The sequence below is a fragment of the Carassius auratus genome, chromosome 15 (genome assembly GCF_003368295.1).
Source record: "Carassius auratus strain Wakin chromosome 15, ASM336829v1, whole genome shotgun sequence".
Lineage (NCBI taxonomy): Eukaryota > Metazoa > Chordata > Actinopteri > Cypriniformes > Cyprinidae > Carassius > Carassius auratus.
The window spans coordinates 7828627-7972805 of NC_039257.1; the positions used below are offsets into that span (position 1 = coordinate 7828627).

Sequence of the window (144179 nt, forward strand, 5' to 3'; positions counted from 1 at the left end):
AAAGTATATTTTAGGGGTTTATTCTGACAGCTGTCTCTCAGAAGGACAGCGATCGATGGGAGTAAGGACTGATGAAGAACAATCAATAAAATAAAGTAAATCATAGGACTCTGTTGTGCTTATTTGACAAAAACAAAAGATCAAGCACTGATTTCAAAATGTGAGAAATAAAGTCCAGAAATAGTCTCAAACTTTAAAAGTTCTGAGTACAAATATAGGAAATTTTAGTATTTCTGAATCGCCCTTGAGTGAAATTAAATGGAGTAAAATAAAATAAAATGAAATGAAATGAAATACGGTAGAGCCTAATATTGAATAACAATGACAGCACATTAGCCTACCAGTAAACTCCACCGTTTTCATGAAATACACGTTGAGTACCAAAAAACACAATCTTTTAATAAATTCTAATAATTTTATCAAAGTATGATATGTTTTAAGTACACTCATAATTGTTGCTAACATGAATTCCAACATTCCCATGTAAACAGATTCAACGACAACCAGGAAAATACACTGGCTGGCTTTATATAAGGAAAATAAAACTTCAGTAACATTCACTGTACATACCCAGTCTTTGAACGTGTCCCAAAACGTGATCAAACCCGATCCACCTCACACATGCAAATCCATAAACTTCCTAAAATGTTTAACAGCCTCCCTAAAGAACACACTCCCTAAGGTTGTCAACACTTGTGAAAAGACTTCAGGACTGAGTGAGACTGTATTACATGCAGACTTCGGTTCATTGAAAGGGTTTGAATGCACACCCGCATTGGCTCTTTTTGTTCTCCTAGGGGTCAGTACAGGCTTCTTCAGCGGGGTTTCCTCTACTCTGAGAGTGGCACTGGTGTCAGGCATAAATTGCTCAGGTTCAGTATACCGCGAGTCAGTATCCTCTAGAATAATTTTTGACTGATCTACAAGCACTTCACTTTCGGCCGAACAGCTTCCAATCGCTTTTCTCTCTTGCAGACTAGGGTAAGTGACTTCTTCTAGCACAACAAAATCAGGATCAGACTGAACTTCAACTTTCTCAAACTCTCCTGTTCTTTCTTGCTGTGTTTAGGATGATAGTTCTCAGTGAATTCTAGCTCAGGTACAGAAGTGACACAGGGTCTCAAGTCAGCTCGATCAAGTCTCTTGATAGGACCACCCTCAAGGGGCTCAACAGTATATGTAGTACCCTGCACATCTAGAACCTTGTATACCGTAGGACCCCATGAATCCTGTATCTTGTTCCTACCCAAAGGTCGGTGACGCAGATTCACCTGTTGATCAACAATGATAATGGGACAATAGACCTTTTCATTCAAAGGGGCCATCCTCTCAGCAGCCTTGTGTTCAGCATATTTTCTTGCCTGTTCGTGAGCCTCTCTCAATCTCTCTTGATGAATCACTAACCAGTCTTGTTTTTTGTCTACAGGTTGCTCATGACCCAGCAGGGCATCAATTGGAAGGTGTGGATGGACTCCAAACAGTAAGTAGTATGGTGAGTATCCAGTGGTTGCATGTGGAGTGACATTGTAGGCATAAACCAACTCCGCTAGGTGTTCCGGCCACTGCCTTTTCTTTTCAGGGGGTAGTGTGCGCAGCAGATCATGGAGCGTTCAATTAAAGCGTTCACATTGAGTGTTACCCTGAGGCCGGTATGGTGCAGTGCGGGTTTTCTTCACTCCATACATTTTGCACAGCTCAGCAACAACTTCGCTCTCAAAATACAATACTCAAAATATGTATACTGTTGTTGTTGTTCTCTTGTGGACCTGACTGCTTCTATTGTTCTCATTTGTAAGTCGCTTTGGATAAAAGCGTCTGCTAAATGATTAAATGTAAATGTAAAATTCCTTCCCTGATCAGAATGCAATCTTTCAGGTACACCATATTTTATGAACCATTCCTTTAACAAGATTTTTGCTGTAGTGTCAGCTCTCTGATCCCTGGTTGGAAAAGCCTGTGTGAATTTGGTAAAAACATCGGTCACGATTAATAAATTTTCTCGACCATCAGATGATGGCTCAAGCACAGTAAAATCAACTGCCACTACTTCAAGGGGTCTTGATGCAAGAAAGGACTTCATAGGGGCAAGTATCCTTGGTTGTGGCATCTTTGTTAAGATGCACCTCTGACACTTTTTGATCCATTGGTCTACATCATTATACATGCCAACCCAGAAACAACGTTTCCCCATCAAGCTGATTGTGCGCTCTATCCCTTGATGTCCCATATTTTCATGAACACTTTCAAGGACAGATTTTTTTAGACATGTCTATACGAGTAAGAGCAGCTGTTGACATTCACCATGATGCTGAACGTTTACAACACGATAAATCAAACCATCTCGTTCACAGATACTTTTCCACTTTTAAAGATGTTTTAAGATGGCACAGAGGGTTGTTATCTGTGATAACCATGAACTTAGAATGTAGCAGATAACCACGAAACTTTCCGGAGATTGCCCATTTGAGAGCCAGCATATCAAGTTTCATGCTGCTATAGTAACGCTCCTTCCTTTCTGCTTTCCGAAGCCTTCTGCTTGCAAATGCAATGACCCTCTTACAACCACCCTGCTGCTGATACAGTATTGCCCCTAGGCCTTCATGGCTTGCATCAGTTTCCAAGATGAATGGGAGAATAAAATCTGCATACCCTAATACAGGAGCAGTGGTAAGTTTCTCTTTCAGTAGCTCAAATGCTAAATGGCACTCAGATGACCACAAAGCACAGAAATTATTCTTCCCTTGGCCGTACTGGGTAAGACACAGACTCACTAAATCATGAAGGGGACCAGCAATTCTCGAAAAACCCTCTATGAACTTTCTGTAGTAACTACAGAATCCTAAGAATGAGTGCAGTTCCTTTACTGTGTTGGGGACCTTCCATTCCTTTACTGCCTCAATTTTCCCTGGATCTGTATCAATTCCTTGAGCTGAGACTTGATGACTTAAAAAGATTACTTCCTGCTGCAGGAAGTGGCATTTCTCAGGCTTGACTTTGAGACCAGTTTCCTTTAACCTCTTAAAGACTATTTCCAACCTCTGTAAGTGCTCTGCGAAAGTGGGTGCATACACTAGTATGTCATCCAGATTCACTAACATGATTTGGAAAATAAGATCACCCATTGTAGTCTGCATAAGACGTTGAAATGTTGATGGGCCATTACAAACCCCAAAAGGCATACGGCAGTACTCAAAAATTCCAAATGGAGTTGTAAAGGCTGTCTTATGTCGGTCACGCTCATGAACGGCAACCTGATGATATCCCCTCGCCAGGTCAACCGAAGAGAAAAATGTTGCTCCCTGAAGTGCATCAAAACTCTCATTGACCCTAGGTAAAGGGAATGCATCTCGTTGTGTCTTGGAGTTGAGCTGTCTATAGTCAACGCATAGCCTGAGGCTACCATCCTTTTTTTCTTACCAATACAATAGGTGAAGCAAAAGCACTGTTATTTTCTCGGATCACTCCTTTCTTGAGAAGCTTACTGATATGTTCTCTAACTTTTTTGTACTGTGTGGGTGGTATACGCCTGTAAGGCTGTGTCACTGGAATATCATCGGTTACATGGATCTCATGTTGCACCTTATCAACATCTTATCCTCGAGTGTGAACACATCAGAATACTGCATTAACAAATTACTCAACTCTGTTTGCTGCTCAAGGGTACCACCGATATGGAGCTTACTGAGGAACTGTTTTGAGCTGTTCTCCAATACCTGATCACTTTTGGTGTTAACAGTGATTTCCTCAGTATCAGGCGAGATACGCTGGAACTTAACCTCACATGTCTCATTCAATTTCAAACTCTCAATGTGAGTTACAGTCCCAAGCTTGGTTCGGGCCCGCAACCAGATGTCTTCTGGGGAAAGATTCACCACTTGCACAGGAACAACTGTTTCCCTGCGGCCACCATACAGGGAACAACAATTAATCCACCTGGTAATGGTATATTCAGTGGCTCTAGTAGGTAGTCAAATGAGTCATCATGTGACATATTTTTTGTGCGTTTAGCCAGCACAGTCGCAACTGAAGAAGCAGGTATGTGTAACATGTCTTTTCCAGCTAAACAAACGGATGTCCTCCTCTCTTGGCTACTTGCATGGTGCAGTTGTTGAAATGCCTCTCTCCAATTAGACTGCAATTTCCCACCAAGGGTGGTGTCAAACTCTGCATGTAATAGTTGTCTGCATCTGCTGATAATATTGATGCCAATTAGTGCTGGTACAAGAGGGGAGTTCAGTGTGTCTCTGACTACAAGGAAGCCGCATTCAGAGAGGACAATACCCATGGTTTCAACTTTCAACTCAAGGTAACCGAGATAAGGTATGTCCAAACCATTGGCTGCAGTTATTTTCAGCCATCCTGATGTTAAGAGCATATCTTTATCCTCACCACACAGGTGTTCCCTGAAAAAACTCTCAGAAATAGTGCTGTATCCAGCAGACAAGTGGCACCCACCCCATTTATTTTGAGATTAGCAATGGGACATTTTCGAACAGCACGTTCAAGTAGTCTATCACGACTAGTATCTACACTAGTTGAGCCAACTGACTGCCCTCGCAGTGCCTGGCTCACAGCAACCGATGGCGGGTGTTTCCCTGGGGCCCAGAGCTAGTAGCTTGGTCTGTAACAGCCTGTTTGTTTCTTCTCATGCACCTCTTAGCGATGTGTCCTACACCATTACACTGGAAACAAATTGGCTGCCCATCATCTGTAAACCTTGGCTGCACATTGGGGTTGCTTTGGGTCACAGGCTCTGACTTGAAGCACTTTGTGGTGAGTTTCTCCACAGCTTGGGTTAGCTCTCCTATAGCTCTTCCTTGTTCTGCTACAATTTTCAAAACTTCTTCAAGACTAACTGTTTTTGTTTCAGGTGCAACAGCAGCACATTGGGCTTCAACCGTCTCAGATACAACACTATGATTGCTGATTACTTTTGGGACACGAGGGTTGTGATCTTCTAAAGACCACGTGAGAGCTTCATCTCGCACTTCAATAAGTGTTGACTCTGGCTTGTCTCTAACCAGCTTTCGAAGGTCTCTCCTAAGGCTAGCGTCTCTAATGCCCTCGATAAATTGATCTTGAATTGCCATGCTCGCATTTGCAACAGCATTTGCTGATTGTTTCTGAATAAAGTTCAGAATCTGGAACAGTGCATGGGAGAAGGCACGAATATCCTCCCCTTCTAATTGTTTACGGCTATAGAATGTTTGCAATAGCTGAGATACACTGCGCTTTTCTCTGAAAGCTTCTCTCAGATATTCAAAAATGTCACATGGATGTTTTGCATCATTCCCCATTCGCAATCTGACCTCCTCTAAAGCTGCCCCTTTAAGAAGTAAGAGGACAAAGTCTAACTGGTCTTCCATAGTCTGACTTCTAGCAAGCATCACCCTCTCTACCTCTTCAATAAACTCGTCAACATATCTCCCATCTTTGTTCAAATCTCCACTGAATGGTTGTATGTGACGTTCTCTTGGTACATAAATGTAAGACCTGGTTGGCTCTACTTAAGTTAGCAATTGCTGCCATAGTTTCTTCATGCTTTCTATTAAGTTCTTGAATTTGCACGTACATGACATGCCTACCACTACTTGCACCCTGTTCATCACCATACTCATCAACTGGTAAAAGTGGAGCAACATCATCTGATTGTGACATTGTTGAAGTATACACTTTTCTTCAGTTTAACAAAATGGAAACAGTTGCTTTGGACAAAAATAGTCTCTTAATCAGTTTGTTATTATTTGGGAGTCAAAGGATATGTTCTCAGCTCCTCATAGAATACACCCCTCTTCTTTTTTAGACAGTCTCTTGATAGCTGTCTCCTCAGAAAGCACGATGCAGACCACAATGGATAAGGCACTCTTCTTCCTATCGCTTAGCAGTATTGTCACCTCCAGCTGGCCGACGTCTGTTCACTGGACAACCGCACCCAGAAAGTTTGCCTTCACTCCGTGTTCCACCAGCACCTATCTTCAGCTCTACCGTATTTCAAAACATAAAAAAGACTATAGACTCCCAACAGTCAGATACCCCACTCCTGGTACCAAAATGTGGCCTATGGGTTGTAAGGAAACGCCACACAATACAAAAAAAGTATATTTTAGGGTTTTGATTCTGACAGCTGTCTCTCAGAAGGACAGCGATTGATGGGAGTAAGTACTGATGAAGAACAATCAATAAAATAAAGTAAATCATAGGACTCTGTTGTGCTTATCTGACAAAAACAAAAGACCAAGCACTGATTTCAAAATGTGAGAAATAAAGTCCAGAAATAGTCTCAAACTTTAAAAGTTCTGAGTACAAATATAGGAAATTTTAGTATTTCTGAATCGCCCTTGAGTGAAATTAAACGGAGTAAAATAAAATAAAATGAAATGAAATGAAATACAGTAGAGCCTAATATGGAATAACAATGACAGCACATTAGCCTACCAGTAAACTCCACCGTTTTCATGAAATCCATGTTGAGTACCCAAAAACACAATCTTTTAATAAATTCTAATAATTTTATCAAAGTATGATATGTTTTAAGTACATTCATAATTGTTGCTAACATGAATTCCAACATTCCCATGTGAACAGATTCTATGAAAACCAGGAAAATACACTGGCTTTAAATAAGGAAAATAAAACTTCAGTAACATTCAGTGTACATACCCAGTCTTTGCACGTGTCCCAAAACGTGATCAAACCCCCCTTACGAAAAATAACCATGGTTTTATTATAGTAAAACTGTAGTAACCCATGGTTTTTTGGCGTGTTGACTACCATTTGTATAACCACAGATTTACTACAAATACCATGGTTAAACTATGGTTAATTTAGCAAAACCATGGTTAATTTTTGATTACCATGGTTTAACTATAGTAACCATGGTTTTTTGGTTTTATTTGTAGTAAAACCATGGTTAATTTTCATAAGGGCCGATCCACCTCACACATGCAAATCCACAAACGTCCTAAAATGTGATCCATGAAACATTCATGAGTAGCATACTATGCTCATATACAAACTTTGTAATTTGTTCACAACTCCTGCAAGAATGTACATTTACCTTGCCAAAATCAAGATAATGGCACCAAAAACGAGCACCCATTTGCTTATGTTGCTCTGCTCACTCTGAAAAATGTTCACATGCGATACATGCGAGAGTGCCGCAAACAATTTCTTAAAGGAACCACAACCAATTTATGCTCAACGTTAAGTTTTGTTAAATTTCTTCACTTGGCTACACACATATTTATATGTATATATATATATGGGGAAATGTGGTCTGGACTCAAAACACACCATTTGTCAAAGCACATGCACAGAAGATAATATTTTTCTCCAAACATTTCAATTAGGGCTGTGCAAAGTCACGACACGATGCATAGCATGATACAGAGGATCAAAAGGAAAGCTGCGTTTTGGCAGCTTGGTTTCAATTAAAGTATTTTTTTTAACTAACTACAGGATGTTTAATTGTACACTGCCCTTGTATATGTGAAAAGATCAAGGGAAATTGTATTTCTCAGTTCATGACCCCTTTAACTTTCAGCTTAAGTTCAGCGAAAAGTGTACTGTTTCTCACATATTAAAAAGGTATGTAAGCACTATATGTAACTATTATGTACATTATTTTCTTAAAACTTGGCAATGTAGGCATTATAACAAAATATGTAAATACAGTAACACTGTACTATATGCATGTGAAGGCATTATAGTCAGACTTAAAATGCAACACTCAGTTATTAAATGTGCCAGAAGGCTCCCCTGATGTCAAGTGTACCGTTTTCATCTAAAATGTGGCATTTTCATCAGATATTTCCATATAAGTTGAGGTCTGCCATGTTGTTGTAATCATCATCATGATTTTGTCCCTTTATGGAAAATTGTAACAGAAAACAGAAATAAAGAAGTCATATTTAATAGGAAATTACACATTTCAGTTATATGATAAAATAAAAAGATCAACAAGAAATCAAGCACTAAACAACAGATGTTAACCACGCTAAAAGATGTTCACATAATGGACAAAGTATGATAAAGTATGTACTTACAGAATAGGATCTGGCCTCATTGAGGTAATTCATCTGGGAAACTAATTATTTGTTATAAATATTCAAAAACCAATAGAACAGTGTTATATATTTTGCTGACTTGTGTACTTACATTATCCTAAATGTTTCAAAGAATGTTTAAATCCAGAGAAATAGGCTATTTTAACTAGTGACACAGACCGTGTCCATAGTGTCTTATGTCGCCTGCCAATAACGTCATAACCCCTCAATTGTAGAAAACATGGAAACACCAAAGATGCTTTAATATGTTGTGCGTTTTATTGGACAGGTGACAACCACACAGAGTAGCATTGTAACAGAACTTTCAAATATATCTAGTGTGATAAAACATAGCTGCTTTATATCTCACTCCCCCAATCACCTTTCATAAGAACAGCTCCATTTTTATATATAGACAAATTCATGACACCTGAACTTGCTGAACAGATTAACCTAAAATAACAGTTGTGTCCTACACCGTTGATTCCTGCTAATAGTTTTAAACATAACACATAACTATGTCTTTGTATAAAAAAAAACAACCATAACTAAAAAACAAAATGTCATAGATTCAGTACATGTCCACCAGAGGACCTGGTTGTTGCAGAAGAGACCAACATCCCTGGTCCACCACAGTATAAAATTTTTGCCAGGTAGGCGGATACATGTTGGATATGTTATAGTAACAGTATGGCTATAGTTTCTTATAATCTGGAATTGAGTTGGACATAATTACTTAAATTATATTTCAAAAAAGTTTGTCAAAAATACTTGACTCATTGCTCACCTTCCCCTCTTCTCAATGTCATTCATAATCATGTTAACCAAATAATACAAATAAGCTTATAAAACCAAACAGAATAGCTAAAAAAGAGAATATATATAATTGATATAAAAAAGGGAGGGGGGTGCACTTTTTCAGTTTCAGCACATGCCCCTCAAAAGGTCTGTGCACGGCCCTGACTACTGCTGACGTCACCTGATTGAAACCTGGTGATCGCATAGAAGAATGACAAGTTCATTTATAATTGATGGAGGTTAGACAATAGAATGCAGGAAATAAGTATGCTAATTACCTACGAGACATTCTTGACTTCTGTTTATATTGTAGTATTGTAGAGTATTGTATTGTAAAGTACAGTTTTGTTCAATCTTGAGTATTAAGATGGATAACGGGGCAAAATAATGAGACTGAAGAGAAAAATGGAAGTGAAGGTGCTGTTCAGGAGAGAACTTTTAATTATTTGACATGTCCCCATATTAAAGATTTAAACCTTTTTTATGTCAGGTCCATACAAAAAATTGTTTTGTCCATGAATTTGTTTGTATGAGTTTGAATTTTCCATTCTGATTTTTTTTTCCCAGTCTGCCCCTCCTGTAAATTAATGGCAAAGACATGCAGTTTCATTTACTACACATAGGCCTACTGAAGCTTGCAGTGTTTTCAACCTTTGCCGTCTCAATATATGAGTACACGAGCACATACACATAATTTCTAGAACTGCTCTTTCACTTCATGCATTTTACTTATTTTGAGAAAACTATCATCATATCATATATAAAGAGACAGCAGTTTAAAAAAAAAAAAAACCACCAATGTTTCAGGAGTTTATTATACAGAATATGACACATGCTTATTAGATAACTGTATTTGAGTTGATATATATGCTTGTATTTATTATAATGTTCACAAATTTAGAAAAGTACTCAAAAGTAATTAGTTACATTACTTTAATAAAGTAATTGAAAAAGTTACACTACTATTACATTTTAAACAGGGTAACTTGTAATCTGTAACCTATTACATTTCCAAAGTAACTTTCCCAACACTGTTGATATCGTACCTCAAATTGATGATTTTACAGACCATTTCCTTGTATCATGCATGCTGCGTATCACTGATATTAACTATATGGCTCAGCGTTACCATCTGGGCAGAACTATTGTTCCAGCCACCAAAAACAGATTCGCAAATAACCTGCCTGATCTATCTCAACTGCTGTTTGTACCCAAAAATACACATGAACTAGACGAAATGACTGGCAACATGGGCACTATTTTCTCTAATACATTAGAAGCTGTTGCCCACATCATATTGAAATAGGTTAGAGAAAAACGTACTGTGCCATGGTATACTAACTTGGCAGTTTTTAAAATTGCATGGAAAAATAGTATGTCCTATAGACAGGCTCTAAAAACTGCTAGGGCAGAGCATATCCACAAACTCATAGAAAATAACCAAAACAATACAAGGTTTTTACTGAGCACAGTGGCTAAATTAACAAATTACCAGACACCACCTGATTCAAATATTCCATCAACGTTTAATAGTAATGACTTTATGAATTTCTTCACTGTTAAAATAGATAACATAAGAAATACAATAGCGAATGTAGATTCTACAGCATCTAACACTTCAGTTTCATCCATCGCACCCAAAGATAAACTGCAGTGCTTTACAACTATAGGACAGGAAGAGCTAAATAAACTTATCACTGTATCTAAACAAACAACATGTTTATTAGATCCTGTACCCACTAAATTACTGAAAGAGTTGTTACCTGTAGCCGAAGAACCGCTTCTTAATATCATTAACTCGTCGTTATCTTTAGGTCACGTCCCAAAACCATTTAAGCTGGCAGTTATTCAATTCAATTCAATTCAATTCAATTCAATTCAATTCAATTCAATTCAATTCAAGTTTTATTTGTATAGCGCTTTTTACAAAACAAATCGTTACAAAGCAACTTTACAGAAAATTATGTTTCTACAATATTTAGTAGTAGCTAGTAGTTTGTGCACATTTGACAGGATTTTAGAAAAAATAAAAATAATAATAATAATACAAGACGTAGTCAGCTAGACGATGAACTATCAATATTATTAATTAAGTTATTATATGATTCAGTCACACATTTAGCAATAATTGTTAGGTCTGTTTGTTGATTCAGGGTTAGCATCATCTGAGGTCCTCTGAGGGTCAGCATCATCTCTTCTCAGGTGTTCTGGATCCAGACTGGAGCTTGTGTAAATCCTATGTAAATCCCGTGGCAAAACATAGAAACAAAATACAGACATCATTAGCATAGCTGCTGATCCAACAAAGTAAAATTAGTTTAACCCAAGCTAATGAATAAAAATGCACCTTTGATCAGATGCAACTACACTCACAATTAAAAAGATTATTATTCATTATTCGAATGCTTGACGAAAGAGATGTGTTTTTAATTTAGATTCAAACAGAGAGAGTGTGTCTGAACCCCTAACATTATCAGGAATGCTATTCCAGAGTTTGGGAGCCAAATGTGAGAAAGCTCTACCTCCTTTAGTGGACTCTGCTATCCTAGGAACGACCAAAAGTCCAGCGTTTTGTGACCTTAGGGTGCGTGATGGGTTGTAACGTGGTAGAAGGCTAGTTAGGTACGCAGGAGCTAAACCATTTAGGGCCTTATAGGTAAGTAATGATAATTTGTAACTGATACGGAACTTAATAGGTAGCCAGTGCAGAGACTGTAAAATTGGGGTAATATGATCATATTTTCTTGACCTCGTAAGGACTCTAGCTGCTGCATTTTGGACTACCTGTAGCTTGTTTATTGACAAAGCAGGACAACCACCTAGAAGTGCATTACAATAGTCCAGTCTAGAGGTCATGAATGCATGAACTAGCTTTTCTGCATCAGAAACAGATAACATGTTTCGTAGCTTGGCAATGTTTCTAAGATGGAAGAATGCAGTGTTTGTAACATTGGAAATATGATTTTCAAAAGACAAATTGCTGTCTAATCAGATTTTTGACTGTAGAGGAAGTAACAGTACATCTGTCTAGTTGCAAATTGTAATCTACAAGATTATGTGTACTGTTTTTTGGTCCAATAATTAATATCTCTGTTATTAATTATTAAGCCTCTTATTAAGAAACCAAAACTAGATCCTAGTGAACTTGCAAATTATAGGCCTATTTCAAATCTTCCATTTATGTCTAACATTTTAGAAAAAGTTGTGTATGCTCAATTGAGCTCATTCCTGCAAAAAAAATGATCTGTATGAAGAATTTCAGTCAGGTTTCAGGCCCCACCATAGCACAGAAATGCTATGCTGCATCTCATTGCTAGTTTTACTTGATCTTAGTGCTGTTTTCAACACCATAGATCATGAAATACTTGTAGATCGATTACAAAACTATACACTTATTCAAGGGCAGGCTCTAAGATGGTTTAGATCCTACCTGTCCGATCACTACCATCTTTTTGTTTATTTAAATGGGGAGGCATCTCATTTATCACCAGTAAAATATGGTGTGACACAAGGATCCGTCCTAGGTCCAACTTCAGTTTCAACTTCTAAATTATCTAAGCTAATAAATGTAAAAGATTGGTTGACCAATAATTTTCTCCTGTTAAATTTGGATAAGACAGAGATATTAATTATTGGACCAAAAAACAGTACACATAATCTTGTAGATTACAATTTGCAACTAGACGGATGTACTGTTACTTCCTCTACAGTGAAAAATCTGGGTGTTATATTAGACTCATATCAACCCATCTTACAAAAACTGCATTCTTTCATCTTAGAAACATTGCCAAGCTACGAAACATGTTATCTGTTTCTGATGCAGAAAATGTAGTTCATGCATTCATGACCTCTAGACTGGACTATTGTAAAGCACTTCTAGGTGGTTGTCCTGCTTCTTCAATAAGCAAGCTACAGGTAATCAAAAATGCAGCGGCTAGAGTCCTTACCAGGTCAAGAAAATATGATCATATTACCCCAATTTTAAAGTCTCTGCACTGGCTACTAAGTTCCTTATCAGTTACAAATTATCTTTACTTAACTATAAGACCCTAAATGGATTAGCTCCTGCATACCTAACTAGCCTTCTACCACGTTACAATTCATCATGCTCCCTAAGGTCACAAAACGCTCGACTTTTGGTCGTTCCTAGGATAGAAAAGTCCACTAAATGAGGTAGAGCTTTTTCACATTTGGCTCCCAAACTCTGGAAGAGCCTTCCTGATAATGTTCGGGGGTTCAGACACACTCTCTCTGTTTAAATCTACACCATCTACAAGTTCACCATACTTGGCTGAATGTCACGTCACTTTCACTTTCACTTTTATACAACCGGCACAGGCTGATCTAACAAGAATACAAATGCACTTTCCCGCTTGCTCCTACAATCACCGAGCTCCATGAGGGAAGTTCCTTTTGGCAACACTATTCCACTATTAGGAATGGTTGATGATAGCTCGCGTCAACATTTGTCTGCCTCTATATCAACCATGGAGGCAGCTCCAGCATGAGGTAAAGCAGACTTACAAGTATTGCAGCAAGAATATCCAGTGATACAGGTTTTTTTTGGTACATTTAAAGCAGGGCACAGATGAAAATAATCTCTGGCAGTTACAGTATAGAGTTGGTGCATCACTGGAAGAGAATCCAGGAACAGCAGGGAATCCAGTATTGTAAAAATCATTTAGCTGGGGTAAAGAAGTTTTTCAGTTGTTGTTACTCCAGAGATTGAAAACTGAAGTACTTACCAATCTCCATGACCAGCATGGTCACCAATAGGACCAACCTTCTTGACTAGCCATTTGCACGTGCAACTGCCACATGTTACTAGAATGCCTCTAGCGCAGCATTTCACTACAGCACAGGGAATGAAAATGTGAAGCACCATTGTGTGAAGCAGTCCATATTTATAAAAAAGGCTCATCGTTCTTGAAAAACTGTTTGATGTGACCAGTATGCAAAGCTGATAGCCATCTATTGAGGTGTGATTCAATGTGAATTGTTTAAGTAAAGCGGCATGAGATCACGATTTATAAGGATACATTTAGTTTGAGAGTTTGTCAGCCACTGTTTTCTTTACCTCTATATTAAATTAATGATCCAGTGTTTGTTGTGTGCTAATAAGACGCAGCTGAGAAACGTCAAGGGGGAGAACTGTTTCTTCTGGGGGTTTTTGGTTTGTATTTTGTTTTCATTTGTTTTGTATAGCATTGTGTTGTATTTCTTTGGAATTATATTATTTTATTTTTGATTGTTTTGTTATTGGTGATAACATTGGTACAATACAAAGTTTTTATAGTGTAATGGCATTGGGTAGCAGGCAATAATTCCCTTTAAAGTTCATCACAGAAGTGTGCTGATTGCAGTGTACCAGTGAAGGTGATTGATTAATTTGTGCTTTGATTCCCTGTTTGTGTATTGGAGTATTGTGTGTATTGGGTTTCGTATGTTTATGACCTGTCTTGCCTGTGTGTATTCTATTATACCTTTTAAACGTCTTAGCATTTATATATATATAATTATTATTATTATTATTATTATTATTATTATTATTATTATTATTTATTTATTTATTTTATTTTATTCACATATAATTTATTTAACCCTTCAGGACACTTTTAAGTTAAATGTGTATAGCCAGTCTTTCAGAAGCCTTTGAAACAGGAAGTGAACAAATGGGAAGGAAGCTCTCAGATATTCACAGTTCTATTCTACTTCGTATGAACTCATTTTTGAGAACACAGCAGTAAGTTACAATATATAAAATTATATCAACAGAGTGATTATTTAAGTCTAGAAAATTACCGATTTATTGCACTGTGACCTATTTTAATAATTATTAATAATAATAATAATAATTAATGTAAAAATGTTCAGTTAAGTTTAATAATGTTCAAAACTGAAAGCAATGGTATTCTAAAACAATACTCATTGTTTATTAGTAATTACATTAGCAACTGAAGTGCCATAAATGATGGCAACATTTATTCCCAGGTGCTGAACTTTGATGCAGAGATGGTTTTCTGGAGCTGTTTATTCTTTCTCTGGCTAAGAGGTTAGTAAAGATAAAAAAGAGAAAATGGTTATCTTTGTATGACAGCTGTTTTAAATAATCAAAGCTTAATCCTGTTTTAGTGGATTTATACAATAAAATCCGTTCATTTTAATTAGATATTCTCAGACTTAAGCCATGCAGTGTTAAAAGTAAAATAAAGTGAGTCATTCCTCACACAAAGGACAGTGTACTTCCAGTCATCTATGGGGAAGAAACTATTAGCTGAACTAAGATGTGTCCTGGATGTAGACACATAAAATTATTGCTTTACAAAATGGTTTCATTATTGAAACATTAAACATTTGTAACGTTAGATAAAATGAATTGGTAACTAATTACTAAAAACTAAAAAAAAATCTAAATTTTAAAATTCTTCTTTCAGTGTCATCTGCTAATGCTGGGGAATGGAGTGCTAAAATGCCAGAATCAGTGGTGGGTTTGTCTGGATCATGTGTGCTGATTCCCTGTACGTTCAGCTACCCTGCAAATGGAAAAACATACACAGAATTTACAGGGATTTGGTACCATGAATATTCAACAGTGGTATACCATACGGATACTTCAAAAATCATCGACTCGTTCAAAGGTCGCACTAGTCTCATTGGTGATTTGCACCAAAATAACTGTTCTTTGAATATCAGCTCTTTGAGCAACAGTGACGCTGGGTCATTCGTGTTCCGGATTGAGATTAAAGATCTGAACAAGTACTCCTATGGTGAGAAAGTATCAATATCTGTGAAAGGTAAGATATTTTATATATTTATTTTTTTAAATAAAAAGATTTTAATGTTAACCTTCACACTTAAAAATAAAGGTTTTTACAGTGATGGCACAGAAGTACCATTTTAGGTTCCCCAAAAAACGTTCACTTTCTTCGCATTAAAGGTGCTGTAGAGAACTTTTGTAAAAAAATATTTTTTACATATTTATTAAACCTGTCATTATGTCCTGACAGTGGAATATGAGACAGATAATCTGTGAAAAAAATCAAGCTCCTCTGCCTCCTCTCAGTGGTCCTATTGCCATTTGCAGAAACTCCTTCGCTCCCGGTAAAAAATAACCAATCAGAGCTGCGGTCCGTAACTTTATTTGTGTTCAAAATGTAGAAAAATGTATATAATAAGCGAGTACACCATGAATCCATTTTCCAAACCGTGTTTTTGGCTTGTCCTGAATCACTAGGGTGCACCTATAATAAGTGTTTATATTCGGACTATTTTAGATTGCTTCAGGGATACCACGGCGGAGTAACCCAGTACCATTGTGATTCTTCATAGACATAAACAGAGAGAATTAGTTCCGGCTACGATGTTCTTCCGCAAGACGCAAACGTTCTGTTTATTAACCGCTAGAGCGTCAAAAGTTCCCTACCGCAGCTTTAAGAACATTTCAATAATCTAAAGTATAATTAAATAATCTAATCTACCATTTTCTACTGCAAAAAAAAAAAAAACTTTTTTTCTTTTTCTTTTTTCTTTTCTTTTTTTATGAAAAGGTTTTATGCATGTTAAAAGTTATCCATGGAACTAGGGCTGGTTCTGATTTGAATTTTTTTTTTTTTTTTTTTTTTACGATTTTTGAAAATATAAGTTCAACATTATTCAAGTAAACTTTTTCTTGATTAACCCTCTAATTAAAGAAAATTATATTCCAAGTGCACCACACATGAAATTATCAACATAATGTAAATGTTAAACAAATCATGTTAAACATCTGTGAAGAAAATCTATTGCATTGTACAAACTTGTCTCATACATAGTATATGTTCAGAAATAATGCAAGGAAAATGCTATATATATATATATATATATATATATATATATATATATATATATATATATATATATATACATCAAAACAGAAGTACACAATTCAAAAATTAAATAACGCTATTATAAATGTTTCGTACATACATTCCTATAAAATATTCCTTAAATTTACTTTTGAATGAAATTGTAAAAGTTTTTTTTTTTTTTTTTTTCTGGGAACATCTTATAAAACAAGTCCTGATAATAACCTTTGTCTCACGGCATTAAATATTGGGCAGACCAAAAGCATGTTTCAACATCAAATGAGTCCCACACTATTTTTAACTATAAATGTTCTTTGAAAACAATTAATACCAGCTTTCAGCTTGTCACCAGGATACAAACATGAAATACCAGATAAACAATAGTTGTTACAGGTTTTTTATTTGCTTGAGCTGCTTTTCCATTGTTTTTTCTATGTGAAAAATTTTGCATGCTTAAAATCTAGTGTGTCTGTGACTTAATTTTAATAAATATTAACGAGCATGAATAAATTCAACCACCATATGACATTTTAAAGTTTCACTTTCCATAATCCATGACCGACAGAAGCAACTTGGCGGCAGGGATTTAAATCTTTAACAAGACTCAAATTGACACTGACTGGCTTTTGTTTCAATCAGGTAGGGTATGTGTGATTTCAAAACATTACAGTCAATCCAACTTTGGGGCTGATCCCGTGGGTGCTCAGTCATAGCTGCGATATTATCTATTCACTATTGGCGTGAGGACTGGGATTGGGGAATGCTGACTTAAAGCATAAAATAATCATGAATGAACATCATAACCTGGGAAAGACGTCAATACACTACCGAAGTTTATTTACTTTCCTGTCCAATTTGTTTTTCAAACAAAAAGGCGGGTTCAGCACTATGTTTGGTCAGATCTCCTTTCAATCAAGTTCCCTGTGAAGAGTCGATTTTGATTGTGTTTTTCTTTCTTTCTTATTTTTTCCTTGTAATGTGAGAGTGGGAGTCAAGAGGTTTCTGAAATGAAATTAAACACATAGTTTTGCTGTACATAAAATTATGAAAGGTTACCCTGTTTAAATATCCTTTGCTAAGTCTTGAACCTATTTTTTGGGCGACAACTATTACAACAGGTTTTGTAACTTTGCAACAGAGGTGGACAGAGTACACAGTTTCATTACTAGTAAAAGTACAGATACCCTTGCAAAATTTTACTCAAGTACAAGTAAAAGTACTACAGTCAGATTAGGGCTGGACAATTATGGCTTAATTCAAAACCTCGATTAATTGAACATTTTACCTCGATTACGATTAATGAATGATTATTTTGTTTCTGTTTTGTTTTTTTTTGGCCTCATAGTTCACTGGCAAGGTTTGTACTGTAAGCAGGGCCATAGCTGGGGTCAGCGGGGCCCCGGTTCAGGTTGTACCAGTGGGCCCTGTTTGAAAGTGTTTAATTGTATGTTCGTTCTGTTTATTTGTTTGTGCTATTCCAGGTACAGAAACCGAATAATTAAATGTAAAATAGCACTGTAAAAACTAAACATACAGTCAAACCAAAATTTATTCAGACACCTTCAACATTTCTCACATTATCAGTTTATTTGCTATAGTTTAGAAAATGGTAATAAAATATGACAAGAACTCAACTGAGAGTTAAACTGCCAGAACAAATTAATCTTGATAATTTCAGATAACTTTGATTGTAATCTATTACATATCTTTCTATAAAACGAAACTTCATACAACAGTCAATACTTTGTTGGCCAATTACCAAGCAATGATTAATTGTGCTCAGTCTGTGTGAAAAGGTTGCATTAGCAATTGCGCAAAGGAGAACTCAGTTCAGTGTTACTGTCTGTGAGACGCGGCTCTCTCTCCGCATGCGCACCAAGCACAGCGCGAGTAACCAGCTGCTCAGTTCAGCTTTTCCGCGTCTTGTGTTTGAATGCTTTAAAGACTTTGGAATGGTTACATTTGCAAGTGGCCAGGCTTAATAACACGTGTAAATAATACGCTTTCATGATAACTGTCCTGAGCGTCTTTTTAGACTGGCCTCAGCCAGACAGTTGAGATCGACTGGTAAAAGCGCGATCTGACATCATAGCTCACTATCAGCATGTTAAGAACATGTATCTATGTTCTTAACATTTCTTATAGATTATTGCTCGGTGTAAGAGATAAATAAAGATCAGATAAAGATAAATTAGCACAGTACCAGTACGAGTGATTGCGTGTGTGAATTAGTCATACCGTCTCTACATTATTGTGAAGCTGTGGGATGTAAATAGCCTTCAAAAGTAGAAAAATATGCTATAATAAGTTTTGAGATTCTAAGCTACTTTAGTAATAAATCACAAGACAGCTCTGACAACTAGTTTTTGCGTTCCTCTGTGCGCGCGATCTTCACAGCGGTTTATATGAGTGTTCGTGCCACAATGCATCTGAGCGAACATGGGACCTCGATATAATAATACATATCCGATCGTCTAATCGTTTGAACGTCCAAGCCATATAACAAATACAACTGACAAAGTTTAGTGAAGACGCAAGGCTCACCGCTCGTGCGCCATCAGTACGTGTTGAACTGGTGTTCAGCTCCGTGTTTTGCTTTTATGCCACTGACTGGACGGGGTAGAGTCATGTGGCTACACACGCGCTAGTATGCTTTTTAGGGGGAAGTATTAACAGGATAAAAAAACTAAATAACAGACATGGGAAAATTAAGTCGGTTAGAGGCTCTGAATTTGGTTTTGATTACTTTTCAATTAATCGTCCAGCCCTAAGTCAGATGTCTACTTAAGTAAAAGTACCGAAGTACTTGTTTTTAAAAGTACTTGAGTATCAAGAGTACAAGAGTACATTTTCTAAATATTGCATTACTACTGCCACAGTGCCTACATTTATGTACAGAAACATCCTACCTGGAGTTATTAAAAATATTAATGTTCATACCTTGGAGAATGTAATCGAAAGTAAAATCAAGTCATTTTCATCTTTTTACCATGTTACTTTATTTAACATTTCTCACTTGCTCACAAGGCAATAGCACAATGGCAACGCTCTGACAAACTTCTGCTAGAGTTTTAATGGATTTTTTTGCATCCACATTTGAACCTGTGGATTCAAAAAAAGGTTGCATTAGCAATGATAGTGCAGGTGCCTCAGATTGGGAAAGCATATCAGCAATCACCTTCAGCTTTCCGCCAAAGACTTCATGACATTTGATTGAATTGAAGTACAGTACACAGACACACACACACACAGAGTTGTCACACATAGATTGTGTGAATGAGAATGGTGTTATTCAGCTGAAAGTATTCTTTCCTGCCTTTGTATGTGTGAGGAAGGTGCTTAATAATGTCACTCAAATGAGCTGAATTTAATTTGTACTTTCTTTGAAAGTACAGCAGTTTTAATGGATTTAATGGATACTCCAGAACATCAAAGAAATGCTCAGCATACATTAATGTGTAATGTCAGAAAAGAAAATTCAGTTAACAATTGTGTACATGTGAGTTTCTCTGTTTTGTCATCAATCAAATCAATAAACCTAAACCCACAAAGAAAGCAATATTGCAATGTTCTGACACACCTCTGAACCTGACCATGTTATACATGCAGCATAGAAGAGAAAATAATAATGATTAAAGAAAATCAGCTAATCAGCTGTATTTAGGTCAGCGTTCAAAGAAAGTACAAATTAAATTCAGCTCATTTGAGTGACAGTATTAAGCACCTTCCTCACACATACAAAGGCAGGAAAGAATACTTTCAGCTGAATAACACCATTCTCATTCACACAATGTATGTGTGACAACTCTGTGTGTGTGTGTGTGTCTGTGTACTGTACTTCAATTCAATCAAATGTCATGAAGTCTTTGGCGGAAAGCTGAAGGTGATTGCTGATATGCTTTCCCAATCTGAGGCACCTGCACTATCCAATCACATTTGACAGGGTCTCACACATCGTCGCACACATTTTTAAGCGGATAGACGTTTTCGTCCACACGGATCTGGCGTTTTGGAAGAGTGAAACCGATGTTTTGCAACTGGGTCCCAGAGTGGAAAAATTTGAAAACGCCACCTTTGCGTTTTCGTCTGGATGGTGAATCTGTACATTTTCTGAAAATATAACGTCATCAGCCCACGTCTCGCCCCTAGTCAAACACCACTACATCACGTAACAGCAACAAAAACATGAACAAACACTGAATGATTGTATTTTTTATTAAATAACATTAACACGGATTAATAAATGTATTGTTTGTTTTTGTTTTTTTTTGCGTTGTGTACAACGCTCAAGGTTCAAGAGCAAGTCCATGTCTTCTCCATTTTAAGTGTATCTCTGTGACAGAATTACAGTGCCACATGCTGGTCTGGCTTGTATACTACATCGTTTTGCGGTTTCGTGTGGACGCCGATATTTCTTGAGATGAAGGGAAAAAAGATTGGATTGGGGTAAGCTTCGTCTCTGAGTGGACGGGGCCAAAGAAGTGACGGGTACTTACGGTTATGGATAGAAATGTAGCGGAATAAAGAGTACAATATTTGCCTCTCAAATGTACTTGAGTAAAGTACTCCCCAAAAATGATACTCGAGTAAAGTACAGATCCCTCAAAATTGTACTTGAGTACTGTACTCAAGTAAATGTACTCCGTTACTGTCCGGCTCTGCTATTCAAACTTTGAATAGGTTTTAATCCCAAACTAGAGTTTTCCTGGAACAAAGAAAATTTTCTCTGGATTAAAATGACCGGAACACAAGGAAGGTTAACATTAGATGTTACTAATTTCATTTGTTGTCTAATATCTAAATCAATATTTGAATGAATTAGTCAAGCATTATGATCGATGGAAAAAATATATTGTGTCATAAACATTTGTGTATATTCCCCAGAAACACCAGAGAATCCTACCGTCTCTGTGGAAGAAGAAGTGACATCAGGGAAACCGGTGAATGCTACCTGTGCCGTGTCTCATTCCTGTCCATCAGACCTGCCTCGTGTCACCTGGAGCCATGGTGGCAAACAATCGAGTACATCACAGCCACAGAATCATGGTCAATGGAAGCTTACATATTACAGCCTGACCTTCACTCCTTCTAGAGAAGACCACAACAAACTTCTCATCTGCTCTGCAGAGTTTAACGGGAAGAATGTGACAGGACACAAAACACTCAAAGTTAAATGTAAGTCTGCTATGTGAGTTAAAAACAAATAAATAATAAGATGCTAATTCAAATCTTTACTTGTTAGCTGTTAATGATTTTAGGTGATTTACAACTTTTTTGACTCTAGTCCTATATAAGATATTTGGTTGCACTTTATTTTACACTACGTGTACTAATGTACTTATAGTGTACTTACAGTTCATTTATCTAAGAAAGTTCTGGTAATACAAGGTAACTGCATGGGGTAGGGTTAGGTTTAGGGGTAGGTTCAGGGTTAGTACCTAGTTATTACATAGTTATTGTAATAACTATAATAAGTACATAGTATGTACATGAGGAACAGGACTGTAAAATAAAGTGCTACCAGATATTTTCATGATTATTAATTATGTAGTAATTACGAAAAAGATGCTTCCTTTCAAACTTTTTAGGTTGAAGAAAAATAAAGTACATCGATTAACCACAATTCCTTTGATGAGTTCAGATGTTTCAAGAACTGTATTTATTATGAGTGGGAATAAAATCATTTTAATTCTTCTTATATTTTTATCTATTTAAATAAGATTTTCTTAATATATTAATTATATAAAAAATTATATAGTTATTTCAATCTTGTTCTTTTTTTTTTTTTTTTTGTGATCCCGCATGGCCAAACTGAAAGTTTGCAGAGTCCACCAGATGAAATCCATGGTAGAATACTCATTTAAGTTGGTTTGAATAAAAGCATCTATTGAATTAAATGAATGTTTGATAGAGGGCTAAACTGATCAAATGTTAAAAAACCTCAAAAACATAATTGTATCAAAATTTTATCTCATTCAGATCCTCCATATAATGTAAGTGTGGTCACTAAACCCTCAGTGAAGGAGAATGACTCTGTGGAACTGTCCTGCTCCAGTGACAGCAATCCTCCTGCGAACAGCTACCAGTGGTTCAGCTTGAATGGGACGATGTTAGCAAAGAGCCCTACTTACAAACTGGAGAGAGTGTCTCGACATACTGAGGCCATTTCCTGTACAGCCTTTAACACAGAGGGAAAAAACTGTTCTGGTCCTCAGAAAATGAATGTCCTGTGTAAGTACTGAATACTATATGACCACTCCTTTATTAAATTATTTTAACATGGAAAAAAAGTACACACATCTGCTGATTAGTTAAGTCTAAGTTAACATGATATGAGTCAGAATCTGTGGATTATTGCTGTTTGCCACAAACAAACAAATATATATATATACATACCTTTTCTGAGTTATTATTTTGGTACATAAATTAAATTAGTGGAGATATCCAATACAAAAGAGATGAGTGTTATATATCGGTCGTGCCCCGTTGTCAAGTCCTCTTGGTTACAATATCGTAAAAAAGGAGTCCAAATATTGTAGAAGTCTTTAAGTTTCCCTTTAACTGCATAAGTCAACTTTTCCATGGCGAGGCTATCATTTTTTAATCCAAAGGATAGAGGAAGGGCCTTGTATCTCCTTTCATGATAAAGCAATATCCTGCTTGGCCTAAAGCAAACAAAAGTCAATTAATTTGGGTTTATTGGTGTTCACTAAAAATTGCAGAAATAAAAATCCCATATGTGGGACCATACCGCTCAAAGGGTTAAGTTTTAACATTTATAACATTTATTTTCATTAATATAAATTTGTCATTTTTTAAACGTAGTACTTGTTTGTAATCAGTATTATGTCTCAATCAGATCCTCCATATAATGTAAGCGTGGTCACTAAACACTCAGTGAAGGAGAATGACTCTGTGGAACTGTCCTGCTCCAGTGACAGCAATCCTCCTGCGAACAGCTACCAGTGGTTCAGCTTGAATGGGACGATGTTAGCAAAGAGCCCTACTTACAAACTGGAGAGAGTGTCTCGACATACTGAGGCCATTTCCTGTACAGCCTTTAACACAGAGGGAAAAAACAGTTCTGGTCCTCGGAAACTTAATATATTGTGTAAGGCCTTGGTTCAACAGTTTAAACTGGTATATTTTAGTGATCATTGTTTATAATGTATGATAGCTAATACTCTATCTGTCTTTCTGTCTGTCTGTCTAGATCCTCCTGAGATTAAAAGTGAATCTTCTTGCATGTCTAAGATTTTGACGGTTTGTGTCTGTATTGTGGACTCCAACCCTCCCAGTGAAGTCAAGTGGTTTGGTCCAGATTCCTCGAAATCCTTCTCCAGCACCAGCATTAAACAAAATGAGTCTCTTACCATATTTACCTTACAGGGTTGGCTGGGTTTCCCTGAGACTATCCTGTGCTTTGCCAATAACAGTCTGGGAAGCTCTTCCTTAACTTTGGAAGCTCCTCAAAATGGTGAGAGTTCAAATTTGGTCTTTTAAAAACAATATATATATATATATATATATATATATATATATATATATATATATATATATATATATATATATATATATATATATATATATATATATATATATATATATATTTGTTTGTTTTAATGCAATCTTTATGGTTTTTGTTTGTTTGTTTTATTTTAACAGGCTTAATATACATTGTTGTTGCATCAGCATTTGCAGTTGTGTTAGTCTGTATTCTTATGTGTGTTGTGAGAAGACACTGGTAAGGATCTCGTAAGCTATACAACACTTTCTCATTTTGTGTGTCTTGTTATTCCATCTTTCTTTTTCCTCCTTTGTTTCCTGGCACCATTAAAATGCCTCTTTTATTTCAGTAGGAACAGAGCTGTGCAACAAACTGTAATGAAGAATAAACAGACTCAAATGAAGACAACCCAACACAAGTTGGATTTAGAAAAGTATATGTTACCAGTAATTATTTTGGAATCATTAATATTTTAAATGTTTTTGAAATAAGGTCTCTTTAAAAAAAAAACTGAATATATAATATATTCTAATATTGTCGATTTGCTGCTCAAGAATCCTTTCCTTATTATTGTCAATGTTACAGCATAACTGTTTTCAAAATTGATAATAGTAAGAAATGTTTCAGCAAATCAGCATATTAGAATGATTTTTGAAGGATCACTTGACACTGAAGACTGGAGTAATGAAGCAGACAAGTCCTTGCCAGTAAAAAAATAAGAATAAATAAAAATAAAATTGATGTAATGTTTTTTTTTTATATATATATTATTGGTTTTTCACAGCTTTGGTCAGCAGAAAGGTCTCGTATCATAAAACACAACATTTAAAAATTTTAATGATTCCAAACTTTTGACTATAGTGTATGATATAATGTTTGTTACGTTATATAACGTATGTTTATTTGTTATATAACAAAACCTTTACTGATGATTTGTACTTTATTTATAACTTTATGAAAAGCAGTAAAGAAGAAGAGCGCAGTGATGGAGGCTTTTACACAAACAGTCATGTTTATGTCAACTCGGTGGTGAGTGTGACTTTCTCACTGTTCTTGGAGGTGTTGATTTTTGGTGTGAGTTTTGTTTGTGTTATTAGCAATACAAATTTATTTCATAGTGATAGTGATAGTGAAGTGACATTCAGCCAAGTATGGTGACCCATACTCAAAATTTGTGCTCTGCATTTAACCCATCCGAAATGCACACACACAGAGCAGTGAACACACACACACTGTGAGCACACACCCGGAGCAGTGGGCAGCCATTTATGCTGCGGCGCCCGGGGAGCATTGGGGGTTCGATGCTTTGCTCAAGGGCACCTAAGTCATGGTATTGAAGGTGGAGAGAGAACTGTACATGCACTCCCCCCACCCACAATTCCGTCCGGCCCGAGACTAGAACCCACAACCCACAACCCTTCGATTGGGAGTCCAACCCTCTAACCATTAGGCCACGACTTCCCCAGTGTGCAAAGTTCATGAAAACTTTGCACACTTTGCACACTAGATGGCTATTAATATACTGTAGCACACTGAAGAGAAAAGCTAAACACTGACTATAAAACAAAACTGCATGTGACTCAACATTTATAATTAAAAGTGAGTATTTACTGAATGGAATCTACTTTATTCGAGATGTCTGTAACCTAATTTCATTTTGTGATTAGGGTGATAAGAGACTATTGTCATCTGACAGAGCCTTGGAAGATGAAGTGGTCTACGCTAACACATGAAGAAAAGGGCACGTGACATCCTGCTAGAAATGATGGATACAGAGAAGGAACAAAGAGGAAAACAAATGTTTGACTAATTTAGATCTTATTATTCACTGAAGATGTTCAGAGGAAAAAAATGTCTTGCAACTGAAAACAAAAGTACTGTGTATGAATATCAACTCTTTTTACATTTAATGTATAAAGACAAAGTGTGTTTATATATTATGTATAGAATAATTGAGTTTAAATATCATTCTAAGTCATAAAATAGAAAAGATCTAAGTATCATGGTAAAATATGTTGTAAATATGACCAGAGGTGGACTTAGTAACTGTTCGCGCGCGCTCTCTCTCTCTCTGTCTCTCTCTCTCTCATTGTTGTTGTTCTAAAGACATATAGTATTACTTTGATTTTTGGATAACAAAAAACTAAATAAATACATATATAATGTGTCCTTTTAATGGCAGTAAATTGTGGCAAATGACAATCTTTTAAATTAATGATTCAGCCACGTCATTCCATGTGTTTTGAGGGCATGTGGTAGGGTTTGCCATGAAACAATCCGCAAATGTAATCCATTATTTTATGAACATTTTCTGCCAGTGCATTCCTGTAGTCTACCTTCATGCAAGTGCGCTGTTGTGACTATAATGGGTAGAGTTACGGCTGCAAAATAACACTAAATTAGATTTGCCACCTATTAGATTGTGTCTTATTACACATAACCCAACCATAGCCTTACAATAATGCAAATACAGTAAATAACTGTTGTTCATAATGACAAACATTACGCAGTATTGATGTGTGCGTGCCTTGGTCGTAGCTGTATGCAGTTAGTGTCAAAGCAAATCATTTTGAGAAATCAACACAGGCCCTATAAACCTTCAAAGTATGTGTATATACTCAATTAAACACCAGCCTGACCAATGGTGTACCAACAGTTCCGCAATGAAAAAACTGGGTGTGCTTCTGATATGTGACTTTGACATACCATATCTTTACACCATCATCTGCAAGTTACGGGAGTGAAGCCTGCATTATTTATATTCGCTTGTTAAGTCTGACATCACATAGCAGCGCTTCCGTGTCCGTTCAGTTACCACGAGTAAACAACAAAAGGTGCTAATATAAACTCACAATGTGATAGAATACTAGCGAAAAAGTTATAATCTTAACCTTTAACTCCATACCGAAGTCCCAGATAGGCAGACAATGAAAATATAAATATAAAAAAATATATATAAAAATTATTTGTGTTTGGGATGCTGTGAGCACGGAGACTGTAGTGTATACCGTAAGTTTGAAAGCATTTAGCTTAAATGATTAATATGAATAAACAGTGCTCATAAACGGCTGCTGAGGTCGTATTCTCAAGTGAAGCGAGTTGAGGCTTGGACCCAGAAACAGCGCTTCTTACGTCATCACTTAACAACCGAATACAGATGTTCATTATAATCAATGAAGCTCTTTACACTAAACAGCCAGCCAATAATGTGCATTGTATCTACACTTTGTTTGTTACTGTAAGAGAATTCTTTACTCAGCATTGAGCAAAAACTGTTTCGATGCATAGTGGGTTCTAACTAAAACACCTCTGATTCGACATTGCATTTAATAAATTAACAGATATGTCTGTGATTGGCTACATTGCTCGACACTGCAAAAACATATTAAAAAGACAGCAATGAACATCTCCAGAATGCAAACGCAAACATAAATTAATTGTTTCACCAATGAGATGTGACCCGCTGGTTCTTCAAGGCCCTACATGGCTTACCTCCTTCGATGAATATGAATTTAATGATAAAAATGGCACAATAATAACTGGAGAACAAGTTAATACTCCATATTTAAAGAAGTGTTTGAAAGAATATGCCCGGCGTAACTCAATACGATTTATAAAAATGAGGGTTTTAAGCAAGTAATAAAGCACTAAATTTCCCCAGTTTATCTCAGTTGAGGTTAATAGATGCCATTGAAATGGTTGGATAAGACATTTTCTGAAAACTCTTCAAATGCAATCACATTAGTCAGTCAAAACAGAGCTTATTGAATCAATGACAGTTCAAATACCTGCTATCAATGGTTGTGAGTATAATGCTTCATCACTGACCAACTGATTGATCAGAGGATCCATTGTGCTCTGTAATCCTATTTAATTTCCTCAATCCAGTCACATAACAGAAACCGCTAACACAAAGCTGTTCACATCACTCAATCAGAGCTGAAGTTCAGTATGGGGTACTCAGCACTATTTAAATCCCAAAAACAACTGCAAACCAACTGAGACATTGATTCGTAATCATCTCAGGTAAAGTCAGTGAATTGCTTATTTACTTTCGCATATAATGAGTATGGTTTATGTATGTTCATATTTTATAATTACTGTGCAAGAATTTTAACCATTTTATTGTTTTGTTTTTCTTTCTTTTTTCCAGAGCATCACATTCCACAATATATCATGGGCAATGGAACATCTAGGCATCTGATGACCCAGGACTCTAGAAAAAATATTAGGAGAAATGAAAAACTCACTGAGGATGACCCAAAGGACAAAGTTCCTTTTGCAGACACCTTATGGAAAGACAAACCTTCAAAAGTACTGTCCAGGAAAGACTACAGAATGGCAAAACTAAATCTTGCACGAGACAATCGCATCCGTTATTGCCATCTATCATCAGCACGGGAGTCTAAGCAGGAGCAAATTTCAGTGCATAACTGGGAAATGTACAATCCTGCCTTTGTACAGGAGGAAAATCCACAAAGTTGGCAGACCAGTTAATATACGGACACCTATTGTCAGGACTAATGTCAGGACCTCTTAAAAACCTCTTGAAAGAATGAGGTGGATTTGATTTGTAAAAGTGTGTTTTGGAAATATTCAGAAAATGGTTCCATTCAAATATTTAAATAATATTTGATTTGCTCCTGCTTGTCTTTAAAAAGGTTCCTCCCTTCATTCATTGTCAGTGGATGCCATGGATTTTGATAAATGATCAATTGTACCCTATTTCTGAAAACATGTCCAAATCAGCATTCCAAATATGAATTTGCTATATATGAATGATAGCCATCTTCGGATAAATAATCTCCAACACTTATTGTGATTTAGAATTGATCAAATTCTCAAAGAAGAGTTATGATTTTAGTGGATTTATAAATAAAAATTACAACTTGTTTTTTTAATACACACAGAATTCAGCCATTTAGTGTTACAAATACAATATAGGGACACCTGTAAAGGAATAATTGACTACAGGCCGTTGATGTGCAGAAAATTCAACTGACTGAACCTTTATTATTATTATTATTATATATTATACATTATTAGAATTATTTCACTAATACTATGGTTGCCACACCTCATGACATCTATCAGATTATTTCAAGGCATTTGTCTTGTTTTTCTACTTAAAACCCTATTGTGAGTATGATTTCTTCTGCTTCTCATCCAACGGCACAGTTGCTAATTCCAAAAATGTATTTTTGACCTAGTAACAGAGGCTGGAACCTAATGAAGCTAGAAGACAGCATTTCATCACTGTTGTTCCTGCGAATAAAACACTGACACAATGATGATAAAGTACATTAATATTCACAATACCATCGGTTTATAGAATAATTAAGTAAATATAATTCCTTTATTTACCTTTGTAAAGAAATCTCATTGCTCTCTGCTGTCTCAAACAATGACATCTTTACCTGTGATGGCCCGTATAGCTTCTCTAAAGGGAGGGCTGAATTCAATTTAATTTGCAATTTGCAGAAAATGGTCAACAACTACTGATACAATATTACTTTTTTAGCCCTGCCCACTAAATTGTACATGTATGGTCTAGCATTGTAGTGTCACACCACATTAGCAATCCATCTCTCGTTCATGTCAGAATAAGCGTGAGCGCTTGGAGTATGTCAGAAATAGAATGGGACAAAAGTTTACTGTGGGGTATTTGTCGTGTCATTCCGTGCCACCGAATTACTGATTAGAATGGGTTCTGCTGTCTTTCCTCACGGTGACCCGCATGAATTCAGTTCATTTTTATGAATGTGGGTAACCACTCAGTTGCTGTTCCCAAATGAGTACCACAATATGGTAATAAAAATGGAATCAATGAGGACCAGAAACCAGTTTGGTTACCCACATTCTTAAAAAATACGTGTGTATATTTTGAAGAAATATGTTCATTTATGATTAGCAGAAGAAAGAAATGTATGCAGTTTTGGAACAACTTTAAGATTTATGGTTGAAATGTATAACTTAGAGTTCTGTGTGGGTAAACATCACCTCACATCTTACTGTCATGTTTTCTCTGGTATTTTTCTTTGAGCCAGTGGATGTCAAAGGTTAACAGGACTATAACCCACATTTACTGAAACATAATATATTTGAAAAGTTTCTGTTCTGCGCCTACGGTGTAATTTCAAAATCAACTGTATGTGTGTCACTGTTGGTAAACCGTGGCCTTGGGTTTTGCACTATGTGGGTGGAGTGTGTGTGTGTGTGTGTGTTTGTGTGTGTCTTGCGTCAGCACTGATTGTTTCATGTGGGCGTCTCCGTTAATTGTTCATTATCACCGGCTGCTACTCATTACCCGATCCCTACATGTTGCCCTGTCTTTCGTCTTGTGTTTGTCAGTGCGTTGAATGCAGTCCCAGTGTTATATCCTGATCTCTCTGTCCCGTTTCATGTTTCTTCTCGACGCTGGATTGTCTTTGTCATCGGAACCATAACCCATCCACTAGTGACAGGGCCGTATTAAGACAGTGTGGTGCCCCTGGGCACTAGACATAATTAAGATGATTTCTCAAATGTAATTTATTAACTACCGGTTTTTTCGGACTTTAAGTCGCACCTAAGTAATAATCGCATCAGTCCAAAAATACGTTATGACAAGGAAAAAAACATATATAATTCGCACTGGACTATAAGTTTAATTAATTTAGAATCAAGAACCAAGAGAAAACATTACTGTCTACAGCCGCGAGAGGGCGCTCTGTGTCTTGAGTGGTAGACTACAGGAGCACTGAGCAGCATAGAGCGCCCTCTCGAGGCTGTAGACAGTAATGTTTTAACTTTAACTTCAATGGTAAACATGGAGAGTGCAGTCAATCGCTTCTGTGTTATTGTCGTCCTGTGCTCATTCTTTACTCGTTTGAAAAAAAACTTTGATCCCTGGAACAATTAGTTCCAATTAGTTCCAACAAATAGTGTCCTTGTCTTTCTTTAACTTTCTTTTTGCAAAACCACTCAATTGACGTCTGTCCATTTTGATTCATTTTCTGTAGCCATTAAAAAAATGACACATTTGCGCGTGCTTGTTGTGGACCAACTCAACTCTGACAGATTGGGGGACGGAAGTGGGGGACTGATTGTGGTCATGTAATCTTTATTTATTTATAATTTATTATTATTATTATTGCTGTTGTTAAGTTAGTGTTCATAAATGAGTTATGTACAGTATGGTCTTTCAAGAATTTCAAGTTTATAATCAAACGATTTACGAAAAATATGTTTAAAGCTTGTGTCATGTGTAATACTGAATCAATGACCTGAGCAGACATTTATCCATTACCTGGGTATCAAATAAAATATGTTTCTCTTTCTGGGGGAACATAGAAAATGTCAGTACCAGCTTGTATAAATGAGGATACAGATGTTTATGTTAAGCCCAATATACAAGTGCATCCTCAGATCTTGTGAGGTTCACTTCGGATAAATATTAGTGAAGTGACATTCAGCCAAGTATGGTGACCCATACTCAGAATTTTTGCTTCGATTGGGAGTCCAACCCTCTAGCCATTAGGCCACGACTTCCCCGTAAATATTGATTGGATTTGACTGATAAAGATTGTTAGTAGTCTGTGCTTGCTCGTGCAGTGCTCGATAATCCCTGAGCATGGAGGTGGTGTTATTGTTGTATGTCAGCTCCTTTAGGCACAGCAAGCATTTCACCTGGAAACCCAAACGACAATATAATACAGTGAGTATTCATTTTAGATCAAGACAGTGAAACAATAATAATACACATAACTTATTTTGACCCACCATTTAAAAAAACTCCCAGACAGGGGAGGATTTCCTCTTTCTTGCTGGCTCCATTTCAAGGAAAAAGGAAGAGGTCACAAAAAGCAAACAAATCCAAAAGGGCAATCCAAATTAAAAAGCAATCCAGTCCAAATTCAAAAAACCAAAGCAATCCAAAAAATCTTATCTAATTAATATAACAATACTATAATATGACTACTTTAATTAATAATAACAATATACTATAAGTAATATAACCTGATATAATCTAATAATATACAGCCCTAACACATGTATGACACAATAACGACGATGACACAACTATCTAACTCTGACTCTCTCACTCTACTACAACTGATTCATCTACTCCTGACAACACCCACAAAGTGGCGTGAGTTTCGAACCCCCTTTATGCAGAAACGACACTCAGACCGAACCGATGACGTGTCCACACAAACCGAGGCCTCGTTTGTCATCAGTAACGTGATTTCCATGTTACCAACACAAGCCTCAAATCGTGGCTTCATCTGGCATGCCCCTTTTTTCTCGACACAAGCTCCGACGCCTCGGTTCAAATGTCACATCACTACCATCCACTCCTCACCTTCCACGGACTTCACACTTCACCTTCACGGCTCGCTTACTGCAGTTCCTATGTCACGATCTCCTGCTGCCTACTCACCACCACACCCTGGATCACTGTTGAACATTTTCACTCCCCGGATTGCTACCAGACCTACAGCACTCACCCAGCCTCCTGTCTCCTTGTTATTTGTTTGTATGACTGTTTATTAAATATTATCTTTAACTCGCACTTGCTTCCTTCCCTCCTTCCAATCGTTACAATGTATGTCACGCTCCTGGACTCTGTTGTATTTTCCCTCCATGTGTTCCATGTCCCATGTTGATTGTAACATTCCATGCACCTGTGTTTCCCCCCAATTATCTTGTGTTTAAGCCCTAGTCCTCCCAGTTTGTGTTGTTTAGAGATTATATGTCTACCCGTGTGTGTTTGTGTGTGTGTATTTTATATATATATATATATATATATATTATTAGTCGCACCCAGCATATCCTTTTCACACTTACACTTTCACACCTACATTCAGAGTTTTAGAGCTAGAACATCAAGACCGAGAGATGGCCTTTACCCTCAGGCCATCAGTAGTGCTGGTAAATTGCTGTCATAAAGTACATTGACTCTTCGCCTTATTATTGTAAAATGGACTTTGAGTATAATGCACAACATAGTTTGTCCACAACCTACCTCACGTGGACTTTTTTTACATGCATATTTGACTGTTTACAACACACTGGTCACTTTATACCCTAATATGAAATCACACTTATTCATGCATGCACTAGCACTTTTCACTTCATTATATGTCTTTGTGTTATTCTCATGTCTCGAGCTGCTAGAGGATTCAAAGAGTAAGAATTTCATTGTATAGTGTAACTCTGTTTCCTGTGCGTATGACAAAAACTACTGATTGAGGGTTTGATCCACTTCAACTGTTGACTAGTGTGTCTGTTCAACCAAATGACTAGTAGGTAAAAGCTCAAACATGCACTACTGTTAAGAAGTTAGAGGTTGGTATGATGTTTTTTTTTTTTATGTAAGTCCCCTGCTCATCACTACTGCATTTATTTGATTAAAAATATAGTAAAAATGTTAAATGAAAAATGTTAAAATATTATTATAATTTAAAATACCTATTTTCTGTGTGAATATGTTTTAAAATGTAATTTAATCAAAGCTGAATTTTCAGTTTTTTTCATTTCTGATTACTACCTTTGCTAAAAACAGTTTTTGCTGCTTAACATTTATATGGAAACAATACCATTCAAACATATGTGGTAAGAAAAAAAAAGAATACATTTGTGTTAAAAAATAAAATAATAATAATAAAATAAAAATAATACATTTATTAATCAAATGTGCATAAAATTTATCAGAAGTAACATTGAACAAATTTATAATGTTGGGAAAATAATAATAATAATAATTAATAAATATATTATAAATTAATAATAAGAAATGTTCTTGAGCAGCAAATGAGCATATTAAAGTGTCATATGATGCGATTTCAAGTTTTCCTTTCTCTTTGGAGTATTGCAAGCTGTTCGTGAATAGATAAAATCCCTAAAGTTGCAAACACTAAAGTCTCAAAACCAAAGAGATATTCTTTATAAAAGTTAAGACTCATCCTCAGCCTCCTAAAATGCCTTGTATAAGCACGCCCCCACATGTCTATGTCACAATGTCGGAAGATTTGCATAACACCAACCAAATTTTCACGCAAAGAAAGAAAGCATAAATTTATTGATGCTGCCACTCAAGCCACCATGTTGTCAAGATGCTGTGTGTTTTGTTGTGAAAGTAAAACTACTTTGTTTGGCCTTCCAAAAGCGGGCACAACTCAGTGGTTAAGTTTATATATATATATATATATATATATATATATATATATATATATATATATATATATATATATATATATATATATATATATATATATATATATATAAAAGTGTTGGCTCCCTTTTTTTTGGCATGTTTTTCACACTCTAATGTTTCAGATCATCAAACACATTTAAATATTAGTCAAAGATAACACAAGTAAACACAACATGCAGTTTTTAAATTAAGGTTTTTATTATTAAGGGAAAACTAAATCCAAAACTACATGGCCCTGTGTGAAGAAGTCTTATTTAAGTCATTTATAAAGCTTTGGGACTCCAGTCAACCATAGTGAGAGCCATTATTCACAAATGACAAAAACATGGAACAGTGGAGAACCTTCCCAAGAGTGGCCGGCTGACCAAAATAACCCAAAGAGCACAGTGACGACTCATCCAAGAGGTCACAAAAGACCCCACAACAACATCTAAAGAACTGAACTTGCCTCAGATAAGGTCAGTGTTCATGACTCCACCATAAGAAAAAGACTGGGCAAAAATGGTCTGCACGGCAAAGTTCCAAGACGAAAACCACTGCTGAGCAAAGAGAACAAAGGCTTGTCTCGGTTTTGCCAGAACACTTCTTGATAATCCCCAAGACTTTTGGGAAATTACTCTGTGGACTGACGAGACAACTTTTTGGAATGTGTCCCATTACATCTGGTGTAAAGCCAACACAGCATTTCATAAAAAGAACTTCAAACCAACAGTCAAACATGGTGGTAGTAGTGTGATGGTCTGGGGCTGTTTTGCTGCTTCAGGACCTAGAAGAATTGCTTTGATAAATGGAACCATGAATTCTGCTGTTTATCAAAATCCTGAAGGAGAATTTCCGTCCATCTCTTCTTGACCTCAAGCTGAAGCGAACTTGAGTTGTGCAGCAGGACAATGATCCAAAACACACCAGCAAGTGCACCTCTGAATGACTGAAGAAAAATAAAATGAAGACTTTGGAATGGTCTAGTCAAAGTCCTGACCTGAATCCTATTGAGATCCTGTGGCTTGACCTTAAAAAGGCTATTTTTTTGCTTGAAAACCATGCAAATTGACTGTTATTAACCAGTTATTAGGTTTAGGGGGCAAAAATGTCCTCACAAAGGGCCATGTAGTTTTGCTTAATAATAAAAACCTTATATATATATATATATTACCTTATATATATATATATATTTCAAACCACTTTATGTACACTGTATATATATATATATATATATATATATATGTATGTATGTATGTATGTATGTGTGTGTGTGTGTGTGTGTGTGTGTGTGTGTGTATATATTATGTATGTGCTGAATGTGTACAGCCAGTATTTCAGAAACCTTTGAAATAGGAAGTGACTAAATTATCACAAACCTCATGCTCAGCCAGATGTAGGGGGGAAGGAAGCTCTCGGATATGTAGTGCATAAGTCTTCTTCTGATGAACTCAGGCACAGTTTGAAGACAGAACAGTAAGTTACTAATTCATATATTTATATTATTATAAAGTGAATATTTAAATTCCTTATTAAATAACTAATCCATTGCAAATGTAGGACTGCACAGGCTCCATTAACACTGAAAAATGAAACCATGTTCTGTCATTCAAAAACAATACTTTGTGGTACTGTGCTTACTGGTAAATTAAATTCCGATGACAGCTGTTCATTTCCAGGCACTGAACTTTAAAGCTGAGATGGTTTTCTGGAGCTGTTTGTCACTATTTCTCTGGCTCAGAGGTTAGTAAAATTTAACTTGATAAAATGGTTATAATTTTTGACCGCTGTTTTAACTTGTAAATAATCACTGTTTAGTCTTGTTGTAGTGAATTTTACACACACATCAGTAAAATATTTTCTGCTCTTAGTCCATGCAGTGTTAAAATTAAAGTTAAATGACTCATTCCTCACACAAAGGAATTACAGAGTACGTCCAGTCATCTATGGGGAAGAAACTATAGGTGTACCGTGATGAGTTTTGTAGGGTCAAAAATAATCAGACATCTGCTTTCTTTTCCCAAACATATCTTGAATAACAAAATTCTTATTTGGAATTCCTGAAGACGCAGAGGTGCTGATAGCAATCCTACAGCCTGAGCCACTGTAGGGAAACCACTCTTACAGTGTCTTGGAAAAATATTCATACAAAAGGATAACTGTTAGAAAATGTTTATGATGTACTATCATTTATATAACTTTAAAATTGAAATTTTCAGATTATATAAAATATTTTAATTGGTCACAAAATTGTCGAGAAAAAATTATAATAATTTTGATTTATTCTTCTTTCAGTGTCATCTGCTAATGCTAATGGATGGAGCATTGCAGGGAATAAATCAGTGGTGGGTTTATCTGGATCATGTGTGCTGATTCCCTGTACGTTCAGCTACCCAGCAAAGGGAAAAACGTACACAGAATTTACAGGGATTTGGTACAAAGGAAATGAAGAATCAACAGTATTCCATACAGACAACTCAAAAATCATCAACTCGTTCAAAGGTCGCACTAGTCTGATTGGTGATTTGCGCAAAAATGACTGTTCTTTGAATATCAGCTCTTTGAGAAGCAGTGACGCTGGATCATTCATGTTCCGGATTGAGATTAAAGATCTGGACAAGTACTCCTATAAAAAGAAAGAAGATATGGTTTCCATAAAAGTGAATGGTAAGGGTTGAGGGGATGGGGTGTTCCTCTCTGTATTAAAATGACCAAAACACAACATGATGATTAAAGTTATCCGGATGTCATTAATATGAATTGTTGTGCAGTATGTAAATCCATATTTTAATGAACTTATCAAGCATTATGGAAAAAAGGATGGAAAAAAAACATGTGAGATTGTGTCAACAATTAGTGTGTCTTCACCAGAAACACCAGAGAATCCTACCGTCTCTGTGGAAGAAGAAGTGACATCAGGGCAACTGGTGACTGCTACCTGTGCCGTGTCTCATTCCTGTCCATCAGACCTGCCTCGTGTCACCTGGAGCCATGGTGGCAAACAATCGAGTCCATCACAGAATCTTGGTCAATGGAAGCTTACATATTACAGCCTGACCTTCACTCCTTCTAGAGAAGACCACAACAAACATCTCAGCTGCTCTGCAGACTTTAACGGGAAGAAGGTGACAGGATACAAAACACTCAAAGTTAAATGTAAGTCCGTTCTGTGAGTTTAAGACAAATGATCAGATGTAAATTCATATCTTTTTATCAGTATTCCTGTGGCTCAAGTGGTGGAACATTGCATTAGCTGCGAAAGGTTGTAGGTTCGATTCGCAGGGAACACATATTAGGTAAAAAATGTTAGCCTGAATGCAGTGTAAGTCACATTGGATAAAAAGCATCTGCTAAATGCTTTCTTTGAAAAAGAAACTGTCATTAAATTAATTAATCACAATTCATTTGGTGATTTCAGATGTTCAAAAACTGTATCTTTTCGTTCAAAATAACCCTATTTGAGGAGCAAGGATATATGTTTTGTTTTGTTTTGAACTCTTGATTTTATTTTATGTTTAATTATATTTATATAATTTATTATAACTATATTATGTAGTCTCGTGGTCAAACTGAAAGTTTGCAGAGGCCCCCTATAGTTGAAAACCTTATTTGAAAACTTAAGTTTAATTATAAAAAAGCCTCTATTACAGTTTTTCTCGATTGTTAAAAACTATAAACACTATTCCCCTGCTTTGACATGAGTCACATTTGGTGAACTGTTACTGCAAAACTCTACACAAAAATACTTATATTTCTTGGTGCTTACACCATATGGTTATTTACAAACAGAGTTGTAGTGGTAAAAAAAGAGGTGGGTAAACTATAAATTCTTTGTGACCACATCGTGGTGGCCGTAAGGTGGGCCACTGCCTACCGGTGTATGTGTATCCTGATGACATCGTCATAGGCTATCATTTGATATTACTACCAAGGGTATCACTGACTGTTCCCTCATATAGGTCACACAATCACTATTCAATTCATACATTAATCTAAAATTAAGTTAAAATGGAGAAAAAAAAAACAGCTTAGCACACCACATCCTGTCATGTAGCTGGTCACATTATAAGGCCTATATATGAAGCTACTGTGAACTAAATTAACCTCAAAAACATTAAGTTTAGTACTGTTTTCCGAGCTCACTCACTTTGGGCTTGTAGCCGAGGCCGTTTGCTGGCTTCAGGAGGAGGGCTGCTGTATTGACAATGTATCGCACACCAATCACAACCTTTGATGGAGAGATAAAAGGGAAAAAAACGGTCATTCAGGTGCGTAACAATGGATCCAGAGAGACAGAAGGAAGAGGTCAGGGACACCAGAGAGAAGGAGGAGGAAGGAGTGGAGGAAGAAATGAAGGAAGAGGAGGAGGAGTACAGAGAGGAAGAGGTGAAGGAGAAAGAAGTTTTTAGCATCTTTCGGCCTGCATACGCTTCCTTCCGAAACCCTATAGAAGAGTTTTTTGTTATTGTTTTTTGGCATGGGTCGGTTTATTACTAGGCCATGAGAGAAGCCTGACTGGATATTTTAGTTGATGTGTGCTGGGGTTGGACCAGGCATTCAATGATTTTATTTCACCCCCCAGCTGCCTGGCCAGGGCCAGTATAGCCTGTGATGTTGATGAGGTATATATATGCCATATAGGAAGTCTGGGGAATTGAGTTGAGTTATGTTGTGTTTAAGCAACCAGGAACACCTAAAATGAACTGAATGTTAGACTGCTCAGACCATTGACATTATACATAGCATTTTATCAAAATTGTGTCTCATTCAGATCCTCCATATAATGTAAGCGTGGTCACTAAACCCTCAGTGAAGGAGAATGACTCTGTGGAACTGTCCTGCTCCAGTGACAGCAATCCTCCTGCGAACAGCTACCAGTGGTTCAGCTTGAATGGGACGATGTTAGCAAAGAGCCATACTTACAAACTGGAGAGAGTGTCTCGACATACTGAGGCCATTTCCTGTACAGCCTTTAACACAGAGGGAAAAAACAGTTCTGGTCCTCAGAAAATTAAAGTCCAGTGTAAGTATCAAGTATTATGTGTGACTGAACCTTTCTTATTTAGAGAAACCATTTTTTAACATGGAAAAAATTACACCTGCCATTTTTAAAGTTAAAGAAATATTCCAGGATTAGCTGATTAGTTAAGTTGAAGTTGATTCAAGTCTGCAACTCTGAGTTACTGTGAGACAATTGCAATAATTACAATGAAAGTGCAATCCATAATCGTTAAAATACTCAAAGTTTTAGTGGTCTGCACTCCCACTGGCCCGGATGAGTGCACAGGAAATGGGAAAAAGAACTGAAAAATAAAACTGTTTAAAGGGGGGGTGAAAAGCTATTTCATGCATACTGAGTTTTTTACACTGTTAAAGAGTTGGATTCCCATGCTAAACATGGACAAAGTTTCAAAAATTAAATTGTACGTTTGAAGGAGTATTTCTGTTCCAAAAATACGCCTTCCGGTTTGTCACAAGTTTCGGAAAGTTTTTTTCGAGTGTGACGTTAGATGGAGCGGAATTTCCTTATATGGGTCCTCAGGGCACTTCTGCCGGAAGAGCGCACGCTCCCGTAGAGCAGAGCACTGAGAGCACAACATACATTCACTGATCAGAGCGAGAGCGTCGCGAAATGTCACAAAAGGAGTGTGTTTTTGGTTGCCAGGGCAAGACAACCCTGCACAGATTACCAAAAAAAAAACAGCATTAAGGGACCAGTGGATGGAGTTTATTTTTACAGAGCATCAACGGAGTTGTGCAAGTGTTTGTGTTTGTTCCCTGCATTTCGAAGATGCTTGTTTTACAAACAAGGCCCAGTTTGACGCCGGATTTGCACATCGTTTATTTCTTAAGGATAATGCAGTCCCAACGAAAAAGGGTCACGATCGTGTGTTGGAACCGCATGCGGTGAGTAAAACTGCTTCAAATATCTCTGTGTTGTTAACTTAGCTATCGGCGCGTGAGCACATCAAGTAAACAACATGCAATGTTGTCATCAAACTGCACTTTCCACATATACAGTTAAAAAAAAAAAAAAAAGACGACAAAGTGGAACTTAGTCATTTTCCAAAACCGCTAAGCAAATATATACAGTTTCAGTACATACCACATAGAGACGTTGCTGATGCTGCTCTTGTTAAATTTCAGCCTCGGGATCTGATTCAGGATCATAAATAAACGGCTGAATCTGACTGTTATCCATGATTTGTTTTGGATGATGTTTTTTTCCTCACGGTAATGTCACAGCTTCCAAATGCTCTCAACACAAAAGCCTACTCGCGTTTGTGATTCTTTAGCTCCGCCCACACGTCACGCCTCCGGTCGTGTTTTTCCGGGAAAAATCGGTACAGACTATCTTTCTCTTATGAATATAATAAAACTAAAGACTTTTTGGAGTTATGAAGGATGCAGTACTACTCTATAGGTACTCAAGATTAACAGGATATTGAGTGAAAACGAGCATTTCACCCCCCATTTAAATGTGTTTTTAATGAAAGTAATGTTATTGAGTGATTTATCTACTGAGCAACAACAACAAAAAGGTTTACTTAGGCAGTTCTGGATATTCTTAAAGTTCTTCAATCGAATGTGACGGAGAGAAGAATCCACCTTCCTTTTGCTTGCTGCAACAAAGTGAGGTGACGTTGAAAGTCAGAATGTGCGAGACATGAGCAGGAGCAGGACAAAAATATACATTTTTCTCAATATATTAACTTAATGTTCCGTTATTAAGTCCTGCAAAAAAAAAAAAAAAATGCTCCATTCATTTCCTTTTATAGGTGTACTGACCTTGCATCTTAATTTTATTTAATTATTTTTTTTAAACCTGGAATATTTCTTTAAGGTGTGTCCATTGTAGCATTTTTATCACTGAAAGGCTGCTACATTCGTAAAAAATTAAAATCATTTATTGGCATCTGAGGTTTTATGACACATTTGGTACCTCGGAACGGAATGTTTGCCATTTTATTAACATTTTGTCTCAATCAGATCCTCCATATAATGTAAGCGTGGTCACTAAACCCTCAGTGAAGGAGAATGACTCTGTGGAACTGTCCTGCTCCAGTGACAGCAATCCTCCTGCGAACAGCTACCAGTGGTTCAGCTTGAATGGGACGATGTTAGCAAAGAGCCCTACTTACAAACTGGAGAGAGTGTCTCGACATACTGAGGCCATTTCCTGTACAGCCTTTAACACAGAGGGAAAAAACAGTTCTGGTCCTCGGAAACTTAATATATTGTGTAAGGCCTTGGTTCAACAGTTTAAACTGGTATATTTTAGTGATCATTGTTTATAATGTATGATAGCTAATACTCTATCTGTCTTTCTGTCTGTCTGTCTAGATCCTCCTGAGATTAAAAGTGAATCTTCTTGCATGTCTAAGATTTTGACGGTTTGTGTCTGTATTGTGGACTCCAACCCTCCCAGTGAAGTCAAGTGGTTTGGTCCAGATTCCTCGAAAGCCTTCTCCAGCACCAGCTTTAAACAAAACGAGTCTCTTACCATATTCACCTTACAGGGTTGGCTGGGTTTCCCTGAGACTATCCTGTGCTTTGCCAATAACAGTTTGGGAAGCTCTTCCATAACTTTGGAAGCTCCTCGAAATTGTGAGACTTCATCTTTAAAAACACATACCTTGATTTATTGCATAATAATAATTGCAATAATTATTGCATATAATTCATTTACATACTTGTTTCTTTTCACAGTAATCATAATATGCATTGCTGTTGCATCAGCTGTTGTGGTCGTTTTAGCCTGTATTTTAGTGTATGCTGTGAGAAGACGCTGGTAAGGATCTCTCATCCCTCATTCACTGACTCACTCAATCAGTGGTTTTTTATAATCCTTTATATCCTGGCAATTTTAAAATCCCTCTTTTTCAGTGGGAAGAGATCCGCACATCTACCTCTAATGAAGAATGAGCAGAATGAAATGAAAACAACCCAAAACAAGTCTGATTTAGAAAAGTATATATATAGTATAAACTAAACTCTCTCAGGCCATCTTAATGATTTCAAACTTTTGACTGTAGTGTATATATAATGTTTGTTACATAACTGTTTAGCAGAACTTTTACTAATGATTTGTATCTATCATTTTATGAAAAGCAGTAAAGAAGAGAAAGGCAGTGATGTGGATATTTACACAAATTGCCCGAAAGACCGTGTTTATGACAACTGGGGGGTGAGTAGCTTTGCCTCAGTGCAAACTGTTTAATCTTTCACAGCTTCGTAATGCAGAAGTCTATTTCTGGGCAGTGCATCAGTTCTCATCAGACATTTATTGACGTGTTGTTTGTGTCATGTATGTAAAAAAATAATAATAATAATTACTAGATGGAACTTGGTTACATTTTATTTAAAGGGGTGGTTGAATGTGATTTCACTTTTTACATTTTAATCAGTGTGTAATGTTTTTTCAGCATTAACAATATCTGTAAAGTTACGATGCTGAAAGTACAATGCAAACAGAGATATTGCTTTTTTAAATTATGTCAGTTTAATGCCCGTTCACACCAATAATGATAACTATAAAGATATAATAAGATGTGTTAAACTGCACCAATCAAGCCTAGAAAAACAGTCAACCACCTCTTTAACAAAACATGCGCTTACCTGTAATGTACTTGCCTAATAAAGTACTGGTAACTACATGTTTTAGGTTTAGAGATAGGTTAAGGGTTAGTATTTAGTTATTACCCAGTTATTGTAATTACTAAAACGAGTACATAGTATGTACAGTGGGTACGGAGCGTATTCAGACCCCCTTACATTTTTCACTCTTTGTTATATTGCAGCCATGTGCTAAAATCATTTGAGTTATTTTTTCCCCCATTAATGTACACACAGCACCCCATATTGACAGAAAAACACAGAATTGTTGACATTTTTGCAGGTTTATTAAAAAAGAAAAACTGAAAATTCACATGGTCCTAAGTATTCAGACCCTTTGCTGTGACACTCATATATTTAACTCAGGTGCTGTGCATTTCTTCTGATCATCCTTGAGATGGTTCTACACCTTCATTTGAGTCCAGCTGTGTTTGATTATACTGATTGGACTTGATTAGGAAAGCCACACACCTGTCTATATAAGACCTTACAGCTCACAGTGCATGTCATAGCAAATGAGAATCATGAGGTCAAAGGAACTGCCTGAATTGTGGCAAGGCACAGATTTGGCCAAGGTTACAAAAACATTTCTGCTGCACTTAAGGTTCCTAAGAGCACAGTGACCTCCATATCCTTAAACGGAAGATGTTTGGGATGACCAGAACCCTTCCTAGAGCTGAGCCTTGGTGAGAGAGGAAAAGAAGAACCCAAAGATCACTGTGTCTGAGCTCCAGAGATCCAGTCGGGAGGTGGGAGCAAGTTGTAGAAAGTCAAACATCACTGCAGCACTCCACCAGTCGGGGCTTTATGGCAGAATGGCCCGACAGAAGCCCCCATGGAGTTTGCTAAAAAAAAAAAACACCTGAAGGATTCTCTGGTCTGATGAGATCAAGATATAACTTTTTGCCTTAATTCTAAGTGGTATTTTTGGAGAAAACCAGGCACTGCTCATCACTTGTCCAATACAGTCCCAACAGTGAAGCATGGTGGTGGCAGCGTCATGTTGTGGGGGTGTTTTTCAGCTGCAGGGACAGGATGACTGGTTACAATCGAGGGAAAGATGAATGCGGCCAAGTACAGGGATATCCTGGACAAAAACCTTCTCCAGAGTGCTCAGGACCTCGGACTGGGCCAAAGGTTCACCTTCCAACAAGACAATGACCCTAAGCTCACAGCCAAAATAATGAAGGAGTGGCTTCACAACAACTCCGTGACTATTCTTGAATGGCCCAGCCTGAGCCCTGAGCCCTGAAGAGACCTGAAAATGGCTGCCCACCAACGTTTACCATCCAACCTGACAGAACTGGAGAGGATCTGCAAGGAGGAATGCTAGAGGATCCCCAAATCCATGTGTGAAAAACTTTTTGCATCTTTCCCAAAAAGACTTCACGGTATTCAATTGTATTCGTATTGAACTTAATTGATTTTAGCAAATGGCAGCAATATAACAGAGTGAAAAATTTAAGGGGGTCTGAATACTTTCCGTACCCACTGTACATGTGGAACAGAAAAGGAGAAAAAAAAAAAATATTGCCTTGAAAATTCGCACATCAGCCAGCTGTCACAACTCATAGTAACACACTGAAGGCTACTGGATGTAGATACCAAATGTATAAAACATTGACTATAAAACAACACTGCATGTGCCTTAACATTAACAGCTTAAAGGGGGGGGGGGTGAAATGCTATTTCATTCATACTGAGTTTACACTGTTAAAGAGTTGGATTCCCATGCTAAACATGGACAAAGTTTCAAAAATTAAGTTGTACGTTTGAAGGAGTATTTTTGTTCCAAAAATGCCGGAGACCCGGGTTCGATCCCCGCTCAGAGCGAGTGCGAGGAGCATCAGAAAGGACCCGGGAGAGAGGGGTTACATAAGCAAATATATACAGTTTCAATACATAGACATAGAGACGCTGTTGTAGTCGTTGCTGCTGCTGCTCTTGTTCTGTTTCAGCCTCGGGATCTGATTCTGGATCATAAATAAACGGCTGAATCTGACTGTTAGCCATGGTTTGTTTTGGATGATGTTTTTTTTTTCCTCGCGGTAATGTCACAACTTCCAAACGCTCTCAACGCAAAAGCCTACTCGCGCTTGTGATTCTTTAGCTCCGCCCACACGTCACTCCTCCAGCGGCTCGTGTTTTTCTGAAAAAAATCGGCACATACTATTTTTCTCTTATAAATATAATAAAACTAAATACTTTTTGGAGATATGAAGGATGCAGTACTACTCTATAGGTACTCAATATTAACAGGAGATTGAGTGAAAATGAGCCTTTCACCCCCTCTTTAAAAGAGATTGTTTAAATCAACAAAATCTACTTTAAGGTGTTTGTAACATATCTTGCTTTTTTTAATTAGCATGATGCGAGACCAGTCTCATCTGACCGAGCCCTGGAAGATGAAGCAGTCTACGCTAACACATGAAGATAAGAACACATGTCGTCCTACTAGAAATGACATACAGAGAAAGACCAAAGACATTTTGTAGATCTGATATGCACAGAAAATTTTCAGAGCCAAAAGGTCTTGCAACTGAGAAAAAACATACTGTGTGTGAATCAAATACATTCAAAAGGTTTTAATATATAAAGAATAAAGACAAAATATATTTATATTTACATTTAGTCAAGATACATGCTAAGACATGAATTACAAATGAGGAAAATAGAAGCAATAAAGACCAACAAAAGAGCAATACTATACAATATGTATAGAACTACTGAGTTTAAATGTCATTCCAAGTTCAAAGCCGATTCCAAAAAAGTTGGGACACTGTATAAATTGTGAATAAAAACATAATGTAATGATGTGGAAGCTTCAAATTTCAATAACATGGAGTGCCAAATGTTTTTCATCTTTATTTCACCCTCTAACTTTAACACTCACTTTTCTAATTCTATTAAAACAAAAGCTAACTATCTTTCTAATCTTTTTGTATTCTATTTTCTTATCATTTATTATGCAATTTTGTGTGTGTGTGTGTGTGTGTGTGTATGTGTAAAGACCTCTAACACTAGCTTGCTCTATTCTTTTTCTATTCTATCTGTTTTCTTTTTATTTATTATATTATATAGAAGCCCATGCTACATGTACTGTGTTAACCTAACTGAGACTTGTTTATATATCATTGCTCTTTTTTGTTGTTTTTGATTGCTTCCACTGTCCTCATTTGTAAGTCGCTTTGGATAAAAGCGTCTGCTAAATGAATAAATGTAAATGTTTTAACTGAGAAAATGTATCATTTTAAGGGTAAAATAAGTTGATATTAAATTTCATGGCATCGACACATCTCAAAGTTGGCACATGGCCATGTTAACCAGTGTGTGGCATCCCCTCTTCTTTTTATAACAGTCTGCAAACGTCTGGGGACTGAAGAGACCAGTTGCTCAAGTTTAGGAATAGGAATGTTGTCCCATTCTTGTCTAATACAGGCTTCTAGTTGCTCAACTGTCTTAGGTCTTCTTTGTTACATCTTCCTCTTTATGATGCGCCAAATTTTGCTATGGGTGAAAGATCTGGACTGCAGGCTGATCATTTCAGTACCCCCTTCTCTTACCGCAGCCATGATGTTGTAATTGATGCAGTATGTGGTCTGGCATTGTCATGTTTGAAAATGCAAGGTCTTCCCTGAAAGAGAGGATGTCTGGATGGGACCATATGTTGTTCTAGAACTTGGATATACCTTTCAGCATTGATGGTGCCTTTCCAGATGTGTAAGCTGCCCATGCCACACGCACTCATGCAACCCAGTACCATCAGAGATGCCGTCTTCTGAACTGAACGCTGATAACAACTTGGGTTGTCCTTGTCCTCTTTAGTCCGAATGACATGGCATCCCAGTTTTCCAAAAAGAACTTCAAATTTATATTTGTCCGACCACAGAACAGTTTTCCACTTTGCCACAGTACATTTAAAATGAGCCTTGGCCCAGAGAAAACACCTGCACTTCTGAATCATGTTTAAATATGGCTTCTTTTTTGACCTATAGAGTTTTAGCCAGTAACGGGGAATGGCACAGTGGATTGTGTTCACCGACAATGTTTTCTGGAAGTATTCCTGAGCCCATGTTGTGATTTCCATTAAAGTAGCATTCATGTATGTGATGCAGTGCCGTCTAAAGGTCCGAAGATCACGGGCATCTAGTACCGTTTTCCGGCCTTGACCCTTACACACAGAGATTGTTCCAGATTCTCAGAATTTTGGATGATATTATGCACTGTAGATGATGATAACTTCAAACTTTTTGCAATTTTTCTGTGAGAAACTCATTTCTGATATTGCTCCACTATTTTTCACGCAGCATTGGGGGAATTGGTGATCCTCTGCCCATCTTGACTTTTTGGGAATAGGTTTTGTAATCAAATAGAATACTATTTAAGTATTATAGTAGTAAAATTAATTGAAAACAAAATAATAACCAGGGGCGGATCTACCGGGGTGGCATAGGCAAATGCCACCCTAAAAGAAAGCCTTGCCACCCCTGCTGCCACCCCAGTTGGCAGCAACGAATTAAAGGTTATGGCCAATTTGAAAATTTATGAGCGCGAATCTTTCGTGATTCGTGATCCCACTCCGAACTCCCGATCTGATTCAAATGATCCGCAAAGCCGCTCCGAACTCCCGAACTGATTCAAATGATTTGCGATCCCCAAAGTGACTCAAATGATTCGCGATCCCCATAACTAACTCAAATGATTCGCTATCCCGCTCCGAACTCCCGAGCTGACTCAAATGATTCGCGAATCCGCTTCGAACTCTCGAATTGATTCAAATGATCCGCGAAGCCGCTCCGAACTCCCGAACTGATTCAAATGATCTGCGATCCCCAAACTGACTCAAATGATTCGCGAACCCGCTCCGAACTCCCGAACTGATTCAAATGATTTGCGATCCCCAAACTGACTTAAATGATTCGCGAACCCGCTCCGAACTCCAGAACTGACTCAAATGATTCGTGATCCCCATAACTGACTCAAATGATTCGCGATCCCGCTCCAAACTCCCAAACTGATTCAAATGATTCGCGATCCCACTCCGAACTCCCGAACTGACTCAATCTGCCTATGCACCAACTCCCTGAAGGGGGCACCATCCCAGTCGCTCCAAAAAAAAAAAAAAAAACTTCCTCCATTCTCCCATCCGCGCTCGCGACCGCTCGCACCTCATGTTTGGGGCTGAATGTTCATAATTGATGGATGAATCCAATCCAGGGAAGAGAAAAGAAAACTAAAAGTAAAAAAACAAAAAAAAAAAAACAGCTTGACGTTGGACAAGTATCAAATTTAGGGACCGTCTCTAAAGTTACATGCGATATTGGTATACACTTTTCTAACGTCAGTAGCATTTGAGGAGAATCACCTATAGTCATAAAAACAACTGTAATTGTTCATGTAGGTGTCAGCTATAATGCACAATTGAATTAAATGTTTGATATTTATTAAAATAATCTGTAAATCATATGTAGATTATGCTATTTGCTTAGTAAAATATACTTAAAAGATATACTAAAACATTACTTTAAAGGAATATCACACAAGTTTTCATAGAGTTTTAATTTAAGTTTGCCAAAACAATAGCACCATATTTTTCAAAAAAAAAAAAAAATCTAAAAGTACATTTGTATTTGTAACTATGTTTATTTATTTATTATTATTGTCAGCTAATAAAACCTATGCTTCAGGGACCATATTCATGTAACATCTAAGTCTAAATGTAGTCTTGACTGGTTGAGTTAGATGGTGATTAACAAACAGTACAAATCAGTTCAGTCTCCCCATCTGTAAATGCCATTGGCTGTTAAAATCTTGTGTTTCTTATAATAAATTGACATATTGATAACACTGAACCTTTCATAACGCTCTTAATTACGTGTCGATGCAAACTGTATGCATTAGTGAGTGTGGGGGTGCTGATGGGGTATGGTCACTTATTCCTTATATGAACGGTTTCAAATGCAAGACATTGATTGCATGAGATTAAGTTTGTAAATGGCAGCCTGTGTCCTTTTATTGTGTGCACATATATTTATCATCAAACTGTGATAACTGTGACTAAATTCAGTATATAAACGTCTGCCATATGTTGCCACCCCTCAAAAAGTCCTGCCCCCTTCTCGCCACCCCATCAATATTTTTCTAGATCCGCCCCTGATAATAACTGCATTAAAACATAGCTTACCCAAAAATGAAAATTAGGGGAACTATCTCAGGCCATCCATGAAGTAGGCTTATGTTTTCATCAGAGCAGATTCAGAGAAATTTAGCATTACGGTACATCACTTGTTCACCAGTGGATCCTCTGCAGTGAATGGGTGCTGTGAGAATGAGAGTCCAATCAGCTGACAAACACATCACAAAAATGACATCACAAAAAGAATGTAAGAATGTAGTTTTTGGGTGATCTATTATTTATGTTTTATTTGTTAGCTTCTGTGTGGAAGGGGAAAAAAACTGTGTTAAACCCATACCACATGCCATGTAATTTGCAAAATGCTTTAGTTTGTTAAAGACTTGCTTTTATGTTCAATTCTATGCAATAATTATATGCAAACTTATTATGCAGTTACACCTGTATACTGCATGTTAGAATGCTTGTGAAATGAGTTTAACACCAGTTAGCACACATGGTATCATGTTCCTCAATTCTACACCATCTGGCAAAGATTCTCAAGCAGTTTCTACTGAACATTTCTGTTTTATAAATAAATAAATAAATAAGAGGTTTCATTTCCTATTCTTTTAATAGTGAAAAACTTGCCATATTAACTAGCACAATCATTGTGTTATGGTCTAACTGTCATTTCTGACTTAAAGGTCTAAATACTTGATAACATTTCTTAAGTATTTATTTTTATTGTATGTATTTATTTTTGCCCAACTCAAAGCCTTATCATGTCCCTGCAAAGCTTCTGAAAACAGGACTTTTTCTCCAGAAACGATAGCGAAAGTAAAAAAAAAAAAAAACAATTATACATTTTCTCCAGTCAATATCATTGTGTAATTTTGCGACTAAATTAACACTTCAAAATTCCAAATTGTGTAATATCAGCAGCGCATGTATGAATAAGCACAAGAGTCATAATTTCCTGAGCCCTCCTTGTAATTATTAAAACAAAAATAAAGTACAAAATATATATAATAATAATAAATGAATAAACCTATATGGCACATATTCAAGTAGATTGTATTGTTTGAACTATCAACTAATTTCTATTGTTAAAACGTTCACTAAGAAAAAAAGGTACAAACTGCCATTTGGGCGATAATTATCTTTTCAAAAGCTACTGTTACAACCCACGTGGCTTAAAGCAGTGTGACAGTTAACTGGGAAGCCCTGGAAAAAGGAGCTTCTTTTTATCCATTTGTTGATCACCATAATCCATGGCACCTGTCAACTCCTCCCTGCAAATGTACAACAAGACACACACAAAACAGGACAAGAGCACCACCTAACGAAAGTCAAATACACTTACAGGAGCAGGAGCCACGCCAGGCCGTGACAACATGTATATTTAAAACACAACTATGTGCAATTTAGGGGCAAATTAGGCAAAAATACATAGATTTTAGCTTGTGTGCTTTTTGACATGTTTCACCTTTTTTTCTGAGAGTGTATCATAAAAATCATTCGCAATAAACTAGCCAAGAACTTTTTTTTTCGTTGTGTTTTTTGCCCCTCAGGGAAATCAGGAAGTGGCCTTAGATGAACTTAAAATTGCTGTTTTGGTTGGTTTGCACTGCAGTATGCAGTCTGCAGTTTGGCTGATGAATGGTCGGATGCAAAACAGGAAATAGTCTCACCCGGTCAAAGGCTGCCTTTGGCCTTTGGCATTTATTCAGTGTGATGTTAGGGCAAGGGTGTGTTTAGTGTTACTGGAGTGTGCACGAGTAAAATAATAGTTTTTTAGAGCACACCATATATTCAGGCAATTTAAATATTAAATATGTACTCAGTTATTAATAAACTAAATTAAAATAACATTCAATCAAAAATAAACTCTAAATTAATTTCAGTAAAATAAATGTATTTGATCATGGTATAATCTCAAAATCCAAATCAAATCTCAAATTAAAGTGTTTTTTTTTTTTTTTTTTTTTTTTTTTTTTTTTTACTGTGGAAAGAAATCATATTGATAACCAACAGTTATTTTCAAAAGACATTAAAAGCAGAAGGGACTTCCTACGTCAAACGATAAACTAATATGAAAATAAATTAATTGGCGCCATCTAGTGACCGACTGTACAAACAAGTCCTTTTAATAAAGCCCTAACCATATTTTAAATCAATCAAAAGGTTTCAATACGCACGTCTTTTCACATATTTCCATACTAAATTTAACAAAGTGGATTTTAAACTCTAAAACAAGGATCTCCTGCAGAGTTTAGCTCCAACACATCTGCCTGGAAGTTTCATGTATACCTAGTAAGACCTTGATTAGCTGGTTCAGGTGTGTTTATCATGGTTGGAGCAAAACTCTGCAGGACAGTGACCCTCCAGGCCCGAGTCTGGTGACCCCTGCTTTAAAGGGATGGTTTACCTGGAATCATGTCATGATTTACTGATGTCGGTCCAAAGATGCATTACTTGCTTTCATCTGTGAAACAAAAAAGAGGATATTATTATATATTTCTGAGCCAATGGTTGGATTCAGCAAGAAAAAAAACAGCATAATTCATAGCATCCAATTAAACTGTTGGAATGGGAAAGGTATCACCCATTGTTCCTAATTCTAAGCATCCTAAACCTGAAATGATAATGATGAACTGATAACAAAAACAAAATACAGTAGTGCTCTGGCTATTGTTAATCTACTGACAAATAAGACGAAAAAGAAAAAAAAATCACATCAGAATCATCAGACAATGCAGTTTAGCTGTACAGTGCTTTCATGTGACACAGGCATGTCATTGTCACATCACAGATTTCCTGTTACCACCGAACAACCTGTTGCATAGAAATACGAAAAAGTCTATATCTTTAAAATGATTATTATTATATCTGCATGCAAATATATGCAAAGGTTTAACCTTTGGCCACCACAGACTTTGCATGAAAAAGAATGTCTGTAAGTTCCAGGTGAGGCCTTCATCCTTTCTGAATATGTACGGCACAGGAAGTGAGACCATAACAGATGTGTGAAAAAACTCTCGCTGTCTGACATGTAAATAGTTTCAGGTTTTGATAGGAACTACAATACTGCAGGAAGCCGCTGATCTCTGAGCAGCTCTGAGGTAAGTCAGGCGAGACCAATCTAAATGATAAATAAAACTGGATAGTGATCGTACCCACCCAAAATAACAATACAGGACTGGCAAGTAGCATTTCAGCATTTCTGGGGAAATGTTCATCACATTAAATAGACAAGTTTTTTTGAAAAACTGGGAGTTAAATGATGCTGTATCTAATAAGCAACAGAAAATGGCATTTGATCCCTCACTCATGTAAAAGATCATTGTTTTTTTTACATTTATAGACAGAGATATGCTATTCCATGATGTCGTATTTGCTGCGGTCTTCTTTGCTTTTTACTCCTCAGGTAACACATTTACTCTAATTTCCAGTCTGGTGTTTCTATAACACATTTACTCTCATTTCCAGTCTTGTGTTTCTATTTTTATCATATTTTATCATACCAGCTAAAAGCCTAAGCCACGGGACAAAATGCATACTTTTCTCCATTATATTTCTCAAAATTATATGATGTTTCAGTTTTCCTATTCTTATAAGTGTTATTTTGTGTGTTTATTATATGGGACACTTTTATGTTAATTTCAATATATATATATATATATATATTAATAACAATTTATACCGTTTGTTATTTACTGTGGTTCAAAAATGTATATTTATTTATATATTTTTGACAAAATTTAAATTATAAACAGTATGCACTTGTTTCCATACTGTAAGTGCATTTTAAGTAAAAAATGATGTGATTTGTCACATGTCAGCATTAATGCATGAACTCTGATGTGTTAAACGATCTTGTTTCAAGATGACAAAGCGTGCATTATCAGCACTAATATGAGCTCAAATGATTGCTGAATCGTTGCTTAACAAGATTAATTGACTTAAATATATTTATCCCTGGGCAGCATAAATTCTATGTTCTTTGTTGCAGGGAAGTCTCACACTCAAAACTGGGTAAAGCAGTGGCCAGGTGAGGTTTACAGGACACCCGGAGAAAACATCACCATTCACTGCCAGACGCAAGGAGACATCCAGGAGGCTAGGTGTTTAGTAAACTGGTACATCAAGAACAGACATGGGAAATATGTCAGCATCAACAAACTCACTCAGTTTAGCGGGAGACATTCTGAAGACAAAAAAGAAAGCCACTGGCGCCAGAGCTTTACTCTGACGTCCCTAGAGTTCAACGACACTGGCAGATTCTACTGTAATTACTTGTGCAGAATTAATGGCACACATGAGCAATACTATGGGACTGGGACTCGACTTTTTGTACATTTGAGGACTGAAAATGTGACTGAAGGCAGCCCACTGAGTACCTTCAATAAGACAGGTAAGGATAATGTTGCATCAGTTTCTATCAGGACATTGGAACTTTTGTGTTTCGGTACAAATTATAATTTAGGTAATTTCTAAAGTTTCTCTAGTTGTTTCTTAGTTCTATTTTTTCTTTTTTTTTTCAGGTGAAGTGGAGAGTGAATCCAGTGTATACTTGTTTTTCCTTTTTCTTGTTTTAATTGTTTTATTGTCTAAATTTGTTGTATTTATATTTATGACGTCGGTTGCACTTTTTTCTCCTCATTAAATGTAACCCCTTCTGTTTTTTTTTTCTATGAAAGACAAGTTTATTTATATATCACATTTGATAAAAAACAAAAACAATGGTGATCCAAAGTGCTTAAATGGACAAAATATTGAGAAAATGTTTTAATAAAATATAAGCTCAAATCTGAAATAGTTTAATAATAAAAATTAGTAAGGGGCAAAACAAATATATAGAAATTAATTCAAAATGTTACATTTAAAAATTATCAACAACAAAAAAAGACCACACATTCCTGAAGGATTATGTGACAATGAAGACAATATTACCGTTTTACTACCCCCCCCCCCCCCCAAAAAAAGTTATATATATATATATATATATATATATATATATATATATATATATATATATATACGTATATATATATATATATATATATATATATATATATATATATATATATATATATATATATATACACACACATATATACATATATACATATATATAACTTTTTTTTGGGGGGGTAGTAAAACGGTAATATAGACATATATATCTGAATAAAAATAATCTAGTGCATAAAGACAGCTGAATTACAGCACAATGCTTTAGTGGAGAATGCACAAGGAAGATGAAACCCTTAATATATCTTCGAATCATATTCAAAACACCCTTCAGTTTTTCAGTTTAATAACTGTGAAAGATCTGAATCATTGTGTGTGCATTACTGCTCCCACACGGTGCTGTACCCGGGGCTTTACATGACGAGCCGTCGCTATATTCATTTCACAGGAACATTTGTTCTGTTAAGTTGTACCAGGGGAAATGTTTTTTTGTGTGTGTGTTTTTTGTTTTTAACATAAAATGCACTCGTGTACCCCCTTCATGTGAGGTTTGATATTTATACTGAAACCCATGTGGTCATACAGCACATGCCATAGCTGCTGAAACCAGTCAGTTGCGGTTTAGTCCCCAACAGATTTGTTAAACTTCAATAAGAATCTATCAGTGTCTTTGGGAAAAAACATTAGCTGACATTCAGTAGGCGTTAACTGCATAACCTGATCACTGAGAGTTATATGTGAATATTAAAATCAATGGAAATGGAAATAGAGAAGTTTCTTCAGTTTTATGTCACAGTATTTTACCAGCTGTAGGATGATGATGAATATTTTATATTCTAATTCTATTATTGTATTATATATATTATTTTATAAATATTATTATTAAAGTCCTTGTTAACCTCATCTAACACAGTGTGATTACACATTTAGTTGTGGTTAAACTAAAAAAAAGATGTGATATACTAGGTGTATTTAATTTAATGCATATTTAAAAGAATAGTGTAAACAAAAATGAAAATGTGCTCACTGTGGTCATCCAGATGTAGAAGAGATTTCTTCACTGGAACAGATTTGGAGAAAATTAAGCGTTACATCGCTTACCCACCAATAAATCTCTGTAGTAAACGGGTGCCATAGAATGAGAGTCCAAACAGCTGACTAAAAAAGAAATTAATAAATAAAATAAAAAGTCCACAGTCAATTTGTTTTGCTCAGACAAAGCTTAAAAATAATAATAAAAAATATAAAAAATATTCAGTTCACAACAACTCTAAGCAAATGCTGGTGGAGAGGATTATGTTATATTTTGCCAGAAAGTAACGGTTTAAATATAAAACATAAAAGCCTGGAATATATTTTTTCAGGGGGGGCATTAGGCCTGCCTATGCTAGGGCCCGGGATCTTGTGCAGCGCCCGTTTGTTTCTCACAAACAAAATTGAAACATTTCTAAAGAGAGAAAGTGTAAAAGCGTCTCACCACAAGAGGGAGGCGTTGACCTTTATAGCCACAGCGGTCTCAGCTCCAGGGGCCTGAGAGAGAGAGAGAGAGAGAGAGAGAGAGAGAGAGTCATATGACAGGCAGGAGGGGTGTGCTCACTATCTAAACACTTTCCTCTACGTCTACAATGAGCTTTCTAAGACACCACCGAGTACTTTTTACCTGAGGATTGTATCGCCTCGTGACCTCGCGACAACTTCAATGCCTGAGAGAAAGAGTTTGCAAACAAAATGATCGAATCTTGTGATGAATCACATGTAGAAGGGAAATGTAAACCCCATCTTGACAGTAATGGACCCGGTGGGAAGTTTAAGGGAATGAAGTGCACCGTCTCTGCGGGGAATAACGGCATCTGTCGGTCCGTCGCACCTGTGAGCTCACCTGAGTCTGCCTGCGCGCGCATCTCGCTGCCGGGAGTGATGGACGCAGAGGGGCGAGTGGACGAATCCAGGCTCAGGATGCATACATTTAAAAACGGTAATAGCCTACTTAATCATATTGTTTGAACAGGTTAGGCCACTATAAGTCAATCACTGTTAAATATGAACTCCAGTCTCCTAACCTGACACACTGCAAAAATAAATAAATAAATTCTCACCTAGTGTTTTTGTCTCTTTTTTTTTATATTATAGGCAAAATATCAGAACATGCTTGAATCAAAATAAATGTACTTGAACGGTAAAATGCCTTAAGATATTACATCCTGAAAAAGAAAAAAAGAAAACAAGATCAATTTTTTTATGTTTTTTTTTTTTTGTTTTTTTTTTTGCTTATAACAAGCAAAGATATCTCCAAACAAAATCAATTTAATTAAGCAAGATTATTTTTTCTTGCCCCATTTCCAGATGTTTTTGTTTAAGGAAAAACTAACACAAATTTAGATTTTTTTTTTTTTCTTTTTTTTTCTTCTTCAGAAAACAAGCCGTGACACCTTTTTTGTGAATTTCACTTGAACAGTAAATTCATCTTGATTCAAGAATGTTCAGATATTTATAGCCTGCTAGAAAACAAGACTAAATACAGTGCAGTTTAAGTTGTAGGTCAAATATAATGTGCACATTGTGTTTCTTTTTGTGCCAAATTTTGATAAATGGCTTAATATACATAAATAAAATATGTCTTAATGAAAATAAAAATGCAGAAGGGCTTGTGTGAGTGTTAGGTTTAGGGGAAAAAATAACTAATTCAATACTTAGGTCAAAATAAAAACAACGCATGCCAATGAAAATCCCTAGTATTATAAACAAACAAATGTGTTTGTGTATTTGCAAAAATGCTGTTATCTCAAGCAATCAATTTAGAATTTTATTATATTTAAAGTAATTAACAGCTCGATGACTGTCTGAAATTACTGTCTCACTCAAAGTCCTCTTCTTTTCAAGTGCTGTTTCAGTGATTTGTTCCCCAACAAACAGATGAAGAAGGGCCTCTCAGTAATAGTGAGAGCTATAGAATCTGTGCTGCGTAGAACTACAATCATAAGATTCATGCTAACAGGATTAGTCATACTAAAGATATGACAACTGACGGCATGGTTCTAGTCGAATGCAATGCTCTTTTAAAGTCAAACAAGACTAGAGGCAAACTTTCACAAGCGGCTGTCATAGTTTCACATTGGAGTAGTAGATCTTTTATCAGTAGGTGTGTTTCATTTTTCTATGAAATAATTATACTCTGATATCTGCAAATTAGCCATGTCAGTTATTAGAGCAAATAGACTATCCCTGAGCCTCTTGTATACAGTAGGTCAAAAATGTACTAGCAGCTAACCCTCAGGCCATTCAAGATGTAGATGAGATTTAAACAGATAGCATTGCTTCTCATCAGTGGATCCTCTGCAGTGAATGGGTGCCGTCAGAATGAGTGTCCAAACTGCAGTGTTTGATCTGTGTACATTTCTTTTCTGATTCAAACAAGATGACTTTTCACTATGTATCGTAGCTGGAAGCAATGGTTTGAAGTTAAAAACATCTTAATCATGGATTTGTTCTCAAGTCATTAATTGATGCACTGGAGTCGTGTAGATTACTTGTGTATTATTGTGATGTTTTCTCTCATTCTGACGGCACCCATTCAATGCAAAGGATCTACTGTACTTGTGAGCAAATGATGCAATGCTACATTTCTCCAAATCTGTTCAGATGAGGAAAGAAACTAATCTACATCTTGAAGGTGGATACATTTTAATTTAAATATTAAATAAAGAAATAGTAGAATCTTTGTTTTTTGAGTACAATTTAAATGGTCTAAAAATATTTGTACTCCAGTCTACTTTAGCAGCTGTGTAGCTTTTCTTTATTTGAAGTGATTAAATTTTGTTTTATTATTTATATATTTATGAACTTTTTTTTTTTTTGATGGCCTTGTTGTAATCCATTCAGTGGGTCTTTAAAGTAACTCAGATCTGCACCTACAGTATCAGCGTTCATGAGATCAACTCACATTTGAAGCGTAATATTCAGCAACACTTCCTAAACTTACAACAGAAGAGTGTGATGTAAACCTGACTACATCAGTAATGTTTAAACACATATGACATGATTCAGAGCTGGACTGATTTTCCAGCACAGACCTTCGACAACAGTCCTTCAGTGTATCTTCTGCTGTGCGTGTGAAGGCCTCTCATCTCTAAAACACATTCCTCTTATTCAGTGACATGAACATTTGTGCTAAGCGAACAAATTACATAATCAGCTTTGTAAGAAGGGTATAAAGCTGATACAGGAGGGGATTAGAGGTTGTTTTGTTCCGTGTGGACCCTCAAACTCTCTCTGCCCCGACTGTACCAGCTCATTGTGAAATGCTGAATTGCTAATGTGATGCGGACGCTGAGGTTTGACTTGTTCTCTCTGGTGTAACACATTCCTTTAAAGTGATGCAATTAGATGTTGGAATCTTAACAGTGATGACGCTGTTTGTTCAGTCAATACATTTGTTTAAACTGTTTATTCATTTAACGCTAATGCATTGGCTTTCCAATCAATTGTATTTAAGGACACTGACAAAATCAATTGACATTTCTTTGCAAGCGAGTTATCAGGTAACAGCTTGAAATGGTGATGTAACTTTTTTCAGTATTATAATAAAAAACAATATGCATGTTAGTAGGCCTATATGATTAAACTAAATTTAAATCAGAAATTTTGAGTGGAATACACATTTTTTGTATTTTACATGTTTATTTTTTGCCAAGTAACAATTTGTTATTGTTTGAAGCTAACTATAATAGCCCTGCTTACTTAAACAGGAAAATTTTATTTAAGTAAATTTTGTTATTAGTATTTGTCTCTTTCTGTAATGCATTACATTCTTTCTTTTTCTTTTTGATTATTTATTTATTATTTATAACTTTCTGTAAATTACAGCTCTCAAAAATAGTATACTTGTCAATAAAAAGGAACTGTCATCAGCCATTCGAACATTTCCAGGGTTCTCAGAAGAAGAAGTTGTCAGAGTTGGGTAAACGTCTGTAGTGGTGAGCGAAAACTACATCAACTATTATTACGTTCACATTTGCTCGAATAGCAAAAGAAAAAAAAATCCACAATCCTCAGCCATTGTATTTAAAACACTAATGCAATTTAATTTGAGAAGAACAATATAAAAAAAAAATCTAGATTTATGATGTTAATAACTAAACGTTGTTACAGTCTGTGAAAAGGGTCCATTGTGAAATAGCACATTTCAAGCCTTGTATGTGTTCTTTGTATATTATCTAAATATGTGTGATTTGTGTTCTGTTTGTGTGGTTCAGGTGGTGTGTCACCTGATGAACGCGGTCTGGTATGGCGTTTTCTGTTTGGCATGTACCCCTGTAGCTCTACGACTCTGGAGCGCCCCCTGCTGCTGGAGCAGATGACGGTGCGCTATCAGGTCATGAAGAGGAAGTGGCAACAGCTGCTTCCTGGAGCCGTTCGTCTGCGTCTTAATGGCACTGATGGTAAATGATATTCCTGAGCAGAACAAACACTTTTAATATGTAACGGTTGCCCCATATCAGCTCTTACTACCTGCAATAAGATGTTCAGCCTTGATATTAAAAACCTCTGGTATATATGTAACTGACAAGTTGTGGTGATGTTAAACCACGAATTATAATAATAAATAAATATTATTTTCTCTCTCTCTCTCTCTCACTTTAGCTGAACTGTTGACAGCAGTGAAGTTTTTCGACCAAAGGCAGGACAGAGAGCAGAAAAAACAGCAGTATGAGTCAGAAGAGGCCAGAGAGAAGATGTCCTTTCTGCAGCTGCAGGCTCAGGTAACCTGCTTAAAGGGATAGTTCAGCCCAAAATGAAAGTTCTGTCATTATTTACTCCCTGTCATGTCATTCCAAACCTGTTTGACTTTCTTTTTTTCTGTGGAATATCGGTTAAAAAAAACAAAAACAGTTTTGGTTCCCATTAACTTGCATAGTTTGAAAAAAAAAATTATAGTCGATGAGAACTGAACCTGTTTGGCAAAATATCTTGTTTTGTGTTCCACCGAAGAAAGAAATGCAGACCCTAAGAAGTTAAGTCAGATCCATGTTGATTTCATGCTGACTTTTAATGTGCAGGTGCTATTTGAACGGGTAACCTTTGACCTGGAAGAGCTTCAGGAGGCCATACGCATCATTGACAAAGATGTTCCCCGAACCGATCGAGATCTTCCATACTACCGGTGAGAACTCGTTTCATTTGTGCATTTTAATGTGCTAAATAAAGAAAACGCCAGTCATGGAATAGTGGAAAAAAAGCACTTAAGTTCAAAATTCTGAAAAGGCTCTAGTTTTTAAAGTTGAATATTAACAAATCTTTATAGTAAATTGCAAGTTGCTCATTTCCTTGTTTTTATATCCGGGTTCAATATTCATCTTTATGGCTAAATAAATAATTTCTGTCTTGGATGTACAACCCATGTTCTTGCACAGTGTAGGTGAAATAAAGGATTCTTTTGTCAAAAAGCAGAGTTCCTCAGTATTCTTTATTTCTGCTGAAGAAAGTATCTTTCTCATGTTTGTGTTCAAATAAACCACAAGGAGTTGCCTCATTATTTTGCATCACTAATGTGAGCTTCCAGTGCAAAACAAACATTGCCACACCAATTTATCAAATAACCTTGGAGCTCAAAGTAAATAACTATACTGTGGTTAACCAGTAACTAGTTTTGAGTCAAATCAGCACACTTTGAAAGTATACTTCAAGTGCATGCAAAATTAAAAAAAATAAAAAAGAAATGTTGGCTTCTAAACAGTAATGCTATAATTACATAAATTGCATATATAGTCATGTTAGAAAGAATATGGGTGCGTACTACTTTTCAAGGTGATTTCTACATTATTTTAAAATATAGGTCATAGCATATTAAGCATTGTAAACTTTTTTTAATAAAATAATGGTTCTCTTATTTAAAAGAAAAGTGTTTATTACACTAATATAAAATTAAGCTATTTTGCTAACTTTCTCTATCTATATCTTTTCCTGATAATAATAGGCCACATTTTAAAATATAAAATTCTAACTTAAATGCATTGAATTGGAGTGTTTTACCAGAGTAAAAGCAACTTTGATACAACCATACAGTACATACCTGCTTCTATTAATGCTTCCATTAAATTACATTTTGAAGAATAAAGGATTGCATGCAGAAGGGTTTCTAATCACTTGTGTTTCATCACAGGAATGAAGGTTTGGGTAACCTGCTTGTCTTGAGAGATATCCTAATCACATATGCTGCTTTTCACCCAGGTACGTGGTTGTAAATACAATATTGGGTCAGTAAAATTAATGAAGTCATTTAGCAAAGATACAATAAATTGTTTGCAATGATAGTAAAGAAATGCATAATAGTTTTGAATAATAGTGCCTTATTATTATTATTATTATTAAACAATCGTGAAAAAGAGATCACTGAAATATGAAGAAGCGCAACAGTTTTCATTATTGATAATAATAGAAACTGTGAACCTGACTGATTTCTGAACGATCACATGACACTGAAGTCTGTAGTAATGGCTGCTGAAAATTCAGCTTTGAACACAGGAATAAATGAAAATGTAAAATATAATCAAAATAGTAAGCAGGTATATGAATTTTTTTACTTTATACTGTATTTTTTAGCAAATAAATGCATCCTTGTTGAGAATAAGACGTATTAAATCTTTATTTAACACTTTTATTTGGCTGTTTGTGTTCGGAATTTTGTTTGCTGCTGTAGGGCGACATCTAGTGGTTAAATTGTTCATTGTCTAACTTATTAATCATCAGTTTGTTCCTCTGGTGTCTGCAGAAGTAAGCTACGCTCAGGGTATGAATGATTTGTGCAGTCGCTTTCTGGAGGTACTGCACTCAGAAGTGGACACCTACTGGAGCTTCTCCTGCTACATGGAGAAGTTTTCCAAAGACTTCTGCGCTGATGGACTGTATCGCAAAATGGGTGAGTTTCCAAAGCGTTTAGATCTGGTATTAGCACTTATAATTATACAATTGGTAATGCTGGTCAAATGCTGTTTCTCAGAGTTGGAAGCTGCTTTACTGAAAGAGCTGGATCCTCAGCTACACTCTCATCTGGTCACAGACAACATGGAAAAAATCACTTTTTGTCACAGGTGGGTTTCCGTTTTCTTTTTCTTTTTCTTTATTTTTCTTCTCTTTCGGTCATTTTATGAATCTTTTTTTCTTTGTCTTCCATCCAGGTGGCTTCTGCTGGCTTTCCAGCGGGAGTTTGAGCACAGCGATGCCCTGCGTCTGTTTGAGATTCTCAGCTGTGATCACCTGGAGCTCATCTCACAGCAGGTGGATCGGGCTCGATATCAGGAGAGACTGGCACGCAAATACAGCCTGGGTAACAAACCTTAACCCTATGTTCTCTTACGTTCTATACTCTAAACTGGGAAAGATAAACACTAATATATTTCAAACGTTTTGGATTTATGTCTGTGATCTCCAGAGGATGAACCTGTGACGGACCTCCAGGCCATAAACACAGACTTCACTTTTGAACTCTTCATGTGCGCCACCATCCTTCTGGAGAACAGAGAAGCTTTACTCAGCTGCAGGAACGAGGTTCAGCTCATACAGTTTACCAGCAGGTGTGTATGAGGTGGAAGTGCTATGGGTCATTGCAATGTAGATTCAATTGATCTCTACAGGCAGGGTTATTACATGTTATAACAGACATTTTTAACAACTTGAAAGATAAAAAAATATATACATATATATATTTTTTTATTCTAACACAATGACTTAAAGGTACAGGTTGTAGGACCTGCCACTAGAGGGCGCACTACCAAAACAATAACAATCGTGTGGTTTGATGACGCTAAGAAGGAGCGTGGAATGATGGGATTTGTTGACTTCTACCCAACCGCTGATGGCCATCAATCAGAAGGAAAGATAAATCATGGATTTAATGCGAGTTCAACGATTTGCGCGAGTAGATTACATACAAAGTCAATGCAAAGACGCGATCAGACTATTGATCAGACGCGTTCTCGCGCGGGTCTAAAGACGCAATGCCCCACATTTGGCGTGTAGGCCCCATAATACTAAACTTGTTGATCATTGTAATAGCATACGTTTTCTGTAAAGATACGAATCAAAACCACTCACCTGTCGAGTAAACACAAGCGAGATCGGCATCTCTTTCTAGTTTAAGTTTGTCGCGAAGCTGCTTCCGCATTTGTCCACGACACTGTTGTAATGTGGTTTCTACGTCAGTGAAGGTGGTTACAAAGGCTAACTAACGTCATCGACAGGCGACTGCACTGCCCCGTGTCACTGTTTAGAATGAGAATTTTCTCATAATTTACATAGAGTTGAAAAACATTAGAGATATTGTTAGTAATCAGGTGGACAAAATATATAACACTAGCCTGGTGGTTTTTGGATATTTTACTGCAAATATCTTACAAATTGTACCTTTAAGTGTCACATTTAAGTGTAATATGTTTTGGGGGCTACTATATAATGTGCTGTTTTCAGTCATGGAGCACAAGAATGTAATCATGCTGTCCCTGGTCAGTCTGCAGGGCAAGATGGACCTGAACAGCACCCTGAAAAAAACTGAGGAACATTTTTACAACTACTGCAAACGCTCGGCCTGGGACTATTTGAGCAGTCGCTGTCGCATCCGCAAGAGCAAAGAGGACCACTTTTTATATCAACTCCGTAACCTTTTCTCCTGAGACTGGAAGGCCTGCATAGAATTTTACAGAAATCGGTTTTGTTGACAGAAACTGTTAACAGGATGTTCCAGCTGGACTTTCATTTTATTCTAAAGAATGATGCTGCTTTTAACCAGGACTTTGTACAGGAACCAGATGGACTCCTTCCAGAGAGTTCCTTAGTATTTGATCTTAATTTATAAAGCTTCTATTATAGTGCCAGAATTTATGTGAGAACAGCTCAAAAAGCTTATTTAATCAGTCTAAGATAATCAAATAAGAATTTTATGTATTTTACCCTGACTGTGCTTGAAAACGCAAGGAGTATTTGGGAATTTACAGATATCCGATAGTACTGAAGACTTGATTAAAGGAATAGTTCACCCAAAAATGGACATTTAAAGTGTACTCACCCTCAGGCATTCAAGATGTAGATCAGATTGTTTCTGCACCACAACAGATTTGGGGAAATGTAACATTACACTTGCTCACCAACGGATCCTCTGCAGTGAATGGGTGCCGTCAGAATGAGAGTCCAAACTGCTGATAAAACCATTGCAACAATCCACACACTCCACTCAATCATTTAGTGAAGTGAAAACTGTGTGTTTGTAAGAAACAGACCTATAATTAAGGCATTTCAACTTTAAACCACTCCAAATTTCTCAATTTCTCCAAATCTATTCCCACAGACACAAACATCATGGATTGCAAGAGGACGAGTACATTTTCAGCTAATTTAAGCAAATTTACTACAGAGATGCTATAAGGTGAAGGATGCAATGTCAAAATTCAGGATTTTTATAGTGCGCTACAGCTGAGAAAACAGAAAGCCGAAATCCTTACTGCTGATCTAAGCGAGATATATGACTTGTAAGTATTATTCAGTCTCAGAAACATCTGGTGCCTGCGTATTGGTCACATTAGAGCACAATATAATAATAGAAACACAGTCTCAGTTCTGAGAAGGTCTAGAAGACCCGCTGTGGTGTTGTCTTACCAATCGTAGAGTGCTCAAGTACGTACTGAACAGAAATAGCACATTGAACCAGGAGACCTTTCACTTTGAGACCACACTGCATTATTTAAGAGGCACATATATATATATATGAGTATGGACTATTGCACATTTGGTTATTGTTTATTAAAAACTGACACAGTATCACACAGTTAGTGAGGGTGTGCTGTTCAAGTTGTTTTTTAATATGCAATGACTGATCAACATTTTTGGGGAATGGGAACGTCTCGGTTACGTACGTAACCCTCGTTCCCTGATGGAGGGAACGGAGACGTTATGTCGACCGACAAATGGGGTCTCACTTGGGAGGCCAATCATCTCTGATTTTAAGAGAAAACGCCAATGAAATTGGCAAGTGGATTAACACACCTGAGCCACTCCCCGTGCCAGCGGGTATAAATAGGGCGACAGGTGCATCCACTCATTAGGTTTTACGCTGAGGAGCCGAGAACGTGTCCCGGCAACAGCGAATGGTTCAAGGTTGTGGCATGGGGACATAACGTCTCCGTTCCCTCCATCAGGGAACGAGGGTTACGTACGTAACCGAGACGTTCCCTATCTGTCGGTCACTACGAGTTATGTCGACCGACAAATGGGGTCCTATGGAAAACGCCATAACCTGAACCTCGTCACAACCCTGAGGCGCTGCAATTGTTGACAAGCCTTGGCGTGCTACAAAAGCTACGCTTAAGGTCGTAACCTTCCCAAAGCCCCAGCGCAAATTCACTGACCTTGGTACCGAAGGGGCCAAAGGGTGAGTACATCGCTGCTGGAGAAGGCCATGCTGCTGTTCCGCCCACATAAAGTAAATGGAAGGGATTTCAACCTTCAGTGAAAGATTGCTTCAAATCTTCCCTATTTGTTCTTTCAGCTGGCAAGACAATGGGGAAGCGAGCCTTTAGGAAAGGTCGCTACGGAGACCACATCCTACCCGTAGGGAGGTGACATGTGGATATACCGATATGGACTGACCCAGGGGGCAGTACTACATATGGAAAGGGTCTCTGAGGCAGGTCCTACCTTGGAGTAGGGATGGAACGGCTGCCAGAAGAGACTGACAGAGCGATCTGTCAAGGGAAGACACGGGTTTGCCAAGAGGGAAACCTTACCGTGGAAGAATACACATATGGGATTACCCGTAGGGAACCCAGCCATATGGACACCTAGCCCAGTACAGGGGCTGACCGGCTCCGGGCATGCTAACGCCAGTACTGGGCCTGGCGACAGACTGCTCCGCCAAGTCTGACGCCGAGGGTGCTGGAGGATGCTCGACCAGGGTACGCCAACCGGGGAACTCTACTGGGAGAAGAAGGCGCTCACATCCCCGTGTTAGGGGGAATGGCGCAGCAAGCGAGACACCCAGCCAGCCCTTCCCGCCAATTACCTGTTACCCAACACACGGGAGGAAACTGGCTCTACACGGAGGTTGTAAAACCTCGCAAAGGTGTTAGGTGTCGCCCAGCCCGCAGCTCGACAAATGTCTGCCAGAGAGGCGCCATGCGCCAACGCATAGGAGGAGGCCACACTCCGTGTGGAGTGGGCCCTCACCCCCAGGGGGCACGGCTCGCCTTGGGAATGGTAAGCCAAGGCGATGGCGTCCACTATCCAGTGGGCCAACCTCTGCTTAGAGACAGCCTTCCCCTTCTGCTGACCTCCAAAGCAGACCAGGAGCTGCTCAGAGCTTCTGAAGCTCTGGGTGCGGTCCACGTATATGCGAAGCGCTCTTACGGGACACAGCAACGACAAGGCTGGATCTGCCTCCTCCAGGGGCAGCGCTTGCAGGTTCACCACCTGGTCTCGGAAGGGAGTGGTGGGAACCTTGGGCACGTATCCAGGCCGGGGTCTCAGGACAACGTGAGAGTAGGCCGGCCCGAACACAAGGCACTCTTCACTTACCGAAAATGCTTGGAGGTCCCCGACCCTCTTGATGGAAGTGAGCGCGATCAGGAGCGCTGTCTTGAGAGACAGGAACTTCAGCTCAACCGAATCCAGCGGCTCAAAGGGACCCCTCTGAAGTCCCGCCAGGGCAATAGAGAGGTCCCAGGAGGGAATCAGGGGTGTCCTAGGAGGATGTAACCTTCTGGCACCCCTCAGGAACCTAACGATCAGGTCATGCCTCCCCAGGGACCGGCAGTCCACTGCATCGTGATGTGCTGCAATGGCAGCCACATACACCTTCAGGGTGGAGGGTGACAGCCCACGCTCCAGCCTACCTTGCAGGAAAGAAAGCACGACTCTGACCGGGCATCTCCGGGGGTCTTCCCGGTGAGAAGAACACCAATTCGTGAACAGACTCCACTTCAGAGCATAGGCCTGCCTCGTAGAAGGGGCTCTAGCCTGAGTGATAGTGTCTACCACCGCTGGGGGCAGATCACTTAGGTCTGCCGCGTCCCGTCTAGAAGCCACACATGGAGGTTCCAGAGATCTGGGCGCGGGTGCCAAATGGTGCCAGGCCCCTGAGAGAGAAGGTCTCTCCTCAGGGGGATGCGCCAGGGAGGGGCTGTCACGAGGAGCATGAGTTCCGAAAACCAGGTCCGGGTGGGCCAGTAAGGCGCAACCAACAGGACCTGTTCCTCGTCCTCCCTGACCTTGCACAGTGTCTGTGCGAGCAGGCTCACTGGGGGAACGCATACTTGCGTAAAGCCAGAGGCCAGCTGTGTGCCAGTGCATCTGTGCCCAGGGGGGCCTGGGACAGGGAATAGTACAGCTGGCAGTGGGAGGACTCGTGGGAAGCAAACAGGTCTACCTGGGCTTCCCCGAATCGACTCCAGATCAGCTGGACCGTCTGGGGATGGAGTCGCCATTCCCCGGGGAAAGTGAGCTGTCGTGAGAGCACGCTGGCTGCACGATTGAGCTCCCCCGGGATGTGGACAGCACGCAGCGACTTGAGCCACGTCTGACTCCAGAGGAGGAGATGACGGGCGAGTTGAGACATGCGACGTTATCGTAAACCGCCCTGTCGATTGATGTACGAAACAGCCGCAGTGTTGTCCGAGCGGACCAACACGTGCTTGTCCAGCACTAGCAGACGAAACCGTCGCAAAGCTAGATGCACTGCCAGCAACTCCAGGCAGTTGATGTGCCACAGCAGTCGAGGTCCTGTCCAGGACCCTGAAGCTGCCTGCCCGTTGCATGTCGCGCCCCAGCCCGAGTTGGAGGCATCTGTTGTGACAACAACGTGCCGGGACACTTGTTCTAAGGGCACGCCGGCCCGTAGAAAAGCAAGGTCCGACCAAGGACTGAATAGGCGGCGACACATCAGTGTGATGGTGACACGATGTGTACCGCGGCGCCATGCCCATCTCGGGACTCGGGAGTGTAACTAGTGCTGAAGTGGTCTCATATGAAGCAACCCGAGCGGCGTGACTGCGGCTGCGGATGCCATATGCCCCAGGAGCCTCTGAAAGTGTTTCAGCGGTACCACTATCCTGCCTCTGAAGGAACTCAGGCAGTTCAGCACTGAGTGGGCACGCTCGCTGGTGAGACGTGCCATCATACTCACCGAGTCTAACTCCATACCGAGATAAGAGATTCTCTGCACAGGGGAGAGCTTGCTCTTCTCCCGGTTGACCTGAAGCCCCAACTGACTGAGGTGCCGAAGCACGAAGTCCCTGTGATCGCACAACTCTTCTCGGGACCGGGCCATAATGAGCCAGTCGTCGAGATAGTTGAGGATCCTGATGCCCACTTCCCAAAGTGGGGCAAGGGCGCCCTCCGCGACCTTCATGAAGACACGGGGGGACAGGGAGAGCCCGAAGGGGAGGACCTTGTACTGCCATGCCTGACCCTCGGAAGCAAAGCGCAGGAACGGTCTGTGACGAGGGAGGATAGAGACATGAAAGTACGCGTCTTTCAGGTCGATCGCTGCAAACCAGTCCTGGGGCTGGACGCATTTGATAACGCGTTTCTGCGTCAACATCCTGAACGGGAGCTTGTGTAGGGCCCGATTCAAGACTCGCAGAACCAGGATAGGTCGAAGGCCACCGCTTTTCTTGGGCACGATGAAGTAAGGGCAGTAAAGCCCCGTCCTCATCTCGGCTGGAGGGACCGGCTCGATTGCATCCTTCGCCAGGAGGACAGCAATCTCCTCGCGCAAGACAGGGGCGTCCTGGACTGCCACCGAAGTCTCGAGCATGCCATTGAACTTGGGGGGGGTCGCCGGGCGAACTGAATCGCATAGCCGAGTCGAACCGTCCGGATGAGCCAGCGTGACGGGTTGGGCAGCGCAAGCCACGCTCCCAGATACCGTACAAGTGGCACCAAAGGGACAGTCGACATACCCGCAGTGGTGCAGCGATGGGGAGTCGTGCCGGAAGGCCCAGAAGGCACTGCGTCCTGGGTCATCGCAACCACACTCCCCGTGTTCCCGGAGGAACTGGCCAGAGACGCGTGGAGAGGCGTTGCGTCTCCGAACCGCGACCTCTTGGCCGCTGGCGAAGGGGGCGTCGTGGGTGAGAATGAGGAAGCTGTGCGTCGCTCATTGTCAACCCACAAGCCTTGCAACTCGGAGGAAGGAGAAATTGCTCTTCCAATGAAAATGTGGGTGCCACTGGCCGTTCGACCAGCGGCGGAACAGAACCAGAAGATTCTCCACCCGGCCCTCCTCCGGGGGAGGGAGTGGCGCTCTCTCCGCCATCTCCTGAAGAGCAGTTCTCCGCATCTCCGAGTTGCCCGTGTCAGGGCTGCTTAGTCGACTTCCTCGAGGACTTTGCAGCCGGGAGTGACACGGGGGGCGCCGCTCTCCTGCGCGGGGCTCGACGCGCCGGCCTCGAAGAACTCTCAGCACGGGGCGGAGCTGGTGTGGAGGACGCAGGGGGGCGCCCTCGGCGACGAGCAGGCTGAGGCACTGCCTGCGACGGAATGGTGGCAACCAGAAGATCACGTCGTGGCAAGATGTGCTGTATGGCCTCAGTCTGCTGTTGTTCTGTCAGGAACTACTGGGCACAGCCCCTGACAGCGTCGCCACACAGGACAACCTGGGACATGGGAGCATCGAGAAAATGCACTTTGTCAATGTCTCTCATACAGACCAGGCTGAACCTGAAACGGCACTACTGGACCACCAGAGTGGACATCGCTTACCCGAGGGACTGCGTTGTGACTTCCGTCACCCAGAAGGGGGAGGTCAGTCGCCATGCGCAGCTCCTGCATCAACCTCGGGTTGGACCTACCCTCGTGCATTTGTTAAAGCCTTGGCTTGTTGGGTTTGCAGGATAGCCATGGCATGCAAAGCAGAGACAGCTTGGCCCGCAGCACTGTAAGCCTTGGTAGCGAGCGCGGCCGACAGCTTACAGGCCTTGGGTGAGGGGCGCGGACTATCCCTCCCAGTGGCGGCGTTTTGCGGACACAAGTGCACCGCAATCGCACTCTCCTGCTGGGGAATGTCAACACACCCCTAGCTGCCTCGCCATCGAGGGTAGTGAGGACGGAGGAACGAAATGAGCTGCTTCCGGCCGTAAAAGGGGCCATCCACGACTACATCACTTCCCCATGCACATCCGGGAAGAAAGGAACCAGAGTAAAACGCGGTTGTGAGTCGCGCTCCACACCGAGAACCAATCAAACAGCCATGAGCACACAGGGCTGGCGGTGCATTCACCTCCATCCTGATGCTCACAGCTGCCCGGGCAAGCACGGCTGTCGACTCTGGGTCCAATTCGGCAGTGGCGACAACACCCTAGGGGGGCAGCCCCACCGAATCTTCATCCACAGAGGTCGATAACCCATCCCCCGATGCTGCAATCGACATCTGATCTCCGGCGGCAAACTGAATGACCCGCTGGGACTGCCATTAGACAGCCCAGCAAAATCACCCAGCAGCTGCACAGGACAAACACTGCGGAAGGGGTAAGAGGTCCGTGGGGCGTGGCCCGGCGGAGAAGCTCTCACGGTCACCTTCAAATCTCCCAGAGCACTAACCGGCGGTCCTCTGCTCGAGACAGAGAAACCAGAACGGGTAGTGACAGAGGGGTCTGCTCCCTTCCCTTTAAGAAAGGGGAGACGCGATCACAGCGTTGCCATGGTCATGCACGCAGTGCGTGCATGAACCATCCACGAACGCGCCTTCAGCGTGCTGAATGCCCAGACACGGAAGAGAGCGAACGTGGCCGTTGTCAGAGAACAGGAAACGACCGCATCCAGAAGGACGCGGACGAAACGGCGTCTTGAAAAAGACGCGAATCGTCCGCGATTTGCTCTTTTAGGAAATCTGCTCTCTTAGTTGAAGCGCCCAGGGGAATCGCTGAAAGGGACACCGCTGTTTGCGCCGTACCGCCAACCAGAACAGCTTCCCGACACAGCAGATGAATGGCTTTGTGGAGTATAACGGCTTTCATACAACCACTCGGCTCCGAAGCAAAAATCTAATGAGTGGATGCACCTGTCGCCCTATTTATACCCGCTGGCACGGGGAGTGGCTCAGGTGTGTTAATCCACTTGCCAATTTCATTGGCGTTTTCTCTTAAAATCAGAGATGATTGGCCTCCCAAGTGAGACCCCATTTGTCGGTCGACATAACTCGTAGTGACCGACAGATAGGGAACTGTAATTTTTAATGCTGTCCACTATTGTATGGATTATATTATACATTTTGCACAGCATGTTTATTATGTTTTAATTAATGTAGCAAAATTGAATAGACGCTGCAATGTTAAATGAAATGTCATTCATGAACTGTTGCGTGTTAGGAAGAGAGAGAGAGAAATTTATTTTAAGATTACTGTGTGACATTTAAGCTGTCAGTTTCTAGTGAGTCTCTTCATTAAGAATAGACTCATGCATGCTAGCCTAGCAATAGTCTACTGCTCTATTAAATGTTTGTGAAATAAAGTGTGGTGATTTAAATGTGAATATGACTATTTGTACCATTTTGTCTAAAAAAAATACGTTCACTGTTCAAGCTGAGCTATGATGCATGGCTCTATTCTTGAATTGATTACAAAACAAAAATCCTAGTATTAGCCAAGAAACCCTGTTTCCACATAATTTATTCATTTATTGATCATTTGTTTCTTCCCCCTAAAATTGTGACACAGTGTCTGACATCCTTTGGGCCTTTCCTAAAGCATTATGGGTAGACAAATATGTCATTTTTGACTGCATTTGCCAAGTTTAGGATTTATCCTGTTATTGTAAATATTGAAAATTCTCAAATAAATATTTTTCTTTATTTAATAGGAAATATAAAACATGTAATTAATTTATACAGATATATAATATTACAATTTTGTATTTATTTATATAAATATGTAAATTGATTTAGGCTAAATATGCAACTGTGTTGGCCAATATTTATAATAAATTTTGATGTTTTTTTTATTTTTTTTTATCATAAAAGTTTGTTTATATATATATATATATATATATATATATATATATATATATATATATATATATATATATATATATATATATATATCTCAAATATATATTTTTCTTTAATTAATAAATATAAACTATTTAATTTATTTAGTTACATAAATTCATTTGGGCTACCTCTTTTGCTCTTAAGTTGATTTTTTTTTTTTTTATATAAAATACAATTATTTTTTTAGAAATTCTTACATTTATAAGAAATATTTATGTAGTTACATAAATTTATTGAGGCTAAAATTGCCAATTAAATTAAAACCCTGGCTTTAACCTAATAACTGTTATAATCTCTGATGTATAATAAATACTTTGTTACAATCTGAATGTGTAACTTATTTACACATTGCAAAAATATAATCTAAACCAGCTCTTAAAATAATTAATGCATCCCCCTAAAGTTGCTTACCAACATTATCTGGAGGTCAGGATTTTTATTTTTAGTGCCTAATATAATATACAAAGTTAGAAGCATGTGCACTGAGAGCACTGTTTTGGACAAACTTGGATTGGATTAAAGAATGTCTTATTCATAAGTGTTTTAGTGCTTAACACTGTCTGGTGAACTTATCTCATGAGAGCATGTGTTTATCTAGCATGCAACAGCACTATCCGGCATTTTGAGGCAAAATGCACCACACAAAGATCTTAAAATTCTTAATAAAAAAACAAAAGATGAGATGAGGACACTGCACTTATTGAGTTTGTGTCATACTTGATGAAGACTGAATAACCCATGAATGAAAACAAGTGTCTTGTGTGTTACACTGCCCTGGTGTTAGCAGTTGGTTGTTACCTCTCTGTGCCTGCTCTGAATGGCAGACATTTAGCTGGCAAGGCTGGAGCACATGAGATCTGCAGCCTGGAACTTTCTCTGCGCTGTGGGGTCAGGTGACTTCATGCTGGAATCTCTGGCCACCGTGGCTATATACACAGAGGAGTCCAGGGTTTCTGCCTCTGAGTCCAGCAGCGCAGGAGTGCAAAAGGCACCAGGACGAGCTTTAGCAGGGCTTTGGCCGAGGGCAGACTGCGTGCTTAGAGAAAGGACACACGTTTCACTTCATTACCTCACAAATACAACTTTTCCAGGAAGGTAAAAGTTTTCTTTGAAGCTTGATTGCAATCAGCCTGGCTGGGCGGTCTGTTGTGTCTGCTTCTGTCTGGTTTAGATTTTGTCTGGTTTGGAAGTCCTGCTTTAATTTTTTTTTTTCTTTTTTTTTTTTTTTCTTTTGTTCTAATGTGCAAACTGTTACAAATAAGAGATGTTGCATGTTCTAAACCAAATCCCACACTAAACTTACAATGTGATAAGTGTGGCACCAGGAAGGAATTCCAAGAAGAAAAACATTTTACTTCAGTGACTTAAGTTTATTATTAGAAACTTGATGTCCGAATGGGTAAAGAAGACATCCAAAGTTTTCTGGGGAAGTGCCAGGAGTCATTTGAAAACCCCTGTGCTGGAAGGAGAAAAGCGTTTATGCATGGAGGACACCGTTTAGACACACCTACTGGTTCTTTGTTATTGCCCTTTTCACATTTTAGAACAGTGATCAAGCAATCAAAACTATATGAAATAACAATAACAAAATAATTATTTGCAATTAAATAATATATCATGAACACTTAATTAGATGCTTGTAAGGGAAATAAATTCAATAATATATTGTAAAAACTTTATAAGGTGCATCCCAGGGCAATTAATTAATTATATTTATTATAATGAAAGTTTTAGTTTTGTAGTAAAAAAACGGCAAAAATGTATATGTATGCGTGACCCCTTATTCCGAGAACTACAGACTAATTTTGCCCCCTCACCCCTCATTTTGCAGTCACAGCTAATCATGTGGATCTTGCAAGCCACATGACCCATTCAGCACTAGATTCTTTCTGTCTCTTTGTGTGTTTCTTTGTCAGCCCTGTTTTTTCTCCACTAATTTTCCTAAAATCCTTCATTTGATTTGCTCTGCAAAGGACTAAAACTTCCAGGTCCCCCTTGTATACCGACCTGCTTGGTTTTGATTTTCAAAATGTTTTGTTAACAGTAAAGAAGACGATATTCAGTCTTTATAATGAATTAACAAGTGATTAATAAGTATTATTAAGTAAGCAGTGTGCACTGACAGAGCTCACAGTGGCTGTTACACACAGTCATGGCATGCAGCCAAGCAGGCAATCTAGTGCTTTCTAAAGCAGCTGACAGCTTAGGGTGGCATGACTGCAGAACAAATTTGGAGCTGGAAACCTGCCCCATTCGCTCTACACCTATTTTATTTAAAATACTGGCTAATATTTTTACTGATATAAGATATCTTGATACCTATTATTTTTATTCAGGTTGAATATGAAATATTTTTAATTCTCTCTCTCTCTCTCTCTCTCTCTCTCTCTCTCTCTCTCTCTCTCTATATATATATATATATATATATATATATACAGAATATAGAATTTTATATTTTTTACACTGTGGTGCATTTTGCCTCGAAATGCCGGGTAGTGCTGTTGCATGCAATGGCATTGTTGGATGCAATATTTTTATATAAACAGGACTTTATAAATAAGATGTAAACTTGTAAACTCACATAGGCCTATACAGTGTGGTTAACATTCTTTTTGTGTAATTTTCAATAAAACAGTTTTTCTGATACTTAACTAAAATCACCATTGGTCATCTGGTCCAGGCAAGATGTCAAAAGGTCCAGCAGTGGGTATTGATTTGGGCACCACCTACTCCTGTGTGGGAATCTTCCAGCATGGAAAGGTGGAGATCATCGCCAATGACCAGGGGAACAGGACAACCCCCAGCTATGTGGCTTTCACAGACACCGAAAGACTGATCGGAGATGCCGCAAAGAACCAAGTAGCCATGAACCCCAACAACACAGTGTTTGGTAAGGCAGCTCTTTTTTTTTCTTAGGGAAAATAATGCAAGATTAACATAAACACTTATGTTATGCTACTTTTCTCCATTAGATGGCAGTGTAGTTAATTTAATTGTAATACTAAAAGTCAAGTGTACATACTGTAAAGTTTTTGTTAGCAGCAACCAACAGCAGTTTTTAAAGCAGTGCTTCTTTTTGTTATCATTTTGTCTTTTGCATGCATCTTATTGGTTGAACAGATGCCAAGCGCTTGATTGGTCGACGCTTTGATGACCCTGTGGTTCAGTCTGACATGAAGCACTGGCCCTTTAAGGTAATCAATGATGGAAGTAAGCCCAAGATGGAAGTGGAGTACAAAGGAGAGATAAAGTCCTTCTACCCTGAAGAGGTGTCCTCTATGGTCCTCACTAAGATGAAGGAGATCTCTGAGGCTTACCTGGGCAAGGTGAATAAAACTATGCAAAAGCACTTTTATTTTTAGGACCCTTTCAGGCCAGTTTGTTTTTAAATATAACGTGCATTCTAGCATATATAGATGACTAGATATGCTATAGACAGCATATCTTCGTTTAGATCACATGGTCATAAACTTTGCAAAAAAAAAAAAAAAAAAAGGCTAGGCTATGAGGATGAGATAGACATTTTGAAAATACTGTACAATGTTGTGTACTCCATTTATTAAGTAACATCCTTTGTTATGAGACGATATATATTTGTAGACCGCCATATTTGTTTGCACTACAACATTTAAAACCTTTCTCTGAACTTTGAACAATGCTAAGTGAGGAGAGTTGTTCATAATTTATAATGGATAGGCTAACACCTGCCAAGCCAAAACAGAGAAACACACGTGATGTGGTGAACACTAACATTTCTCTGCAGCACAAGATCAAAGTTCTGCAAACACAGCTCCACACATCTCATCTTTTAGTGGTGCCAGCAGTAAAATGTTTTTCTCTATATTGACCACAGATTAATATCTGATTCTGCCACACACGTTTCATGTTTCACGTTTCAACAATCTCTAATACAGACAGAAGTTTGTTTTGTGCAGAATTATACCCCCACTTTGTACCAGAGATATTTGGAGATAAGGCCAGTTACAGGAAGTATGTGAACTTGATTGCAATCGTTATTGTCAGCCAGACTCTTGTTCAACTGTACTGCTTCCAAACCTGCATCTTTTACAAAAAAAAATGTCCCTGAAAGCATGTATTGTTTCTTCATAATCAAAATTACTTTTAAACAAAGAACAGTAATTATAATTAAGACTCTTTCATTAATAATCACTCCACTAATAACTTGTTTGAACGCTTTATATATGCAGGATAAGGATCATGCTAATGATGATGTGATCTTGTTGTTTCAGCCAGTGTCAAATGCAGTCATTACAGTGCCTGCTTACTTTAATGACTCTCAACGCCAAGCCACCAAAGATGCTGGAACCATTGCTGGCCTTAACGTCCTCCGCATTATCAATGAGCCAACGGCTGCTGCCATTGCATATGGATTGGACAAAAAGGTATAGAGATATCCTAAGCTGTATTTTACCTAGTTCAGTGGTTTAAATATGAATAGTTAAATAGATGAGGTTGGTAAACATGCTAAACTGGCTTGTAATGATGGTTCAATGAAGTTGCATCTAGTTTTTGTTGTCCAGCATCTCAGATTAACTTTCAGCACAGTAAGGTTTAAAGGGTTGAACAGTTGCTTTATGGTCAAAATTCTCTACAGGTTGGTGCTGAGCGCAATGTCCTCATCTTCGATTTGGGTGGTGGCACCTTTGACGTGTCCATTCTGACAATTGAGGACGGTATTTTTGAAGTCAAGTCTACTGCCGGAGACACCCATCTGGGAGGTGAAGACTTCGACAACCGAATGGTCAACCACTTCATTGCAGAGTTCAAACGCAAGTTCAAGAAAGACATCACTGGCAATAAACGTGCAGTCCGTCGCCTGAGGACAGCGTGTGAGCGTGCCAAGCGCACACTTTCCTCCAGTACGCAGGCCAGCATTGAGATTGACTCTCTGTATGAAGGTGCCGACTTCTACACTTCCATCACCAGAGCACGTTTTGAGGAGCTTAATGCCGACCTTTTCCGTGGTACACTGGAGCCGGTGGAAAAGTCTCTGCGGGATGCCAAGATGGACAAGGCACAGATCCATGATATCGTGTTGGTTGGTGGCTCCACTCGCATTCCCAAAATCCAAAAGCTGCTTCAGGACTTCTTTAATGGCCGGGATCTTAACAAAAGCATCAACCCTGATGAAGCAGTAGCTTATGGAGCGGGTAAGAGGTTTAATTTTCACTCTATTTGGATGAGTAATTGCCTTTACTTTATGACATACTAATCTTTCCTCAAATTTCACCAGCTGTCCAGGCAGCCATTTTAGCAGGTGATAAATCGGAGAACGTCCAAGATCTTTTGTTGCTGGATGTCACTCCTCTCTCTCTGGGCATTGAGACAGCTGGTGGTGTCATGACTGTGTTAATAAAGAGGAACACCACCATTCCCACCAAGCAAACCCAGACTTTCACCACCTACTCGGACAATCAGCCTGGTGTACTGATCCAGGTAAATGAAAGTTGTTGTTGTAGACCCATACTTTCCTGGCCTTCTTTCCCTGCCTCTCAGACCAGAATCCATTTCCAAGGTGGTTTGTTGCACATCTAGCTGGTGGGCCCTCATAGTCATGTTGTTCACCAGCAATAAAAAATTATAATGAATGAATGGAACTGCTTGACCAAAAAAGCTTGTTTAAGGTCTGTAAGGAAAGTTTGTTAGGCCTGGTAGGGGCACCAACAAAACAGCGTCCAAAACACCACATTTAGTATGCTGGACTATGGACTAGGAATGTCTTTGAAACAACTGAGATGTTGATAGAAATGTTGATAGTTAAGTCATTTCAGCTAATCAGAGTCTGATTTAACGATCCTGTTTTTTTTACCCTTAGGTATATGAGGGAGAGAGAGCAATGACAAAGGATAACAACCTTCTTGGCAAATTTGAGTTGACTGGTATCCCTCCTGCTCCTCGTGGTGTGCCACAAATTGAAGTTACATTCGACATTGATGCCAATGGCATTCTCAATGTGTCCGCAGTGGACAAAAGTACTGGCAAAGAGAACAAGATCACTATCACCAATGATAAAGGTAAAATATCTTGCCCTGACTTTGAATAAAAAGTTGACTTTATACTTATCGACTTGATTCTGAAGATCAAAAATGGTCTCTGTTTTTCACAGTGAGTTTCTTACTAATCTTTGCTTTTAGGTCGTTTGAGCAAGGAAGAAATTGAACGTATGGTACAGGAAGCTGACCAATACAGAGCAGAGGATGAAGCCCAGAAGGAGAAGGTCACTGCCAAGAACACATTGGAGTCGCTGGCCTTTAACATGAAGAGCACCGTGGAGGATGACAAGCTGAAGGACAAGATCAGTGCAGATGACAAAAAAACTATAATTGACAAATGCAATGAGGTCATAGCCTGGCTGGACAGAAACCAGGTAGGTAACAACCAAGAACTGCATAGCTTGCATGCCAATCTACAGTTACACTTTGTTTATGAAATTTCAGGTATGGTTATGTAATTGAAGGAATTTGATTTGATATTCCTACCTTGGGGAAGTCAAACCAGCTTATGTGTATGCCAGTGTTTTCCAACCCTGTTCCTGGAGGTACACCAACAGTACACATTTGGCATGTCTGTTTTATCTGACCCATCTGTTTCTGGACCTGGAGTCTATACCAATGAGCTGAGCTGATTTAGGTGTGTTAAATTAGAAAAAATTGGAAAATACTGTTGGTATGCCTCCAGGAAAAGGGATGGGAAACACTGGATTAAGAGCATTAGAGCATCTTCCAAGACGGTTATTTTTATGTATTTTGCCACAGACTGCAGAAAAGGAGGAGTATGAGCACCAACAGAAGGAGCTGGAAAAAGTGTGCAACCCCATCATCACCAAGCTCTATCAGGGCACTGGTGACATGCCAGGTGGAATGCCTGGGGGATTTCCTGGAGGGGCAGGAAGTGGATCCTCCTCTGGTCCTACCATTGAGGAAGTTGACTAAACTTGACACCAGAACATTTAGGCTCACACATAGACAGAAACCAACTCCAAATCTGATTTACATCAACTTGCTGCATCGCAAACAGGCTTCTTATCAACTCACATTGGTCAGATGTGCCAGATGAGACCAACTTATAGCTTGTGACCAAAGCAATATGGCACTCATGAAACAGCATTAGCATATGAACTTAGCATCATGATTTCAGATTCGTAATTATATCAGAATGCTATTATTTAATGGTTACAAAGTTAGTCGTGCTATAATTACAACAAAATACCTAGCTGAGGTGAGGCCTTGTAACTTGTTCAGTTAGCTCTTATACTCATTATTCATTATTATTCCACAGGGAGAGTTTTCTACACCTCTGCTTTACAGTTCATTCATTCATTGTTTCTTGTATGACTCAATTAAAAATAAAGCGTTTTATTTCCTCAATATCTTGTCTCATGTTTTCTCGTGTCTCATCTCGTGCTAGAAGGAATCTAAAGGTCTGTTAGAAGTTTTCAGAACATTTCAGAACAGCCTGCTTCATATGCATCACTCTAATTTCTGCAATTGAATGCATTCATGGAGAAAGAAAAGAAAGGTTGGTCATATCCCTTTTGTTTTTGTTTGGCTGACCCACCTACTACAGTCTGGCATTTGAGGAAAAGAATACTGGCATTTTTATGTTTTGTTTTCCTCATATGTCAAATACAAACATTCCTGAGCTCCTCTCAACTGCATGAAAGCATCTGTATGAATGGCAAAATTAAATGCTAGAGAGAATATAAAGCAGAAGAGAAACCTAATGGGAACAACAGTAACACATTACGTGCCTGTGTACAACATTATCTGGATCATTATCTTCTAACTAGGGTTTGGTGGCTTCCACTCTGGGTGAGTTTTCATGAAAATATTTATTAGAGGTTACAGACACAGAAACGCGTTTGTTTTTGTGAAAAGTAGGGACATCCCATTGGTGTGTGGTTTTTATACTGTACAAACTGTATGTTCTATGGCCCTACACCAACCCTAACCCTAACCCTCACAGGAAACTTTGTGCATTTTTTTTTTCTCCAAAAAACAAAACAACTAATTCTTTATGGTTTATAAGCCTTTTGAACAATGGGGACATGGGTTATGTCCTCATAAGTCACCCTCTCCTTGTAATACCTGTGTCATACCCATGTCATTATACAGATAGTCTAGATGGAAATAGGGGTCCACGCGCACCCCCCGGCTTTTTTTATGCCACCGGATTTTTTAAAATCCTTAAAGTGTCTATTTTCATAATCTTCCAGGTACCAAGCTGAAATAATGTCCCAAAGGGTTCTTTTTTAACCCTTTGCTGCACCCGACCGGAACCCGAAAAATCTAAAAATGATATAGAAAGAGGCATAACATTAGAAGTAAACAACATACAGAGACAACTAAACACATTTTCCCATACAATTCTGACCCCAGGAAATTAATGGAATGGTTATTTTTGACATTTGACAACATATTTACCTTATTTCCGGACAAAAATAGCAAAAAATGGCCAAAGATATGTAGAGGATCAACTATTTTTTCGTTTTCTCAAGCGCATAGGGTGATTTTTTTTCCACAACCTGTTATTTCTTTATAATTCAAGTGTCTATTTTAAGATTTAATTGGGTACCAAGCTGAAATAATGTCCAAAATGCTTAATTTTTAACCCTTTGCACCAAACCCGAAAAATCTAAATATGTTATAAAGTGGCATAACTTTTGATGTAAACAACTCACAGAGACAAATGGACACATTTTTCAATACAATTCTGACCCCAGAATTTGTTATTTGTCATGTTTTTTAACATCTTGACCCCAGAGAATACCCCATAGATTCTCTGTAAGGTTCAGGTCAGGTGAGTTGGCTGACCAATCAAATACAGTAATATCATGGTCAGCAAACCACTTAGAAGTGGTTTTGGCACTGTGGGCAGGTGCTAAAGCTTGTCAGCAGATGGAAGCATAAAGTGCTCCAAAATCTTCCTGTAGATGGCTGCATTGACTTTGGACATGTTTAAAACACAATGGAACAACACCAGCAGACGTCACAGCTCCCCAAATCATCACTGACTTCAAAACTTCAAATTGGACTTTGGATTCTAAGCCTCTCCAGTCTTGCTCCAGATTCCAGATCTTGATTTCCAAATGAAATGCTAAGTTTACTTTCATCTGAAAAGAGGACTTTGGACCACTGAGCTCTTTTTCTGTTTACCCCAGGTGAAATGCTTCTGATGTTTTTTTTTTGGTTCAGGGGTGGCTTGGTTCCAGGAATGTGACAGCTGTAGCCATTTTCCTGAGGACGTATGAGTGTGAAGACTCCGGCTCCAGTCCACTTATTGTGAAGCTATCACAAGTTCTTAAATCGACTTTTCCTGACAATCTTCCCAAGGCTGTGGTCATCCCTGTTGCTTGTGCACCTTTTTTCTAACACTTTTTCCTTCCAGTCAACTTTCTATGAATATATTTTGATAAAGCACTCTGTGAACAGCCAGCCCTTTCAGCAATGACCTTCTGTAGCTTACCATCCTTGTGGAGAGTGTTCATAATTGTCTTCTGGACAACTGTCAAGTCAATAGTCTTTTCCATAATTGTGATTTCATGTTCTAAACTAGCCCAAGATGTGCAGTATTTATAGTAAAAATTAATCAAATTAATCAAGCTCAAAATGGTAGCTCAAGCTCATAGTATGCTCATAGTATGCTTTGACTATGCACAAGCATACTGATTTGGGTTCACTGGAAGAAATCAAACTTAGAAGCATCTGCAAACAAATGGTGCAAGACCTTTCACCATTTTGGAATGACTTTTAAGATGTATAACAATGGTTTCCTAATCTAGTGCTTGGTTTTATATTAAAAGTACATAGTGTGTTAAATTAGTTAAATCTAAAGCGGAAGGAAGATCTTGTTGTTAAGTCATGTCTGTTTATGCACTTCCATATATTTCCAGTGCTTTTGGAAAAGCTATTCATTACATGTTTGCATTGATTGAGAAAATATATTTTACACTTCTCTGCTTGCTGTGTTGTCCTTGTATCCAAAGCATGATCATGGTTCCAAAACAAAACCTGTGTAGACTATGAGCATTCCCAGGGTGTCATTAAAGCGAGTAACACTTTGTAACATACTAGGCATTTTCCTAGAATCCACAAGGGTTAAACCTCTTTTTGCATTGTTTTATAGTGTTAAACAACCACAAAACATCCTGAACATTAAACAAAAAGTATTTAAATATATATAGATATCTAGCATGTAAGGAGAAAAGATCTTAAATCTTTTTACATTTTCTTTTCTGTATCTTCTGCTGGAAAGATTATATGGGGTCGACAAAACTTAAGGTTAAATATTTGCAGGTGAAAGAATAACATCTAAAGTGTCTCAACGCCTACACTAGAATGTATTCAGGGAAAAAAAAATGTTTCAACAAAGGTTGGAAGCCGATCCTTTTTTCTTTCTCAGTTGACCCATTTGTTCTTGTCAATATTTCAACATACTTTTTTGTCACATGACTGTATTAAACAAGATATGAACGTTCCTGAGCTCTGAGATCCTACCAGCTGCATTGAAGCATCTTGATGAATTCCCAGTTTTATCAGATGCTGGGTATGATATAAAGCATGGGAGAGACCCAGTGGGAACAGCAGCAGAACTTCAAGCACTTGTCTCCACCATGCTCTGGATCATCAGCTGTTTTGCTTTGGTGGCCTCCACTCTGGGTGAGTTTTCAAAGTTTGCAATGAGAGTAGTAGGAAACAGTGTCAACCTGAAGATATGAAATACTCTAAAACCTAATTTACAGCATTTACATATTATTATTTTTATATATTATTTTTTATTTTTTATTATAATTGCTATCATTATTATGCATACAGTTGTTAGATGTTTTTGCATGAACTTATATAGGTTGTGGAGTGCCTTCCATTAAGCCAGTAATCAGCGGCTACAACAAAATTGTTAATGGAGAGAATGCAGTGTCTGGCTCCTGGCCATGGCAGGTCTCTCTCCAGGTAACTTTTACTAGTTTTAATTCAACTTTTTAAGGTTCCTTATCATTTAATATGTATAAGTTGAGATGCATGGAAAACGTAATGTTCCCAGCAGTGTTCATCATACCCAAAGTGAAATCATTTACATTTAATAATGCATGCACCAGCAATCCAATGGCTTCCATTTCTGCGGAGGATCCCTGATAAACCAGTACTGGGTGGTCACTGCTGCCCACTGCGGTGTAAGGTAACAACTTTGATACAGTTTCACTCCATTAACATACTGATTCTTTAATGTGCTTCTATTTTCAACTTTTCCTGTTTTTCCCTCCTACCCTAGGGCTGGATATCACTATGTTATTCTTGGAGAGCATGACCGTGGCTCCAGCGCTGAGCCTGTTCAAGTCATGAGCATCGCCAAGGTATACACTTTAATGATATCAGCTCAGAATCTTTTGAACTTTGAAAGCTTGTCAATCATTTCCTCAAAACCTTTAAATATAATATTTAATCATCAAATCAAACAGACCATCTATGACTAAAACCTATGAAGTAACTTCACACAATCTATTTTCCTCCCACCGTAGGCTATCACCCATCCTTACTACAACGGTAATACGTTTAACAATGACATCACTCTGCTGAAACTGTCCTCTCCAGCCCAGCTGACGTCCCGTATCTCTCCTGTGTGTTTGGCTTCCTCCACTGCCAGTATCCCCTCTGGCACTCTTTGCGTCACAACTGGATGGGGCAAAACTGGAACCACCTGTAAATTTAACATCATCATTCAAAACTTTCAAATGACTTCTAAAATGTCACATAGTTGTTTGATTTTCTTCTGTTTGCTTTGTTTTTACAGCAAGTCCTCGTATCCTGCAGCAGACCGCTCTGCCCCTTATGAGTCCTGCTCAGTGCAAGCAATACTGGGGTCAGAGCAGAATCACAGATGCTATGATCTGTGCTGGAGCCTCTGGTGTCTCCTCTTGCCAGGTATGTGAAGACAGATACCTTCATATTTTTATGTATATATACAGTGCTTTTGTCCTGATGTGTCTGTATGGGTTCGTCTATCAACTACAGGGTGATTCCGGTGGTCCTCTGGTGTGTGAGAGCGCAGGTGTTTGGTATCAGTTTGGCATCGTGTCCTGGGGCACCACCGACTGTAATGTTCGTGCCCCAGCCGTCTACGCCCGCGTGTCTTATCTCCGCCAATGGATTGACCAGACTGTCGCCTACAACTAGAGTTTCGACTCTCTGAACATAATGCCAATAAAAAGTAATAAAAAGCACAAACATTCTAAAGACATTTAATTACTAAGATAAAGTAAAGGTGTTATACAGTCTTGTTCAAAATAATAGCAGTACAATGTGACTAACCAGAATAATCAAGGTTTTTCGTATATTTTTTTATTGCTACGTGGCAAACAAGTTACCAGTAGGTTCAGTAGATTCTCAGAAAACAAATGAGACCCAGCATTCATGATATGCACGCTCTTAAGGCTGTGCAATTGGGCAATTAGTTGAATTAGTTGAAAGGGGTGTGTTCAAAAAAATAGCAGTGTGGCATTCAATCACTGAGGTCATCAATTTTGTGAAGAAACAGGTGTGAATCAAGTGGCCCCTATTTAAGGATGAAGCCAACACTTGTTGAACATGCATTTGAAAGCTGAGGAAAATGGGTCGTTCAAGACATTGTTCAGAAGAACAGCGTACTTTGATTAAAAAGTTGATTAGAGAGGGGAAAACCTATAAAGAGGTGCAAAAAATGATAGGCTGTTCAGCTAAAATGATCTCCAATGCCTTAAAATGGAGAGCAAAACCAGAGAGACGTGGAAGAAAACGGAAGACAACCATCAAAATGGATAGAAGAATAACCAGAATGGCAAAGGCTCAGCCAATGATCACCTCCAGGATGATCAAAGACAGTCTGGAGTTACCTGTAAGTACTGTGACAGTTAGAAGACGTCTGTGTGAAGCTAATCTATTTTCAAGAATCCCCCGCAAAGTCCCTCTGTTAAAAAAAAGGCATGTGCAGAAGAGGTTACAATTTTCCAAAGAACACATCAACTGGCCTAAAGAGAAATGGAGGAACATTTTGTGGACTGATGAGAGTAAAATTGTTCTTTTTGGGTCCAAGGGCCACAGGCAGTTTGTGAGACGACCCCCAAACTCTGAATTCAAGCCACAGTACACAGTGAAGACAGTGAAGCATGGAGGTGCAAGCATCATGATATGGGCATGTTTCTCCTACTATGGTGTTGGGCCTATTTATCACATACCAGGGATCATGGATCAGTTTGCATATGTTAAAATACTTGAAGAGGTCATGTTGCCCTATGCTGAAGAGGACATGCCCTTGAAATGGTTGTTTCAACAAGACAATGACCCAAAACACACTAGTAAACGGGCAAAGTCTTGGTTCCAAACCAACAAAATTAATGTTATGGAGTGGCCAGCCCAATCTCCAGACCTTAATTGTGGGGTGATATCAAAAATGCTGTTTCTGAAGCAAAACCAAGAAATGTGAATGAATTGTGGAATGTTGTTAAAGAATCATGGAGTGGAATAACAGCTGAGAGGTGCCACAAGTTGGTTGACTCCATGCCACACAGATGTCAAGCAGTTTTAAAAAAACTGTGGTCATACAACTAAATATTAGTTTAGTGATTCACAGGATTGCTAAATCCCAGAAAAAAAAATGTTTGTACAAAATAGTTTTGAGTTTGTACAGTCAAAGGTAGACACTGCTATTTTTTTGAACACACCCCTTTCAACGAATTGCCCAATTGCACAGCCTTAAGAGCGTGCATATCATGAATGCTGGGTCTTGTTTGTTTTCTGACAATCTACTGAACCTACTGGTAACTTGTTTGCCACGTAGCAATAAAAAATATACTAAAAACCTTGATTATTCTGGTTAGTCACATTGTACTGCTATTATTTTGAACAAGACTGTATATGCATTAATTATTTTTTTATTATAGAAGCGTGTGTTTATGGTGATTGAATAGCCTCTTCAGGAACCATAACCAAAATAAAAAGTGTTGTTAACAGACAAAAATTTTTTATTTATATAGAAGAAAAATACCCTGTCAAATCAACACTGCAATGTTCGTACCCCAGCCATCTACGCCCGCATGTCTTATCTCCACCAATGGATTGACCAGAGTTTCGACTCTCTGAACATAATGCCAATAAAAATACAACTAGAACAAAAAACACATACACACACACATTCTAAAGATGTTTAATGACTCGAGCAATTAAAATAAATTAAAGGTGTTATATATGTATGAATTAATGTAAATATATATATATGATATATGATAGAAGCATGTGGCTATGGTGATGTTATAACGTTTCCAGGAACCATAACCAAAACAAAAAGTGTTGTAATAAACAGGGTAATAAACAACTAAAAATAGATAGATATATATAGGACAAAGAAAAATACCCTGTGAAATCATGCAGTTACTCTTAGTAAATCAACCACGCATTGAACATCAAACATCCTCCATTCACACGCGTTTGCTTTTCAAATAAGTAGAGGCAATACCAAGCTACAGAAAATGGGTAAGAATTTCATTTGTGCAGTATTCCAATATAATTCAATATAGTTGTTTGTTCTCAATATTAAAAGCAACATTTATATTTGCATTTCTTAATTTAGCAGACACTTTTATCAAGAGCCACTTAGACACAGGAAGTGCTTGCAATACAAGTTTGAGACATTGTTCAGATCAGTTAGAATACAGTAAAATACTTGCGAAAGAGATACGTTTTCATAATTCCATCAAATCAGTATCCAAAGCAGCAGATAGATTCAGCAGAATGAGAACTGATTCAGAATCATCTTTCGCAATCTGTAGGGCATCTGTGACCAACAGTAATGTCATTTCAGTTGAGTGGTGACTTCTGAAACCTGATTGGTTAGCTTCCAGTTATTTATTCTATGAAAGTAATAATGATATCTGGTTGAAAGCAACTCGTTCAAGTGTTTTCACTATGAATGGAAGGAGAAAGACAGGTCTGTAATTGTCTACAAGTTTTCGGGGGTTTGCAGTGTGGTTTTCTGGGAAGATGGGTCACCTGAGTGGGGAAAATGCTTGTAAGAAAATATGTCTTTTTTGTATGTGAGTGCAGTTAGGAGTGTAGGAGAGATTGCTTAAAGAAGGTGTGAGGTGACTGGGTCTAAAGGACAGGTTTTAGGATGGATGGAGTTATTCAGTGAGGGGAGAGGTTTCTGGTTGAGCAGAGCTGAAAACTGACTGCTGATGGTTTTAGTTTTGACTGTGAAGAATGTTGCAAAATCATCAGCTAAAATTGTATAAAAGTATATAAAGCACTGTATTCATACCCCTTTATTTATTTCAAATTTTTTTATGTTGCTGCCTTATGTTAAGTTGCTTTAGATTACTTTTTTTTCCCAACATTATTCACATCAAAGCAAACAAAGATTTTGGGAAAATGTATCGTTTTTGATTGCTTCCATTGTTCTCGTTTGTAAGTTGCTTTGGATAAAAGCGTCTGCCTTAATGACTAAATGTAAATGTAATGTAAATGTAAGTGAGAATGGAAAACTATGCTTCATATTGCATGTTCTCCTGGTGTAGAAATATTTCTTGCATGTGAAATGTACCATAAAAAATATTCAGATTCCAGAGACCAACACTTATTGTATTTTCTCTTTTTTTTTTTTTTTTTTTGAGTAGCAGAGTCTTCTTTTGGACATCAAAATGTGACCAGTTTCACAACAGACAATTCTACCATGCAGGCAGAGGACTTTTCGGGCATTAAAGTCTTCGAAATATGCATTTACTTGGCAATCTCTGTCGTAGGTCTCATCGGGAACGGGCTTGTAATATTTGTGACCGGCTACAAAATGAAGACAACTGTCGACTCCATTTGGTTCCTCAACTTGGCGATTGCAGACTTCATCTTCTCTTTAACTCTATTCATAAGATTAATTTTAGCCTTATGCAAGCTGGCTTGTAACTTTGGTGACTTCATATGGAAGTTTCTCCTATGTATGATTTACTTAAACATGTTTGCCAGCATTTTTCTGCTGACGACTATCAGTCTGGACCGATGCCTTTGCACATGGATGGTTGTGTGGAGTCGGAACAATCGAACCCTGTGCAAAGCTAGAATCATCAGCAAGGTTGTGTGGGTTTTATCTATCAGCTGCAGCATCCCCACAGTCATCAATCACGCAACAGCAATGCCTGAAGTACACTGTAAAAATCCAACTTCTATAAAATCCTACAAGTCTTTGGTCACATTTAGGTTCATAGTGGGCTTCTTCATCCCCTTCCTGGTCATTGCATCTTCATATATAAGTATCGGCATGCGAGTCAAAAGCCTCAAAAAGAAGATGCAGTTCAGGTCTTACCGGATCATTATAGCTCTGGTCCTGGCCTTTTTTATAGGCTGGCTTCCTTATCATATCCACGAGTTTTATGACATAAATGCAAAGGAGAATCAGTGGAGTGAGTCTGCTAAGGATGTTTTAGTAAAAACAGAAGTTGTAGTGCACTGCCTGGCTTTTCTGAACAGCTGTCTGAACCCCATTCTCTACGTGTTCATGTGTGATGAGTACAAGAAGAAGCTCAAACAGTCTCTGCTGCTAGTGCTGGAGACGGCTTTTGCTGAGGATCATCAGGACTTCAAAGTCTCAAACCAAACAGAAGACATCGCTATCTCTGTGCTTGCCAGCTGACACGATGAAAAACCAAGCCATTAAAATGATCCAGGCATTCATGAATCTGCTTCCTTACCTTGATAGCCGCACTTTTATGACTTATACAAATGAGGTTGAATAAAATATACAGCCATAAACTGCATTATACGAGTGGAAATGTTGAATCAATGACTCAATCTTTTCTGTTTTGAAACTCTGGCTAAATCTTTTTGGCTATTTTAATGCAACATTATCTTATGTCATACATTTTATGGCATAATACTTAATTTTCAAATACAATGTGTTCCTGGATCAACATCACAATATTCAGGTTTAAGGGATAGATTGTTTGAGCTCACGGATATGTTGGGTTTATTAGATTTGTTTAATAATTACAGTACCATTCAAAATGTTTGGGGTCAGTAAAATGAATATTTTTATTCAGCAATTTATTAAAAGTGACAGTAAAGATATTTATGTTACATTTATTTATTTTTTATAAATGCTATTCTTTTGAACTTTTGTATTCATCATAGATCATTTTTCTCAAAAAATATTAAGTAGCACAACTTTTTCAACATTGATAATAATACAAAATTTTACTTGAGCAGGAAATCAGCATATATGAATGATTTCTGAAGGATCATGTGACACTGAAGACTGGAGTAAATGATGATGAAAATTCAGCTTTGTCATCACAGGAATGAATTACATTTGAAATTAAAGCTGCAATCAGCGATGAAAAGGCCCTCGCACCCGGGCTCACCGCCAGCGTGAATGGCGAGAAATATGCATTTAAAGTTGTAAATATAAGTGGAATATGTCAAAAAGTCAATTATATCTGCCAGTCTTCCTGCATGATATGTCCTATTGCCAACAGGTGGCGCTATGATTATAACTGAATACTGGCATTTAGATGTCTTCAGGCTATGACTTTTTCCAAATATGTGAAGTTTGGTGCAGATTCGACACCGCATGTTTAAAGTTAGTGTTACACAAACCATTTCCTGTCACCAGCAGGTGGTGCTATGACTATTACTGTACATGGGAATGTAGATCTGTTCAGGTCAGGAGTCTTATCAAACATGTGAAGTTTGGGACAGACTGGACATTGTATGTCTGAGTTACAGCAACTTCCTCTTTCATGGCGAATCGTCAAAATTTGTCGGACACCCCCTCAACGAAAACTCAAGATCGTCACAATTTAACATTGCAAAGGCCTTTAAAATGAGGCATACCAAATTTGGTCTTGACCTGACTAAATCTCTAGGAGGAGTTTGTTAAAATACATGGAAATTGCAAAAAATACACATAATTTGTTCATAAAAATTAAAATAACTGACATCCTGTCGGGTTTCGGATTTTGCTCCAAGAGTCTTTTTTGTAGGTATTGGTACTTTACATGTGTGTGCCAATTTTCATGCATGTACATTAAACATAGCTCGAGGGCTGCTGATTTTTTTTAGAATAGGTGGTGCTGTTGAGCCATTTTGCCACACCTACTTCTGAAACCATATCAGATGTAAATTCTCATGCATGTGCAAAGTAGTGATGGGAAGTTCGGATCATTTTACCAACTCTGACTTTTGAGTCATGTTCATCAAAATGAACGAATCTTTTTTCGAGTCATTTCGTTCATTTTAGCAAAATGTAAATCAAATGTTACGTGTTACTTCACCGACACATCTAGTACTTACTAGTACTAAAATGCTATAAAATACAGAAAAGATTAATTCATTCTTTACCTGGGTCTTCAGTCTGTGATTAGCTCAAGTCTTCGGGTTCAAGTTATTCCTTAATCACATGACAGACCCATACGCTGAACCATGCAGTCCGAGCCAGAAAGAGAATTGATTAGTTCATCTCATAAGTCTTTCGCGTCGAGTCGTTCCTTAATCACATGACAGACCCATACGCTAAACCAATGCAGTCCGAGCCGGAAGGAGAATTGATTAATTCATCTAATGAGTCATTCGGGTCGAGTCGTTCCTTAATCACGTGACAGACCCATATGCTATTTCCAAGGAAAGCAATGGGAGTTACTAGATCAAGATGTTTTTACACCATGATACCTGATTGGTTGATGTAATAGTGACGTTAGGTTTAGGGGTGGGGTTGGGTAAGGGCGATCATTTAGGTTGCATGATTCAGAAACACCCAGCAGTTTTAAAACAACCACATGGTGATAAACGCCCACTTTTGCTCTGCAGAGACCTAAGTCTTGCTATTTCTGACATTTCTGTCACTGTGTTTTTGTTACCGTTTCTTCAGGATCTGTGATGTGTTATTATTTGTACTACAGTACAAAGTATTTATAGCCTAGTTTGTTCAGTTTTAATCCAATTTTGAGTTTGCTGGTATAATAATTGCAAACATGACATTTTGGTCTAATATATAAAGGACATAATGACATACGTTAAAAGCAGATAACATTTTGAATCCTAAACAAGTAACACTACAGTTCTATATTCTAATCTGAAGGGTGAAATAAAAAGACATAAATCATACAACAAAGTCATTTTTGAAGATTAGAATCAATTGTAAAAAAAAAAATCATCTTCATCAAAGTGATTTCGCCATCATACGTATGTACAACATTTAAAGCATAATTATTATAAAAAATAATAATAAGTACTGTTCGTGCTGCAGCCGTCTACGCCCGCGTGTCTTATCTCTGCCGATGGATTGACCAGACTGTCGCCTACAACTAGAGTTTTGACTCTCTGAACACAATGCCAATAAAAACACACACACACACACACATACACCTTCTAAATATGTTTAATGATTCAAGCAATGAAAAATAAATTAAAGGTGTTATATATGTATGGGAAAAAAATACTAATTATAGAAACGTGGCTATAGGGACGCAATAACGTTTCCAGGAACCATAACCTAAACAAAAAGTGTTGTTAACAGAAGGGGTAATAAACAACTAAAAATAATATATATATATATAGGTCAAAGAAAAATACCCTGTCAAATCATGCAGTTATTCTTAGTAAATCAACCACGCAGTGCACACGCAACATCATCCATTCACATGCATTTGCTTTTCAAATAAGTAGGAGAGATCCTGTTTCCAGCTGCCAGTTTTTGTGAGCACTGACAATACCAAGCTACAGAAAATGGGTAAGAATTTCATTTGTGAAATATTCCAATATTATTCAAAATGATTGCTGGATATTAATTTTAAAAACAAAATGTATATTTGCATTTCTTAATTTAGCATAGACTTTCAACAAGAGCGACTTACAATTGAAGAATACAGTGAATGATTCATCATAAGGAGGCGAATAGACACAGGAAGTGCTTGCAATACAAGTTTCCCTTAAGAAAGGAAAATATATTTACCAATATATTTCTTAAAATATATTGTGATATATTGTAATATATTATTTACCCTTTTTATTTTCTAATATTTTATATATTTGAATACATTTAATAATATATTGATGATACAGTACATATATTATATAATATATTGCAAAATATACAAATGATTGCCGCTTTCAATATATTGCAATATATTGGAAAAAAAGAATATATATAAGAATTTATGCCTAATATATTACATGATATTTTCCAATATACTGCAATATATTTTTGTTTCAAAAGGATCAGACATTGTTCAGATCAGTACAATTAGAGCCAGAAGGAATTCATTAAGTGAGAGGAGGGTTTTTTTGTGTTTGTTTTCTTTTAAAGTTAGAATGCAGTAAAATGTTTGCGAAAGAGATGAGTTTTCAGAATTCCATATGGAGGTGGGAAATCAAAGCGGTATCAAAAGCAGCAGATAGATCCAGCAGAAAGAGAACTGATTCAGAATCATATTTCATAATCTGCAGGGTGTCTGTGAGGAGAGAATTACATTTCTGAAGCAGTTTTGATTACATACACACTATATATATATATATATATATATATATATATATATATATATATATATATACAGTATTGTTCAAAATAATAGCAGTACAATGTGACTAACCAGAATAATCAAGGTTTTTAGTATATTTTTTATTGCTACGTGGCAAACAAGTTACCAGTAGGTTCAGTAGATTGTCAGAAAACAAACAAGACCCAGCATTCATGATATGCACGCTCTTAAGGCTGTGCAATTGGGCAATTAGTTGAAAGGGGTGTGTTCAAAAAAATAGCAGTGTCTACCTTTGACTGTACAAACTCAAAACTATTTTGTACAAACATTTTTTTTTTTCTGGGATTTAGCAATCCTGTGAATCACTAAACTAATATTTAGTTGTATGACCACAGTTTTTTAAAACTGCTTGACATCTGTGTGGCATGGAGTCAACCAACTTGTGGCACCTCTCAGCTGTTATTCCACTCCATGATTCTTTAACAACATTCCACAATTCATTCACATTTCTTGGTTTTGCTTCAGAAACAGCATTTTTGATATCACCCCACAAGTTCTCAATTGGATTAAGGTCTGGAGATTGGGCTGGCCACTCCATAACATTAATTTTGTTGGTTTGGAACCAAGACTTTGCCCGTTTACTAGTGTGTTTTGGGTCATTGTCTTGTTGAAACAACCATTTCAAGCGCATGTCCTCTTCAGCATAGGGCAACATGACCTCTTCAAGTATTTTAACATATGCAAACTGATCCATGATCCCTGGTATGCGATAAATAGGCCCAACACCATAGTAGGAGAAACATGCCCATATCATGATGCTTGCACCTCCATGCTTCACTGTCTTCACTGTGTACTGTGGCTTGAATTCAGAGTTTGGGGGTCGTCTCACAAACTGCCTGTGGCCCTTGGACCCAAAAAGAACAATTTTACTCTCATCAGTCCACAAAATGTTCCTCCATTTCTCTTTAGGCCAGTTGATGTGTTCTTTGGCAAATTGTAACCTCTTCTGCACATGCCTTTTTTTTAACAGAGGGACTTTGCGGGGGATTCTTGAAAATAGATTAGCTTCACACAGACGTCTTCTAATTGTCACAGTACTTACAGGTAACTCCAGACTGTCTTTGATCATCCCGGAGGTGATCATTGGCTGAGCCTTTGCCATTCTGGTTATTCTTCTATCCATTTTGATGGTTGTCTTCCGTTTTCTTCCACGTCTCTCTGGTTTTGCTCTCCATTTTAAGGCATTGGAGATCATTTTAGCTGAACACCCTATCATTTTTTGCACCTCTTTATAGGTTTTCCCCTCTCTAATCAACTTTTTAATCAAAGTACGCTGTTCTTCTGAACAATGTCTTGAACGACCCATTTTCCTCAGCTTTCAAATGCATGTTCAACAAGTGTTGGCTTCATCCTTAAATAGGGGCCACCTGATTCACACCTGTTTCTTCACAAAATTGATGACCTCAGTGATTGAATGCCACACTGCTATTTTTTTGAACACACCCCTTTCAACTAATTCAACTAATTGCCCAATTGCACAGCCTTAAGAGCGTGCATATCATGAATGCTGGGTCTCATTTGTTTTCTGAGAATCTACTGAACCTACTGGTAACTTGTTTGCCACGTAGCAATAAAAAAATATACGAAAAACCTTGATTATTCTGGTTAGTCACATTGTACTGCTATTATTTTGAACAATACTGTATATATATATATATATATATACTAAAATCAGACTTGTAACCCAAGGGTTGTGGGTTCGAGCCTCTTACTGGCAGGGATTTTAGGTGGGGGGTGTGATGCTGTTCACTGCTGTGTGTGCATTTTGGTTGGGATAAATGCAGAGCATTAATTCCAAGTAAGGGTCACCATACTTGGCCATGTCACTTTCACTTTCAAAAAACAGGCTTTTAACATCTTTGCAAATTTATTACAATTAATAAACTTGAATGATTCCATTGCATAAGTATTCAAACCCTTATCTGGGACAATTTAAATTGAGTTCAGGAGCATTCATATTGCTTGTAGATGTTCCTACACTTCAAATGAAGTTAACCTGTGGCAAATTCCATTTACAGTTAGAGCTAGGACACATTTCTCAATACTTAGGTCACTTTTACAAAACTCTTCACACAGTTCTCCTAACCAACTTTCAGCTTGGCAAAGCAGTTCATTTCACATTCAAAACGCACTACAACTACCAAAACACTCTCTTCAGTTCTCAAATCAACTCATTCTTCCAGAACACTAGCAAAGGTCGACAGTCGACAAACACACTTTGACATCCACAAAACAATGACCTAAAAACACTAACAACATGTAGCATTATACAATGTTTTCTTGTCTAAAACAAGGACACATCTCTGTTTATAATTCACTGCAATATAGGTTACTGGAATGAATCAGACATGATGCAGAATTCGTCAATATTTTATGTGGTTTATTTTTTTTTTTTCACTGAGAAATTCCAAAATAGAAGAATTTGTATCCTGATCATTGCATCTTCTTATATATCTATTGTAGTGCGAGTCAACCGTCGCTCAAGGGGGAAGCATTTCAGGTCCTACCGTCTTATTATATCTTTGGTTCTGGCCTTTTTCATATGTTGGTTCCCTTACCATGTTCACAAATTGTGTTTTATTTCATTAAATACAGTGGAGAATAAGCAGAATGCCAATGTTCGAGAAGTAATATCTAAAACAACACCTTTTGTGATTTGCCTGGCTTTTCTAAACAGCTGTCTGAACCCCATTCTCTATGTGTTCATGTGTAAGGAGTTTAAGAAGAAGCTCAAACAGTCTCTCTTGCTTTTGCTGGAAATGACTTTTGCCGAAGAACATCTAGACTTTCTGGATCACAAAGATTGCAAAAGACCCCAGTGCTTCCTTGACCAGCAGCAAATACAAGAAAACTACTAAAATAAATCTCTTAGTAGTTAAAATAGTTTGTGTATGTACAGACTTGTGATCAATGAAGTCAGTGTCTCAAAAATAAATCTCTGGAATTTACCTGTCTAGTGAAAGCCTCTCTTTTGATGTCTGGTGTCAAAGGATAATATCTTTCCATATAGTTTCACCTGGAACACACTTCTCTTTGCATTTAGCATTAATGGGTGAAATATCAGATTGCAGAAATAGAACTTAACATTGCGCAGTCATTAAATGTATTTCCCCACCTACTCCTTCCCACCATCACTCTTTAGTAAGTAAAGTGGAAGTTATAAAGAGTTGTTCACTGTCAAATGAAAAACTGAAACTCTAATTTGTATATTTTATGCATAAATGGTGCCTGTTGAAAGAATATTATATTTTTAATATTCTCCCTAACTGGGTGAAAATGTACATTTAGAATGATTCCAGAAATTATTTGTCATATAAAGGTGTATTTTATGAAGGTAGCATTTATTTGTTTATATATATATATATATATATATATATATATATATATATATATATATATATATATATATATATATATATATATATATATATATATATATATTGCTTTTGTTGTGTGTTTTGAGTCATCGTCCATTTGTACTATGAAATGCCGCCCAATCAACATTGCTCCATTTGACTGTATGAATTGAGAGTATGAATTCAGAATTTAGAATTCATCTGGGTACTTCTGTCTTCTGTCACGTCATCACATAACACCAGTAACCCAGTGCCACTGGAAGACATGCATGCTCAAGGCATCACACTGCTCCAGCATGTTTCACAGAGGATGATGCTTTGGATCATGAGCTGTTCCAAGTGTTCATACTTTTTTCTTCCTGTCCTCCGATCATTCACCACTGTTGTCCACCATGGACATCCAGGCCTTTTTATGTTGCAGAGCTCACTAGTGCTTTCTTTTCAAACTGTTGCTTTGTTGATTGGCCACTCATAATGTTCCTGCTATCTCTCTAATGGGTTTGTTTTATTTTTGAAGCCAAACAATTGTCTGTTTCACTTGTGTGGAGATCTCCTGTGACTGCATGCTGTGGGTTCAGATCAACTTCTTTCAAACGCAAATGACACAATTAAGATGTTCACCAATAACGTGGTGTAACCTAGGCAACAAACTTCTCTCAGAATGTGTGATTCATTGGTGGAAGTTCAGAATGGAGGAATAAAGTTTGCTCTTTCAGTGACATGGCATACAGTACAGCCAGTACAGTGTGTGTGTGTTTGTGTGTGTGTGTGTGTGTGTTATTGCCAGCCCTAGGCTCAAACTCACAACCTTAGGATTAGGAGTCAAACTCTCTAACCACTAGGCCACAACTTCCCCTACGTCGTTAAAAGGAACTTAAAATTGCACAAACTGATTTCAGCAAAAGTCTTATCAACTGATAAGAGAACATGCAAAGAGGTTTTATGAGCTTCAACACAGACTGAAGAAAATGAGTAAGAGTCTAATTTGTGTATTTTATGTATAATTGGTGTCTGCTGAATTTTTGTTATTATTTTACATTATAACTTGGTATTGCTTGATTGTTTATTTCTTGATTTTGTTTGCTTTATTTACTGCCTTTTATGCAACATTTAATATGAACAATAAAATATACTTAATATATGCTTAATATACTTTCACATTTTCAAAATTTCATCATGTATTTTATTTTTTCCAATTGCAAAAAGTGTGAAAATATTATTTAAATGTTTTTACAGTAAATAAATTTTTATTATAATCCTATTGTAAACTGACATTTTATAAAATGCCAACTTTTAGATGAAAATGGTGGAATTCCTCTTTAAAAATAAATGAAAGAAAGAAAGAAAGAAAGAAAAAGAAAGAAAGAAAGAAAGAAAGAAAGAAAGAAAGAAAGAAGCAAATATGAATAGATGTAAGTGAGAATGCAAAACTATGCTTCATATTGCATGTTCTCCTGGTGTATAAATATTTCTTGCATGTAAAATGGACCATTAAAAAATATTCGGATTCCAAAGACCAACTCTTATTGTGCTTTCTCTTGTTTTTGAGTAGCAGGAACTACTTTTGGACATCAGAATGTGACCAGATTCACAACAGACAATTCTACCATGCAGGCAGAGGACTTTTCGGGCATTAAAGTCTTCGAAATATGCATTTACTTGGCAATCTCTGTCGTAGGTCTCATCGGGAACGGGCTTGTAATATTTGTGACCGGCTACAAAATGAAGACAACTGTCAACTCCATTTGGTTCCTCAACTTGGCGATTGCAGACTTCATCTTCTCCTTAACTCTATTCATAAGATTCATTTTAGCCTTATGCAAGCTGGCTTGTCACTTTGGTGACTTCATATGGAAGTTTCTCCTATGTATGATTTACTTAAACATCTTTGCCAGCATTTTTCTGCTGACGACTATCAGTCTGGACCGATGCCTGTGCACATGGATGGTTGTGTGGAGTCGGAACAATCGAACCCTGTGCAAAGCTAGAATCATCAGCAAGGTTGTGTGGGTTTTATCTATCAGCTGCAGCATCCCCGCAGTCATCAATCACGCAACAGCAATGCCTGAAGTACACTGTAAAAATCCAACTTCTATAAAATCCTACAAGTCTTTGGTCACATTTAGGTTCATAGTGGGCTTCTTCATCCCCTTCCTGGTCATTGCATCTTCATATATAAGTATCGGATTGCGAGTCAAAAGCCTCAAAAAGAAGATGCAGTTCAGGTCTTACCGGATCATTATAGCTCTGGTCCTGGCCTTTTTTATATGCTGGCTTCCTTATCATATCCACGAGTTTTATGACATAAGTGCAAAGGAGAATCAGTGGAGTGAGTCTGCTAAGGATGTTTTAGTAAAAACAGAAGTTGTAGTGCACTGCCTGGCTTTTCTAAGCAGCTGTCTGAACCCCATTCTCTACGTGTTCATGTGTGATGAGTACAAGAAGAAGCTCAAACAGTCTCTGCTGCTAGTGCTGGAGACGGCTTTTGCTGAGGATCATCAGGACTTCAAAGTCTCAAACCAAACAGAAGACATCGCTATCTCTGTGCTTGCCAGCTGACACGATGAAAAACCAAGCCATTAAAATGATCCAGGCATTCATGACTCTGCTTCCTTACCTTGATAGCCGCACTTTTATGACTTATACAAATGAGGTTGAATAAAATATACAACCATTAACTGCATTATACGAGTGGAAATGTTGAATCAATGACTCAATCTTTTCTGTTTTGAAACTCTGGCTAAATCTTTTTGGCTATTTTAATGCAACATTATCTTATGTCATACATTTTATGGCATGATACTTAATTTTCAAACACAATGTGTTCCTGGATCAACATCACAATATTCAGGTTTAAGTGGTAGATTGTTTGAGCTCACGGATATGTTGGGTTTATTAGATTTGTTTAATAATTACAGTACCATTCAAAATGTTTGGGGTCAGTAAAATGAATATTTTTATTCAGCATTTTATTAAAAGTGACAGTAAAGTGACATTTATTTATTTTTTCATAAATGCTATTCTTTTGAACTTTTATATTCAACATAGAATCATTTTTCACAAAAAATATTAAGTAGCACAACTTTTTCAACATTGATAATAATACAAAATTTTACTTGAGCAGGAAATCAGCATATTTGAATGAGTTCTGAAGGATCATGTGACACTGAAGACTGGAATGATGCTGATAATTCAGCTTTGTCATCACAGGAATTAATTACATTTTAAATTAAAGCTGCAATCAGCGATGAAAAAGCCCCCGCACCCGGGCTCACCGCCAGCAAGTGGTTTTAGTAAAAATGTGAATGGCGAGAAATATGCATTTAAAGTTAAATATAAGTGAAATATGTCAAAAAGTCATTTATATCTGCCAGTCTTCCTGCATGATACGTCCTATTGCCAACAGGTGGCGCTATGATTATAACTGAATACTGGCATTTAGATGTCTTCAGGCTATGACTCTTTCCAAATATGTGAAGTTTGGTGCAGATTTGACACTGCATGTTTAAAGTTAGTGTAACACAAAATATTTCCTGTCACCAGCAGGTGGTGCTATGACTATTACTGTACATGGGAATGTAGATCTGTTCAGGTCAGGAGTCTTATCAAACATGTGAAGTTTGGGACAGACTGGACATTGTATGTCTGAGTTACAGCAACTTCCTTTTTCATGGCAAATAGTCGAAATTTGTTGGGTCGCCACGGACACCTGTGTACCAATTTTCATGCATGAACATTAAAGCTGTAGTAGGGAACTTTTGACGCTTTAGCGGTTAATAAACCGAACGTTTGCGTCTTGCGGAAGAACATCGTTGCCGGAACTACTTCTCTCTGTTTATGTCTATGAAGAATCACAAAGGTACTGGGTTACTCCGCCGCGGTATCCCCGAGGCAATCTAAAATAGTCTGAATATAAACACTTATTATAGGTGCACCCTAGTGATTCAGGACAAGCCAAAAACACGGTTTGGAAAATGGATTCATGGTGTACTCGCTTATTATATAAATTTTTCTACATTTTGAACACAAACAAAGTTACGGACCGCAGCTCTGATTGGTTATTTTTTACCGGGAGCGAAGGAGTTTCTGCAAATAGCAATAGGACCACTGGGAGGAGCCAGAGGAGCTTGATTTTTTTCACAGATTATCTTTCTCATAATCTACTGTCAGGACATAATGACAGGTTTAATAAATATGTAAAAATATGTTTTTTTACAAAAGTTCCCTACAGCACCTTTAAACATAGCTTGAGGGCTGCTTTTTTAGAATAGGTGGTGCTGTTGAGCCATTTTGCCACACCTACTTCTGAAACCTATATCAGATGTAAATTATCATGCGTGTGCAAAGTAGTGATTGGAAGTTCGGATCATTTTACCGACTTTCAGCAAAATTAACGAATCTTTTTTCGAGTCATTTTGTTCATTTTAGCAAAATGTAATTCAAATGTTACGTGTAACTTCCCCGACACATCTAGTACTTACGCAAATGTTGATCACACTTCAAACAATACAAAACTAAAATGCTATAAAATACAGAAAAGATTTATTCATTCTTTACCTGGGTCTTCAGTCTGTAATTAGCTCACCTCATCTCTTGTCTGACAAGTCTTCGGGTTCAAGTTATTCCTTAATCACGTGACAGACCCATATGCTATTTCTGACATTTCTGTCACTGTGTTTATGTTACCGTTTCTTCAGGATCTGTGTTGTGTTATTATTTTATAAATAAATAAAACCCTCTTATAAATAAAATATTGATTAATTTGTCTTTTTAACTGTCTATCAGTAAATAAACACTAGGCTATATAATAATATAATAATCCAAGTCTACAGTAGAAAGTATTTATAGCCTAGTTTGTTCAGTTTTAATCCAATTTTGAGTTTGCTGGTATAATAATTGCTTTTCCTAGACAAACTTGACATTTTGGTCTAATATATAAAGGACATAATGACATACGTTAAAAGCAGATAACATTTTGAATCCTAAACAAGTAACACTACAGTTCTATATTCTAATCTGAAGGGTGAAATAAAAAGACATAAATCATACACCAAAGTCATTTTTGAAGATTAGAATCAACTATAAAAAAAAATTAAAAAAATACATCTCTTCATCAAAGTGATTTCGCCATCATATGTACAACATTTAAAGCATAATTATTATAAAACATAATAATAAGTACTGTTCGTGCTGCAGCCGTCTACGCCCGCGTGTCTTATCTCTGCCGATGGATTGACCAGACTGTCGCCTACAACTAGAGTTTCGACTCTCTGAACATAATGCCAATAAAAACACACACACACACACACATACACCTTCTAAATATGTTTAATGACTCAAGCAATGAAAATAAATGAAATGTGTTATATATGTATGGAAAAAAATACTAATTATAGAAACGTGGCTATAGGGACGCAATAACGTTTCCAGGAACCATAACCTAAACAAAAAGTGTTGTTAACAGAAGGGGTAATAAACAACTAAAAATAATATATATATATATAGGTCAAAGAAAAATACCCTGTCAAATCATGCAGTTATTCTCAGTAAATCAACCATGCAGTGCACACGCAACATCATCCATTCACATGCATTTGCTTTTCAGATAAGTAGAGGAGATCCTGTTTCCAGTTTTTGTGAGCACTGACAATATCAAGCTACAGAAAATGGGTAAGAATTTCATTTGTGAAATATTCCAATATTATTCAAGATGATTGCTGGTTATTAATTTTAAAAACAAAATGTATATTTGCATTTCTTAATTTAGCATAGACTTTCAACAAGAGCGACTTACAATTGAAGAATACAGTGAACGATTCATCATAAGGAGGCAAATAGACACAGGAAGTGCTTGCAATACAAGTTTCCCTTAAGAAAGGAAAATATATTTACCAATATATTTCTTAAAATATATTGTGATATATTATTTTCCCTTTTTATTTTCTAATATTTTACATATTTGAATACATTTAATAATATATTGATGATACATATATTATATAATATATTGCAAAATATACAAATGATTGCCACTTTCAATATATTGCAATGTATTGGAAAAAAAGAATATATATAAGAATATATGCCTAATATATTACATGATATTTTCCAATATACTGCAATATATTTTTGTTTCATAAGGATCAGACATTGTTCAGATCAGTACAATTAGAGCCAGAAGGAATTCATTAAGTGAGGGGGTTTTTTTTGTGTTTGTTTTCTTTTAAAGTTAGAATGCAGTAAAATGTTTGCGAAAGAGATGAGTTTTCAGAATTCCATATGGAGGTGGGAAATCAAAGCGGTATCAAAAGCAGCAGATAGATCCAGCAGAATGAGAACTGATTCAGAATCAGCTTTCATAATCTGCAGGGTGTCTGTGAGGAGAGAATTACATTTCTGAAGCAGTTTTGATTACATACACACTATTATATATATATATATATATATATATATATATATATATATATATATATATATATACACACTAAAATTAGACTTGTAACCCAAGTGTTGTGGGTTCGAGCCTCGTACTGGCAGGGATTTTAGGTGGGGGGTGTGATGCCACCTTCAATACTACAACTGAAGTGACCTTGAGCAAGGCACCGAACCCCCAACTGTTCACTGCTGTGTGTGCATTTTGGTTGGGATAAATGCAGAGCATTAATTCCAAGTAATGGTCACCATACTTGGCCATGTCACTTTCACTTTCAAAAAACAGGCTTTTAACATCTTTGCAAATTTATTAAAATTAATAAACTTGAATACCATTGCATAAGTATTCAAACCCTTATCTGGGACAATCTAAATTGAGTTCAGGAGCATTCATATTGCTTGTAGATGTTCCTACACTTCAACTGAAGTTAACCTGTGGCAAATTCCATTTACAGTTAGAGCTAGGACACATTTCTCAATACTTAGGTCACTTTTACAAAACTCTTCACACAGTTCTCCTAACCAACTTTCAGCTTGGCAAAGCAGTTCATTTCACATTCAAAACGCACTACAACTACCAAAACACTCTCTTCAGTTCTCAAATCAACTCATTCTTCCAGAACACTAGCAAAGGTTGACAGCCGACAAACACACTTTGACATCCACAAAACAATGACCTAAAAACACTAACAACATGTAGCATTATACAATGTTTTCTTGTCTAAAACAAGGACACATCTCTGTTTATAATTCACTGCAATATAGGTTACTGGAATGAATCAGACATGATGCAAAATTTGTCAATATTTTATGTGGTTTATTTTTTATTTTTTCACTGAGAAATTCCAAAATAGAAGAATTTTGTATCCACACCATCCACTGATAGTGATACAATAGTAATGCTGATCTACTACAGTTTTTTTTACAGATGCTAGGACACATTTCTCAATACTTAGGTCACTTTTGCAAAACTCTTCACACAGTGAACACAACAGAAGTCTATGTGAGCTAAACTGAGGATCGATTATCATTGCTTTGGCACAAAATGCATTCAATGACCACATCTCTCTAATTTCATAAAGTCTTCTCTCAGTCAGACACAACAACTGACAAAACACTTTGTACGCACATGCACATTTGAACATGCTTACATACTGTTTTCAAAACTGTTAAACTTATGTTCAAAACAATAACATAATACAAAACTGGATAAGACAGCAATTTGCTAAATTTCTACAGTAATATTTGAATGAAATATATTTTAAATCTTAAAATTAAATGCTATAAAAACGATTGTACAATTAGTAGATTAGCATTACTATTGTATCACTATCAGTGGATGGTGTGGATACAAATTCTTGTATTTTGGAATTACTCAGTGCATAAAAATAAAAATAAATAAACTACATAAAATATTGACGAATTCTGCATGATGTCTGATTCATTCCAGTAACCTATTGCAGTGAATTATAAACAGAGATGTGTCCTTGTTTTAGACAAGAAAACATTGTATAATGCTACATGTTGTTAGTGTTTTTAGGTAATTGTTTTGTGGATGTCAAAGTGTGTTTGTCGGCTGTCAACCTTTGCTAGTGTTCTGGAAGAATGAGTTGATTTGAGAACTGAAGAGAGTGTTTTGGTAGTTGTAGTGCGTTTTGAATGTGAAATGAACTGCTTTGCCAAGCTGAAAGTTGGTTAGGAGAACTGTGTGAAGAGTTTTGTAAAAGTCACCTAAGTATTGAGAAATGTGTCCTAGCGTCTGTAAAAAACTGTAATTGGTATGATTTGGAAAAAAACAAGCCCAAGGACTAAAGAACTGCCTGTAGCACAGGAGCTCAGAAACAGGATTGCATCAAACCATAGATCTGGGGAAGAGTACAGAAAAAATCTGCTGCTTTGAAGGTTCACAGAATCATGTAGCCTCCATTATCCATAATGGAAGACGTTTGGAACAACCAGGACTCTTTCTAGAGCTGGCCTCCTGGCCAAACTGAACAAGTAGAATGGTGTTGGTTAGGGAGGTGACCAAGAAGCTGATGGTCACTCTAGTTGAGCTCCACGAGCATATATTCAGATGGAAGAAACCTAGAGAAGCAAACAGTCTAATAATACTCTACTAACTGCTAGTTGAACTGAAGTTGCAAAGTTACTTACTGTTAGTAGAATGTCTATTGTGTGTGTGTGTGTGTGTGTGTGTGTGTGGGTGTGTGTGTGTGTGTGTGTGTGTAAATTTAGAATGAATTGTATTGATGTTTTGTACATACAAATTATGTTAGTAAATGAGGCACAGTAATCTTAAACCAAACATTAAAGATAATAAACTTTTTTTCCCCCTAATTTCTGTAAATGGGTTTGTTAGTGAATCCGTTCCTAGTGCTTTTCAGTGCAAAAATGATGTTGCAGAAAATGTGTTGCTAGCCAAATGTGCCACAAAATGTTTCAGTTGCATGTTTTTGTGCTCTAGAACCAATTCTCACTGCACTTTTATCTCTTTTCTGTATAGTGTGCACCAGTTTGGAAAATGATAATCTGACCAGTGTCTCCATGACACAGGCAAATGAGGGCTTTTCAAGCATCCAGATCTTCACTATATGCATTCACCTCATCATCTTTGTCTAGGGCTTCATTGGAAATGGGCTTGTCATCTTTGTGACTGGCTACAAAATGAAGACGACAGTCAACTCCATTTGGTTTCTCAACTTGGCGACTGCAGACCCTCTGGGATCGTTGCCAGCTGGGTAGGTCGAGGGGACCTCTGTGGCTCCTCCTGGGAGATGCTCTTCCACAGCCGGGCATAATTTTGGAGGATCCATTCCCCCTCAGGCGAGTATGGGAGGGTGACCCCCTTCCTGTCGGTGGGGGTTGACATCCAACATTGACGACGGAACTCCAACAGGTGTTGGAGCTCGGGGGACCTCCTGCCTGCTGAGTTCCTTTTTGGTCGGTTCATTCTGTCAGGGTTTGGCAAGGGAGGAACTCAGGTGCAGACAGGAAGTAACTAAACACAGGATTTATTTAACAAAAAGGGAAAACAAAAACCCACGAGGGGGAAAACAATGACTAGGGGAGACACTAAATAACTCTTCAAAACACAATAAACAAGGTACAGCGCTCTCCGCTGCTGGCACGGGCACGCCAGCGCTCTCCGCTGCTGGCACGGGCACGCCAGCGCTCTCCGCTGCTGGCACGGGAGGAGACAGGGTCACAGGACCGGCAGGCCCCTTCTTCTTCCTCTTCCTCCTTGGGCGCGGTGCAGAGGCCACAGCTGGGTCAGAGGCGGGTTGGGGGAGTTTGGTCTCGGGCAGGGCAGACTCGGACGCCAAAGACTCTGAAGCTGACTCCCATGAAGGCCGTCTCCCTCGCTTGTTGGGGAGACTGAAGGTCGTGGGAGGTGCCTCAGGACTTTGGGAGGGACTTGCCTGATCCCCCAGGGTTGCCACGGCCAGGACACGACCCTCTGGGATCGTTGCCAGCTGGGTAGGTCGAGGGGACCTCTGTGGCTCCTCCTGGGAGATGCTCTTCCACAGCCGGGCATAATTTTGGAGGATCCATTCCCCCTCAGGCGAGTATGGGAGGGTGACCCCCTTCCTGTCGGTGGGGGTTGACATCCAACATTGACGACGGAACTCCAACAGGTGTTGGAGCTCGGGGGACCTCCTGCCTGCTGAGTTCCTTTTTGGTCGGTTCATTCTGTCAGGGTTTGGCAAGGGAGGAACTCAGGTGCAGACAGGAAGTAACTAAACACAGGATTTATTTAACAAAAAGGGAAAACAAAAACCCACGAGGGGGAAAACAATGACTAGGGGAGACACTAAATAACTCTTCAAAACACAATAAACAAGGTACAGCGCTCTCCGCTGCTGGCACGGGCACGCCAGCGCTCTCCGCTGCTGGCACGGGCACGCCAGCGCTCTCCGCTGCTGGCACGGGAGGAGACAGGGTCACAGGACCGGCAGGCCCCTTCTTCTTCCTCTTCCTCCTTGGGCGCGGTGCAGAGGCCACAGCTGGGTCAGAGGCGGGTTGGGGGAGTTTGGTCTCGGGCAGGGCAGACTCGGACGCCGAAGACTCTGAAGCTGACTCCCATGAAGGCCGTCTCCCTCGCTTGTTGGGGAGACTGAAGGTCGTGGGAGGTGCCTCAGGACTTTGGGAGGGACTTGCCTGATCCCCCAGGGTTGCCACGGCCAGGACACGACCCTCTGGGATCGTTGCCAGCTGGGTAGGTGGAGGGGACCTCTGTGGCTCCTCCTGGGAGATGCTCTTCCACAGCCGGGCATAATTTTGGAGGATCCATTCCCCCTCAGGTGAGTATGGGAGGGTGACCCCCTTCCTGTCGGTGGGGGTTGACATCCAACATTGACGACGGAACTCCAACAGGTGTTGGAGCTCGGGGGACCTCCTGCCTGCTGAGTTCCTTTTTGGTCGGTTCATTCTGTCAGGGTTTGGCAAGGGAGGAACTCAGGTGCAGACAGGAAGTAACTAAACACAGGATTTATTTAACAAAAAGGGAAAACAAAAACCCACGAGGGGGAAAACAATGACTAGGGGAGACACTAAATAACTCTTCAAAACACAATAAACAAGGTAAACAAAGACTCTGAACACTAACTACTAACAAACACTCACGGTAGTACAAAGACTTCTTAGAGGGGTTACAAGGACACGATATCTCAGGAGGCTGACAGGAAGAAACACATATGTGGAACAATCACAAATGATGAACAATCTCAGTGCAACAATCACAATGAACCGACGCAAGACAGAGCACACTAGGAGATCTAAATAGGGGGAACAATTAAGACACGACAGGTGACACAGATAGGACCATCACGACAAGACTAGGATAACAAGGGGGGCGGGGCAAGGGAACGAGACAACACAAGCACATGGCCCAAAGACAAGGCCATGTGCTTGAACACAAAACACGGGCCTGCCATGATCCTGCCTCAAGACTAGGAAAAATCAAGGACACGAGGGCAGAATCATGACACATTTAGCATTAATGGGTGAAATATCAGATTGCAGAAATAGAACTTAACATTGCGCAGTCATTAAATGTATTTCCCCACCTACTCCTTCCCACCATCACTCTTTAGTAAGTAAAGTGGAAGTTATAAACAGTTGTTCACTGTCAAATGAAAAACTGAAACTCTAATTTGTATATTTTATGCATAAATGGTGCCTGTTGAAAGAATATTATATATATATATATATATATATATATATATATATATATATATATATATATATATATATATATTGCTTTTGCTGTGTGTTTTGAGTCATCGTCCATTTGTACTATGAAATACCGCCCAATCAACATTGCTCCATTTGACTGTATGAATTGAGAGTATGAATTCAGAATTTAGAATTCATCTGGGTACTTCTGTCTTCTGTCACGTCATCACATAACACCAGTAACCCAGTGCCACTGGAAGACATGCATGCTCATGGCATCACACTGCTCCAGCATGTTTCACAGAGGATGTTTTATGCTTTGGATCATGAGCTGTTCCAAGTGTTCATACTTTTTTCTTCCTGTCCTCCGATCATTCACCACTGTTGTCCACCATGGACATCCAGGCCTTTTTATGTTGCAGAGCTCACTAGTGCTTTCTTTTCAAACTGTTGCTTTGTTGATTGGCCACTCATAATGTTCCTGCTATCTCTCTAATGGGTTTGTTTTATTTTTGAAGCCAAACAATTGTCTGTTTCACTTGTGTGGAGATCTCCTGTGACTGCATGCTGTGGGTTCAGATCAACTTGTTTCAAACGCAAATGACACAATTAAGATGTTCACCAATAACGTGGTGTAACCTAGGCAACACACTTCTCTCAGAATTCGTGATTCATTGGTGGAAGTTCAGAATGGAGGAATAAAGATTGCTCTTTCAGTGACATGGCATACAGTACAGCCAGTACAGTGTGTGTGTGTGTGTGTGTGTGTGTGTGTGTGTGTGTGTGTGTGTGTGTGTGTGTGTGTGTGCGTGTGTGTGTGTGTGTGTGTGTGTGTGTGTGTGCGTGTGTTATTGCCAGCCCTAGGCTCAAACTCACAACCTTAGGATAAGGAGTCAAACTCTAACCACTAGGCCACAACTTCCCCTACGTCGTTAAACAGAACTTAAAATTGCACAACAGATTTCTGCAAAAGCATATTTCTCTTTTTACTCCATCCCACCATCACATTTTTAATAAGTAAAGGGGAATTTATCATTAGGTGTTCACTGTCAACTGATAAGAGAACATGCAAAGAGGTTTTATGAGCTTCAACACAGACTGAAGAAAATGAGTAAGAGTCTAATTTGTGTATTTTATGTATAATTGGTGTCTGCTGAATTTTTGTTATTATTTTACATTATAACTTGGTATTGCTTGATTGTTTATTTCTTGATTTTGTTTGCTTTATGTACTGCCTTTTATGCAAAATTTAATATGAACAATAAAATATACTTAATATATGCTTAATATACTTTCACATTTTCAAAATTTCATCATGTATTTTATTTTTTCCAATTGCAAAAAGAGTGAAAATTTTATTTAAATGTTTTACAGTAAATACATTTTTATTACAAACCTATTGTAAACTGACATTTTATAAAATGCCAACTTTTAGATGAAAATGGTGGAATTCCTCTTTAAAAATAAATGAAAGAAAGAAAGAAAGATAGATAGATAGAAAGAAAGTAAAAAAGAAGCAAATATGATTAAATGTACGTGAGAATGCAAAACTATGCTTCATATTGCATGTTCTCCTGGTGTATAAATATTTCTTGCATGTAAAATGGACCATTAAAAATATTCAGATTCCAAAGACCAACTTTTATTGTGCTTTCTCTTGTTTTTGAGTAGCAGGAACTACTTTTGGACATCAAAATGTGACCAGTTTCACAACAGACAATTCTGCCATGCAGGCAGAGGACTTTTCGGGCATTAAAGTCTTCGAAATATGCATTTACTTGGCAATCTCTGTCGTAGGTCTCATCGGGAACGGGCTTGTAATATTTGTGACCGGCTACAAAATGAAGATAACAGTCAACTCCATTTGGTTCCTCAACTTGGCGATTGCAGACTTCATCTTCTCCTTAACTCTATTGATAAGATTCATTTTAGCCTTATGCAAGCTGGCTTGTCACTTTGGTGACTTCATATGGAAGTTTCTCCTATGTATGATTTACTTAAACATGTTTGCCAGCATTTTTCTGCTGACGACTATCAGTCTGGACCGATGCCTTTGCACATGGATGGTTGTGTGGAGTCGGAACAATCGAACCCTGTGCAAAGCTAGAATCATCAGCAAGGTTGTGTGGGTTTTATCTATCAGCTGCAGCATCCCCACAGTCATCAATCACGCAACAGCAATGTCTCAAGTACACTGTAAAAATCCAACTTCTATAAAATCCTACAAGTCTTTGGTCACATTTAGGTTCATAGTTGGCTTCTTCATCCCCTTCCTGGTCATTGCATCTTCATATATAAGTATCGGCATGCGAGTCAAAAGCCTCAAAAAGAAGATGCAGTTCAGGTCTTACCGGATCATTATAGCTCTGGTCCTGGCCTTTTTATATGCTGGCTTCCTTTTCATATCCACGAGTTTTATGACATAAGTGCAAAGGAGAATCAGTGGAGTGAGTCTGCTAAGGATGTTTTATTAAAAACAGAAGCTGTAGTGAACTGCCTGGCTTTTCTAAGCAGCTGTCTGAACCCCATTCTCTACGTGTTCATGTGTGATGAGTACAAGAAGAAGCTCAAACAGTCTCTGCTGCTAGTGCTGGAGACGGCTTTTGCTGAGGATCATCAGGACTTCAAAGTCTCAAACCAAACAGAAGACGTCGCTATCTCTGTGCTTGCCAGCTGACACGATGAAAAACCAAGCCATTAAAATGATCCAGGCATTCATGAATCTGCTTCCTTACCTTGATAGCCACACTTTTATGACTTATACAAATGAGGTTGAATAAAATATACAACCATTAACTGCATTATACGAGTGGAAAAGTTGAATCAATGCTCAGTCTGTTCTATTTTGGGAGAAAATGTTTTGAAACTCTGCTTAAATCTTGTTGGCTATTTTAATGCAACATTGTCTCATGTAATACATTATATGGAATAATACCTATTTTTCCCAAATGAGGGGCCCTTTTATACTGAGAAATGTAATTTCATGGTGAATGTGATTTCCCCAAATACAATGTATTCCTGGATCAACATCCCAATCAACCAATCAGATTTTAAGGATAAATTTACAACAAGTGTTATGTGCTTCTGTACCCTTGTTATTATAATTTGTTAACTATAATTTCCCTCTGATTTTTGGCACAAATTATGGGTAGCGGAAGGGTTAGTTCTATGTTTTTGGACAGTAATGTTGTTCCAGGATCAAGAAGAAACTAGATTTTGCTAATTTGATTCTAGTTGACACTGGACTGGTTCTCTTTTGCAAGCATTCAAAAATGAGTCAGAGATGTACCAAATTGTGTGTTCCAAACACTGAGAGTCCTGCATGGAAATGTTTAAATAATAACAAAGTAAAAATGTAATTCTTAAAAGCAAGATGTTCGATTAAGATGTTAAAATTAAGATGATGTTTAATTATATTAAATCTTGCTTTTGCCATCAGTCATTTCACCTGTTCTCACTGTATCACATAGGTCAGGTTTTCAGCCTGATAAGAGGTAGCTGGCCAAGACACATCAGTCGGGTTCCCCATCTACTGTAGCTTAAGTTTCCACTGCGTTCACACAGGTGTTTTCTTCAGTGACAATGAAGCACATATGAAAGCATATACTTTATAAACAATCATGTTGTCATTTTCATTAGAAAATGTATCTTTCAGTTTAATAAATTTTCCAGTTCATGTGGCAAAGAGGTTTGCATTTTTGAGCTAAAGAAAGTGGTTTGTACTAGAAATGCAAACAGTGAAATTGTGTGTTTAGGCTACAGTTAAACAGGTGTATACGTGTATGTGTGTGTGTGTGTGTGAGAGAGAGAGAGAGAGAGAGAGAGAGATCATGTAGAGAAGACTTGTATTTGGCTTATTCAGATATATGTTATACCCAGCAATTAACGGCTCTGGTTATACCTATCTATGTATTACAAAGGAATACTGCTTTTTATGGTATATTAGCTCAGCCCCTCTAAAATCAGCCCCTGCCATGACATGTTGACATATAGGCCGTGAGGTTATTTTAATGATGAAAAACACAGGTCTTAAACACAGGTATAGCTATAACTTTCTCCTGTATGCAAATCAGTTTTTCATTTTTATCGTAATACAAAAAGGCCAAAAGCAGTCTCTCCTACACAAAGTGCAGGGGCGGATCTACCGGGGTGGCATAGGGTGCAACGAATTAAAGGTTATGGCCAACTTGAAAATTTACGAGCATGAATCTTTCGTGATTCGTGATCCCGCTCCGAACTCCCGAACTGATTCAAATGATTTGCGATCCCCAAACTGACTCAAATGATTCGCGAACCCGCTTTGGACTCCCGAACTGACTCAAATGATTCGTGAACCCGCTACGAAATCCCGAAATGACTCAAATGATTCGCGAACCCGCTCCGAACTCCCGAACTGACTCAAATGATTCGCGATCCCGCTCCGAACTCCCGAACTGACTTAAATGATTCGCGATCCCCAAACTGACTCAAATGATTCGCGAACCCGATTTGAACTCCCGAACTGACTCAAATGATTCGCGATCCCGCTACGAACTCCCGAACTGATTCAAATGATTCGCGAACCCGCTCCGAACTCTGACATATATTCAGATATAAATGTAGCTAATTTAAAAAAATAAATTAATAATTTTCGATTTTCAAATATTGCACCTGTCAAACATAGTCTATTTTGCAGTCAATACTGTTGACAGTGTCCTTTATCAGTAGGCTTTATATTTATGCTCAGTATGAAGTATAGATATTGTCAGGAGGGGTTCAGATAAAAAATCGGCAGCTGGCAGCAGGAAGTGGCTGCCATTGACAGCCGGAAGGCAGTAACTGACAGCCGGAAGGCAGTAACTGTCAGCCGGATGGTAGGCGGGACCTGCCATTCGGTGGGAGCCAATCAGTATCGACCAACGTGGGCGCAACCAATCAGATATAACTGCACCCAAACGCTTCAGTAATGGTTGCGATTGATCAAACGGTAAGTTCAGAAATTGGTCATCGGAGTAATTAATGTTATTTTGCGTTGTAAGTTTGATTTTAATTGGTATCTTGGTGAACGACTTGGTAGACTTGGTGTCTACTTTGGTTTAATTGTTCAATGAAATCTAATTAGTGGTAGCAACGTTGTTTCTGTACCTTGTTAGGGGCCTACCATTAACTTCAAATTACGTTTGACGTACCATTAAATATTAACGTTTGTTAGCGTGTTAACAGTCTATTGAATAATATAAAATAATGTTGTTTGACTGGAATGATAGAAGATACATTTGCAACACTAACCATATATTTTTGCATGTTAAGAATTTCAGGAGATTGTGTGATATACATTAACTTAAGAGTTCTTAAAATAAGTTTTTTTTTTTTTTGCACTATTGAGGTGTGTTTTCTCTAATACTATGCATGTGCAGAACTGTTCTGTGTACCAGTTGAAGTTGTAAGCATGTGAATGCAAAACTATTATTATTATTTTTTTTTTTATTGTTATCTATACAAAATATAATGGGCCGGTTCATAATTCCTTATAACTTTTAGGTCTAGTTTCACAGACAGGGCTTGGATTAAGCCAGGATTAGGCTGTAGTTAAATTTAGAACATTGAAGTAGCTTTTGTAAACATGCATTTAGAAAGAAAAAAAAACACATTACTGATGTGCATCTTGAGACAAAACCATGGCACTGACACCTTTTTTTTATTTTTTTTGTAATACCCAATAGTTGCCAGATGCTGTCCTGTTGAAAATTCTTCTTTACGTGATCCTGGAGGAGGGTGATGCTACATTACTAAGTCCGTCTTTGGTTTGTTCCAAATTCAGAAGTCTGCTGTACTGTATACAGACTCCTTTCGAAAGAGGGCACAATCCAGCTGGCTTGACTGAGTATCTTCTTTTACAGATTTGATTAGAGGTTTAAAAGGTGCTATAACATTACATTTCTCAGTTGCCATGTCTGAATGTTTATCTTTGTAATAATGCTGTTTTCATGCTCCTCATCTCAATATACAGGTGGAACAAAATGGAGAACAAGTCTAAGCCATGTCAGGAATTCAACAAAATGTACACCCTTCAGACACTGAGACGAGGTTTACAACAACTGCTTACCAGGTGTGCATATTATGCATGAAAATGTAATCACTGCTCTGTACATGATGACAAGATGCAATGGGAATAATCATTAATATGGCTGTGCATGCATGTCTACTGTTAATAAAGCAATTTAGGTATTAAAGTCACCATTTTCTTATGAATAGTAAAATGCAGCAGCTAGAGTTCTTCCTAGAATCAGGAAGTATGACCGGATTAGCCCAGTTCTGTAAACCCTGTACTGGCTCCCTATCAAACATCGTATAGATATTAACATCTTCAATTATATTAATCTGTTTCTTTCTTATTCGAAGGTCACTGCAGTCACCCGGATCCAGTACGTATCCAGACCAGATGGTGGATCGCACCTAGAAAGGACCTCTACAGCCCTGAAAGACAGCGGAGACCAGGACAACTAGAGCCCCAGATACAGATCCCCTGTAAAGACCTTGTTTTTTCTCCATTTTGTCACCGGTGGAGTTTTGGTTCCTTGTCGCCTCTGGCTTGCTTTGTTGTGGTCACTTCATTTACAGTGATATCATTGACATGATTGCAAATGATTCCACAGATACTATTTAAACTGAACCGAGCTCAAGGATGACATCACTGAACTGAATGATAAACTGCCTTTTAAACTGACTACAAACTGAGTTTACTAATGTCCTTCTGCATTATTGACTGACACACTATTTTCCTATTTAATACTGTAAAGTTGCTTTGCTTTGAGCTGTATTATTAAAAGCACTATATAAATAAACGATGCTTGACTTGACCATGTTGCAAGAGGAAAATGAGGGGAGATGCACATCCACCCTGGGTTTTACAGTGATTGGTGCAAGATGCTGGAGAAGTAACTCCGTATACCTCATCAGTTCTGATCTAAGAGTCTTGAAAATACCTCCGGATTGTTGTTAGTGATTCTGATTGATATTTTAGTCTGCTTGCTTGCTGGATATATTTTATACGGTTTACATTGTAAAGCACTGACTTTGACAACTTACTAACCCAGTTACAAATTTAACAGCTACTTTATAATATATATATATATATATATAGTTGTTTCTTGAAATTCTATAAATATAACCGCAAATTATGATTTTAAATAAAGGTCTCTGAGAGACTTCTCTCTTTTCAGTCATTTGTGTATATAGCCTATAATAAATATACAACATACACCCAGTAAGTGCCACTCTCGTATATAAATATAAATTGTTTTATTTCACACAAACAATGATACATGCATAAACATTCAGCTGGAAATTAACGTTTAGCAAAATGATCTTATTTCTTTGTTTATATTTGATCAATATTTTAAATCAAATAATATACAATACTGACCTTTTATACTTATTTAAAAAAGTATTAAACATAATCATAAGTGTATATAATTATTTATTTGTCTTGTTGCCGCCGGCAGCCTCCTCCAATTTCCGGGTATTAGCGACAGCTGCCATCCGGTTTTATTGGCAGCCACTTCCTGCTGCCAGTGACAGCCACTTCCTGCTGACAGCTGCCGATTTTTCGCTGAACCCCCTCTCGATATTGTTGTCATGAAGACAAGATCCTGGTCCGTCGGTGGCCTCCCTTTATGTCACCCACAGTAGCAGCAGCGCGCCAGCGCCACGTCAGGCACGATTCTGGTGTGTTAAGACCTTTTACAGTCTATGGTAAAGACACAGAAAACGCGAAGCAGCCGCCATGCTCACGACATGAAGCCAGTGTGTCACCGGCCTGAGACTCAGGAGGAAAAGTTAGGTAAAATTTGATTATCTATCTATCAATAAATGAAGCTTTAATGAAAGCACAGACTTTGAGATGATAAATAACTAACGTTACAGTGTAATAGTCTACTACGTGATACTTTACCCACTTTTAAAAAGCATGAGGATACATAACAACTTCGTTTTGTGTCAGAACTTTCACAGTCCATACCTGTCAAGTATCCCGTTTTGGCCGGGAAAGTCACGTATTTTACCCTTCTTTCCCGCCGTCCTCCCGTATTAGTATTTTCCCGTAAATCTCCCGTATTTATTTTTTTTTATTTTAACCTGCGTTATTAATAAAATAATAATAATAAAAACATTCCCAATCTGAGCTCTGTCACTAGTCTCGCGATAACTGCCACCTGTAGTAGCCTGTCGCGAGCATAGACAGTAAAAGAAAGGTCGCGAGGGGTGTGTGAGGTCAGGTGACATGAGTTATAACGCGGGAAAAACAACAAAAGAAAAAACCGAGACGGATGATGGATGCTACGATAGAGAGTGAAGGCACACCTGCCAAAGAACCAAAACCCATGTGTAAATACCAGGATAAATGGGACAGCGAATTTACTTTTTTAAAGAATGCAAAGTCTGCAACAAATTTGTACAACAACTCACTAAAAGAGTAAAAGAAAATTTATGTGAAATAAAAAGAAAAACTGTAAAAGAAAAACAATATGAAATGAAAAGAATGTGTGGAATGAAAATAAAATGTAAATGTAACGACAAGCAATGTTAAATTAACAGAAAATATGAAAATAAGCCTTGTAAGGGATACTGGAGCTTTGTTGGGGTGGTGGGACTGCTTGCGGTGGGCGCCGGAAAATTTCCCTTATTTTCAAATTCAAAACTTGACAGGTATGTTTCACACTATCATTCATAAATTCACCCCGTCTGTGTTTGAAAAGCGACAGGGATTGAATCGCGGAAATGGAACTTGCTGTATAAAGCAGAACGTCACGGAATTCAGACATTTTTTTATTAATAAATCAAAAGTAGAGCATTTAATCAAATCTCGATATGGACTAGTGTCTGTAATATTAAAGGTGTTCAGTACTACCGTCGCTCCATACACGCAGATTACGCAATCTGCCTAGGGCACCAACTTCCATCCCAGTTGCTCAAAAAAAAAAAAAAAAAACTTTCTCCATTCTTCCATCCGCGCTCGCAACCGCTCGTACCTCATGTTTGCGGCTGAATGGTCATGATTGATTGATGAACATCTATGCCCGGGTAGAGTACATCAGCGATCCAGCAAAGAGAAAAAAAAAAAAAACAGACATAAAGTTGGCTTGACGTTGGACGTTGGACTCAAATTTAGGGACCGTCTCTAAAGTGACATGTGATATTGGTATACACTTTTCTAACGTCAGTAGCATTTGGGGAGAAAGACCTAGAGTCATAAAACAACTGTAATCTGTTCATCTAGGTGTCAGCTACAATGCACACCTTATACATTTTTAATATATATTGAAATAAATTATAAATAATTTAGGTAAAAACAAGGCCCGTTTATCACTTTCAGGCACATTCCTGTGAAACCTTATGAAAATTACCCATGGTTTTAACAATAACACCACAAATCATTGTTCTTGTAGCCATGGTAACTGCAAATTAACCATGGTTTTGTTACTTCAAATAATAATTTACAAAGAAGTATTAATATACTGTAATATTTTGATGTTGTTGCTGCTATATAAACAGACCTAAGCCACCAATAGTCTTTAAAATGACATGCATTATATAAAAAAAATAATGAGGCAATAATGATTGGTTAATAATAACACTGATAAAATACATAATGTAGGCTAAAACAAAATAATCAATTTATGTACATGTTATTACAAATGCCTGCAAAGGTAGCCGAATGCCATGCAATTACTGCTGTTACACTTACAGGATGATCACATCCTTGTTTAGGCCACTGACCAAACATTTAATTCAAATATTCACTTAATCTTTCATTTTTGGCCACCTTTGTGCTATAGATGACACAGACTTTATAATTTCTTCAAAAAAAAAAAAACATGCATATCACAACCCTTACAAAAATAAACCATGGTTTTATCATAGTAAAACTGCTTAGTTTCCTTTTGCATGATTTCTGAATGCTTGAGAAGACTATAAAATAAATTAGAGTCATAATAAAGTTACAGTCACAGGTAAATTTCGAGAGCTACAATTGTGATTTGTAAATAATACAATTTATTAATTTAGTTTTTTTATTTGATTAAAGTTCTTTTTTCAGCCCTATAGTAGGTGTTTTTTTTTCATCATCATATTTGAGGAAGGGGGGCACAACAATACAGTCCTGCTTAGGACACCCATTTAGCCAGCAGCGGCCCTGAAGATGTTGTTATACACGTCTCTGGAATGTGTGCTCTTCCACACACACACACACACACACACTGAAGCACGCGTGGTGTTTTCAGCTCTTCACTATATATTGACACATGATGTAGGCTACACATGTGCACGCAAGCTCGCTATGAGAGGATTTCACCATTTCATTTGATAAAACTATCGTCATTCATCCGTATCGTATACACAGACTGACAAAAACAACAATGTCTTTATGACAACCTGTGAAAATAAAATTTCGTTATAACTTGAAGAAATATAAACAGAAATATAGTACTATTGCACAGTAGAGTATGCTATACTTCAAGTAGGCTTAATAGCTAATAATAATAGTTAATTAAAAAACACAGAAACTCTGTCTACAACTCACCGAAATAAAAGTTTGGTCTAACTCAAAGAAATTATGTAAGAAATTGCACAGTAAAATATACTTAAAAAAAGATATACTAAAACATTATTTTAAAGGAATATCACACAAGTAATGTTTATTTATTTATTATTATTGTCAGCTAATAAAACCTATGCTTCAGGGAACATATCCATATAGGCTACCATCTAAGTCTAAATGTAGTCTTGACTGGTTGAGTTAGATGGTGATTAACACTAAACAGTAGAAATTCAGTTGAGTCTCCCCAGCTGGAAATGTCACTGGCTGTTAAAGTCTTGTGTTTCTTATAATAAACTGACATATTGTTAACACTGAAGCTTTTATAACGCTCTTAATTACATGTCGATGCATACTGTATGCATTAGTGAGTGTAGGGGTGCTGATGGGGTATGGTCACTTATTCCTTATTTAAACTGTTTCAAATGCAAGACATTGATTGCATGAGATTAAGTTTGTAAATGGCAGCATGTGTCCTTTTGTAGTGTGCACATATATTTATCATCAAACTGTGAAAACTGTGACTAAATTCAGTATATATACGTCTGCCATATGTTGCCACCCCTCAAAAATTCCTGCCCCCTTCTCGCCACCCCTTCAATATTTTTCTAGATCCGCCCCTGACACAGTGAGACATACAAAGACTATTTATAGTGAGCCATATGGAGCCATTAAGGTGCTTTTCGTCCATTTTGAAGATTTACAGATGACAAACTAGTCTGAATGGCTTAAAGGGTCTGCTTTTTAATGGGTCCACATTTATTCGTTTAGCGGATGCTTTTAACCAAAGTGATACACAAATAAGATCAAGGCCTCTAGATGGCGCCATATACAATGCTTTTAAATTAAACACTACAAAAGAAAGATAAACTTTATTATGAACAGAATGCGGCAAGTAAATAAAAATAAAATATAAAAGATTGTGTCAAATCAAATGTGCATTTCAGTCTCAAAACACTAATGTTAAAATGCACAACTGATTATCTGCTCTCCCGTTCATTTTTGGTGGCTGTTATCATAAGTATTTTTTTTATGTTAATAAACAATAACAATTATGATTCTATTTTTGGATCCCCATGGAAGAATTTTTCCTTTGAATGCCGATATTCAAAATAGTTTTCTACAGAAGCAGAGCTCCCTTGTTGCATCATCACTCCACCCCACTCTCTCTTTCATTTAAGTAAAGGGGAAGCAACCAGCAATTGTTTATGCAAAGACCTTTGATAACACACTTGCAGAAAGGACAGACAGAAAGGACTCAAAATGGGTAAGAGCCTTTATTTATGCAATATTCCTGTTTGATACACTTTTGGAACCATGTTGTACTTACACCAAATTTGTGGTTTACTGAGATAAATATGATGCCCTATGAAAAGAAACGGGTGAAGGTTTTTTTGTTTTGTTTTTTGTTGTAATGCAGTATTTCGTTTTTTTAATGACACACATTTTTTGATTCCTCCACCCCTTTGGTTGGTTTCCATTATCTTAATCTCTTCTGGATGGTTGATTTGATCAAGATTAACCAGCATTACCACTGAAATCGAACCGGAATCTAAAAAAATCATCACATCATCATCGTTGTTGTTACTCAGTGTAAATGATAGAATAGTGCCCCTATTATGGGTTATGAAAGGTTAATATTTTGGATTTGAGAGTCCCTAACAACAGGTTAACATACATGCAAGGTGAAAAAACACTTTCATTGTCTTATAATATGTATTAATTTTTCAAAACCTGATGACCCAATCTGTTGTGATTGGTCTACTGCATGCCGCACAAATCAGTAACAGAAAGCTACTGCAGTTTGTACACCAAGGTATTGTTCTATCATTTATCAGAACTCCAAGTAATAACAACGACAAACATTCACTTCTCATCGACACATATCTAGACAATTGCTAGACAAGTACATACTCAGCAACAGTTTTTAAAATAATTCGGCTACTCCATTTTCAGAATAAAATTTTTGATGAAAATTTACTCACCCCTATGTCATCCAAGATGTTCATGTTTCTCTTTCTTTGGTTTCAAAGAATTTAAGGTTTAAGCCTTAAAGTTCTGCATAATCAAGGGTGTGGCCACTTGAGTGACAGGTGGATTGCCGTGTGCATGGTTTCAGCAACCAGCTCCTGCCTTTTTACCTATTTTCAATTATCCAGGAGTGACGCGCTGCCAAGATGGCGACAGCCCACTTTTGGCTTCAAAAATGCTCTTCGCAAACCTATGAGTGATGTCAAGAACACAACGTCCATGTTTCTATACAGTCTATGATTGCAGAGCACAGCGTCTTCTCCACAGGAATCCGCTATGGGTGTTCAAGGTTCGGGGAGGGGAGGTTCAAGTTTTCCCAGGTCTGCATGCGCAACAAGTGGGTGGGCATAAATATGCTAATGTTTCATGTTGACGTCAACTTGAAACACCTTAAGATTCATTTTAAAAAGTACTTAATTTTCACGACTTTTGGATTTAAAACTTTGCAGGATGTTTTCATTCACTGCATGAAAAATAAGTAAAAAAAAATCCATAATAGGGGCAATTTAAGATGGAATGACAAATATATATATATATATATATATATATAGAGAGAGAGAGAGAGAGAGAGAGAGAGAGAGAGAGAGAGTGCTTTAGTTTTTGTGACTTCAGTATCATGCCTGCCATGTTAGTCAGTAGTGGTTAAAAAGCTGTGGTCAAACAGGATGCAAATTCTTGCAACTGTATGCATACTGTCTGGGAGCAAGTACTGAGCTCAGAACAACAATAAAATGTTGTTTATGAATTACAGGCTTACCTGAATAATAAATGCTATAGAGTTTTGTGAAATTATAGTGAATGTGAATTGTGTAACAAGATTTTGCTGGCAGTCTTTTTAATTTATCAGCTGTAGACAGCAAAAAAAAATATATATATAAAAAAAAAATATATATATATATATATATATATATATTAGTTGAGTTAATACTACTCTCATTTATTCTTATGGTTTAAGACAAAGATTAATTTTGTGTTAAAATTATTTACAGTAAACACTTTGTCTTTTATATGTAATACAGAGCCTATGACATGATGCCCCCTGGTGTTAGAATTAGTAAATCCTTGTATTATAACCTCTCAATTTTGATAATTAATTAGTTAATAAATAATTAAGAATTAGATTAATAAAAAAAATTTTATATTGAGCAGGATTTATAATGATTAGATGTGTAAAAGTTCTAAATGAATAAAAATAAAAATCAGAGCTGTAATAATAATAATAAAGTAAAAAATTTTGAAGACATACAACAGCTTTATTCAGAAATGAAACTCATTTCTAACAACTTTCTCTTCTGTGAGCTGTAGACTATGGAAAATTGTGTCTGCTGCAGGTTAAAAAAAGAGAACTGCAACTTTTTAATCACACAACTCAGGCATTTGGTTTTGCAATTCTGAATTTATATATCAGAATTCTGACTTTTTCCTCGCAATACTGTGGGAAAAACTGAACTGGAATTAAAAACTCATGGGGGAGGGGGGGGGGGTTGATCTGGCTAAGAAAAAAAGTCAGAACTGTGAAGTAAATATTTATTAGATTTCAATTGCATTATTTTGTATTCCACAGCAGAAAAGATGTATACTGTTTATAGCTTGCACTTGCAGTTCTGAATTTATATCTCGCAATCCGGTTTCTATCTCGAATATCCTGATTAATTTCTCAGAATTGTAAGAAAAACAAGTTCAAATTGTGAGATTAAAATGTTAGTATTATCTAGTGTTTTCTTTTATTTGACTGCAGAAACGGGCCTTCATGGTTAAAGGGATAGTTCACCCAAAAAGGATGTAATGATACGACCTTTGTAATCATCGGCAAGAAGGAGGCGGGAACCGGCGCACAATCAAAACACTTTAATAATTCAAAAATAAACACAAAACAGCACACCAGCCCCTCACGGACGACTGGTGCGCTCAAAATAAAAAGCAAACATAAAATAATGTCCCAGGCCTGGTCCTCTCTCGTCCTTCACGGTAGTCGCTTCAGTTTTATATCCTTCCATCTCCTACGTGGGACTCGATACTGGCGGTGGGGCGCAGGTGCAGCTCATCTTCAATCACTACACCTGGCCTCACTCCTCTTTCCCACGCCTCTCGGGCCACGCCCCACTCGCCACAAAGGAAAATTATGTCATTAAAGGGGGGGTGAAATGCTCGTTTTCACTCAATATCTTGTTAATCTTGAGTACCTTTAGAGTAGTACTGCATCCTTCATATCTCCAAAAAGTCTTTAGTTTTATTATATTCATAAGAGAAAGATAGTCTGTACCGATTTTTCCCAGAAAAACACAACCGACTGGAGGCGTGACGTGTGGGCGGAGTTAAAGAATCACGAGGCTTTTGCGTTGAGAGCGTTTGGAAGCTGTGACATTACCTTGAGGAAAAAACCATCATCCAAAACAAACCATGGCTTACAGTCAGATTCAGCCGTTTATTTATGATCCTGAATCAGATCCAGAGGCTGAAACTGAACGAGAGCAGCAGCAGCAACGACTCGCTCCGAGCGGGGCTCAAACCCGGGTCTCCGATGGGAGGCGGACGCACTAACAAGGAGGCAGAGATATTTTAAGCAGTTTTACTCACCGCCTGCGGTTCCAACACACGACTGTGACCCTTTTTCGTTGGGACTGCATTATCCTTAAGAAATAAATGATACGCAAATCCGTCGTCAAACTGGGCCTTGTTTGTAAAATCTTCGAAATGCAGGGAACAAACACAAACACTTGCACAACTCCGTTGATGCTCTGTAAAAATAAACTCCATACACTGGTCCCTTAATGCAGTTTTTTTGGTAATCTGTGCAGGATTGTCTTGCCCTGGCAACCAAAAACACACTCCTTTTGTGACATTTCACGACGCTCTCGCTCTGATCAGTCAATGTCTGTTGTGCTCTCAGTGCTGTGCTATACGGGAGCGTGCGCTCTTCCGGCAGAAGTGCCTTAGGACCCATATAAGGAAATTCCGCTCCATCTAACGTCACACAGAGCCATATTCGAAAAAAACATTCCGAAACTTGTGACAAACTGGAAGGAGTATTTTTGGAACAGAAATACTCCTTCAAACGTACAACTTAATTTTTGAAACTGTGTCCATGTTTAGCATGGGAATCCAATTCTTTAACAGTGTAAAAAACTCAGTATGCATGAAATAGCATTTCACCCCCCCCCCCCCCCCCCCCTTTAAAGATTCACCCACATGTCGTACCAAACACGTAATACTTAGGATTTAGTCCGAGAGCTCTCAGTCCCTGAAAGTTTGTGTACGGTATACTGTCCATGTCCAGAAAACATCATCAAAGTAGTCCATGTGACATCAGAGAGTCAGTTAGAATTTGTTGAAGCATTGAAAATACATTTTGGTCCAAAAATAACAAAAACTACGACTTTATTTATCATTCGATGTAACATGGACAGTAGACCGTACACACACTTTCAATGGAGGGACAGAAAGCTCTCAGACTAAATCTAAAATATCTTAAACTGTGTTCCGAAGATGAACGGAGGTCTTACAGGTTTGGAACGACATGAGGGTGAATCATTAATGACATAATTTTTCTTTTTGGGTGAACTATCCCTTTAACCACTGCAACAGGATCATTGCATCATTGATTTGAACTTGTGCTATCAGTTGGATTTGTGAACGAATCATTCTAGTTGACTCAATTTTCAATTCCAAAGATTTAAATTGTTGTTAATTCTGTCATAAATGATTGTCTTTCTCTTTTCTTTGTGTAGCGGTCAACTCAACGCAGACAGACTTATCAGGAATCGAAATCTTCAATATATCCATTTACTTTGTCGTCTTTGCTTTGGGTATTGTTGGAAATGGGCTCGTCATATATGTGACCGGCTACAAAATGAAGACGACCGTCAACTCCATCTGGTTTCTCAACTTGGCAATTGCAGACTTCATCTTCATCTTAATCATCATCCTCTACATTGTTAATGGCTTTACCAAGGTTTGGGTCTTTGGTGACTTAATGTGCAAGTTGGTGTCCTTCGTGACTGTGCTAAACATGTTTGCCAGCATTTTTTTGCTCACGGCTATCAGTCTGGATCGATGTCTTTCCACCTGGGTGATTGTTTGGGCTCAAAACAAACGCACTCTGGTCAAAGCCAGGATCATCTGTTCACTCATGTGGGTTTTATCCATTGGCTGCAGCATCCCGTTTGTTTTGTGCCGCTCAGTAGAGAAGGATCACTGTGCCTATGATTGCCCTTTAAACATCTTAAGGTCTCTGTTCATATACAGGTTTATAGTGGGCTTTCTCGTCCCCTTCCTGATCATTGCATCTTCATACATTGCTATCGGAGTGCGAGCCAAACGTCTCAAAAGAGGAAAGAAGCTCAAACCTTTCCGTGTTATTATAGCTGTGATCCTGGCCTTTTTCATATGCTGGTTTCCTTTGCATGTTCAACAGCTTTCTCACATAGTTGCTCATATAAATGACTGGAGCGACATTATATACATAACCGATGAAATAGGACCATTTGTTAACTGCCTGGTACATCTCAACAGCTGTCTGAACCCCATTCTCTACGTGTTCATGTGTGAGGAGTTTAAGATGAAGCTCAAACAGTCTCTGCTGCTGGTGCTGGAGACGGCTTTTGCAGAAGAACATTTGCCTTTCCGAACATCTCGCCCTTCCTCGTGTTCACGCCTCTCAGAATCACAGGGGCTCAAGCAGATGAATGAAACGACCATCTCATCATCCGGCAGCAGTCAGGACAACAATACCACCGTTTAGAAAATCAGTCTCAGAGATATTCCTTCCTTATGTTGGACTGAAGTGATCAGATAAATCACATTAACAAGCTCTCAACATTTTTGCCTTGATGCCTGCCATCTCATACCAGAGGTTCAAAGCCAATTTGTGTTAAAGACAATTTGAAGTTTGTTTTAAATGTTGCAATTTGTGTGCCATCAGTTTCATCAAAAAAAAAAAAAAAAGATTAAGACTTCATTGCTGAATTTCACATGCCCTCATTTTCCATTGGCTGGACAAACTGAGAGCCCCGCCTCAAACTCAGACCATTGGTCGGGTCAGTGTTGCTGTTTCTAGTTGGGTTGAAAAACTGTTTGCATTGTTTATGCTTTTTTGTGAAATGATTTATTTTATACATGTCTTTGTTTATTAAAACTGCTTTGTAGAAATCTTTTAAGATTGAAAAATATTTTCAGCACATATTTTTCTGTTTTATATATTATTTTCGTTAACAATGTCTGACACAACCTTTTAGCTACATTGTAATACTGTCAATTTAGTGCTAATATTCTGCCATGTTTAATTAATCAACATAATAAGCTGTTTGAAACATTATGTAATCTATAGCCTTCCTTGTATTTCTGTCTGACGTTTATTATGAGCATAAAACACTGCAGTCACAACATTCTATCTCTCTCTCGATCTCTCTCTCGATCTCTCTCTCTATCTCTCTTTCTATCTATCTATCTATCTATCTATCTATCTATCTATCTATCTATCTATCTACATTTCAGTGACATATAATATGCAGTTAGAAACCTGGAATTAGGTTCCTTGTGCATGTTTACCAGCCCTGAGCCATAAGCACTATGTTACCAAGTCTGACATGTGTTCATTTAATAAAATCAACAATGCATTGAGCGACTGGCGTAAATGAAATACAATTCTTAGGTGTTGAAATCAATGTGTGGAAGAATACAGAAACATAACAAAGGATGCTGTCTACTTCAGTAAACATGATAAACTGATTGAAATGTGAGATCTTACATTTTTTTAAATTATAATACAGCTTGTGAACAAAATGTCATGTAGCATTTCATTTACATTAGACAAACCATCAGGGTCCACAGCTCATTAGTTCGCTAGAAACATGAATTTCAAGAAATAGTAGAATATACAGAGCCGCTGCTGGTTAAACGGATGCCCTAAGCAGAATTGTAATGTTGTGCCCCTCCCCCAAATCTTGTGAAAAAAAAACAAAATAACACCTACAATGAGGGTCAAAAAAAAAAAAAACGTTAATACAACATAAAAGTAAATAAATGAATTAGTAAATTGTAATTAAATTGTATTATTTACAAATTAATATTGATAAAAAAGCCGCTTTGGTGCATTTCTCCGATCAGAAATGAAATTATTAAAACTACTTGTACAACCTCCACATCATGCAGTCAGTTGTGTATACCATAAAAAGCAGTTCCTCATTCTTTTGAACAAGTTGTGATTGCTTTTGTACATGCAATTATTTATATACTGGTGCATTTGTCTGCGGTTTCCTACATAATCAGCTGCTAATGTCATCTTGCTCAAAATGTATTATATAGCTCTCTGTGCAACAGTCTTACCCCCCATATCATCCAGGCATTAGTTCATTGTATAATTCATTAAATGCAAAATGGTTGATCTAGTTGTCATGAACTGTCAAAAACATCATCTACACATTTCTATTAGAGTTTTTGTACATGTAGCATGAATTGTGCAGATGAATCTTGACTTTCACTAATGAAGAGAATGCAGATCAGCGAATGATAAACCAGTTCTCTGAAATAGCTCAAAGGTGCATCTCATGAACCTTCAAATTGGAAAGCATATATAGACCAAAGACACTACAGCAGTAAGAAATTCTGACAGTGGATATTTCCTCTCCGTTGGCCTGGAAAATCAACAGTAGCACATACCTTAATGTGCACATTTGTGTTTTTGAAATGGATACATGGCATACATGCAGCCCTCTGCATTTCAATACTGTACCTTTCAGTCAAACGGTTCTGTTGCCAAAGTTTACGTCAGGTAATACTAACAGAGTGTAATTCAATTCAAGTTTATTTGTAAGCGCTTTTTACGATACAGATAATTGCAAAGCAACTTGTTTGATTTTGCTGTATTTGACTGAGCAGTAGTTTGGGTGGCTCGCCAATGTACTAGATTTCTCTAATACATAAAATAAGTAAGCTTGACCAAAGTTCTTGTGGGGAGAAGAATTTATTGAAGGTAGCAGTGTAGCAGTTCTTCAGCAGTGATGTTAGCATGTCATCCTTCAAACAGTCTTAACCCAAAGTACTGTCTGTGAGAACAGACCTTTATACCTGTTAACAAATGTTATATAAACAATACGATAACACCCCATGGAGAGACACTGATAGTGAAACCGTGGATCTCCCACGGAGGGCCCATTCATTGACCTGATGTTGACCTAAGAGGCTGATTATATGGGCCAGTTGTTTCACACTATTGTGAACAGAGTACAGTTGCCTACAGTTGATTCCAAATACATTCAACCAAAGTTAATTAAAAACAAATAGTCTTTCAAACTTTACAGCAAATTACAGTTTTTCTCAGGCACTGTGGTGCATTTCTCAAATCAGAAATGAAATTCTCAAAACTACTTGTACAACCTCCACATCATCTAGTAATTTATACACATCATAAAACCAGTTTCTCATTCTTTTTCTCATTCAAGTTGCGATTGCTTTTGTACATTCATGCAAATGATTATGCACATTGTGGTTTCCTACATTATCAGTTGCTATTGTCATGTTGCTCAAAATGTATTAAATAGTTTTCTGTGCAGTAGTCTTACCCCTCAAAACATCTAGTGTATCGTATATGTCATTAAATGCAAAATGGTTACAGTTTTTCTCAGTCGCTTTGGTGCATTTCTCGAATCATCCTTCACATTTGCAGAACAGTAAGTGCATTTCTCGAAACAACTCGTACAAATAGCAAAAAAACACCATGGATTACCTGCAAAAGCCAGTCTCCTGCTCAAAATCCTTAGTTCATCTCTCAAAAATAAATATCTGTGTCAATGAACATGTCAGTGCCATCAGAATTACAAGTCTTTGTGTCATAGTTTACGGATAAGACAGTCCAAATGCTTAGTCATGTTGTCAATATAACAGTGTACTCTGGAGGGATGTTCTGATGGAAACTATGGCAACATTTTGGAAGACAGTTACTGTATGTACTGTATTTCTCATATCAGAAAATAAATTATCAAAACTACTTGAACAACCTCCACATCATCTAGTCATTTATACACATCATAAAACCAGTTTCTCATTCTTCTGAACAAGTTGCGATTGCTTTTGTACATTCATGCAATGCATTATACACATTTATCTGCGGTTTCCTACATTATCAGTTGCTAATGGCATGTTGCTCAAAATGTATTATATGGTTTTCTGTGCAATAGTCTTACCCCTTTTTGTAAATTTGGCATGAATTGTGCAAGTGAATCTGGACTAATGAAGAGAATTTAGATTAACCAATGATAAACTATTTCTCTGAAATAGCTCAAAGGTTCATCTCATGAGTCTTCAGTTAAAAAGCATATACTGTAGACAGAGGACAACACAAGAGTTACAAATTCTGAAAATTGACTTATTTTCATCTTTGTGCCCATTTATTTTTCCTTTTCTATTTCACAATGACATTGTAAAGGTTTTTTATGTATTAATATTTTTGGTCAGACCACTAGTAAAAGTGTCTCTTTCAATCAATATCCCACATACTTTTGAAATGGATATATGGCATACATAAGCATATGGCATACTATTCAATAAAGTATTTTACATCAGAACAACCAAATTGTGAAATATATTTCTAATGATGTGTTGCTAGTCATTCTCTGTAAAAAGACCTTATTATGTCTTATGTGATCACTTTATTGATTTACATGCTTATATTTCTGTATTTATTTATTTATTTATTTATTTTTGTATGTTTACAGTTTTACGTTATTCCAAGATTGATAGTAAAGCTGGGGAAAAGATTCCTTGCTTCTGTTGTTATTGGAAGGCGTTATCTGTCTGCCAGATCAAGCAGGGCGTTTGATAAGAGGGCATAAAACGGATATCTTCAGTGAGCAATTTCCAGTTATGATTCTACGGCGGGGAGCAAGCCAGCTCACAAGTTGATCTTCTTTCCATGATGTCTAAAAGTATGGATCGCCGAAGAGGGCATCAAATGCATCGTGTTCATCTCAACATTCACGTGATTCGTCAGCTGTTACCACAGCCGCCGCAATGGCAAGAGCAGAGGTGGAAGCAGCTTAGTCAGTAATAGCATTAGCTAAAAAGGAAAGTGAACTGAAAATACAACAAGCACAGTTTGAAGCATCTTGAGAGACTTTAAGGCTGGAAAAGAGAGCTGCTGCCATACAAGAAAAGGCAGAGGCCTTAGAAACGGCTGCAGAGCTAGGAAGCAGAGGGAAATCAAGTGTTATAGAGTTACCTATAGAGGATACAACATAACACATATCAGAACTGACAGATAGTGGCATGGATTCACAAATGCCAGTGCTGCATGGGCCATTTTATGACAACGGAGGCATAAGCATTTCAGAAGTGCAACAAACACATACTACTGATTCCTATTTGCAGCAGGAAGGTCAGTGTAATTTTTATGCCACTCCACCCAAGTTTCAGCCTGTTGATTCAGAGAGTGTGCAGTTCTCTGCCATTTCAAAATCTGATGTATGCTTTACACTCCCAGTCACCTCCACACATCTATTCCCCACCATCTGCAGTGTTTCAAGGCAGCCAGGAAAGGCGCCGAGACAGGCCAGTGACACCTGACTATTCTCAGACAGGGGCATGTCTTGAGCATTTTCAGTTGGGGGGGCCATGGTGGGGCACTGTTTCCAAATGGGGTGGCCATCAGTGACCAAAAAAAAAAAGCTAAATTCTACAGAATATTATGTAAATCCTATTGATTTTATTATATATTAGTATTTTATTAACTTGAATAAAGTTACTTGTAAACAAATGTAGTAATAAAGCACATTTTTATTAAGTTTTTATTAGTCATCCCTGTATATATCCATTAAATTAAATTTGAGAGCCAGTTTTTATTATTTTTTGTGTTTTCATAATACTAACAAGTTTATAAAATGAAAGCAATTTTAATTATAAGCAATTTCAAAAACCCAGAAGCAGAAACGATGTCAACCATTTTCTTTTAATAAGTAGTTTGGCCATTACAATATACAGCAGTTTTATTCACAATCTCTTTCAAATAATAATAAATAAATTAAAAATAAATTCCCCCCACTGTAATAATTCAAATGGTTTGGCCAAAACATCATAGTGTTTCATTCAACATTTCTTTCAGATTAATTTACAAAAAAGCTGAGTAACACAGAGTTAAAGTTTTAGCACTGTAACAGTTCAAATGAAAACACCACAGTTTAAAAATAAAATATGGAACCTTTACACACTGTGCTCTGCTAAAATATTAAAGAACAGTCTTTATTTTAGAAACAATAAAAACAGTAGCAGAAAGAGAGGAAGAAAGTCGAAAAACAAAGAACCTCAACTAAAACAGTTGGATTCTTCTGTTTCGGTTTTGACTGGCAAACCGTGTAACAAAATCATCTAAGTCAAGACATTAGGCTTTCCTCACCTCAATGTTTAAGACTCCAAGATTATGGAGTCTGACATCAGTCATGGTAGTGCGTAAATGTGTTTTTATGAGCTTAAGTGCAGAGAAGCTGCGCTCACACAACTTGCACTGCTGAGTGGTAAGGCCACAGCTATGCAGCACAAACGAAAAAGCTGATAAAACACTTCTTTGAATGGCTCAAGGAAGGACCCTCCTCACTTGATGCAGTTCATGTTTTATGTCATCAGTATCACATTGATAAATCCTTGCAAAGCTAAAAATGGTCACAAACATGGTCACAAAATAAACTGAAACAAAATATGCAAATCACCATGACAGTGTTTATTGTTCGATAGCACTTAGCATATGTTACTTTTAGGCCCTGTGTCCACCAAAGCGTTTTTAGCCAGGCGCTCCGCTGAAAACCCCCACCTGTGAGCGCTTTTTGTGGCACAGCGGTTTTTTGTTTGTTTGTTTGTTTTCAGGTTAGACATTTTGGTTGCTATGATACGGAATATCCGCTAAACTGTTACTTGTATCTGATTTGGTAGATAATTTGTTTCTGACTAAAATGCTCTGGATGCTCAGAAACCAGCAATAGAAACTCAGAAATTTGCCCCGCCGCTCCTGCACTCTGACTGATTAGCTGACTAGGAAGTGAAGTATTTCGAATGAGTTAAACATGTATCCTGTTTTCTGGGTAACATTGAGAATATCACTATATTGTTGCAACACCTCCGCCACGACCAGTCTGACGGGGCTCGTGCTTATAACAGTAGTTTGGTGGAGTGGACTCAATTAGACCAATATAATTATTTGGTTTTAGCCAGGTTTTAGTTAAGCAGAGTACATCAAAACTATTATATGTGATCATTTAATTTACAATAACTGCTTTGGTTGTGAGTAATCTAATGTTTATGAGCCCAAACTTAGAAAAAAAATGTGTTCATTTATTTTAAATTTTTTCTGGTTTAATCACGATAAGATTTTTTCTAGATCCTACATTAAATTTATATTTTGTCCCCACTATTCGGGGAACAGACACAGTCTGAATAGATTGGACAGCGCAAGTACTTCTATCATTTAAGCGGGTGGAACAAAAGTCATCATAGTAGTTTGAAAACTGACTTACTAGTCACATGGAGTGAAATGTCCTGGAGATATTGTCCGGCTCTGCTGGGTTGCAGGCCTTCAGTGCGAAACAGCCGAGGACACTCCCAGAAAAGAATCCAATTATTAACAAATAGCAGTTTCTGTTCTTTACACCATGACAACAACCATTTATTTAAAGCAACAAGTCCTCGTCAATACGTGGGCAGTGGTCCTGACACGACGATCGTCACCACGGGCGTCTCAATCAGGCTCCTGAAGTCCCTCTTCAGTGTCTCCGTCTGCCGCAGCATGGTGTTGTTAACCCCTGTGAGAAGCACGACTGCTCTGGGGCTCTCGACGGCCTTCAGGATCGTGGTTATATGCACAGAAATATTGAGAACATGAGTGTGCATTTTACCTTCCACTAGCATAGCATGGACATGTCGGATGAGTCTCCGACAATCACAGCATTGCATCCGTCTCGCGGAGCGGAGTGAAGCGATTCCGGGTGGAGATCTCAAAGACTGGAGGGGGATAGGTTGGCGCCCGGGACCTACACCTGGCCTGTGCAAAGAAACACACGGAGTAGAATTTGTGGAACTGTTAGCAGTGTGTTGTATACTTACCCCCGACTTGTGCATCAGCCCGGGAGGTTTCCAGTGCCGCTCTCCGCTCTCTCAGCTGGGCCTGCCTCACCTCCAGGTCGCGAATCTGCTTCTCCACGGCCTCCAGTTTCATCACCTGCACTCAAAGGTAGACATACACCCACCATTAAAGCAAGTAACAGTGAGTGAAGCAATGGTAATGTATTGAGTATTAGCAATGCAAGCGGGATTAGCAGCAACCACGCTGATAATGCTAACGGGTTATAATCTAAATAGCAAACTTGAGAAATCAAAATAAAACTAGTGATAACAAGGCGCTCTGATTGTTTTTGTTGTAGAAAACGATGAAGGATATATTCAGACGTTATAGAAACGAAAATTATGGTGAATAAAATAGATTTTTTTAAATAAAAAAATAGTCTGTAAAATATAACTTGAAGGAGCTCAAACTCGATACACACGGCAGCAATGAACAGGAAGTGGACCTGCCCTCGTTATATTGACAACATGATGAAGCATTTTTACTATTTTGACTTATTTTTCAGAGATGAACTCAAGATTTTGAGTAAATAACAGGCTTTTGCAGGTTATCCATTATGTGGTGGTTTGAACGAATTGTTTTGAGAAATGCACGTACTTTATTGCAAATATTAAAACACGTATGTGGGCGGAGTTAGCTTATATTCATGTGTGTGTGTGTGTGTGTATATATATATATATATATATATATATATATATATATATATATATATATATATATATATATATATATATATATATATATATATATATATATATATATATATATTCATGTTGCTATTTGTATATTTATGTATATGTTAAAATTAATAGAAATTTTTTTTTTTTTTTGAGCAACTGGGATGGTGCCCCCTGGGAGTTGGTGCCTGGAGTGGTACTGATAATATGTGTAGAACAGTTTATTTATATTGTATGTTAGATTATCAAATGTTTACTCACCAGGGCAAGTTCTTCTGGTCTTATGGCAATTAGCAGCAGAAAAAGCCCATCAGGTTTTGTCATTAGATCTATCTAAAACCATTTTAAGCTTGTTTCATTAAATGGATTAAATCATTATTTTCCAAATATAGTTAAAGAAAAAAGAGAATGTTGGATAATCCATCCATGACCCATCTTCAGTGTTCTGGCTGAGGAAAGGAGGTTCTCGTCCAAGATTTTCTAATACATGGCCCCGTCCATTTGCCAAAGTTAATGCCAAAGAGCTGGCTTCATCTGACCACAGCACTTTCTCCCAAGCCTTCTCTCAATCATTTAGATGTTCTTTGGCAAACTTTAAACAGGCCTGTACATGTGCCTTCTTAAGCAGGGGATCTTGCGGGTGCTGCAGGATTTCAGTCCATTTTAGCATATGTGTAGACCACCTAACCTTTCTCATAATCATCCTTACCCCATGAGGCGAGATCTTGCGCAGAGCTCCTGGCTGAGGCCAATCGATGGTTGTTTTGTATTTCTTCCATTTCCGAATAATCGCACCAAACGTAGTCTCTTTCTCACCAAGCTTCTTGCTGATGGTCTTGTAGCCCATTCAAGCCTTGTGCAGATCTACAATCTTGTCTCTTTGACAGCTCTTTGGTCTTGCCCATGGTGGTGGGAGAGGTTGGAATGGAACATACAGATTGTATGGACAGGTGTCTTATACACCTAACAAGCTGACATTTGGAGTAACTTCTTAAAGTTGCAGGACTATTCTGTGTTCCACATGGGCACATAACTATTCTGTGGGAGCAAGAATTCTTCATGGATCAAATACTAACAGAAATGCAAATGATTTTTTAACCTTTAGATAATGTGTTTTTTTCTGGATTTTTTGGTCTCTATCTGTTAAAATAAACCTACCATAAAAATTACATTTACATTCATTCATTTAGCAGACGCTTTTATCCAAAGCGACTTACAAATGTAGCATGGGCTTTAAAATAATATAATAAATAAAAAGAAAACAGATAGAATGGAAAAAGAATAGAGCAAGCTAGTGTTGGAGGTCTTTACACACACACACACACACACAATTGCAAAATAAATTAAAAGGAAATAGAATACAAAAAGATTAGAAAGGTAGTTAATTTTTTTTTTTTTTTAAAGAGTAGAATTAGAATAGTGAGTGTTAAAGTTAGAGGGTCAAATAAAGATGGAATCTTTACTGTGCTCGGATTGAGTTTTGGAGGTCATTCCACCAGAAGGGAACATTTAATTTAAAAGTCCACAAAAGTGACTGTGCTTCTTTGGGATGGCACGATCAAGCGACGTTCACTTTCAGAACGCAAGTTGCTGGAGGGCACGTAAGTCTGAAGTAACAAATTTAGATAAATTGGTACAGAGCCACTGGTAGTTTTGTAGGCAAACATCAATGCCTTGAATTTTATGCAAGCAGCTATTGGAAGCCAGTGCAAATTGATGAACAGAGGTGTGATGTGTATTCTTTTTGTTCATTAAAAATAAAAAATTTGGGAGTTCGGAGCGGGATCGCGAATCATTTGAGTCAGTTATGGGGATCGCGAATCATTTGAGTCAGTTCGGGAGTTCGGAGCGGGTTCGTGAATCATTTGAGTCAGTTTGGGGATCGCAAATCATTTGAATTAGTTCGGGAGTTCGGAGCGGCTTCTCAGATCATTTGAATCAATTCCAGAGTTCGAAGCGGATTCGCGAATCATTTGAGTCAGCTCGGGAGTTCGGAGCGGGATCGCGAATCATTTGAGTAAGTTATGGGTATCGCGAATCATTTGAGTCAGTTCGGGAGTTCGGAACGGGTTCGCGAATCATTTGAGTCAGTGGGGTTCGCAAATCATTTGAATTAGTTAGGGAGTTCGGAGCGGCTTCGCGGATCATTTGAATCAGATCGGGAGCTCTGAGCGGGATCACGATTCACGAAAAATTCGCGCTCGTAAATTTTCAAATTTGCCATAACCTTTAATTTGTTGATGCCAACTTGGGTGGCAGCAGGGGTGGCAAGGCTTTCTTTTAGGGTGCTCTATGCCACCCCAGTAGATCCGCCCCTGATGATACAAATACCCATTTTTTTGAGCTGTTGATGCACGGGGATAACCAGGTCTTGATCTTGCTCTATTTTCTTGGTGCTCTTGACAGACTGTTGGTTTTATACCAAACTGCAAAGCCTGGTACTACATCTCTATGCTGATTTCTCATTTGTACTGTCAAGGGCCTATAAGGTGGCATAATAAGCACACTTAATGAAATTACTACAGCTTTAACTGGTTTAACTGGGGTTACCAACAGTTAGTAGTGTCTTAGAGTCTTACCTGCCATGCTAGAATATTCTTTCAGTAGTAATACAGAGAATTCATTTAATATGCTGTCATTCTACCACAGAACCAGTTTTTCTTACTAATACTAACTATATCAAGCTTAATTATTCTTGATGTCTACAATGTATAAAAATATGTATATGTCAGCACACACACAAAATAAATAAATAGAAATAAAATCACACCAGACACAAAAGACACCAGCTTCTCCACACCTAACAGATGTCACGACGAAACAAGACTTTGAGAAAATCTGATTCACAATTAATTTGCAACATACTGGTGGTAATTCACCTCTTTGTTAAATTTGCCTGATCTTTATTCAAAATAAAAATGTCAAAAAGCTTAAATATGGTTACATGGCTGGTAATTACATGCATTTAATAGATGCCCACAGAATTGTCATATGCAGTTCCACAATGTCTTGTATCAGAGCCAGATTGTTACACATGTCAATAGATAGACGCTAGACAAATATTTAAAATTGGAAAGGGCCGAGAACTATTACAAAGAATTTGTTAATGCAGTTCTATTTAATGAACACATTAAATAAATTTTTAGTACTGTAAGATTTATTTGAAGTTCTTGTGAGTTTGTATTTAAAGAGAAAAATTTGCCTTCACAGATATTCTTCAGATGCACTAGTGATGTATGTGAACTAACGTTCATACATTTCCTTAAGGATTTTTATGCTCTCGCTGTATCTCAGCTGGTTCTTACTGGAAGCCTCCTTCCACCTATAACATATATATAAAAAAATGCTGAACAACATATACATGCTTTCATTTGTACATATCCCTCCTCTCCCCTTGGAAATGTAGTAGAAATTATAGAATGATGAGAATACTTCTGTCTAATTTTCTTCCAGCGTTTGATGTGATTGAAGATAAGAGGTGAGGTGCCTGCTGCAGCATCTACAGACTGAAAACAAAAAGAACTAATTGGATACATCCATGTGAAGCACATCATTTCACAAAATTAGTAGTGCAAAGGATGACAAGACCAATTCAGTATACAAACAGGTTCTTATCCATTCCTAACAAGGATTGGTAATGAGTTAAGCAGAAGTGTTTGATGGAAGCTCACCTTGGTCTCTGTAGGTTTCTCCACAGGTGGAATTCTGAGATTGACAGGTTCACCAGCTGAACCTACTGGACAGGAAACAGGTGGAGGAAGCTTGTACACGTTCTGTTCTTTGCCATTCAGCACGTCAGTCATCTGAAAGAATATGAATCAAAAAAAGGTTTCCCCCAATTGTAATGCTTGTTTTGGCATAAATTACTCATTATATTTTTTTAAATAAGTGAAGCCAAGGACATTTCTCAGTGGTGAAAGAAGACTTCTAGGCAAACTCAAAGGAAAACGATGAATTTATCTCTCCTCTGGGAAACTGATTTCAGATGGGAAAATGTAGCCGGATGTAGCAGTATTATTAACAGCAACAAATGCTAACAACGTTACTATTAAAAAGTTACTGGACAGTTACATAATATATTTACTACAGTGCCAAGACATTTTTATTCTTCTTTTGATTCAAGGTCAAACTACGACTAGAGAAAAATAAGGTGAACCAACCGCACCTTAAATGAGCGAGCCAAGTTGAATAAAACTCAGGCTGTACGTATGTAATGATTTACAAAGATAATGATTTAAAAAAAAAAGGTCATTTTAAGCAATGCTCTTGCAAAGCAGGACTATATCAGAGTTGTATTTTATAGATACTATTATTGTTTTTATTAGTATTTGTAAATGTGTGTGTGTGTGTGTGTGCTTATTAATTTGTATTTGTTTATTTCATATATCAATTTTATTTTTATTATTTCTTAATGTTTGTACATTTTATACTTCTAATAATTTATTTCAGTTAATGTTTATAGAATTTTTTTTTCATGGTTTTAATTTCATGGTATTTCTAGGACTGTGGGAACTCTGCAGGGTTACAAGTAATGCCAGTATGATATAAACAGATATTCATCCACCAACAAAAATTACTTGGACAACTGTAAACATTTTAAACATACAACGTGCACAATGTATGTGCTAAAACAAAAATAGAAAAGTGGTCCTACTGAGTTCTGCTTTAAGTACATTACTGCAAGAATTTGCCATTATCTGTGGGAAAATAGCAATACTTTATCTTGAATTTAACCTGGAGTTCATCCATTTTCAAAAATCAACACTAGATATCCAAGTGAACAACCGTGCTATTCTGGGGTGCATTTCCCAAAAGCAACTATGGTCACAAGTTTCGTCGTGGCCAATAGAATTTAATGGAACTAATGACCATAGCTAACGATGGCTTTGGGAAATGCACCCCTGAGCAGTTCAATGATCTGAAGGGGATGAGTATTAAAATTATTGCAGAGTAAATACTGGGTGAGACCTCATCCTCCCCACAGCTGTGAGGGGGGCTGGGCGCTGTTCTCTCTCGCATAGATGGGTTGTTTCTCATCCACGCCCGACAAATGGGATAGAGTGGTGTGGTGGTGCTGAACTGAGCCAAGTCCACACTGCGGTCAAATAACTTGATAATATAAGCATCTGAAGAAGAAGACAAGATGAGGAGCACGTAAGCAAACAGGAAACAACTCTTACGAGATCAAGACTTTCCATATAATTCTCTAAACCTTGGCTTGAAATAAAACTCAACCAAAAACCACACATAGTGACTCATATAAAAACCCAATGGTGTTTCTAAGAAATTATAAAAAATTTTTACTTATCTTTAAAGGGGTCATATGACGTTGCAAAACAATAACATAATTTTGTTTATTTGGTAAAATGCAATCTGTTTATGCAGTTTAAGGTTAAAGAAAAACCATTCTTTTCCACATAATGTACATTATTGTTGCTCCTCTATGCTCTGCCTTTTTTACAAAGCTTATAGTTCTGAAAAGCTAGATGTACTAGATGTACACTGATTAGCCAGCTATCCAGTGTGCTGTGATTGGTTAAATACCTCAAGCTTATGACGAAAATGTTACACACCTTGCCATACTGTGATGCCGTGACTAGCCATCTCCCGTCATAACGAGAAAAAAAACAATAAATGCCCATTACAAATAAGGCATTTGTTGTATCCAGTAGGGATATAAATACTGATTACAATGACTTATACGGTCTTTTTACAGGTTTCGTTTCGTATAGCGTCGCGTAAACATAAAACCTTGTCTGCATTTGTGATCTGAGAAACAACAAACAACAAGCGCTATTCTACACTACTCACAACTTACGTTTGAATCATCAGTGGAAAATTCTTTAAATATGTAAACGGACTTACAGACTGTGAGTCAGAAGCACCAGACTGTCCTTGAACATCTGGGCAGGGTTATGTAAATAATCCCACATCATGACGTAGACATGTGGGGGCGAGTTAAAACGAGCCATTTTAGGGGGTGTAGTTGACTCTTAACCTTAATAAAGATTTGAGACACTGGTCTTTGCAACTTTACAGATCTTCTTCATGCACCAAGAGCTTGTATCACTCAAAAGAAAAAGTAAAAATTTAAATCACATTATATGACCCCTTTAAGATAAAAAAATTGCCTATATACAATTTGAGAATTCAAATTCTGCACTTATTGCCATTTATTTCAAATTTACGTACACATTACCTAATTCAGCCTACTCATCACTACTTGTTTCATCTTGGTCTTACTTTGTTTGTGCTGGTTGGTTTCTGCCAGACCATCATCCATCTCTTTACGCTTCTTCCTTCTGTGTTGTGGGAATCGTGATGATGGTCTGTGAAAGGCAAAAAGGGTCTCTTAAAGCAAACTCTACCAAACCAGGCATTTAGGAATGAATATATTCATTATATATAATATTGGCTGTTTCATTAGTATTACTATAATAAATATTTATGAAATGTACACACAGCTGGATAGTAAGTATAGTTGTCATTAATTATTTATGATATATTTGCAATGGTTTTTCAGATTTGGAGAAATTTAGCATTACATCGCTTGCACACCAATAGATTCTCTGTGGTGAATGGGTGCTGTCAGAACACATTACATTAATCGACACAACTTCAGTCCATCAGTAAATGTCATGTTAAGTGAAAAGCTGTGCATTTATAATTAAAAATCCACCATTAAGACGTTTGAATTATAAAGTGTCACTTCTGGTCAAAGTGTGGAGTCCATAATCCATTATAAATAAAAGATAATGCATCAAAATACACCAGCATATTTGTTTAGTATTGATCTGTGCATAGTTTACACCTGATTAAGACTTTTCTCTGGGGAAAATAATATTAAGGAATTTAAAAAAAAAAAAATCTCTTGATGAACTTGTTACAAAAATGCAGCCTTTCATGTCACAAGATGTCAATTATTGTGTTTGTGTCTATTACTATTGCTTTTATCAGCCGTTTGGACTCTCACTCTGATGGCACCCACTCACTGCAGAGGATCCATTGGTGAGCGAGTGATATAATTAAATTTCTCCAAAATTGTTCTGATGAAGAAACAAAAATCTATATCTTGGGTTTCCTGAGGATGAGTACATTTTCAGCAATTGTTTATTTGTAGGTAAACTATTCCTTCAAAGTAAAGGTCAAAGAAGATTCTGCTTACCTTTTCCCTGCAGAAGAAGGGGATAAATCCCTTTATAAGAGAAAGAAAAAGTATTTAATGTGCATTACATATGACTGTTAAATAAATCTTCAAACATTTTACATTTTTAACACTCTTCTGATCAAAAGAAGAAAATGTTTATATCAGTCACACAAAAACAATGTATGTGCATACTTGCTCAAAGAGTCTGCCACCATTTTACCAGAATCCTCTTCATTCTGCTCTCTGCAGAAAAAGGAAGAAAGAGCACAAAGGATTATACAAATGGCAATTTTCCCCAAACAACTGCTCTCTACTTTATAAAAGTTATGTATTGCCAGTATTCCTTTCCCGAATTGTAACAATTCCAGATATTTTGAAAGGTTTCCAGTAAACAAAAAGAAAACATGAGAAACAAGAGAGTATTTCCACAAACATGAGTATATCAGTAAACAACTTTAGAACATCAGAGTGGCAATTATTCAGACAGCTGTAATGTAAATGGATTATAACAAGATCATTATTAACCAATACTAAATATTTATCTTAGCAAAATGAAAACCAAATCTATGGGATACCATAAATAGCCATTATTTTCATTATTTTATCATTCCTGCTGTCCAAGATATTTGGTTCTCCAATTCTGTGGAAAGTCCAAGAAACAGCAGACTCCTAATACTTTAGGGATGCAGGTGGCAGGTGTGACATTCCTGATAAGTTTTCTCAGGATACAGAACAGGAGTAAAATATGTTTGTTTGTTTTTTTTTTGTTAATTTAAAATATATTGGCACAAAAAAAGAAAATGTTAAAACTAAAAAATTTATTACAATAGACATTACATGTTTTACTTCTATAGTGATTTTCACAATACACTTCTGTTTTAATTACATTAAATCATAATGTAAATGTTTATAATATCTCCATGTCCTAAAGTCACATTTGGAAGAGTAGGCCTGGAGTGAAATTGTCATTTAGTGACAATATGAAAAACAATTGAGTGTACAGTATGTATGGGAGTAAAGTCAGCTATGCGATAATATAGGTTACATATTGTGACAATATGTTGAATATTACTAAATAATTACTAACATTATATCATTCATTAATTTTGCATCTTGCAACACTTTCACTTTTAGTGACAAACTAATTTATACAGTAAGACATTACATTGAGACAATCTTCTAAAGTGGACTCATCAATAATGTTCTTTCTAGTCTGGAGCTTTCAAAGCTCAAACACATTAATGCACTAACCTCTCACTGTCACTCCTCTCAACCAAACCTTGCAATACTGCATCAAGGCGGTTTCGAGCCCCAGCATCTGCAAAAAAAACATTTTTTGTATTATTTCCTACACAAAACACCCCACAACAGAAATGTAAAAAGAAGCTTATGTTTGCAACCTCACCTGTTTTCTCAGTCTTGATTTTACAGTGAAGCATTGTACCACCTTTTGTTTCCTGTGATTTTTTTTTTCAGAAAAGGATTTAGTTATGCATTAATTAATATATGACAAATATAAAAGAATCAGGTTGCACAAAATTCATGTAAAATTATACACCAAATATCACATACCCCACCCCCCATACACACACACAAAACACTGGCTCTTTGTTATATATGGTGAATAAATGTCATATTAAATTAAATTAAAAATTATTATTATTAAAATTATTATTTAGTGGAACCTCAAATCGTTTTATAAAAGCAAAAGCACAAAAACTCAAGAGAGTGTCCAAATACTTCTGTATATGTGTATATAGTCAGGTCCAGGTCCATACACACACGTAATAGTAGTATTTATGTATGGTAGTAATTAAAAATACTGTGTGTGTGTGTGTGTGTGGACGTGTTTTTGTGACATATCAGGACCTCTTTATATAATCATGATATGGGTATGACACAGGTATTACAAGGAGAGTGTGACTTATGATGAAAAAACCCATGTCCCCATTTTTCAAAACACTTATAAACCACACAGAATTTTTTTTTGAGAAAGTAAAAATGCAGTTTCATGTGAGGGTTAGGGTTTGATGTAGGTTTGGTGAAGGGCCATCGAATATACAGTTTTGTAAAGTATAAAAACCGTTAAAGTTACGTCTATGGGATGTCCCCACTTTTCACAAAAACAAACGTGTGTGTGTGTGTGTGTGTGTAACAGTAGTGCTTTCTCTTTTGTAAACGTTTTTTACTGATTTACAGAATATGTAAATCACTAAAAACGTTTACAAAAGAGAAAGATTGTGTAAATCAGTAAAAACGTTTACAAAAGAGAAAGATTGTGTAAATCAGTAAAAACGTTTACAAAAGAGAAAGCACGGGGAGAATGAAAAACAAGTAAAAACAATGACACTATTATTTTGCTAATCAGCTAACGTTAACCGTTACAATGATATAAATAGCTGACGTTAGATACATATGAAACCACTTAAATGCATTATTAACGGTATTTAAAATCGTCGCCGACTTCATAAATTCCCTAACAATGCCATAATACTTTAATTAACATTTTGGAACGTAAAAACACTTTATAAATACTAAACAACACGCTATTCACCTTCCAATCCTTAGCTGAGAGGCGAGCCGCTTCTATCACAAATCTGACATTCCTCTTCCGCGCGCGATGAGATTCCGGGTTCGTCATTGGCTGCAGAAAATGAGAGAGCATCGCACTTATTGGTTCAAATTGCTGTCGATCACAACATACCCCATTCTATTGGCTGGTCAACTGTCTTCGACAACGATGTAAACAACAGTTCTCTGACTACATATCCCATGATACAACACAGTCACACCATTCGAAAAGTAAGCTGAGATCTTTTACATTAACATCAAATTATACAACATATTTGGAATGAGTTTGTGCTTATACTCGGATGTAGTTTGTTTTCGAGAGTTTAAATAGCGTATAGCTTGTTAAAAAGTGAGCTAAAAGACCGTTTAATCTCATAGTAACGTAATCACGCGACGGTTGAGATCGACTCAAGCAACACAGAAACAATGTCATTAGGAGCCTATTGTCGTTTCGTTAAACTGTTGTGTCTTTATTTAGACATTCATGGTTCCTACAGTATGACGAAAATTCATTTGCGTACTTTTTTTATTAAGCAGAACAGGTTTGCACGAACGCTATGAGATCAAGGTGGGTTGGATATCAAATCATTTCAGATTTTAGCTGTTTACATTTTTTTTTTTACACTTTGTCACTTTTCTTAGCAGTGCAGCTGTTTTCACAAGACAGAATCCATTTCCTCCGGATCCCCCTTTGTCCAGGAGCCACTACAGTCCATCTAGATCCAGAAAAATTCCAAAGCAACAAAAAAGACTGGTGAGAGAACTGAGTTTGCATTCAGTTTATATGTTATGTATTTTGTGACTCTACATTCCCCACACCCCTCTAGCTTGAAACATTTGTCATAGCACAGTGCATTTTTTTTGATCTACACTACAGTATGCACTGTGCACCATTTAGTAAGCAGTAAACTAGTTTCTAATCTAGTTCTTATAAGAACTGCATTAACAAATGCAAGTGCTGAGATGAGAAAAACAAAGTTTTTAACTTGCAAAAACTCATGGTGATGTTGTTTTTTTTTTTGGATTGCACATTGCAGGCCTTGAGTCCTGTCCGGTTTACTGAGCCACCCAGTCCTTCAGATCTTCCTACTCAGACGTCACCTTTGAGGACGGAGGACCAGGTCTTTCATGAAAGATCACGTAGTGTTAGGCTCTGTCCTCCTTCTACTGAACGCCAGCTGAGCTACTCCGAGTCTTGGCCTTCTACTGACCTGAGTTGCTCTACAGACAACATTAACACTTCTGTCTGCTCTGAAGCTCAGATGCAAGCCATGAGAAACATGGTTGCACCAACAATAATTGAGGCAAAGGAACCCTCAGTTCTCGCAAAGTAAGGGAAATTGTGTTCTAATGGCAATTTCACTTTTGATTATAAATAAACCTTTTGATTCTAAACAAAAGAATGTTTTAAAAGTGGAAAACAAGGCTCATCTGAACTACTCATCCC

The 144179-nt window shown here is 37.8% G+C and overlaps 10 protein-coding genes, 2 long non-coding RNA genes and 1 pseudogene across 28 annotated transcripts in view; 11 read left to right on the top strand and 2 right to left on the bottom strand.

The window, feature by feature from the left end:
* The first annotated feature begins 13178 nt into the window (after positions 1 to 13178).
* LOC113114920 (myelin-associated glycoprotein-like) lies at positions 13179 to 26984 on the top strand. 4 transcript variants are annotated; one of them, XM_026282026.1, is made up of 11 exons: positions 13179 to 13352; positions 14835 to 14895; positions 15278 to 15637; positions 21572 to 21862; positions 22667 to 22918; positions 23547 to 23798; positions 23901 to 24164; positions 24353 to 24431; positions 24544 to 24627; positions 25157 to 25223; positions 25862 to 26984. In XM_026282026.1, the coding sequence occupies exons 1-11, from the start codon at positions 13290 to 13292 to the stop codon at positions 25925 to 25927; spliced, it is 1839 nt and encodes a 612-aa protein (XP_026137811.1). In that variant the 5' UTR covers positions 13179 to 13289; the 3' UTR covers positions 25928 to 26984. The 4 variants fall into 4 exon arrangements, with proteins under 4 accessions (XP_026137811.1, XP_026137814.1, XP_026137812.1 ...); XM_026282029.1 differs by having other exon boundaries at positions 24547 to 24627; XM_026282027.1 differs by having other exon boundaries at positions 25160 to 25223; positions 25862 to 26983.
* Positions 26985 to 35755: 8771 nt separating this feature from the next.
* LOC113114921 (myelin-associated glycoprotein-like) lies at positions 35756 to 45993 on the top strand. Of its 2 annotated transcripts, none has more exons than XM_026282031.1 (11): positions 35756 to 35847; positions 36051 to 36114; positions 36667 to 37038; positions 37243 to 37527; positions 39143 to 39394; positions 41362 to 41613; positions 41716 to 41979; positions 42082 to 42163; positions 42259 to 42342; positions 42484 to 42559; positions 45353 to 45993. In XM_026282031.1, the coding sequence occupies exons 2-11, from the start codon at positions 36072 to 36074 to the stop codon at positions 45416 to 45418; spliced, it is 1776 nt and encodes a 591-aa protein (XP_026137816.1). In that variant the 5' UTR covers positions 35756 to 35847; positions 36051 to 36071; the 3' UTR covers positions 45419 to 45993. The 2 variants fall into 2 exon arrangements, with proteins under 2 accessions (XP_026137816.1, XP_026137817.1); XM_026282032.1 differs by having other exon boundaries at positions 42487 to 42559.
* A 5106-nt stretch (positions 45994 to 51099) lies between these two features.
* Positions 51100 to 55858, bottom strand: LOC113114925 (uncharacterized). The gene is made up of 4 exons (XR_003293809.1): positions 55734 to 55858; positions 55551 to 55603; positions 55101 to 55231; positions 51100 to 51587 (listed from the first exon to the last, which is right to left on the bottom strand). It is a non-coding gene; the product is annotated as an uncharacterized LOC113114925 (long non-coding RNA).
* LOC113114923 (TBC1 domain family member 15) lies at positions 55631 to 64953 on the top strand. Of its 2 annotated transcripts, none has more exons than XM_026282034.1 (10): positions 55631 to 56048; positions 59326 to 59511; positions 59714 to 59832; positions 60130 to 60233; positions 61233 to 61300; positions 61842 to 61988; positions 62070 to 62160; positions 62248 to 62396; positions 62502 to 62643; positions 63576 to 64953. In XM_026282034.1, exons 1-10 carry the CDS (start codon positions 55802 to 55804, stop codon positions 63736 to 63738), a joined length of 1416 nt encoding a protein of 471 aa, XP_026137819.1. In that variant the 5' UTR covers positions 55631 to 55801; the 3' UTR covers positions 63739 to 64953. The 2 variants fall into 2 exon arrangements, with proteins under 2 accessions (XP_026137819.1, XP_026137820.1); XM_026282035.1 differs by lacking the exon at positions 55631 to 56048 and adding an exon at positions 58927 to 59046.
* Positions 64954 to 73016: 8063 nt separating this feature from the next.
* On the top strand, positions 73017 to 79489 carry hsc70 (heat shock cognate 70). Its single transcript, XM_026282033.1, has 9 exons — positions 73017 to 73196; positions 74782 to 74991; positions 75222 to 75427; positions 76352 to 76504; positions 76717 to 77272; positions 77356 to 77558; positions 77938 to 78136; positions 78257 to 78489; positions 78878 to 79489. Exons 2-9 carry the CDS (start codon positions 74787 to 74789, stop codon positions 79052 to 79054), a joined length of 1932 nt encoding a protein of 643 aa, XP_026137818.1. The 5' UTR covers positions 73017 to 73196; positions 74782 to 74786; the 3' UTR covers positions 79055 to 79489.
* A 3183-nt stretch (positions 79490 to 82672) lies between these two features.
* On the top strand, positions 82673 to 84343 carry LOC113114927 (chymotrypsin-like protease CTRL-1). Its single transcript, XM_026282037.1, has 7 exons — positions 82673 to 82780; positions 82968 to 83071; positions 83218 to 83297; positions 83391 to 83472; positions 83638 to 83818; positions 83910 to 84040; positions 84131 to 84343. Exons 1-7 carry the CDS (start codon positions 82735 to 82737, stop codon positions 84290 to 84292), a joined length of 786 nt encoding a protein of 261 aa, XP_026137822.1. The 5' UTR covers positions 82673 to 82734; the 3' UTR covers positions 84293 to 84343.
* Positions 84344 to 86325: 1982 nt separating this feature from the next.
* Positions 86326 to 88893, top strand: LOC113114926 (C3a anaphylatoxin chemotactic receptor-like). The gene has a single exon (XM_026282036.1). It carries the CDS (start codon positions 87819 to 87821, stop codon positions 88767 to 88769), a length of 951 nt encoding a protein of 316 aa, XP_026137821.1. The 5' UTR covers positions 86326 to 87818; the 3' UTR covers positions 88770 to 88893.
* An 8636-nt stretch (positions 88894 to 97529) lies between these two features.
* On the top strand, positions 97530 to 98759 carry LOC113115521 (C3a anaphylatoxin chemotactic receptor-like). Its single transcript, XM_026283111.1, has one exon. The coding sequence runs from the start codon at positions 97635 to 97637 to the stop codon at positions 98583 to 98585; it is 951 nt and encodes a 316-aa protein (XP_026138896.1). The 5' UTR covers positions 97530 to 97634; the 3' UTR covers positions 98586 to 98759.
* Positions 98760 to 109310: 10551 nt separating this feature from the next.
* LOC113115523 (C3a anaphylatoxin chemotactic receptor-like) lies at positions 109311 to 111823 on the top strand (annotated as a pseudogene).
* Positions 111824 to 113335: 1512 nt separating this feature from the next.
* Positions 113336 to 114072, top strand: LOC113115524 (uncharacterized). The gene is made up of 3 exons (XR_003293896.1): positions 113336 to 113533; positions 113623 to 113721; positions 114015 to 114072. It is a non-coding gene; the product is annotated as an uncharacterized LOC113115524 (long non-coding RNA).
* Positions 114073 to 115196: 1124 nt separating this feature from the next.
* LOC113114928 (C3a anaphylatoxin chemotactic receptor-like) lies at positions 115197 to 125857 on the top strand. 2 transcript variants are annotated; one of them, XM_026282040.1, is made up of 3 exons: positions 115197 to 115455; positions 119388 to 119473; positions 123966 to 125857. In XM_026282040.1, exons 2-3 carry the CDS (start codon positions 119470 to 119472, stop codon positions 124976 to 124978), a joined length of 1017 nt encoding a protein of 338 aa, XP_026137825.1. In that variant the 5' UTR covers positions 115197 to 115455; positions 119388 to 119469; the 3' UTR covers positions 124979 to 125857. The 2 variants fall into 2 exon arrangements, with proteins under 2 accessions (XP_026137825.1, XP_026137824.1); XM_026282039.1 differs by lacking the exon at positions 119388 to 119473.
* A 10039-nt stretch (positions 125858 to 135896) lies between these two features.
* Positions 135897 to 142817, bottom strand: LOC113114932 (protein lin-37 homolog). Its single transcript, XM_026282052.1, has 10 exons — positions 142716 to 142817; positions 141567 to 141618; positions 141413 to 141479; positions 140354 to 140404; positions 140180 to 140209; positions 139258 to 139343; positions 137983 to 138140; positions 136686 to 136817; positions 136447 to 136520; positions 135897 to 136336 (listed from the first exon to the last, which is right to left on the bottom strand). Exons 1-10 carry the CDS (start codon positions 142800 to 142802, stop codon positions 136258 to 136260), a joined length of 816 nt encoding a protein of 271 aa, XP_026137837.1. The 5' UTR covers positions 142803 to 142817; the 3' UTR covers positions 135897 to 136257.
* Positions 142818 to 142908: 91 nt separating this feature from the next.
* Positions 142909 to 144179, top strand: part of proser3 (proline and serine rich 3) — an 8778-nt gene continuing 7507 nt past the window's right edge. For 3 of the 11 annotated variants that reach the window (XM_026282041.1, XM_026282049.1, XM_026282050.1), the window contains exons 1-3: positions 142970 to 143300; positions 143375 to 143486; positions 143770 to 144062. In XM_026282041.1, coding sequence (XP_026137826.1) covers positions 143290 to 143300; positions 143375 to 143486; positions 143770 to 144062 — 416 coding nt within the window. In that variant the 5' untranslated portion in view covers positions 142970 to 143289. The other 8 variants (XM_026282048.1, XM_026282044.1, XM_026282043.1 and 5 more) reach the window with 8 other exon arrangements.

Bases quoted from the DNA above. Each gene is read 5' to 3' on its own strand.
- LOC113114920 (XM_026282026.1), top strand. From the start codon at position 13,290: ATGATAGCTCGCGTCAACATTTGTCTGCCTCTATATCAACCATGGAGG. The intron at 24,628-25,156 runs GTATATGTTACC...CTTTATGAAAAG, and splicing joins CACAAGTTGGATTTAGAAAA to CAGTAAAGAAGAAGAGCGCA. The intron at 25,224-25,861 runs GTGAGTGTGACT...TTTTGTGATTAG, and splicing joins ATGTTTATGTCAACTCGGTG to GGTGATAAGAGACTATTGTC.
- LOC113114921 (XM_026282031.1), top strand. From the start codon at position 36,072: ATGGTTTTCTGGAGCTGTTTGTCACTATTTCTCTGGCTCAGAG. The intron at 37,528-39,142 runs GTAAGTCCGTTC...TGTCTCATTCAG, and splicing joins CAAAACACTCAAAGTTAAAT to ATCCTCCATATAATGTAAGC. The intron at 42,164-42,258 runs GTAAGGATCTCT...CCTCTTTTTCAG, and splicing joins TATGCTGTGAGAAGACGCTG to TGGGAAGAGATCCGCACATC.
- LOC113114923 (XM_026282034.1), top strand. From the start codon at position 55,802: ATGATCGAATCTTGTGATGAATCACATGTAGAAGGGAAATGTAAACCC. The intron at 62,161-62,247 runs GTGGGTTTCCGT...TCTTCCATCCAG, and splicing joins AAAATCACTTTTTGTCACAG to GTGGCTTCTGCTGGCTTTCC. The intron at 62,397-62,501 runs GTAACAAACCTT...TGTGATCTCCAG, and splicing joins GGCACGCAAATACAGCCTGG to AGGATGAACCTGTGACGGAC.
- hsc70 (XM_026282033.1), top strand. From the start codon at position 74,787: ATGTCAAAAGGTCCAGCAGTGGGTATTGATTTGGGCACCACCTACTCC. The intron at 75,428-76,351 runs GTGAATAAAACT...TTGTTGTTTCAG, and splicing joins CTGAGGCTTACCTGGGCAAG to CCAGTGTCAAATGCAGTCAT. The intron at 78,137-78,256 runs GTAAAATATCTT...CTTTGCTTTTAG, and splicing joins CACTATCACCAATGATAAAG to GTCGTTTGAGCAAGGAAGAA.
- LOC113114927 (XM_026282037.1), top strand. From the start codon at position 82,735: ATGCTCTGGATCATCAGCTGTTTTGCTTTGGTGGCCTCCACTCTGG. The intron at 82,781-82,967 runs GTGAGTTTTCAA...GAACTTATATAG, and splicing joins TTTGGTGGCCTCCACTCTGG to GTTGTGGAGTGCCTTCCATT. The intron at 84,041-84,130 runs GTATGTGAAGAC...TATCAACTACAG, and splicing joins CTGGTGTCTCCTCTTGCCAG to GGTGATTCCGGTGGTCCTCT.
- LOC113114926 (XM_026282036.1), top strand. From the start codon at position 87,819: ATGCAGGCAGAGGACTTTTCGGGCATTAAAGTCTTCGAAATATGCATT.
- LOC113115521 (XM_026283111.1), top strand. From the start codon at position 97,635: ATGCAGGCAGAGGACTTTTCGGGCATTAAAGTCTTCGAAATATGCATT.
- LOC113114928 (XM_026282039.1), top strand. From the start codon at position 115,365: ATGGTAAAGACACAGAAAACGCGAAGCAGCCGCCATGCTCACGACATG. The intron at 115,456-123,965 runs GTAAAATTTGAT...TTCTTTGTGTAG, and splicing joins GACTCAGGAGGAAAAGTTAG to CGGTCAACTCAACGCAGACA.
- LOC113114932 (XM_026282052.1), bottom strand. From the start codon at position 142,802: ATGACGAACCCGGAATCTCATCGCGCGCGGAAGAGGAATGTCAGATTT. The intron at 141,619-142,715 runs GTGAATAGCGTG...AAAAAATCACAG, and splicing joins TCTCAGCTAAGGATTGGAAG to GAAACAAAAGGTGGTACAAT. The intron at 138,141-139,257 runs GTAAGACCAAGA...CTTCTTCTTCAG, and splicing joins AACCAACCAGCACAAACAAA to ATGCTTATATTATCAAGTTA.